This window comes from Tenrec ecaudatus, chromosome 2 (genome assembly GCF_050624435.1).
Source record: "Tenrec ecaudatus isolate mTenEca1 chromosome 2, mTenEca1.hap1, whole genome shotgun sequence".
Taxonomy (NCBI): Eukaryota; Metazoa; Chordata; class Mammalia; order Afrosoricida; family Tenrecidae; genus Tenrec; species Tenrec ecaudatus.
Genome location: NC_134531.1, coordinates 159841732 through 159963627, shown reverse-complemented (window position 1 = coordinate 159963627; position 121896 = coordinate 159841732). Strand labels below are relative to the sequence as shown.

At 50.1% G+C, this 121896-nt stretch overlaps 3 protein-coding genes across 5 annotated transcripts; 2 read left to right on the top strand and 1 right to left on the bottom strand.

Moving 5' to 3' along the window:
* The first annotated feature begins 395 nt into the window (after positions 1-395).
* On the top strand, positions 396-56705 carry TNIP1 (TNFAIP3 interacting protein 1). 2 transcript variants are annotated; one of them, XM_075541834.1, is made up of 18 exons: positions 396-470; positions 22482-22658; positions 23666-23800; positions 25763-25848; positions 26818-26907; positions 29888-30079; positions 33944-34038; positions 35719-35842; positions 43399-43488; positions 44597-44662; positions 44904-45035; positions 47408-47536; positions 51196-51327; positions 52071-52196; positions 52611-52676; positions 53135-53326; positions 54585-54675; positions 56051-56705. In XM_075541834.1, the coding sequence occupies exons 2-18, from the start codon at positions 22517-22519 to the stop codon at positions 56083-56085; spliced, it is 1923 nt and encodes a 640-aa protein (XP_075397949.1). In that variant the 5' UTR covers positions 396-470; positions 22482-22516; the 3' UTR covers positions 56086-56705. The 2 variants fall into 2 exon arrangements, with proteins under 2 accessions (XP_075397949.1, XP_075397948.1); XM_075541833.1 differs by lacking the exon at positions 396-470 and adding an exon at positions 9531-9688.
* A 434-nt stretch (positions 56706-57139) lies between these two features.
* Positions 57140-65024, bottom strand: GPX3 (glutathione peroxidase 3). The gene is made up of 5 exons (XM_075541836.1): positions 64859-65024; positions 60318-60471; positions 58887-59004; positions 58398-58497; positions 57140-58061 (listed from the first exon to the last, which is right to left on the bottom strand). The coding sequence occupies exons 1-5, from the start codon at positions 64943-64945 to the stop codon at positions 57843-57845; spliced, it is 678 nt and encodes a 225-aa protein (XP_075397951.1). The 5' UTR covers positions 64946-65024; the 3' UTR covers positions 57140-57842.
* Positions 65025-100910: 35886 nt separating this feature from the next.
* Positions 100911-113601, top strand: ZNF300 (zinc finger protein 300). Of its 2 annotated transcripts, XM_075541831.1 has the most exons (6): positions 100911-101019; positions 103047-103218; positions 104961-105113; positions 108728-108854; positions 109084-109210; positions 111990-113601. In XM_075541831.1, the coding sequence occupies exons 4-6, from the start codon at positions 108821-108823 to the stop codon at positions 113521-113523; spliced, it is 1695 nt and encodes a 564-aa protein (XP_075397946.1). In that variant the 5' UTR covers positions 100911-101019; positions 103047-103218; positions 104961-105113; positions 108728-108820; the 3' UTR covers positions 113524-113601. The 2 variants fall into 2 exon arrangements, with proteins under 2 accessions (XP_075397946.1, XP_075397947.1); XM_075541832.1 differs by lacking the exon at positions 103047-103218 and having other exon boundaries at positions 100919-101019.
* Positions 113602-121896: the final 8295 nt, after the last annotated feature.

Here is a 121896-nt window from a genome sequence, read left to right as displayed (position 1 = left end):
TGGGATAGGGATGGGGACAGGAAGATGTGCCCTGGGCATCTGGGCCTGTATCTTCCGGGCTCCGAGGACTGGAATCCCCCATCTGAGGCAAAAGAGGAAATGGAGGTCCTTGGGAGAACTCAGGGGCGGCTGGTTGCCGCTGCCCCTAAGCAGTGCTTAGCCCAGCAAGGCCTCCTCCGGCTTCCAGCTACTGGATTCAAGGGGGAGTGACAGCTGGTTTGCCAGGTGACAGGTGGAGAATTGACAAAGCAGGTCTGCCAGGGGGTGGGATGGGGCCTCAGCTGGGCCTTGTGGGGCTGCCTGGCGGCTGGCTTGTGCATCTTGGGGAATTCCCCTCCTGCCTAAGAGCAGCCCAGCCCAGCCCTCCTTCCTGCAGAAGCTCATAGAGCAGAGCAGAGCAGAGGCGCCTTCACAGGGACGACCGCCCAGCCGCACTGCACACACCCCGGCTGGACTCCTTCCTCCCCCAGGTGAGTGATGCAGAGCCCGCCCACCCGGCAGGTGGGCCAGGACAGTGCAAAAGGGTCCCCTGCACAGGGGTGTCCTCACTTTCTGCCACCTAGCTGTCTCTGTGCTGCTGGGGTGGTGGCGGCGGCAGCTATTTCCCTAGCCCAGGCTGCTCACCCCACCGGGTCTTCAGCTGGGGGCCTCTCCTCGACCACCTGGCCTTGTTCTCCTGTCTTCTCTCCCAGCTCTTCCCTATTGCTCGTCCTGCCCTGCCTGCTCCGCCAACCTCTCTCAAGCTGACTCCTCCAGAGGGAAGAGTAAGGTCTATTTTTGTCGTACCCTTCCCTTAGGAAAAGAGCAGAGGTTCACGGTGTCTCTGTGAAAGAGAGAACGCCTGTCTGTGTCAGTGTGTGTGTGTGTGTGTGTGTGTGTGTGTATCTGAGAGTACCTTTGTGAGGATGTTGATGTGTCTATGTAAAACGTGTGGGCGTGTAAGCGTCTGGGTTAGTGTGTGAATGTGTGTGTGTGTGTGAGTTTTTGAGGTGTGGGTGTATGTTGTGCACTTAGGAGGGTTAAAGGTAGATGGGAAGAAAACAGGTGAGTGTCTGGCGCAACCCCTCTTGGGGACCTGCTTTCCCCTCTGGAGAGGACCAGCCCCTCCCACGGCTGTGCCCCTGTGCCAGCGGCGCTGGGCTGGCCTTGGTGGAGGCTGAATTTTGAACAGTGGGCCCGAGGCCTCGGAAGTGGGTGTGAGGCAGGCAGCCTTCCCTGATCCCAAAGCTGGTCACAGGGCCTGCCCAGGGAAGTCCCTGGCTAAGCGGGCTGAGAAGTGGAGGCCGAGCCTGTGGCTTCGGGGCTGGAGAATGGAGGGAGAGCAGGAGGGGCCCCAGAGCAGGGGTGCCTGGGAACAAATTCCCAGAAAGAAGAGGGAAGGGGTGGAGAGGCTTTCTTTCAGGGCCCTTGAAGGGCTTCCCAAAATTAAGAAATTTGGAAATGCTCCGCAGCCTTGGGGTGGGCCTCCCACAGCGACTGTGCCCGGCTGGCTGACTTCTGTGATGACAAGGGGCATTTTGGGAACCAGACCCAGGTGTGACACCCCTGCCTGGGGGCTGGGAGACCAGAGTGGGAGCCAGGGTGACCCAGGGCTCCTCAGAGGGAACCAGGGGAGGGGCCTGGCAAGGCCACTGGCCTGGGAGCCTGGGAATTTCCCCCAGCATCGCCCTATAGTGGTGCCCTGGAAACCAGAGAGTAACAGGCCGCCCAAGGGACCCCGGGCGGGGGGGGGGGGGGAAGCTGAGAGGGAGAAAGAAGAAAACAGGAAAACGTTCAGGGAGGGTGGGGGAAGCAGGAAGAAGGCCTTCTAGACGTGGCACTGCCACCACTACAGAGCACTCTGGGAGGTCTGGGTCACTTGTTTTACTGGGACAGCCTCCTCGGGTCCTCATTGGACAGGAGCGGCCTACTTGGAAGGGTCATCATAACTCATTTTCCTTTGAGCTTCTCATCCTTCATGTATTCTTTTAACTCCGTCTTTTGGGGGTGGTTCCATTTTGTCAAATGATTTACAAGCAAACAAGTGGGAGGTGACATTGAAAAAGTTCCTGGCTCTAAATCCACTATGCTGTACATATAGATATTTTTTCAGCTTCAGTTAACTTTCTTAAAAATAAATGTTTAATGACATAAACGAGCCCTGGTGTATAGTGGTTCCGCATTAGCTTTCGGTCCCCAAGGTCAGCAGTTTGAAACCACCAGCTGCTCTTTGTGAGAAAGAGGGAGCTTTCTACTCCTCAGAAGAGCTACAGACTCAGAAACTCGCAGGGGCAGTTCTGCCCTGTCCTATAGGGTCGTGTTTGCGTCACCATCCACTCCATGGCAGTGAGTTTTTCTTGATAAATAATCTACATGTATTTCAGTAGCTGAATCATATTCAAACGAGTTGTGTAATCGTCGCCACAATCAATTTCAGGATATTTCTATTTCCTTGTTCTCCTTGTTAGCTCCGCATTTCCCGCCAAGCTCCCCTGCCATGTTCCTAGGAAACGACGCATCTGTAGATTTTCCTCTCTTGGATCCATATACAGAAAAATATACAAAAGGGTTGATCATGATGGCCTTTGCTGCCTTCTTCCCCTGAGCATTAACTGTGGCTCAGGCCTGGTGGGGTTTCATTCTCCAGCCGCTCTGAGGCAGAAAGATGGGGTTTTCTACTCCCGTAAGGAGCGACAGTCTTGGAAATGCATAGGGGCGGTTCTACAGAGTCCCTTTAAGTCAGAATCGACTCAATGACAGTGAGAGCGATTTTCAGTGTGAGAAGACATGAGTCCTGGTCGGTAAAGTGCCTCCGTGTGAGAAAGAGGAGGTTGTGTGCTTCCACAGAATTTCACAGCCCCAGACACCCTGGGGAGCAGTTCTACTCCGTCCCTGAGCGTCCATGAAAGTGGGGGTGGTGGTTTGGGTTTTGCTTTTTCACCCTTTGGAAAGGATGGGGTGGGGTCCAGCACTAACATTCTCACCTTACCCCAGGGAGGCCGAGTACTGTCTGTCTGGGGCAGGTGCCTGCTGCTGTGGTCCTGAACAGGTCCAGACTAAAGCAGACTAGAAAAAAAGGCTTGGCGAGTGAAAACCGTTTGGACCCAAGAGGTCTTATACTGTAAACTGGGGGCTCACCTCAAGGCAGCGAATAGTCTTCAAGCGACTGAGGAGGACACAGAGAGGCAGAGCTGTCCAGGCCGAGGGGTCGGATCCGGGCTGTGACTGAAGCCTGGTCTGTCTGACTCTAGAGACCAAACCTTTAGCCTCCGTGGGACATGCCCTGCCCTGGGGGGCAAAATGAGATTGAGGGTATGAAATGGTTTAATTTGCTTAAAGGTGCTGGAGGTAATTCATCTTAATGTTTCATCCAGCGGTTTGGGGAGTGGGTAGAGAGAACTGAAAATAAATAGGCTGAGGGAGAGAAACTGGGATCGAAGACTGATCACTTATTGACTTCTTTCCAAATGCCACCAGGATTACCTTGTGTCATTTCACTCAGATCCAGGCATTCGATCAGAATGCTCTCATTTTAAGGATCTGGTGGTGTAGTGGTAATGAGCTGCTAACCTGAAAGGTCAGAGGTTTGAAACCACCAGGGGCTCCACGGGAGAAAGATGGGGCTGTCTACTCCTGTAAAGGGTTATGACCTCAGACACTCATAGGGGGCAGTTCTACCCTGTCCCACAGAGCCAGTCACTATGATTGGCATCACCCTGTGGCAGTGCATTTGGTTTTGGGGAGTCTCATTTTAATTATTGCTAACATTCCTCACTTAAATACACAGATACCCAACACCAGAAACCACCCGCTCCAGGGTTTGGCATTCCTGAGACTGCTTCGGGCTATGCAGAGGTGGGTTTAGCTCGGGGTGGGGGGCCCTGGTGGTGCTTTTCTACTTCCAGAGAGGGCTCTTCCATCTACCCCATGCCACAGGCCCCATTCACCAATGCTCTTCATGGAACAAGCCATGTGGCATTTGAGTTTGAAGCTCCATTTCTGGTCAGTGGGTGTGCAGAAACCGAGCTGCTCTGGGAACCGGAGACACGTGGGTGTAGTCCTGAATATGAATCACAAACTCCCTGGAAGACTGCCTACTCCTCTGGCGGCCAGTGACCCCATCCCCACAAGGAAAGGGCTGTCAGTTCTAAGGCGCCTATCCAACCGACATTGTGAGTTCTCAGTCTTTCTAGCTGACAAGATTCCATAGCACACAGTGCCTTTTGTTTTTATTCTTAAAAGATTTTTTATTGTGAATTGCGTAGTGGGGTTATATTTCAGACCAGCAACTCTGCGGCCAACAGGTGAAACCACTCATCGATCCCCACCCCTATTCTATCCCCCCCACCCTTGATTGATTTCTTCTCACTTCAGGACCTCTTCTTGTCCTTTGCTTCAGCTTCCCAGCCTGCCCTTCCCTCCTTGGGAACCTCCAAAGCCTGTTCCCTGTGGGATGCAAGTCTGTGTCGTGGTGGGGGTGCTAGTCCTTAGGGCGGTGGTCTCACACAATATTTATGCTTTTATGATTGACAATCTTCCCTCAGCACAGTGTATGTCAGATGCATTCACATCATGAGGTGTTTCGTGATTTCAACTTTATTTTTTTAGCGATGCATGGTATCCTATGCATGTATGTACCAACGTTTCTTTATCTGCTTTTCTGATGGGCATTTGGGCTGTGTCCAGCTTCTTGGCTATGGTGAACAGTGCTGCATTGAACACGGGAGTGCACATGTCTGTTTGTGTTCTCGCTCTTCTTTCGGACTTTGAGCCAACAGCTCTTGGAGGCTCATAGGGAATTTCTATTCCCAGTTGTTTGAGGTCGCGCCACATCGCTTTCCACGGTGGTGTGCGTGTTCACAGATTCGCCAGCAGTGAATGAGAGTTCCAATCTCTGCACTCTCGGCTGCATTTGTTGTTTCCTGTTTTTTGGAATGGGGCTGCCATTGTCAGTGTGAGGTGGCACTTCATCGTTGTTCTCGTTTACATCTCCCAGGTGGTTAATGGTCTTGGGCATTTTTTTCATGTTGGTTAGCCGTTTCAATGCCATCTTTGGTGAATTGTCTCCACATATTCTTTGCCCATTCTTCTTCTGTTTTTAAAAAAATTATTTTATTGGGGGCTCTTACAGCTCTTGTCACAATCCATACATGCATGTGTCAAGCACATTTGTATATATGTTGCCATCATCCTTTTCAAAACATTTCCTTTCTACTCGAGCCCTTGGTATCAGCTTTTTCCCCTTCCATCCTCCATCCTGCCACCCTCATGAACCCTTGATAAATGAGGAATTATTATTTTCATATCTTCCACTGTCCACTGTCTCCCTTTACCCATGTTTCTGTTGTTCACCACCGTGTTCACACGGATCATTGCAATCGGTTCCCTCTTTCTGTCCCCACCTTCCCCCTACACTCCTGGTATCACTACTCCCGTTGTTCATTGTTCCTGAGGGGTTTGCCCACTTTTTAATTGGATTATTCATTTTTTTATTGCAATTCTCTCCAGGCCTGTTGTGTCGTTGCTACAGACTTCCCCGTCTGTGGGTTCTTCTTTTGCCTTTTGGTGGACTCTTTCATGCAATGCTAGACTAGATTTTCATGCTCCAGGTCTCTGCTGGCTCAGAGACCCATCTGTGAAAGAGGGTGTTGTTGTTGTTAGATGCCATCCAGCCCACACAACCCTAGGCACAGTAGAACAAAACAACTCCCAGCCAGGCACCCTCCTCGCATTTGTCCTTTTGTTTGAGCCCAGTGCTGTAGCCAAGGGCCTTCCTGTTTGTCACTGCCACTCCACTTTCCCAAACATGACGTCCTTCTCCAGGGACTGGTCTCTCCTGACAGCATGTCCAACGTACAGGAGGCAATGTCTCACCATCCTTGCTTCTAAGGAGCATTCTGGCTGTGTTTATTCCAACACAGATATATTTGGAAGAAGCTTTGTGAGTTATGCTGTGTAAAAAAAAACAGGTTTGGCAAGCAGTAAATATGGTTGAACTGTTTTTATTGTACTTGTGGTTTAGAGCACTCGTGTGTGTGTGTGTGTGTGTGTGTGTGTGTGCTTGCCGTGGGAGGTTTGGTATTTTAAACATTTCCTTAGAATGTGGACTGGGGTCTGAATTTGGAGCTGCCTGGGTGGAGGTGGAGGAGGTGGAGGGAGTGGCAGGAAGGAGAATAGGAATTTGCAGGGTTTGAAAACAAAATAAAACAAAACCTAGGTGGCTTGGCTCTCCTCCTGGGTGGGGTTCTGCAAGGGTGCTTGTGTCACTCTGGAAGAGCCAGAGGCTCCTAGCTTGAGTCACTCAGTTCCGAATGTCAAACCCAGTTTCCTGACATGGAAATCCCCTGCCAGGTCTGCGGTGGTGGCACGGGTGCTAGTTAGGGGCTTGTCTCCTATCCCTGCCCCTGGGATACTGAGTCTAGGGGCCCACAGGGGATGGGATGCTGGGGGTTAAAACCTGGTGAGGCTGCATTCTGGAGTAAAAGTGAAGTTCTACCCAATGTCTGCATCCCATGTCCATGTAAGTAAGCATCCTTTCTACAGGATCTACGGGTATTAGGACCTGAGCTTTATCAGTATACCCTCGTTTATGGTCCCTGGATGGGCTGATGATATAATTGTCACCTCCAGTTTTCAGAGAGGAACCCAAGGCTTAGAGAAATTGAGCAGGGATTAGAACCCCGTGCATGCTCATAATGACTGTTGGTTGCTATGAGAAAGGAAGAAAAACCATGACAGGATAAAGACAACACATGCAGTGAAAAGACATGGAGCCAAGGTCCTGGGTTCTGGTCCTCGTCTTGTCACTCAGCATCTGAGGTCACTGGCAAGTCTTGTTCTCCCCTAAAACCAAAAGCCTCATTGTCACTCATCGTGACCCTCTAGGACGAGGTACAAGTGTTTTTGTACTGATGCTGTGGGTTTCCAAGACTGTAACTCTTCACCGAAGTAAAAAAAATCTGGCCTTTTCTCCTACAGAACTGCTGGTGATTTTGAACTGCTGACCTTGGGGTTAGCAGCCTAACATATAACCACTATCCCATCAGGGCTCCTTATTCTGCCCTAAGGCCTCTGTTTATCTGTCAAACAAAGGTTGTGACCAATGGTTTCCTTAGTCTCTAACATGTTCTGAAATCAACAACAACTTAAACAAAATAGCTGTGACCCTGTAGAGTGGGTAGAACTGCCTCTGTGGGTTTCTGACACTGTACCTGTTTACAGGAGTGGAAAGTCTTTCTTTCTCCTGTAGAGCAGCTGGTAGTTTTGAACTGTAGAACTTGTGGACCGCAGACCAACATGTAAGCACTATGCCAGAGTTCCTTCTGCAATGAAACTCAGACTTAAAGACAGTGTTAGTGGTGTTTCTGACTCTGAAGAGAGAAATTTTCACACAAATTGTCACTGTTAAGGAGGAAATGAGGCAAAAAGATGGCGGCGTCACCTTTTTAATGTTATACTAGGACACTGTGTAACAAGTCCACTTGGATGTCATCTGAGACCTTGAAGAATGAAACTGTTACCTTAATTTTCTGCGGTCAAACATCGACCAAGACAGTTGAACTAGTTTGAAGACAATATGCAAATATGAGAAAGAACAAAGAAAGCAAATACAAGTAGTGAAGAGTCCTTTTATGTTTATAATAAATGTCCGTATCGGCGGGGATGGAGAAGACTTGGGTTGTATTTAGGCAAAATCATAAAGGAAGAGGCGGATGGGGACCAAGCGGCACAGAACAGCAAAACAACCAGCATTTGGACTTTGGTGAGGTGATCCTTAAGGGCAGTTTTTGCGACTCAGTCCAAGACTCCCAAACCTCCTCCTGCCTCCTCCGCTCCCTCTGGGGACACTCAAGGGTACTTTGCTAGGTCTTCTCATTCCTCCCTCTCTTCCTCTCTTCAGAATGCAGGGTGGGTTCTGACCTGTATAAAGGGACCTCCAGTTGATAGTCTTTTGAGAATTTGCTAACACTTTGAAGAAACTAAACCAAACCCAAACCCAACTCACTGCCATTGAGTTGATGCCAACTCATAGTGACCCGATAGGACAGGGTAGAAACTGTCTTGAGTTTTGGAGACTCTTTCTGGGAGTAGAAAGTCTGGTGGTTTTGAACTGCTGACCTTGTGGTTATTAGCCCAAAGGGTCCTGAAAAGATTAAAGGCACTGGAAACCCATTGTTGTTGAGTCCATCCAGTCAGGGCAACCTCAGGTGTGTTGGAGTTTGTGGTTCGATGTTTTCAGGTTCAATGATGGTCATTTGGGAAGTAGATTCTCAGAACTGTCTTTCAATGGGGCTCTTTCCAGGTTGCCCTGGAAGGTCCCTGCTTGGCTAGGTACGCATGTTTGTGTCCAGTCTTGTTGATGACTAGATCTCTTTTTTACATCAGGGCATGTATGAAAGCCCTTCCTGAGGACTAGAGCCTGTCAATAAGTTTAACGGTTTTAATACAATGGGACTTTTGCAATAGGTTCTTCATAAAGTCAAATTTACCTAGTTTATATAGCTGTCCTTTAATCCAAGGTTATTAAAAAAAAACCAAAAACACCTCACTGCCATCGAGGCAATTCTTAGGCCTTGTCAATTTTAAAACTAACACATTTTTAATAAAATGATAGGCTTGGGGAAAAAAAGGAAAAAAGTGCTCCCAATATTAGAAGCAAGTTACTGCTGCTCTGTACCTGTCTATGAAATCCATGGCCTACTGGGGCCCTCTTGCCCCAGACTGTGGGCAGGCTTGTGGTTTCTCCACCTGGGTTTGAATCATGCACAGCCCCTTAGAGGTCCTTGTTGCCTGTATTCGTTTTCTTATGCAAGCAACAGGGGATAGGACTCATGTCCCGAGGGTGGTTAGGTGAGTTAGGCACAGCCACGAACTGTACAGTGGCATGAAAAACGTGAGCATTAACAGCAGTGAGAAGCCTCTGGGTGCTGCCGAAGAGGCTGCTAACCTCAGCTGTTCATCAGATGGTTGGTAGACCCGGCTGCTCAGAGGTGCCTGGGAGAGGCCCTCGATTGACATGGAAAAAGACCAAGCTAACAGTCTTGAACCCTGGAGCGGTTCTATGCACACGGTGGGGGAGCGGAGACTCCACTGTGTGGTCACTGGTTTTAACAGCAAGTAGAGTAAGACTCCTTCCAGCTCCGAGTTTCTTCTAGATCTGCTGAAAAGTGCCCGGAGAGCCCCAGATGCGATTCTGGGGAGCTGAGTGCCAGCCTGGTCACGTGCCCCTCTGGCAGCTCGCCGCCCCCCCCCCCCGCCCCTGGCCAGCAGCCCCGCAGGCCCCGGAAGAGGCTGGGTGGTCCTCTCCCTCGGGGAAGGAGGGTGGTCCCTCGGCCTCAGCACGCGGCTGGGGTTTCCCGCGCGGGAAGTGCCGCGGGGTTGGCCGAGGCCTGGCGCCCCGCGGGTCGCAGCCCGAGGTTCAGGCGGCGAGGGGCCGGGCTGCGGGCGGGGTCCCCGGCGGGTCTCCCCAGCAGCGCCGGCGGCCGCTGTTTACCTCGCCGCGTCCCGCCCCGCCCCGGCGGCGCGGCCTGATTGGGCGCGCGGCCCGTCACTCGCCGGGGACTTTCCCAGGGGCGGGGCGGCGCGGGGCGGCCCCCGGCACTTCCTTGTCGCCGGCCCTCCTCGCTCCGCGGCTGGCAGCCGCCCAGGTGCCGCGAGACCGGCGTCGGGACCTGGCCGCGCTCCCCGGAGCGCCCCCGCCACCCCTCAGGTAGCCGGGCCGGGGTGGGGAGCGAGGAGGAAGCCGGGCCGGCGCCCTGGCGGGCCTGGGCAGGCGGACACGGGCTGCGGAGGTCAGGCCCGCGGGAGCTGCCTGGGCCTGGCTGGCGGCGGCGCGCGAGGCCCGCGGTGCGTTGGCCTCCCGGGTCCGCGGCGTGGGGGCTCCGGGGCCCGCGGGAGGGGCAGGCGCGCGTGCGCACTGAGGGGGCGCGGCGGTGGGACCCGCGGGGACGGCGGGGGTGGTGGGGTGGTGTGTGTGTGTGTGTGTGTGTGTGTGTGTGTGTGTGTGTGTGTGTGTGTGTGTGTGTGTGTGTGTGTGTGTGTGTGTGTGCGCGCGCGCGCGCGCGCGCGCGCGTGTGCGCGAGCGCTCACAGCGTCGGAGCTGGACCGCGTCGGCTCGGCTCCTGGGGTGCAGTGTCGCACAAGTCATGAAAAGTGACCCTTTCGGGGGCGCTTTCCAAATGCTGAGCCAAGCGCTGTACACATGTTCATCTCTTTTGATTGGCACCTCAACCCTAAAAAGAATAGAGAATGTTATTCCCATCCGTATTTTACAGCTTAGGAAGCCAAAACACATGAAGATTGGGCTTACCTCCTTAGTAAGCATTAGGTTCTCCAGCCTCTGCTAGTCTGTTTTCTGTGGAACATATTAGCACACCTTTGGAGAAGAGGTGTGTGCGCATGTGTGTGCGCGCGTGCAGAAAAAGATGTAGTGGGTTTCTCGAATGTTTATATTTATAGATTTATATATATTGTATGTGATGGGATAGGTTTATATATAGTGTGTGTGATGGGATCGGTTTATATACATATATAGTGTGTGATGGGATAGAGAGTGTGTGTGATGGAATAAGTTTTTATATATATAGTGTATGATGGGATAGATTTATATATATATATATAGTGTGTGATGGGATAATTTATAATATGTAGTGTGTGTGTGATAGGATAGATTTAGATATATAGTGTGTGTGATGGGATAGATTTATACATATTGTGTGTGTGATGGGATAGATATATATATATTGTGTGTGATGGGATAGATTTATATATATATAGTGTGTGATGGGATAATTTATAATATGTAGTGTGTGTGATAGGATAGATTTAGATATATAGTGTGTGTGATGGGATAGATTTATATAGTGTGTGTGCTGGGATAGATTTATAATACGTAGTGTGTGTGATGGAGTGCATTATACACTTATTAACTGTGCATCCGGCAGTGGATGGGAAATTCATGCAGCGACGTAAGAGACTGCGTACTGAGGGTGGTGAGTGCTTCTGTGGTTCCAGAAGGAGAATTTGGCATGTACTCTCCCTTGCAGGATGACAATGCAGGGAAATCTTCCTAACGCATCACATTTATTTCACAGTTGTCATCAGCATGGGATTTAATCAGCACTTACTCATTTTCCAAATAGTGGGTGTGGTGGAGGGGAATTCGGCATCTGATGAAAGGTCAGGAAGAGGGACTTAAGCATTCTTTGCCCCTGACCATGAATGACGCAGGAGGGTCAGTGTTCCCTAGAGCACCGCATCACAACTCTTGGCTCTTTCATGGCAGAGAAAACCCAGGTCGTGGGAAAGCCTTCTCATATGATGGGAATCGCAGTAGCTTACCTTTATGAACACTTACCGTGACCCCTAAGGAGTCCTGGTGGTGCAACGGTTAAAGCCCCCAGAGGCCTTGGGCTTGCACCCGCCAGCTGCCCTACAGGAGAAAGATGTGACCGTCTGCTCCACTGAAGATGGCCGCAGCCTGCTCCGCCCTCCAAGGATTGCTGAGTGGACATGGGCCTGTTGGGAGCAGGAGCCCTGCTGCCTTGCATTCAGTGTCTCCATGCTTCTAACAACCCTTGGAGGTCAGCATGTAAATGAGCTCTAATTAGGCTCAAAGAGCTCCACTTACTCAAGACCCATAAAGTTTGAACCGTGGCCCCTGTGCCCTTTCTACAGGCTGAGGTCCTGGGGAAAGAATGGCATCAGGGACTGACACTGTGGGTCTCGCCACGGCTCCTCACCCCCACGCCATGTGAAGCCTGCATAGGTGCTCTTGCTTGCCCTCGCCCTTGTGACATTCTTGGTGTGTCCCATGGGCACCGCGTGGTACTCATGCCAAGGGTTGGTGCTTGCCCCTACATACACCAAGCCCCTTGAGTGTTCAGGAAGTCATATGAGGGGTCTGACTCATGCCTTTACCCCAGTGCTGCCTGTGACCTGGGTCCGGATGCCCTGTCCTGGGTCAGACCAACCTGATTTCAGCCTCACAAAATTGTAGCAGGTTGTTTGCTCCGCTCTCCAACCCCTCACTGGTCTTTGTTTTGTCCCCACCCTTGCAAGCCTGCCCTCGCCCTGCAGCCCTGGCACATACCTCTGCCAGGAACACCTTGCCTCAGCTCTCCCCTTGCCTGCCCTCTCCTTATCTGTCCAGTCAGCTCAAATGTCACCTCTCCATAGGGCCTTCTCTGACCTTCCTATGCAAAGTGGCCTCTTTTTTCACTTTCAGTCACATGACTCTTGTATTTTTCAAAATTGTTTTGCCCTAGCGTTTCTTCGTTTTTCGTGGTGTGAAACCGGCTTGACTGTATGAGAATGAGGGTGTCGGGGCAAAGAGCTCAGCATTGGGCACATTGTCCTCCGAGGGCGTGTGTCCTTGGCCTTCTTTTCTCATGGACCACTTGGGTGAGAGCAGGGACGTTTCCAGTCCTCAGGTGTGGTGAGTGTCTGAGTAAGGCATTGTTGAGCGAATGAATGCAATGGAAGAAACTAGAACAATGGCATATTGAACAGGCGAAGGAATGGAGGTTTAGGGATGGGAAGCGACTAGTCCCAGGGTATCTTGAGGGCCAGCCTGCCCCTCCCACCCCCTGCATGACTTTTCCCTGAGGGCTCCCTATGCCTGACTCTACCATACAGTGTGTGTGTGTGTGTGTGTGTGTGTGTATTGCCTCCAGGAACTTGCTGACATACACAGCTTCCTGGACTGGTCCAGGGGATACTGGCCCAGAGGCGGCTTGGAGAACCACTGGACTTCGACAGAGCTGGACACTCTCTCTGGTCCTCTGCTTCCTTAGTGGTCAGCTCCACTAAATGACGGTAGTACCTTCTATAAGTACCATCAAATTTGATACCCACTCATTTCAACCCTATAGGACACAATAGAACTGCCCCTTGTGAATTTCTGAGACTGTGACTCTTTACAGGAGTAGAAAGACTTGTTTTTCTCCTCAGCGGCTAGTGATTTCAAACTGCTGACCTTGTGGTTAGCAACCCACTGCTTAACCACTAGGCCACCAGGACCCCTCCCTGTCATCTTCCAGAGTGGTGCAAATAACAGACAGTGCCCATCAAATACCTAGCAGGGGGCAGGTGCTCAGTAAACATCAGCTGATCTATGGCTGGGGAGGATGCTAACAAGGTTTTCAGTGAATGTGGGGAACCTGCCTTCAGCTCCTTGCTGGCCCCCAGTGCAGCATCTTCCCTGGGATGGTCAGTCTTTGTCTCAAACATCCTGATGCCCTGTTTTGAATAATGGACCCTCCGATGAGAGGGTGGGTCAGGGATGTCTGGCTTCAGTTCCTTCCATAGCAACCAGCCCTCAGCAGGTGATCCTCCAACCTGTCACCCACTCACCCCGCAGGATCAGAGGGATCCGTACATCTTTGCCAGCACCTTTTGGTGCTTTAAGGGTGGTCTTACCTCAGCACAAGATCCCCTCAGCGCATTCTTTCCCCCTCAGCTCATACATTCAAATTCTCTGCATTGAGGGGAGTGATCAGCGGTGTTGGAAGCTCTGGGTTCACATCGCCTGTGAGCCATGTTACCGGTGCGACCTCAGGCAAGACTTCCTTTCCCCAGCTGCAGAGGACTGGTGCTGAGGCCCCCCGCCCCCCAGGTCTGCTTTTGCCCACCCTGCTGGCTTCTTGCCCCTGCTGCCTTCCGTCTCCCACAGCACCCTCTGTGGGCTCTTCCCTCCTGTTCAGGCACCTCTGCTGGGAGGGTAGCTAGGGGCACTGGGGTCTAGCGGGAAGACAGAAAAGCAAGGAGCAACTCTCCCTGCTCCTGGAGGAAGCAGTAGCTCCCCAAGGGTCAGGCGGTCAGGATTCACCAGACCCGATGGCCAGTGGCAGGAAATGCTGTTCCACCCCACCCCCACCCTGCCATGACCACCGCAGGACCATCACTTTTCCCATAGGAAACAGTGACTGGTGTGAGGGGCAGCTCTTTTTTTTTTTTTTGGCTGTCCCCTCCCACAGGCCTTACCCTGGCAGGGTATGTGTGTGTGTGTCGTACTCAGGGGCAGGAGTGTCACCCAGGAGACATACTTAGGGGTCAGAGCTGGCATTTTAGGGCTGCTTGGGAGTGCTTCATGGGTCAGGGACCTTTGAGTGGTCTCTACCCACCCTGGAGGGTGCTTAATGGGCTTCCGACTGGCCCTCAGGCTGCTCACTCCCAGCCTTGCCTGTGCCTTGGTCCACATGTCCTCTTCTCCCTCCGAGCCCTCCACCCCAGACTGATGCCTACCCCCGGGAAAAGGAAGGCAACAGGGACCTTCATGAACTATGAAGGCATCTTTGAGACATGCCGCATAACCCACAGGCACCTGGGCACCCTTCCACTTGGCTAAAGATTAGGCGTTTCCTATGCACATAAAAGTTTCTCCCAGAAGGAGCAAGTGTTCTGAATTTAGCATTTATTTTCCTGCAGTTCCTTATGGTTCTAAGGGTTGCAGCCCTAGACAACATATAGATTTTGTGTGTTTTCCTGTTTCTAGAGATGTGGTAGGATTATTCTCTTTAAACATTTTTTAAAATTTTGTCTGTACCCACTGCTGAGCAGTCGATTCCGACTCAGCAGTGAGGCCCCAGGAGAGTAGCACTGTGACTTCGGCTTTCCGAAGCTGTGCATTTCCAGGAAGCAGACTGCCGCATCTTTCTCTGGCGCCCAGCCTTTCAGTTGGCAGCTGGACACTTCAGCCAAAATGCTACCTGCTTTGCATGGGTTTACATGCTATTTACATGCCATTGCACGTTGCCCGCCGTCTTCTGTAATTTGCTTTTCTTGTTCCTGTTGTATTTGTGAGCTTCATCCATGTTTCATGTCCAGTCCGTTCATTTTCACTCTTGTGTAATACCCCTTGGCATAAGCTTGCTGTCTTGTCCTTTCCTCCTTCATTTAGGTAGATTCCAGACCTTTTGTCTTACACACAAGCCATTTATTTTGCGCTGGTTGCTTTGCTTTGGTCTGAGTAGTCCGCCCTGCCTTCCTTCCCACCTCCTCCCCGCCTCCATCTCTCTGCCTTGGGTGGCACCTTCAGTCCACAGAGAGCTCTGGCTCCTGATGGAGTCTCGCAGCATTGCCATGGGGAGAAGCCAGCCAGCCAGCAGAGCCAGGATTTGAATCCAGGAAGCCACCCTGTTTGGTATAAGGGGGATTCTCAAAACTGAGGGCTTCTCCCTTGGAGTGGGGAGTTATAGGAGTTGTGTTGTATCAAACTAGCTGTGGACATGTTTCCATATCCTTCGTGTCTCAGGTCGAGGCTAAGTGAGGACTAGCTGGGGCAGCGGGGAGAACTGTGGTTGTGTGACCCGTTCGCCCCTCTCAGGCAAAACCGGGGTGATGCTGGGTGTGGGGCCCCAGAGGCCCGTGCCTCCCCTTGCTCACACTGAGTCTGGCATTTCACAGCTGGGTCCTTTCGGGTGGCTTCCGGGAACAACTCGCCCCCACAGTTGTCAGCCTCCCATCCGCTGAATTCCGGAACTAGAAGAACACTTGTCCATGGTCTTGCCCTCTGCCACCCCCCTGCAACGACGACGACGACAGAATCCCGAGAGGCACGTCATGCAGGTGTCACAGCCCACAGTGCTCGCACCTCGTTTGGTGCCAGTCTAGCTTGTCCTTCTATCGTCTGGTCTTGTGAAGCCACTTGGAATTAATTTCGTTCTAAAAATCTCTCTTTAAAGGAAATCACTCATGTTCCCTGGTATGTTCTGGCCCTTGACAAGTACAGGGTTGAACTAGCCTGAGATCTTAGCCCTAGTGACTGAGGGATCGGACCATTGATGCCTAAAAGCAGGAGTGGGGACCTTGGGGCATGCTCCAGACCCCTGCCTGGAAAGAGCACCAGTGTCAGAGCTTGCAGACTGAGGTTCATTGATGTGTTCTGCTGTGTGTCCTTAGAGACTAGCAGAACCAGTACCTATGTGGAAGCCACAATGGAGCCTACTGAGCCAACAGAGGAATCCCAAATACGAGGGGGCATTCTTGGGGAAAGTCTGTTATCCTTCATTCCATGTTTCCACCAACTGTTTGAAGCCCCACCACACTCTATTAAAAGGGTTTTTATGTGGGGCACCTCCACCTTTTACGGAACACCTACTGTGTGTCAGGTCCAGGCCCTGGTAATGAAGTAGTTTACGTGTTGGGCTGCTGTTGGTCAGCAGTTCAAATTGACCAGTCACTCCTTGGGAGAAAGATGAGGCTTTCTGCCCCAGTGGAGCTTTACAGCTTCAGAAACGTACAGGGGCAGCTTTACTTTGTCTTGTGGCGTCGCTGTGAGTTAGAATTGACTTGAAGGCCATGAGTTGATGTGTCAGGTATTCAGCTAGGTATAGTACGCATTTCCATTATTTGGGGATTTTATTATAAAACTAATGACTTGTTTCTTGTTAAATCAATGTTATTGATAGCTGCTGTCTAGCCGGCCCCTCACCCACGGCAGCCCCGTGCACCACGGAATGAAATGTTACCTGATCTGCAGCATTCCCCTGATTTCGTTACGTGTCATGAGCGGAGTTTTGGAAGTAGAGCACCAGACCTTTCTTCTTAGTCTGTCTTAGAAGCTCTGCTGAAGCCTGTCCAGTAGCACAGCCGCCAGAAGCCTCCGCTGACAGAGGGGTGGTGGCTGTGCATGAGGTGCCTGGACTGAGGTGGAGCACAGGGCTCCCTCATGGGAGGTGAGAATCCCACGACTGAAACAACAGCGTCCGCACAGCTGATAAGGAAGGGGGCGTGTAAGCACGTCCTTCTAACACATGCACGAAGTTCTGAGATCCCACACCAACCTGGTCAGAGAGGTCCTTGTGTCATTGTTGGAATGTTAAAGATGAGGCAGCCGAGGCTCAGAAAAGGCTAGTGGTGTAGTGGTTACATGCTGGGAAGCAAATGGCAAGGTCAGCAGTTTGAAACCACCAGCTGCTCCTCGGGAGAAAGGTGAGGCTTTCTACTCCTATCAAGAGTTAAAGTTTCGGAAACCCATGGGCCACTTCTACCCTGTTATACCTGTAGAGTTATGAAGCCACCTTGATTGGATGGCAGTGAGTTTGTTTTGGGTTTAGCCTAGTGTCCCACCCCCCGGGGCTTGGTCAGGCTGGGACTCGGGTGACACCCCAGCCCCCACACCAAAGCAAGTGCTCACTCTAAGGGCTACCCACTTCCATCACAGGCACCTCAGATGGGCTCCTTTGCCTCCCCAGCCCTTGTGAGCCCCTTGCTTTCTACCTCCAGAGCGGTATTCTCTCCTGTAGACTGGTCTTCCTCGCTTTATCTTGTCTCCCTCAGACCTCCCACCAGCGTTAAGACTGCACCTGGATTCTGTCTAGTCTAAGCAACTCCCAGTGTGCACAGGGAAACCGATGTTAGAGTAGCCCGGGCTCTCACACACCAGGTAACAACAGGTAGACACTAGGACAGGTACTCTCACCTTCTCTACTCCAGCTGGTAGACACCTGCCCCTCCTGCCTCTGGCACTCTCATCTTCCAGCCTCCCTGGCAGCCCCTGGTAAAGCCGGGAGAAGTGGCTGGCAGCTGCCATGGCCTCCCAGCTCCCAGCACTGGCATTCTGTCAGCTTTCCCTGCCTGAGGCAGGGAGGATGGTACTTCCTCTGGGGCTGCCGGTCACACTGATGAGGCCCCAGCTGGGACTCCGCACCCTCTTCCGTCAGACACACTGGCCCAGCCCTCTGTCCGGAGCCAGGGAAGATCTCATGGAACGTCCATGTTTGGGAAACAGATGGGAATTTTGTAGATTATGCACACCGTCATCATTTTGGGGTCCTGGGGGTTGCTCCTTCCTCACCAACACTGCATATGGCATGACCGGTGGGCCACGCGTTTCAGTGTCATTCTACCTGCTTAGACAGAGATGGTGACTTGGGGCCCCGATCCTGCCCTTTGCCCTCCCTAGCTGTCTGCAGCCTTGCGCCTGAGTGACTCCTCTCTTGGGGCTGGTGGCGGCTTCAGTTTCAATAGCATCACTTCCATCTTCACGCTCTGTGGTCGCCACCTGACCTGCTGTCGCCTGGGCCCCTATCTGTCCCTAGACTGGGCCTTTCTGGTTCCGGCGGGCAGCCCCTGGGCCCCTCTGGGGCAGGCTGTGGGTGCTCCCACCCTCTCCTTGTCCCCTGTCTGCCCCTCTGCCCCCTCCCCACTCTGAGGTCTTGTTTGGGACAAAGGTCTGAGTGAGCAGCCTCTCTTTCTCATGGGGTGGTGCCCCACAATTGGTGGCTCGCTTGTTGATTTGTCGCTTCTGGAGGCAGGCCTAGGGAGAGCTGAAGTTTGAAGCCAGGCCTCCCTAAGAGGTAGAAAGGGCTCCCGTGTTGCACGGAGACCGCAGGGACAGAGGGTGGGGGCCCTGGGGAAGATGGAGAGAGATCAGGCCACTTATGGTCCCAGCTCCATCCTGACTTGGTGACCCTGGACTTCTCTGTTCTGGATCCTGCCTACCTGTTCTGCTTAGCTGCTCAGGGAGTTTCAGTGAACTGACTACCAGCTAGCACACCGTGGGAGGCCTCTCCACTCACAGCAGGGAGAGAGGACAGAGGGGGAGATGATGTGAGGGAGGCAGATATTACTGGCTAGAGGCAGCCCACCTGCACCGTGTGGCTCTGGGCAAGCCTCTCCAGCCTGGTGATGTAGGGCTCACCCTTTGCCCTGGGAGAGTTCCTCATAGTTCTGTGTCCCCTCTGGAAGAGGGTGACCAGGGCGCACGGGAAGGGAAAGGAAGCGCGCTCCTGCCGGCCCTCAGTCATCGGGAACTGCTGCTGGTCGCCTGGCATGGGGTTTGAAGCAGTGGGGATTCCCGCTGTGTGCGTCTTTCCTGCTCAAACCCTAGCCCTCCTGGTGGCTCTTCTCCAGGGAGGGCGTTCTCTTGGGCTGCTACTGCTGGGCTCCCTCCGCATACACCCTGCTAGCCTGTGCCCCTTCCCAGCTCTGCCCACCAAGACTGGGGTCAGGGAGAACAGCCCTGGCTCCCCCCTTTGCTGCTTCCACAGCCCCTCTAGCTCCCCAGGGCTGAGGCTTCCCGAACACAGCGTGGCAATTGTGGTTTCCGTTCCTGGGCCCTGCATCCTGCTCTGTGGCTTGGCCTTATGTCTGAGCGTCTCTGAGAGCATGACTGTCCAGCCCAGATTCTAGAAGTACGTGACTTTCCACAGCACCTCTGGTTGTGGGTCATTGCCGGCCTCTCTGTGCTCAGTGTTGGAACACGGCCGAGCTCAGGGCCCTCAGCTGTGTCGAGTGTTCTGCTCCAGACTTGAGGTTTGCTGGACTGGTTGGTCTCTGAATGTACCCCAGTAAACAAGACAGACTCGACGGCTGCTTCGCAGAACTTCTAAAATAACAGAAGAAAGACCCAGATCTCCACGTCATGTCAATTGTGCGTTCCATTTAGGAGAAGTGTGTCATTGCCATCAAGTCAGTGCCCATTCTTAGTGACCCTCATAGGATAAGGTAGAAGTGCTCCTGTGAGTTTCTGAGGCTGTAATTGTTTACGGGAGTAGAAAGCCCTGCCTTTCTCCTGCAGAGCGGCTGGTGGTTTTGAAGTGCTGACCTATCAGCTAGCAGCCCAACACGTAGCCACTGGTACAGCAGTAAGTGCTTAACGTTTATCTTGGTTATCTAGTGCTGTGATCATGGAAATACTACAAGTGGAAGGTTTTAGCAAACCCGTTCCTTGATAGTTTACAAGACTAGCTGTCTGACTATAGGGTGCTAACTTGGCGGGAGTTGGGGGTGGGGTATGTTCCTCTGGGTCTAGGAGGTCCCCAGCACAGGAGCCCTGGGTCCAAAGGAGTTACTCCATTCCTGACTCTTCCTGTTTGGTGATATTAGGTCCCTCTGCTCTCTGTTCTCTTGTTGAATCTCTTTTCTAGCTCAGTATACTGAGATTGACCCATGCATTCTCTAGCTTGCATGCTGCCTGTGAGCTTCTTAGAGCTGTGAATTTACAACATGTGAGCTCATATCAGCTCAAGTAATGGAGGATGATTTCATCATACTGAGCGTCATGACCCATCCAAGTTGACACCTACTTGGTGGTGGAGTGGGACAGGGACACACAATTCTATCTGTAACAGCTACTAACCCAAAGTTTGGTGGTTTGAGTCTACCCAAAGTTACCTCAGAGGAAGGAGCGGTACTTCCAAAATTGCAGTCATTGCCAACCCCACTGCAGAATCAACTCAATGGCAACTGGTTTGGGTCAGAGCAGTGACCAGAAACCAGGCCACCTTCGACCACATTATCACTAAAAAGGGCGACGGCATCTCTTCCATGTGGGACATACATTCACGTTGCAATGACAGCTCACTTCCAAAGTGCCAGAACTGTGTGGCTGACAGGAGCCCATAGATGAGCAAGGCGATGCTCACAGTCAGCCAGCAGATAGGCACACTACTCAGGTGTACCCACATGGGGAGGTGCTTTGATCAGCCCAAGGGGTGGCATGAAGGAAGCTCCCCCCCTAAGGTTTTTGTGCACCAACATTTATGAGCACCTTGCTGTACACCAGGATTGAGCTAAGTGCTTCCTCCCCACTGTTTATTTTCATGCAGTGGATGTCCTAGGCCTGCACCGCCCTGCTGTGTAACCTTGACCTTTCAAGTGAGGGAGGACTTTCCTGTTGGGCATGCGGGCAGCTGTCCTTGGCCTCCGCAAGGCCTAGCAGGGTGTGGTTGCCTTCCCCAGCGTGTGTTCATCTTATCTTTGGGGAGTGTGTCCCACTTACTTCAAGTTTGTACATGTTTCCTGGTCCATGTCATCCATGCTAGCATGAACTGCTTTCTGGGGTAGAGGAGACACAGCCCAGAAGTGACCCAGCAGCCTAGCACTATTCTGCACGTGGACTTGAATTCTCTCTCTGCCCCTCTGGCCTGAGTCATATCAGGACGCCGTGTGTGTTGGCGTGTGAGTCTCAGTCAACACACAGCAGTGCCTGACACACAGATGATTATGAATGGTGACCGTTATTATTCATCTTTTTCTGCCCTTTTCTTTCAAAAGACCTGGGTAGTTTTGGGGTTTTTGGAGATTCCTGATGCAAACGATTTTTGTCTTAGAGTAGGGGGAGGTCTTGGTCCCAAAGGCCTTCTGGAACCTGATGCAGGCCTTTGGAGTCCTTTAACATTGGTGAACTGTTTGTAGGGCCAGCTGGGCCCGTTTGTCCGGCTCCAAGCCCTTTGTGTTTACTTCCTGGAATGTCCCCTCCTTCATCTTCATCTTCTTCAAGTATTGATAAACTAGCTCCCTCTCCCTGAGGCCTTTCGAGGTCCTCACCTTTTCCGGGACTACTTCCCTTGTAGAGCCTATTGTTGTCCACAGACTTTCGTATAGCCCCCAATACTGTCTTCTCCTCTCCTGTCCATGCCTTCATCATCTGCTCTTAGTCCCACTGGAGTAGTAGCTCCCAGAGAGGTTTCTGTCCATTTTGTGGGCTGACCATTCCCCAGCACCCAGCCTAGTACCCAACACAGGCACTCAGAACTAGACCCACTGCTCTCCACTCCATTCCAGCTCACAGTGACCTTCCAGGATAAGGGTACAACTGTGCCTATGGGTTTCTCAGACTGTGACTCTGCCTCACCTTTACCCCAAGGGGTGACTGCAAGTTTTGAACTGCTGACCTTAAGGTTAGCAGCCCAATGTGTAACCTACAACACCACCGAACAGCATATGCATACTAGATCCTAAATAAGGAATTGTTGGATGGATGGATGGATGAATGACAGGCAGTGAATGACGTGAAAGAGTTGCTCTGCAAGGTCTCAGAGGGAGCATCCTGAAATCACTCGGCTGGGTGGTTTCAAATGAAATTGAACAGATGGATGTGAGGACTCTGCTGCACAAGTAGGTAGGAAACTGATGGAAAATTCTTCTGCTGGAAGGGACAGGCCACCTGTGATAATGAGACTGACGGAGGAGGGAGACATAGCGATTCCTGTATTAAACCTTAGGCTATTCTTAATATATATTTTAAACAAGGCAACTGAAGAGGGCACTGTGGATTGGATTAGCTAGTGTACTCCTCAGCGGGCAGGCACTTTGCCTTAGAGATTGCTGATATAGTTTCAGAATTCCATTTGGCGAATCGGAAGACTGAACCCTCAGGTCAGGGAAGCAGCTGCTCCGGGCTCCCCAGTGGGTTAAGATGCTACACGGTTCATTCACGTGATACGTGTTTATTGGGTACCCTCTTCATAGCTACTTCTGGGTTGGACGAGATCTTGCACTCCATGGTTGATGCTGATCTAAATGAGCCAGGAGTGCGGCAAGGCTACTAGAATGCACTGATGCCTCCTCAGATTGTGTTAGTAGAGGCAGGTCAACAAAGACGTCCAGCTCTGTTGTGCTCTGCTGTGGTGTGCTCAAGACGGACCACCCGCACTGCTGTGTCCTGGTCCAGGTCCGGGGACTGCCTTCTGAGGCACGCACAGATTAGGGCTTGCCTGCAGAGGTCGCCTGAATGGCCTGGCCAGCCCCCTGATACATTGCTGTTGTCCTTACAGCCAGGCGGCACCACGGCAGGGGCTAAGCCACCCCCATGGAGGGGAGAGGACCATACCGGATCTACGACCCCGGGGGATGCGTGCCTCCACCTCCTGGAGAGGCCTCCACAGCTTTTGAGCGCCTAGTGGAGGAGAATTCCCGGCTGAAGGAAAAAATGCAAGGGATAAAGATGTTAGGTAAAGCAGACCCTGCATCCTGCCTGCAGCCTGGGGCCAGCGTGCCCTCCTGAGCCACCCGCTGCGCCTCCTGCCCTGCACTGGTGACAGTGTGCCCAGCCCCGATGACCCCGGAGCCTTGCTACTAGCATTGAGCCGGCAGGGAGGTGGGAGGGCAGGGACGAGAGAGAAGACCTGTTTGAGCTCGTGGAGCCAGACCTCGCTCCACTGTGGTGCCAGAGGCAGCAAGGTCCTGGGTGGAGGGAGGCTTAGTCAGTGTGTTCAGGCGAACCCAGCTCCAGGCCCCAAGCCCCAGGTGGTGGGGTTAGATGGGAGGAGGCTCCTTGATTGCTCTCTAGCTTTTGCTTGAGCTGTCCCTACCACCGAGCTTGGGCTCACCCCCCTCTGTGTGACTGCCTGGTGCCCAGCCTGGCCACTGTCTCCTCCCCACATCCTGTCCCGTCCCGTCCGCACAGACTCCTGTCCACACTCCTGTACTCTTCCTTTGCCTTGTCTCCACCGGGTCGGGTCTGCTCCCTGCTTCGGGGCATGACTCGTCTCCTTTCTCCTGTCCCTGTGTGGAGCAACAGACTGGGGAGGGAGGGAGGGAAGGAAGGAGGGAGGGCCATGGTCCTCCGCTGGGTGGAGATGGAAAATTGAGGCCAAGAGGGGTTGCAGCCATTTGCCCCTGGTCGGCTGGCATTATCCAGGGTCCACTCCTTGGGCACCCCTTGGCTCTGGGACCTTAGACTGTGGGTCACCCTGGGCCCTGGCAGGCTTTCTATGGTGCTCCTTGCCTGGGTATGGAAGGAAGAGGCCAGGCCAAGGATGCAGGGGGCCTGTTTTCCCTAGATTTTGACCAGCCCTATCTTCCCCCCAACTGCTGGGCCCTTTTGCTTCTGGTGGTGGGTGGGCATGGTCCTTAATCCCACTCCGCCCTGGAGGACCACAGCCTCTGGAGCTGGGCAGCAGCAGGCCCATGCCCGCTGTGGTAGCCCTCAGTGACTCCCTGTGCGTTGTCTCCCCAGGGGAGCTTCTGGAGGAGTCCCAGATGGAAGCGTCCAGGCTTCGGCAGAAGGCGGAGGAGCTAGTCAAGGACAGTGAGATGCTCCCGCCACCCTCTTCCTCCTTGGCCTCCTTTGACCACCTGGCTGAGCTCACAGGTACCAGGGGGAGCTTTCCTCTATACCTCAGACTGCCAAGTCTTTAGCAGGGGACTCCACTCCTATTCTGAAAACCATAGCTCCCTATTGACTCTCGGGGCGGGTGGGGGGGGGCAGACCTCCCCCTGCATGCTATTTCCTGCAGCATCCCTCAGCAGGCCAGGTTTGGAAGGGACTTGAAAATAATCTGGTCCAGAAGTGGCTGGACCCTCTTTGGAGCCCTGGCTGACATCAGCAGTGGGTCACAGCCCTCGGGGCCTAGACGTGGCTGCAGGGCCACTAGCAGCATGCTAACCAACTGCCAGGGCAGCCTCTCCGTGCAGTGCCAGTGGAGTGCTGCAGACAACTCCAATTCCGCTCCTTCCTGCCTGTGTGCTCTGGGGTAGCTGAGGCCCAGGGAAGAGTCGGCCTGCCTGCTAGCCCACCAAAGTGTGTTTCACATACAACACCCCATCAACCTCTTAGTTGCAATGCAATATCTGACCTCCAGGGACGAGACAGGGGTCAAATCTGCTTCCCTGCCCATCCTTTGTTACCTATTCAGACACCAACCATACCTCCCACCACCCTCTGCTTCTAGTCTGGGTTAGATAATTTGTCACAGTGGACCCACAGAACTCATCGACAGTGCTCACAGTGATGCGGGCTTAACAGGAAAGTTCATAGGTTACTACAGGTCAGGGTCAGTAAAGAGTAAGGATGCAGGCAAGTTGCCCTGGTCCTCAGCCTCTCAGCCACATGGTCCCTTGGCTTTGCTTCTGTGGGCCAGGAACACATCTGCTTGTGGCCTGTCTCAGGGTCCCATACGTAACCTTGGATCAGATTAGGAGAAAGTACCCCCTAGGCTTGACCCTGTTTTTCTGAGCCACCATGCCAGTCTGTGATGCATTGGCCCCTGCCACTTCAGACAGGGGTCGTGATGTCTCACTGTGTCCCTTAAACGACACAGAGGGATGACTTTGATGGAGGTGGGCTTTTGTCTTTCCACAGACCATCCATCCCTCCCCAGGAAAAGAAACATGGTCTCCTAAGTCATACTTTCTAGTAAAATAGTCTTAAAGATGCTCCCAAGGAAACAAAGGCTGTGGCTTGATTCACACCCTCTACCAAGGTCAGGACTTCACCCCACCCCCTTAATCCTCTCACAGAGAACTCCCCCTGGAATGGGGTCAAAGCCACAGACTGGCCAGAATTGTAACCACCTAGGGGATTCTGGCTAGAAGGGCCACAGTAATTGACTGCATCTCATTAGTGGAGAAGAATGTCGCTGTGTGCAGTCACCATGCGTCACTTTGTCTTGGCGCTAAGTCTAGCTGACCCACAGTTTTGGTGCAGGCCCCAGGGGCGCAGCCTTGTACCTGACTGCTGCTACTTACCTTTGCTCCAGGAGCAGAGGAGCCCAGGAAGGTCTCCAAGGCCACCCACCATGCTGCTGTTGAGCAGCATGCCCCGCCTCCACCCATCCAATCAGCAGTGCCCCTCCTGGACGGCAGGCTCACCCTGAGAAGAAGAGCTCCCTGTGACAAAAGTCCAGGAGGTCAGGGAGGGAGAGCAGAGTAGCTGGTTTTGCAGTTGCTGGTGCCAAGTTGGTGATCTTGATCTTTCTAAACCTCTGCTTCCTTAGCTTTAAAATGAGGACACAGGGTTGCCAGGAGAACCGATTGGGATAAGAGCTAAAAAACAGTTTGTACCTCATAGGCCATATTCCGCGGAGGCACATCCAACGTTGCAAGGAGTAGTGACCGCCTGGAGTAGTGACCACTTTGGGATTTTCGCAGCATGGTCAGGGGAGAGGTCTCTGTTCCCATCATCCCTTACTCTGGGGCCAGTCATTCTTCCCGTCTCTGGTGGGACCACTTCTCGTTTCCCCAGACGCACGTGGGGAACTCTATCCGGGAACTCCTCAGGCTAGAGCTGTCCTAGGTGGGGCAGTATCTCAAGTCTGTGCTCCTTATTCTCCAGGAACGAGCCCACATGTGCCGACACCAGCTGCTGATCCTGCAGACCCCGGTGACAAGCCAGAGGCAGTCCTCAAAACTCCATCCAGCGTAAGTTGCAGACGTGGCGGCAAATCGACCCGAGTGTGGTGACAGGGTTGGGGTTGAGCAGCTTGGTTTCTGACTTGCTAGATGGTATTGCCCAAGTCAGTGCCACTCTTGATATGGCCTCAGGGTTCCCATGTTCAGATGGCAGCCCATCATAAAAGAGCTCCCTGGGCAGACCTTGGTGTGCACAAGGGGGCCGCCCCGTTCGTCACGTTACGAAGCGTTAGGAGGCTGCACAGAGCTGAGAGAAGACAGGCTTGTGGCATCGCACAGTCTTCAAGGAGCTCAGAGACCGGTGGTGGCTGAAGATGTCTGGCGTGATAACCTGGATGTCTTGGTTGTCCAAAGCTGCTGTGATGAAGTCTGCACAGGGACGCCGATCACAAACAAAGGGATTTCCTCACAGCTCAGGAAGCTGCCTTCCAACTCCAGGGCAAGGTGGTCTCTCTGGGCTGACTCTGCAGGAAAGTCCCTGTCTCTCCTGAGCATCTGCCCCTGGGTGAGCTTCCTGTGGCTCCTATCTCCCTTCCTCCACCTGTGCTTCCTCAAGACGCACTGTACCACGCTGCCATCTCAGGATCCCCAAGTGGGGTTCTCATCTTAGATCTGGCACCCAAACCAGACGGTTGCAATCCAGTCAGTTCTGGTGCAGAGCCGCCAGGAGGACAGGGGTCTCTAGGGTGGCGATCCATACAGAAGCAGGCTGCCACATCTCCCACCGAGTGGTGGCTGGGTTCAAACTGCTGCCCGTCTAGAGACAGCTCTGCTGCAGAACCCTCTGACTTAGCCTGGCCATCATTGAGCACAGCCTGGGCCAGCTCCCCTCTGCACAGAGAGGGCCTTGGGGACAAACTGGGGGGTTAGCAGAGGTTTTCTGTTCTTCCATTCTCTGCCTCACCTGCTCCCGGCTTCAGGCCTCCTGAGGAGGGATGAGAAGCTCCTCTTAGGCAGACCGACTCCTTTTCTGCACAGGGCACCTCCTCTGAATTTGAAGTGGTCCCCGCCCCGGCCGAGGAGCAGAAATCGCCGCCACAGAGTGGAGGCAGCAGCAGGAGCGCGATGGTGAGTGGCTGGCGGGCCCCCAGGCCCCCAGGGACATCAGGGGCTGGAGCTGAGTGTGCTTCTTGTTCACGTATGTAAATCCCTGGGCTGGTGATTTCCCGACTCAGGCCACTTGGGCACCAGCCATTGTGAAAGCCCTGGCATTTCTCCAGCCCTGCTGGTCCCTGCTGAAGCCCGGGCACCTCCATACACTGTGACTCAGCCCTGTGGCCTGGGGGAGGGGAGGAGCTCAAAGGCCCAGGGCGATCTGAGGCAGGCCAGGTACCCTTTTGCACGCACTCTCTGTTTCTCGGGGCAGGACGCTAAACCCCCCACTTCTACACATGCAGGAGCACACGTGAGCACTGGCCTACAGCCATCGGTGTCCTCATTCCACATCCTGCCAGACTAGCCGCTTTTACCTCAACTATAGCTCCTTCTGCAACTAACTAAAAGAAACATTTAAAAAATTGTGAATGAGGTGGTTTGTAGAGCATCCTGATGTATCATAGCAACATGGTCAGCAAGTCATACACATTTTCTTCAGTTCACCCTTGCAGTCCCCTCACTGTACATCACCTATCCCACGTCCTCCCTGTTTCCTGTTTCTGGTCCTCCGCCATTCCTAACCCTTTGAACTATTTTGTTTAATAAACACTCCCATTTTGATCTTAGATGGTTGTTTTTCGCCCATGGGGGTGAGTTCAGTTTCCCACCTGAAGAAAGTCCCTCGCCCTGGGGTCCCAGCACTCTGTCTGACCCAACACCCTGGGCACGTTACAATGTTGCGTTCTTTTCCACGGTTCTCTCCCACTCTGACCAGGATCTTCTAGTGTGATTCTTTTCAGAGCGGCTGGTGGTGGTCGTCAGGTACCATCTAGTTCTGGTCTCAGGCCTGATGCTGGTGTGCTCCGCTAGTGCTAGGGACTCATTGTTTCCATGCGCCTGAAAGTTGTCAGCACGCTGCTCTCCTCTCGATGGGGAGAGACCCATGGCTGTACCTTAGAGGGCCGCACACAAGTTTGTTTGTTTGTTTGTTTGTTTTCACACGAGCTCCGAAGCATCCCGTCTCTACTCACTAAAGTAGGATGGAGAGCACTTCTTTGTGGACTGGTTATGCCAATTACCTGTAGTGTCCCTGAGGTGATGGTCCTGATTCCCCAGCCCAGCATCTCCTTTCCTCAGGGTGTGTGGTCACGTGTGAGAAGTTGTCATATGTAAAATATGTGTGCTCTACCACCTCCCTGGATAGATTGGCATCTGTTGCCAACTCTTGGAATGGCAAGTGGGTTAGAGCGTCACTCTCTTAAAGCCCGCCTTTCCCTCCTGCCTGCCTTCTTTGGGACTTTTGCTCTTGTTACTAATAAAGCAGTCCATGGTCTAGCCCATTTCTGACACCATGGACTCTGCACTGCCTGTTCCCAAACGCTGCTTCCCCAGTCACCGATGGCTGCTTGTAGATTTGAATCCTCAGGGTGGTGTGTGTCCCCGTGAGATATTGTCCAGCTTACATACATTTTGACCCCTTGCCAGGCAGCTCCGAGTATCAGAAAAGTTTTCTGTCCTTTACCTCCTGAGATCATCTGTCCCTGAGAAGCCGGCTGAAGAGACAGGGCGCCTTGCTAGAAAGTGTTCTCTCTGTAGCCTTAGAACAGTTGTTTTATCCGCATAGTCCATTCCGGTCCAGCCTTTCAGGAGACAACATCCCTGCCTCTCAGAACTGGCTAGCCAAGGGGAGAAATCAGATGCATGAGACAGTTCCTAGGTCCTTGGGGACAGCCTTGACCGCCCGTGTGGAAAGAGACAGCAGGGGGTGAGTACAGAATTGAGTCGGGAGCAGCATTTCTGATTGAATGAGGTGCTAACAGTGTGGGTGGGCACTAGCTGGATGCCAAGTGGTGGCTGTGGTCATTGTCACTGCTCCCACGGGAGGCCAGGGAGACAGAACCTTGGGCCAGAAGTCAGGAAACCTATAAACCTGTGCTCCAGCCCTTGCTCTACCCCTGATTCACGGGTGACTTCTTAACACCCCTTAGTTTTTCAGCCCGAACCTTGAGGCTCCGTGCACCCCCGATGTGCCGTGTGCACCCCCACAGGTGTGCAGGGGAGGCCACGGGGGAGTGACTCATTGGCGGGGCCTGGAACTCTGCAGAGGCAGAGCAGGCAGGCGGGATGTGTGGAGCCTATCAGATGCCTCCTCAGGTGGACCTGGTGCTGTGGGCCTCAGGTGCCATGCAGGGCAGCTGAGTCGGTCAGGGTCAGCAGTGAGGTGCCACTGGGGGTCCTTGGCATCAGTGTTGGCGTAACAAAGGCCAGTGTCTTTGGGAGCAGTGGCCTGGCGGGGGAGAGGTGACACAACCCTGCTGCCCTGTCTCATTTTCTTACATGGTTACTAGAGGGGGGATTTTAAAAAATATCTAGACCTGTGATTCTTAACCCGTTTTGAGCACTGAGACCATTGAGAAGCTGATGACTGCCTGGGCCAGTCCCCAGAAGACACCCGTAACATTCAGGGCCTTTTGCTCTCAGTGTGACTTCCTCAGTGAAAGAAGCAGTGTACTTGGATACATTTTCAAGAAGTTTGTGGAAAAATAGAATGAGAAGAGATTAGAATTTCCCCACAAACTTTTTGACCCATCCCAGTATGGTGGCTGTGCCTTCTCTGAGGCCACTGATTTCCTGGGTTCATCCATCTCCTGAAGAAGCCTGTGAGGTGGGAGGGCAGGGGATGTGTCGTTTACGCACAGGCCCCTGGCGAGGCCCAGACGTGGGGAGATGGTGACTTCCTCAGCTGTCATGCCAGCCAGAAGCCTGGGAGGCCTGGTCACTGCCTTGTGAGTCAGACAGGGAACCTGTGTAATTAGAGAATTTCCCTTGGGTGACTTGGGACCAGAGGGGGAAACTGAGTCATGAGGAATGGGGAAGCAGAAGAAGAATGGGTTGGTGGTGCCTACCGGGGTCTTGGTGGAGCATGACCCCAGGCGCCCCCCCTCCCCTGCAGGAGCTGGGCCCCCTGCCGCACGAGGACAGCAACCTGATGCTGCACCTGCAGCGGCTGGAGACCACCCTGAGCGTGTGCGCTGAGGAGCCCGACCACAGCCAGCTCTTCACCCACCTGGGCCGCATGGCCCTGGAGTTCAACCGGCTGGCCTCCAAGGTGCACAAGAATGAGCAGCGGACCTCCATCCTGCAGGTGAGACTCGGGTGCGGGGAGGGTGCCGTGGGGACTTAGAGGGCGGGTTGTGGGCAGATGTTGGGCTTCTTGCTCAGGGTGGTGAGCAGGCTCAGGAAGTGGTGGGGAGGGAAGAGGAAGAGGAAGGAATTGGGACATAGGGGTGGGGCAATGCAGATGCCATGCTGGGGCTACTCTGAGCACGCACTGATGTGGGCAGCTGGGGAGCAGCCCTTCTGCCCTGTTCTCCACCTTTACACACACACACACACACACACACACACACATACACACACACACACACACACACCACCCCCATCTCAGGTGCCACACAGCTGGAGGGAGCCCCTGCCCTAGCTTGTCCAGCTGGTAACTGGCAGCACTAGGATTGAACCTCGAGATGCCATATTCCAAAGCCCTGCCTTCCCAATCACCTCTCCTTTAACAGCCCTCCCAACACGCCACTGGAGTAAAGTCAGATGGCCGCCCTTGGACTGACGTGGTTTTTGGTTCTAGCTGTACAACCTTGGAATAGTCATGCAACGTCTCTGTCCCTTACTGTCCTCAGGGACGTGGAGCTAGGGATACCACCCTCAAGGGGCTGTGTGGGGTGAGTGCTAGTGAGAGCACGCAGGAGGCCCTGAGTGGGTGCCTAGGACCGAGGGAGTGCTTGCCAAGTGCTCACCGCTCTGCTCCTCTGAAGTGGTCACCCATCCTGGGCAGGGCACCCGAGCCGCGAAGGCTGCAGGGCTGGGAAGGATTCACTTCTACCTGGTGCCCATTCTGCTGATGAAGTAACCGAGGTTCCTAGAGGACCTGCTCAGGGCCTGGACACGGTCACCTGTTAGGTTTTACAGCCTGCCCACTCCTCCCAGGCCCTCTTTGTGTCTCCCTCACAGACGTACGGCCTGACTCAAGTCAGCACGCACTGAGGTCCCTGCAATGGTGACACTGGGAGGGCAACGCTGATGAGGGCCTCCAGGCGTGCGGAGGGGTGTGGGAGTAGGCACAGGAACGGGTGCACTGGTGAGCACGCTGCACATGCCACACCCAAATGCAGGGCCCGGGGAGGAGACGTTCCATGGGCCAGGCTGAGGGAGAGGACTTCATCCAGGAGAGCTGAGCTTTAGGAAGGTCCACCTGGTGTGTGGCATGGGATGAGGTCATGGCTAAGTGTCCATTTCTTGGACCTTGTAAAAGGAGTCCCCCGCCCTCTGTGACTTTTATGTCTGAGCTGTCACCATGGTTTCTAGTCATTGTCCGTCCTAGTAGATCGTCTTTTGACTCCATTGTTTTCTTCTGCTCCCTGCTGGAATAGAAGCTTCAGGAGAGGGGCAGGGACTTTGCCTGTCATATTGACCACTGGGTCAGAGTACTTGGTACTTGGCAGGGGTCCAGAACACATTTGGTGAGTGGGTGAATGAACAAATGAGTGAACTCGTGGACTCACAGGTCCATTATCGGCTCCTCTGATGGAAGATGTTGTTGAACTTGGAGACCTTTGATGACCTCTCTCCATTGGCCACCTTGTACCCAGAGCATTTAGCCAGAGTCTCTAAGAAAACAGACTGCAGGGCAGGACAGAAGGTGAGGCCTCAGCGTGACCTTTCCTTAGTGCCCAGGAACAGGACACTCTGTCCCCTGGAAGGCCCCACCCAGACGTGGCATCTGGTAACTCCCCAGCCTGTGGTGGAGGTAGAGCAATCCTACTGCTCCTCGTTGCATTCATGGATGTTTTTCTTGGTTCTGTCAACATGCACTTAACGAGGGCAGGTATGGTGCAGAGTCCTCTGTATGGCCGGTGGGGCCCAGCAATAGCAGTGGCTCATGCTAGCGCAGCTCTCAGCCTCCGGCCCCTCATGTCCAGCCTCCATCCAGTTCAAGGCCTGTCTCCTCCATTCAGCCTGCTCAGACTGTCCTGCGTTAGTCAGGAAGGGCTAGGAAATCCACAGCGGAAATCTCTCCATGGGCAGAACAAAAGCGTTACCTCCTATTCTGTGTTGGTGGGGGCATGCTTCTGCCCCACCGTCCTGTAGGGCCTCAGCTGACAGAGGCACCTCTGTTTAGTGCTCTGTGGACTACGAGGTGTCTATATTAGCTGCAGCAGGGGAAAAGGGAACCGTGCATTCAACACACCCACAGAACAGTTGCCATCAAGCCGATTTCAACTCCTGGTGACCCCTGTGTCTCAGAGTAGCCCTACACCCCATAGGTCAGTGCTGCGACCTTTCAGAAGGAGCCCTGGTGATGTAGGGGCTAAGTGGTAGCTCAGAGGGCACCCTCCGTGGCAGAAAGGCCTCGCAGTCTGCTTCTGTCTAGACGGCAGCATCCGAAACCCTCCTGGGCTAAGCATTGGGCTTCAGGGTCTGTGGTTCAAACCTACCAGCCCCTCCACAGAAGGCAGATGCCACTGTCAGGTCCTGTAGACGTTCACAGCCTTGGAAACGCTGTGAGTCAGGCAGCTTGGTGGAGGCGGGCTTGGTTTGTTTTGGTTTGGTTTGGTTTGGGTCTAGTCTGGTCTGGGGGAGCAGGTCAACAGGCTCTCTTCTGAGGTGCTTCTGCATGGGTTCAAACGGCCAGGTTTGCTCGTAGTTGGATGTAACCATTTGCATGACCCCAGGACTCCTGTCCTTCACAATCATCACTTAGGCTTATGTTTCCTTGGCCCGACCTAGTCAGTCATGTGATCACGTCTAAGTACAAGTAACCTGGGGAATGGCCAGGAGCAGAGGGAGTGTTCAGTGAGGAGCCCCCCACCCCTACTTAGACCACAGGGAAGAGACAGCAGTGGAAGGTCTGCCAGGTGAAGTTCCCGCCAAGTTTAGATTCTTAGCACCTGCGTGAACACACACACACACACACACACACACACTTCAGATTCCCTCCCTTGAACATAAAGATCCAAATGACTTAGCTCTGAGGGCCTTGTGAGGCTCCAGCAAAACAGCATCTGGGAAAGCACCTGGCCAGGTCCCTGGCACCTGCTCAGGTGCTTGGTAAGCATTGCTGCAAGATGGATTGACTCAGTACTGATATGATCCCAATATGTCACTCACGGGTACTTTCCTGCTCCTCTGGGCGGCAACCAGTCTGGCCATCCCTGGTGCTCATCATACCCCCTCCAGCCCTTCTAACCAAAGAAGTGCTCGGTTAGTACCCTCACCGTCCTCTTGACCCCTCAGCCACCCTGAACAAGGGCAGTGAAGGAACAATGGCCCCGTTGTGTAGCGGAGGGCCTGCCATGCCACCCTGGAAGCCTCCACAAGCTGCCTCACCGTGTGGGCCTCCTGGGCCTCCCTTGTTCATCTGTCCATTCACTTACTCAGCATCCTTCCCCTCAAGCGCTCCTTCAACAAAGTTCAGTGCTGACCCTGGGCTAGCTCCTGTGCCTTTAGGGACTGGGGATCCCAGTGAGTGCGTGTGTGAGGGGCGGATAGGGGATCAAGAGAACCATGTAGCTCTATCGCTCCAATTGTCTGTCACAAGGGCCAAGAAGGGTAAGAACAGGGAGGGTACTGTGAGTGAGAAGGGACATGGCAGAGGTGTGGGAGTTCAGGAAGACTTGGTGAGGAGCTGGAATTTCAGGAGCCGGCTGGAGGGAAAAACATTCTGGGCAGGATGGTTTGCTCTGGTGTGGAGAACCAGAGGGCCTGTGGCAGCTTCTTGGTTGGACTTCCTCACGACCAGTCTGCCAGGAGGAGCCTGGATGATTAGGCTAATTGGCTTGGCTTCCGGCCCTCCCAATGGGGGGCATCAGGGGAGGGTCAGGTGAGGGGGATGAGATTTGGGACATGGGGTGGCTACAGCCCCTCTGCCCTCCAGGTTCCACTGCCTTGGGATGTACCTCTGCTTACCCTTGTCCCCTTCTGCCCGTCTGTCCTGTAGACCCTATGTGAGCAGCTTCGGAAGGAGAATGAGGTCCTGAAGGCCAAGCTGGACAAGGGCCTGGAACAAAGGGACCAGGCTGCCGAGAGGCTTCGGTAAACCCAGGCTTCGGGAGGGCTGGTGGTGTCACGGTGCGGAGCTCTGGGCTCAGAAGCCCACAGGAGAGCCGAGAGCTCTGAGGCTTGTGCCAGGGCCCTGGCTCCTGGGGTCTCGGTGTTTCCTCGCTGTAGATTGGACAGAATAAACTCGGGCCTTTGAGTGCCTTGGAGCTATGTCTGTAAGGTGTCCTGGGAGCTTCTGAAGAAAGTCTGTACAAATTGCACTCCGTCCTCAGGAACTTGCTCCCTCGGCCGGATTAGTAGTCAGCTCAGTGACTGTTGGAGGAGCACTGGTGGTGTCGTGGGTAAGCCGTGGACTGTGAGCCTCAAGGTCAGCAGTTCTAAAAACATCAGCCACCCTGCAGGAGAAAGACACGGCTCTCCACTCCCATAAAGAGGGTCTCAGACACCCACAGGGTCAGGTCGAACCTGTCCCAGAGGGTGGCTGTGAGTTGGCTTGGGCTTGCTGGCAGGGAGTAGGATGGCGTAGGTCTCTGCTGCCCCTTGCTGGTCACCTTCTCTGCTGTCTTCCTGAGCACAGCCTGCGCTCCCTCTTCTGGCCAAAAGCATGTGGAGCTCTATGGCATCAGAAACATGGAGGGTGGGGCACTAGAAGCTTCCAAACCTGCTCTTCCTCTGTGCTGTCCAGGTTCTGATTGAGCAGGTCTGAGTGAGACCAAGAAGTCTGCCTTTTTCCAAAAGCCACTGTGTTTCTGGTAGGTGGACCCTGGGCCACACTGAGAAATGCCAGGCGTGGCTGTCAGAGGTCCTGTTGACCAAGCTACTCATCGTGCAGCAAGGGGGCGAGGCCCACAGAGAGACAGGGACCTGGGGGGGCTGCTCCCTCCCTGCAGGCTCGGAAGACTCCGTGGGTGAATCTTCTGTCGGTACTTGCTCGACGTGGGTGCAGGCAGGACATGTCTGGTTGTCTGGTCTTGTCGGTTAGGGTCTGCAGGAAAGGAAGGAATGAAACAGTCTTAAGTGTGGGTGACTTGAGTCCTTGATGTGCTTATTTATTTCTGGATGGTCAAGGTCATTGGGTGTTTTATAGCCATAAGGACTCAGCTCGTGCACCCAGAAGCCCAGGCTGGAGGAAGGACCCAGGGATTGCAAGACAGGAAACCAAGTCCCGACAGTGTGGCCTGAGGACAGCCTGGTTACTCCTTGTTTTCTGTTCTAAAGGGGAAACTCACTGGAAAATAGACCCCGAAGAACTGGCATTTCAGTCAGCCCCAAGTCCACAGCATCTCTTGCATTATGTCCTTAATTTCTTCAGATTACTTTCATTTGATGCATGTTCTTATGTAAAACTACTGCAAAGGCAGCTGCCACGAGATAGAAGATCCATTCCCTGCAACAAGTGGGCAGTAGCTCTAGAAATTAATACCACAGAAACATGAACTCGTGTGATAAGATCTGGCTGAGAAGGATCTCATGTATACAGATATCCTATAGCTGGGGAGACCCGACTGTTTCGGCTCAGAGACTTCTGGGGAGTCCCACAGATTGCCAGTCAGGCAGCCCAGGCAGCAGGCCGTTTTCAGTTCTGCTTGAGACAGGTTTCAGGATTTTCCTGACTCCTGAGGGACTCTTGGTGGTCAGCCTCGTGAGTCTCAGGACCTGCAGCTCCTTCAGCCCAATACCCACATTATGACGTGTGTCTGTTTCCCAACTCAGGGAAGAAAACATGGAGCTCAAGAAGTTGTTGATGAGTAGCAGCAATAAAGGGGGGACCTCAGGACAGCAGGATTCCCCAAAGGTGGAAGGCATTGGGAAGAAGGTGATGGCCGGCCAGCAGCAGGTATGTGCTTGGGAAGTCCTTCTGTGTCTGTCCTTGATGCTGGTACCCAGCCCCAGTTTGCTCGTGTGGGCAGATTTTGTTTGTCACGTGGCTTGACCTTAGCCTGGCCTGACATTTTCCCTCAACCGGAATTCTGCCTTCAGCCCCGTGGAGGATCTGGGGCCCCCCACGATCAGAAGCTGCTGGCAATGACTGTGGCTTCAGGGGCTCTCGAACCTCCTCTTTGCCAGCTGAACAGCTTCATTTCTTTCAGCCACTGCTCAGAAAGGTGGCATCATGCCCAGTTCATCAAAGTCTTTCTGAAAGGTTGACGTTACTGTCCTAACCCACCGTTGCTGCACACAGGATGCACCCTCCCCCGTCCTATGCCATCCTCATGACCGTGTCTGTGCTGGAGCGCATTGTCGAGGGCCTTCCTCTCTCTCTCACTGCCCCTCTACCCAGCATGGTGTTCTTCTCCAGGGACTGCTCGCTCCTGGCATGTCCAGAGCTCGCAGGACGAAGTCTCACCATCCGTGCCCCTAAAGAGCACTCTGGCCACGCTTCTTCCAAGAGTCGTGCTTGTCTTTGAGCAGTCATGGTGCTTTCAGTGTTCCTTGCCAGCACCGCAGTACAGATGCTTCGACTCCTCAGTCCGCCTGCTTCAGCGGCCACTTTCACATGCATGTGAGGCGATGGGAAATGGCAAGGCTTGAATTAGGTGCACCGCAGTCTTCAAAGTCACTTCCTTGTTTTTTGTTTTTTTCCAAGATGATATTTTTATTTAGATCGGCAAAGTTTTAAACATTTAATAATATTTTATTGTAAAGAGTAGCAGATACTCATCCATTATTTTTTATCTCTTTTTCAATCATTTTATTAGGAGTTCTTATAGCTATCATAATATTCCATAGTTTAATCACATCAAGCATTATTGTACAATTGCTATCAGTCAGTTTAAAGAATTTTCTTTCTTCTTAAACTCCTTGATATCAGCTCCCCTTTATCCCCTCCCTCCTCCACCCTATCCCCCAGGAACCCTTATTTATTTATCTATGTATCTCTTCACCCATCCATCCATTTATTTGCCATATCTTACCATCCATTATATCCATTCACATACGATTCTGTTGTCCACCTCTCTCGAGTGGGATTAGACAGTTACCAGTGCAATCAGCTCCCCCTCCCCCTTTCCCCCCTCCTTCCATGCCCTCAGGGAACCATTACTCCTGTTACTGTAGCTGAAGGGTTATCGATCTTGGCTGTCATGTACTGAACTATCTTAAATATGCAAATGAACATCTGCAAATCTAACGTGATTAATGAGGTAAACAAATAGAAACCATAATAGTACAGGGAGGAAATATTAAAGAACTAGAAGATAGTTACATGGCTCATCAGTGCTATACCGCACCCTGGATTTATCATCCCTTCCATGTGGCCCTTCTGAGGACTGTCCAATTATCTTACAGGTGAGATTTGGGTCTACACTACATCCATGCTCCTTCACATTGATTTGGTTACTTGTTGTTGAACTTCTGATAACTTTTCCCATCAACACCTCATGGTCACACAGGCTGGTGTGCTTCTTCCATGTTGGCTTTGTTGCTTCTCTGCTAGATGGACGCTTGTTTGCCTTTAAGACCCCAGACGCTGTATCTTTTGATAACTGGGCACCATCAGCTTTCTTCACCACATTTGCTTATGCACCCGCTTTGCCTTCAGCGGTTCTTTTGGGAAGTTATCATATAATGCCACATTATTAGAACAGACTGTGCTTGTACTGAGGTAAGATTTAAGTAGAGGCCCAAAGTCCATCTGTTTCCTGGTTTCATTTGCATTTATACACATACATAAATAAGACATCTATATTTATATATTTACATATCTATATATACACCTATATATATTTTTTCTTCTTCATTCCTCCTACCCCACTATTGTATTTACCCATTGTTCACATTTCAGTAATTCCTCTCAGATACAATGATCGATCACAACTGGAAACGCCACCCCCTCCTTGCCATCCATTTTAGCATCCTTGTTTTTGTCTCTGAAGAGGGCGTGTGCAGCAGAGTCACCCAAGGCAAAACCTCTCCTGATCTCTTGACTGCTGCAGTTTTGAGACTTGATTGTGGACTCAAGACAAAATCCTTGACAACTTCAACCTTTTTTCCATTTATCAGGATGTTACTTACCTAGTGGTCCAATTGTGAAGATTGTGGTCTCTACTTTGATTACTATCCATATTTAGGGCTGCAGTCCTTGGTCTTCTTCAGTAGGTGCCTGATGCTGCATTGTTTTAAATCAGTGGTTTTCAATCTTCCTCAGGCTGCGACCCTTTAATTCAGTTCCTCATGTTGTGGTGACCCCCAACCATAAAATTATTTTCGTTGCTACTTCATAGCTGTAATTTTGCTACTGTTATGCATTGGGAGACCCCTGTGAAAGGGTCGTTTGACCCCCAAAGGTTGAGAACCGCTGTTCTAAATAGAATCCAGCTTCTCTCATGATCTGCTCAGCATACAGATTGACTAAGTATGGTGAGAGGATACAACTCTGATGCACGCCTTTTCTGATTTAAAGCCATGCGGTGTGACCTTGTTCTGTTTGCACAACGGCCTGTTAATCCATGTACAAGCTGCACAGGAACACAGTGAAGTGTTCTGGAATTCCCTTTCTTCTCCAGGCTACCCAGAGTTTATGATCCACACACTTCAACGGCTCGGCAGCGCCAGGGAAACACAAGTAAATCTCCCTCTGGTTATTCTTTGCTTTGAGCCAAGATCCACCCGACACCAGCAGTGATGGCCCTTGTTCCCCGTCCTCTTTGAGTCCAGCCTGGACCTCTGCCAGCTCCCTCGCAGCGGACTGCTGCAGCTGTGGTTGGGTGGCGCCAGCAGCGTTGTACATGCGCATGCGCTCAGTGATACTGTCCTGCAGTTTGAGCATTCTGTGGGTCACCATTCTTTAGAATGATACAACCATCGATCTTTTTCAGTCTTTTGGCCAGGTAGCTGTCTTCCAGATTTCCGGGCATAGACAAGTAAAAGATAACGCTTAAGGATAGCTCCCAAATTCAGTTCAGCATCTCCGGGATTGCTGGCAGGTTAAGTCCAAGAAGTACTTTACAGGCTCTGCCACGCTTTGGTGATCGCATGTCCCAGTAGCCATCGCTGAGTGGCCTGGAGCCTCTGAGATGCAGAGGAACATGATGGTCTGGCCAACATCAGCATAACTCTCTCCCCCAACTCAAGCCTTTCTGGGCAGTCCTTCCCTACTGCGGCCAAGCGCCTGTGAGCAACACCTTTTCCTTTAATGTGATGCAGTGGTGGACTCACAGCAGGGTGCACTAGCTGTGAACTGGGCCTTCACCCAGTTCATTGGGCTTTGACTACCCCACCTCCCTCCCTGAAATTCAGCTTTCTAGGCCTGATGTATATATTGAATCTGAGTCTGCATTTTGACAAGATCCCCAGGTAAGTCTTAGGTACACATATATACATAAGAGTCAGCTGGAGATCAGTAAGCATACAAGGAGAATCTTATGAAAAGGCAGATTCTGATTCTGTGAGTGTATTGGGGGTGGAAAGGCAAATTCTCAGCAAAGGGTCATACCAGAATGAGGCTGCTCAAAGCCTTGCTTTTCACAAGTCTTGAGCCCATGTAGTGGTGGTAACTGCCTTAATAAAAGACTGTGAACTGGGTGCAGGTCTGCAGATCAGTGTTTCACTCCGCAGTTCATACGCAGGTTGCTCCATCTCACTGACTGCAGCCCTGTTTTCATTCCTCCTCCTCTGCTCCCTGCAGAGCTCTGCCCGTTGTCCCGCAGCTGTGGTGGTAATGATCTTAACGCAATGCCTTTTTTTTGCTTTGTGGCAGTGCAGGTTAGGAAGGACTTGCAGGTCCATGAGCCCCCATCCCAGGATCTGGTCGGCGGGGCTGGGATGCTTGGTCCGTCTCATAGCTGTGGAAACCGCTTTGGAGGAGGAGGGAGGGGATCATGTCATCAAGATTCATGGAGCCCCTGCTCGCAGGCACAAAAGGGCAGGGCCAGGAAACACTGGCTCCTGTCGGCTCCCCGAGGCCGCCTTACCCCAGCCCGTGGGCCTCTGACCAGAGGTGAGCCTGCCTGTCTGCCCTCTCCTGGGGGTGGCTGTGAGTTCTGCTCACCCCTCCGGTGTGGCATTCTATGGGCAGGCCTCTGTGCCCCTCCAAAGTCCTGTAATTTCACTTCATCTCCTGACTGCCGTGAAAGGCTAAATGCCCTCACCCTCCTGTTAGAGTGGAAGCGACTTGCCAGACCACCCAGGCCTGCAGACAGCGGTATGCCATGGTGGTGAAGCCTGGCTTGGACAAGTCACATACACTGTGTCACGTGGGAAACAATAACTCCTATCAGGAGGTTTTGTTGTCAGGATTCAGGTATACGCGGGATGAAAAGTGGGTGTAGTTCCTGCTACTAGGTAAATAGTAAACACCAGCTGTTGGTTTGGTTTTTGTCTGTTTTGTTTACATTTTATTATGGCTTAGGCAAAAGTTTCTAGAGTAGATTAATTTTAGTTTTCCGTGAACTGTTTGCGCACATTTTCTCCTCTGGTATTTGTCGCAACCCTGTCCCGTAACAACACTCCTCCTCTTCGCCCCTTCCTCCCTGTCAGTGCCTCTTTGTGCCTCCTGAACTTGGCTGCCCTTTTGGTCCTGCTGGGTTGATTGTGAGCCGTTACTTAGAGACCTGCGCTGTCTGGTGGAGAGGTGACCCCTGGGGATGTGTTCAGTTCCAGGCTTGAGGGTCATCTTCAGGGTTCCCTGGTCTCAGATCAGTCAGTGTGGTACTGTCTAAAACAACTTTTATGGAGATATAATCCATATGTCATACACGTCCATAGTTAAGCTGTGTTAAAGAGTCGTATAAACATTAAGCATTTGTATCAGCTACAATCAGTTCTAGAGCATTTTCTTTCTCCTCCTATTCATTATTTGCTTCCCGTTGCCCTCCATCCTCTCCCCCTCCCGTTTGCCCCCAGTATGCCATTATGCCAGTTGTTATCTCCATAGATTTGCATATCCTAGGTTTCAGATACTGGAAAACATGACATTATTAAAAGATAGATTAAAAATATGTTAGACATATTCATGTATTAATAAATTATATTGCGTAATTATATTTTTAAAAATAAAAACCAACAGCAATATTAAAATAGAGGGAAAAAACAGGAATAATAAAAACCAGAACAAATTTAAAATGGGTTAGAAGAGGTATCACACTTGAAGCTAACTCCCTCTTTCCCAGCTGAGTTTGCGGTAGCCAGCTTATTCATGCTCCGCGAATGGTCAGCGGGGATCCCCAGAGGCTCAGTGCATGCAGGGACTCCGCAGAAGGACTTTGGGCCCACTGCCACTGATGGCCTCCTGAAAACTGGGTGTTGGCGGTTTAAGTTCGGATTCCATTCCCTCTGCCGGTGTGGTACTTTCCATGGTTTTGAAGTTTGCTCTGATCTCTTCCTATGGTCACTTTGAACCCTCAGGCCTGGTGCTGGCAGCCAGGGCGCCCACTCCAGGGCTCTGTGTGCCCTGCCTTTAGTCTTTGAAGTGACGGCACAGGCAGCCCTCTCTCCAGAACTTCACAGTGCTGAACTGAGCCCCCTCCAGGAGGCAGCAGCCTTCAGGCCTGTTTCTCACCTGTCCCCCAGCCTGCCCTCTCTCCCTGGTGGGCCAGTGCTTACACTTCAGCAGACTGGGCTTTCTAGTCCTGCGGACAGCTACAGTCTCTGGGACACCCTACAGGGGTCCGCTGAGTCAGCATTGACTTGGTGGCAGCCACCCTCTATTCCTGGTACTACAGTGTACTTCTAGACCTTAGCCTCTAGGGGACATTGGGGCCACATAATTTCTGCCCCTGGGTGCCCACACAGCAGAAGTGAAGTGTGGAGGATGTCTGGGAAGGCCGGGGGAAGGGCAGAGCCCCAGGAGGAATGAGAGTCAGAGGGTGGACTCCAAGCCAGTGTGCAGGGAAACACAGTGTCTGTGGGCCAGGGGAGGCCTCGATGCTGGGCTCCTAGACTTACAGTGCTGTTGGCCCAGCACTTCTTAAAACTGGGTCATTCTAGACTTACACAAGAGGTCCACAGAGGTTTCCCAGTCCCCTGTGCCATCTTCTCCATCTGCCAGCGTCTTCCACAGCTAGGTTCAAAACTAGGAAATTCACTTGAGTGTGCAATTCTGTTAACGGAACTACAGACTGACTGTATGCAGATTTCACCGTCCTGCGCCAGGACCTCATCTCTAATTGCCCATGGCCGGCAGGTGCCGCCAGCCTGTCTCCTCGGGCCGGCCCGGTCTCTCAGGACCCTGGCACTTTGGTGTTGTGCTGCCAGCTGTTCTCGCGTGTGCCCCTCCATTGACGTTTCCCAGTGGTTTCTTACAGTGAGATCGAGGGTGTGCGAGTTGGCAGGAAGGTTACGGAAGTGACGTTGTGGCCTTCTCAGGTTGTCATTTGGAGGGTGCATCACGTCAGCCACCTTACTACTGCTCATGGCCACCTTGTCAGTGAATCAGCAGTGTCTGTCAGATCCCTGGGTGGCAGTGAGGTACTGTTTGTCCCACGTGATGCATCAGTAATTATTGGTAGGGGGCTCTGCAGATGCCCTGTTTCTCCTTCAAGGTCTGCTTGCTCACTTCAGCCTCTCTGGGCGCGTGCATCCCTCCTCCCCCCCCCAAACCCCCCCGACAGCGGCTGTTACTGTGCGGCTTCCCAGGCTCCTTTCTCCTCTCACTCCTGCCACTTGTGCGGCAGGGAAGGCTTCCGCAAGGACCATTGTCGCTTCTCCCCGACGACACACGCAGCTGCTCGTCTCTGTTAGTCTGAACACAGAGACGGTTTCTTTCATTCTTTGGGCTATATTTCCCTGCCATCCTAATTTATTTTGTTGTGAAGTTGCTCCAGCATTGGCTGTTGAAAGTTCTCTCACGCTGCCTTCTGTGACCTTTTGATCATGTCACTATCTGTTTCTAAATAATTTTTTTTCTTTCTGAATCATAAGATGCTCTGATGTCTCTTTTTATATCCTCTGGGCCATTTCTCCAAGGAGTCTTGGCGGGTTTGGAATGTGGCTTCAGAAACCACAACTCTCTGGGCATGGGTGGGCTCACTGCTACTGAGGTGCCACTGCAGCAGGCACGCCATGTGTGTGCATGTGTGCTGATCATGGAATGCGCATCTTCATTTCCACATCTTTCTAAACGCAACTTTAAACATTTTAGAAAACGTTAAAGAAATACGTAACTCTTGCCTTCTAAGCTAGAAGATTTCTGGGGTGGGGTGTGTGTGTGTGTGTGTTCGAGATGGAACCGAAGCAAGGAAAGAAGCAGTTGTGGGGAGGGGTGCAGTAGTGGTCAGTGTCTGTGGGTTATGGAGTGGGCACGACTCTCCGGAAGGGCTGTCGTGGTGGAAGGGCTGGGACATGGAGCTGTGTTTCGGGGTGGGCGGTGGAGGGCTGGGGCCTTAAAGGAGCACTGAGCAGTTGAAAGGATGTTTACTTGAGGCTTTGGTCAAGGCCCCTCTGTCTTTCTCGCAGGCGAGTACAGCAGCAGGCAAGGTGCCCGAGTTGGGCGTGCTGGGTGCAGCTGAGAAGAAGGTGAAGATGCTGGAGCAGCAGCGCACTGAGGTAGGTGATGATGGGAGGGAGTTCAGGGGCCTCCCTGACCCAAGCCACTGTGATGAACTGCTATCGTGACCATTAAAACAGGAAGGTGACTAGTGGCTTTGTCTTGGGATCCTGTTTGGATCCCACCTCATTTTGAGGAGGCAGTGTTGGGCCAAGGCCTGGTCAGCACCGGGGCTGAGGAGCTGAGGGTTCACCTGCTGCCTCACAGCTGGGTTAGAGAAGGACTGCCCCCCTTTGGGGACCCAGGGCCCTTTGCAGCAGTGCTTCTGGCCAGCTTGGACCCACAAGTTAAATCTCTTTCCTCGGGGCTCTTGCACGTTTCTCCCCAACTCACCCCAGTGCCCCGCCCAACGTCAGAGGGACTTTTCTTGGTGGCAGTTGTTGTTCTGGAGAGGAGAGAGGAGAGGACATGCGGCTCTCCTGTCCACATAGCCGATGTCTTGTTGCGGACCCGAGCCTCTGCCCTTGCTGGGCTGTAGCTCATTTGAAAGCCGGGCCTCCCTCCATCATTCACTTATCCAAACACCATTTGCTTCCTCTTTGTCAGTGCCCTATTGTGTTTTCTCGTGATAAAGGAATAGAATGCGTGTTGTAGGAATTAAAGACTCTTGCCATATAGAAATACCCCGGTGTCTCCCTCCGTTTTATTTTTTTCCTGTGAAGCTGTTGGCGCCTGTAAAGAAGCACAGCCTCTCAGACCCAAGGGAGTAGCTCTACTCTGTTCTTAGGCATCAGAATGGACTCATGGTGGCAGGGTTTTATTTTGTTGTCATTTTCATTAACATGTAAGTCAGTAAAATAAGATTGCATTGTGCCTGTACGATGCTCACTGCAGACTTTTTTTTTTTTTGCTTATTAAGCTGCTACTTGGTTTTAAAATAACTTCAAGGGATATTTTTGGTTTAAAGTTTACTTATTATTTCATGGCCATCGTTTTAGGAGTTTATCCATTCTCCTTGGTTCCAGATAGTCCAGGGTTCATGAGAATTTGAAATTTTGTTCTGCATTTCCCTGTTTTTGATTAAGATTCCCCTGTGGAATCTTGGATCCAAATGTTCATTTGTTTCTTCTCGGGTCCTCTACTGCTCACGCCCTTCTCTCCCCACAGCTGCTTGAGGTGAACAAGCAATGGGACCAGCATTTCCGGTCCATGAAGCAGCAGTATGAGCAGAAGGTAAGGTGGGGGCTGTCAAGACTGCTGGTTCCAGGCTCAGCTCTCAGGGCCACCAACCTCCATCTCCCTGCCTCGCATTGGCAACTTTGGGCCTTGGAGGTGGTCCAGGCTGAGCCCCAGCATGACCTAGAGGAGAAGCGGGGTTGGAGAACCCTGTGTGTAGGGGTGCTGCACCCTGCTTGTGTCCCACTGCATTCTGCATCCTGCCCTCACACTTGCCCACATCTGCCTCTGCACCCAGATCACTGAGCTGCGCCAGAAGCTTGTCGACCTGCAGAAGCAGGTGACTGACCTGGAGGCTGAGCGGGAGCAGAAGCAGCGCGACTTTGACCGCAAGCTCCTTCTGGCCAAGTCCAAGATTGATATGGAGGAGGCAAGTACACCTGACAAGCCTGCCATCCATCACCCACTCGCAGGGCACTCGGTGGAGGGAACAGGCCCCGGTGGTGATGCGGGAGGCCTGGGGGTCTAGCTCCAGGGCGGAAGGGTGGCCTGTGACTTAGCTTCCCACCTGGAAAGTGAGGAAGTTGGAGTAGGTATTACTGATCTCGGACTGGGGAGCATTTTGTTCATCCTTATCAACTGGGGGGAAAGGGGCGCCTGCCAGGCAGGAGTGGGGCCGATGTGGGGAAGGGTGCAGCATGCACCGTTGGCATGGGAGAGCCTGTGTCAGAGGCACAGGGCCTTGAGAAGATGGGAGGGGGAGTGGGGACTAGCCCTCAGACACAGCCTTGTGCCTGCCCCAGATGGACCCTCCTAGGATCACAAGCAGATAGGTTCGTGAAAGTGCAATACATGCTGCACTGGAGAGGCCTTGGGGACCAGAGAGCAGGACAGGGGCCAGACTCGGTCCAGGGGCATCTGCTGCACGCATGGCTGACACAGACAAGCCCCTCGGGCCCCTATTGCAACTTAAAGAACAGTGGCCTCGAGGCTCCAGACCTGGTGTGGCTGTGTTTATACCCTGCGGCTGTCTCTGTGAGGACTGGCCATGCCTGCTGCTGCCTCACTCCAGAAAGGACGTTCCACGCACACACCCGATCGCAGTCTCCTCCCATCAGTGCCTGATCCCAGGCCTTAGCTGAGCGGTCTCAGCCTGCCCCTGTGACCGTCTCCTCACCTTGAAGCTGTATGCTGGAGGACCTCCATATCCCTTCTCAGGGGAGGGCGCAGGCTGGCTCAGTGGCCCCTGAGCCCTTCCCCCACCCACACCCCCACACGCACACATAGAGATCAGTGGGCAAGAGAAATTCCAGGAATCTCACAGCTCATCCTTATCAGCTGCGGGGAGGGGACTGCACAGGCTGGGCTGGACGCTGATGCCTGCTAGGCTGGAGTATGGACGACTCCCCCAGGTCCTGACCAAGGCTGATGTCCGCAATCCGTGCTGGATATAGCTCGCCCAGCTGCTTGTAGAAAACAGTAAAGGTCGCATGGGACTGAGGCCAGGGGCAGGGGTGGGATGGCAGCCGTGGCCTGAGAGTTAAGCCCTGTGGTCTATTTCCTAATCCCCCAGTAGAAGAATGCTGCTCTTGTGAGGTGCCCCAGCTCAGGGTGACCCTGCTGGGGCAATGGGGACAGGCCACTGTCATCTCCGAAGGTGTTGTTCAGGGGACTTTTAAGTGCATTTCAGACTTCATATTCCTAGTCGCTCTTAAAAATCGCTCGGCATCATGGCAGCACGTGAACTTCTGCCAGCAGATGGGGCGGCTGGGAACCGAACCCTGGGCCCTGGGCCCCTGGGAGGCGAGGATGTTAGCACTGGGCCTCCAGTGCCCCACTGTGTGAGGACTGGGGTGTAAAATGTTCCGGTAACACAGATTCAGCTCAGAAGGTGCCTCGACTACTTTCTCCTCCAGTCCCGGCTCTTCCCTGTCGGCGTCTGTTTCCAGACCTGCTCCCACATGTGTACACATAGAAACGCCTAGCAGTCTTAGGTACGAGCTCCCCTTTCCTCTACCCGGTGCCGACATTGCATTCTAAACACTGGCGTAGGAGAAAGGCATCAGCCACAGCTGGCTGTCCGGCCCTGGGAAAAGCCTGTCTGTTGGCATTCATTGCCCACCTAATGGAGGGGCTCTGTGCTCTCAAAGGCCTGCCTCGGAGGTGAAGCAGCAGTCATGGTGGTCCTTCCTTCTAGAAGTCTCCCAGACTTCTCCCGAGCTGTTATGACCTTTCTTTTAACCCCAGGGCACTTCATTGCTCTCTCAGAAGAACGCTTTCTGCTGACCGTCGGTTATGTTTCTGTCCACGTGCCGTCTGGCCCGCGAGCAAAGACCTTTAGGCATTGCCAGTGGTGCTTTCATGCTCACTGGGTCTCAGACCCCTGTGAGAGCCTAAGAACGACTCGGGCTCTTCTCCAAGAAGACTGCACACCAGCAACATTTGCGCTCAGTCTGGCGGCTCACAGACCCCTCTGAGTCTCCTGGGACTCACAAAAGCAGCTCTGGCCCACGCCAGAGACCTGATAGAGCTAAGAAAGGACTAATAGGGGCCAGGATCTCAGCGTATTGGTGGCGGAGGTGCTATTAGAATCCAGGGCCTTTTACTCAGTGAGCCACCTGCTCAAACTTCCAGGTGGGCATTGTTCCGCCGCCTCGCCCCACTGCATAGCCTGGTCCCCAGCCAGCCCAAGGCCAACAGGGTGGCTGCTGGGTGAAGAGTGAGAGGAAGTGCACATGAGCGAAGAGCGGCCAGGGCAGGCCTGGTGGAGAAGTCCCTGCCTCACCCCTGTCTTCCTCGCAGGCTGACAAGGAGAAGCTGACAGCAGAGACCAAGGAGCTGCACCAGAAGGTCAAGTTCCTGCAGGACCAGCTGAGTCCACTCACCCGGCAGCGCGAGTACCAGGAAAGGGAGATCCAGCGGCTCAACAAGGTGAGAGGACGGACAGACTGAGGCCCCGCCGATCCTGGGGCTCCCACCCCTGCAGCTCAGCTTGCGACTCTCCATCGGGGAGCTAGCAGTGAGGGCCCCATCGCAACCTCACACACCCAGCCCCTGTGCTGCCTGCTGCCCTCTGCCCTCACGCTCCGTGTGCCAGCCTCCTGAGGGAGCCTGGCCTTGCTCTGGCCCCAGGTCTTTCTAAGGCAGCTTTCTCTAGCGAGCCACTGTCCCTCATACTTCACTGGCCTCAGCCCTGCCATTGCTGGGCTTTAGCTGTCATGCCAGGGCCTCCGAGAGGCCCCCAACTCATTTAGGCCTCGTGCTCTCTGGTCCTAAAGCACCAGAGCCCTCTCCTTCCTCCCCCCTCACTCCTCTTACATGATCTCATGGTTAATTATATGCCTGCCCATGCCACCAGCCAGCAGGTGCTCCTCAGCCTCCATGAGTACCCGCAGTGATTGGCATGGCCCCTGGCACAAAGCACGTGTCCAGCAAACACTAACGGAAGCAAGTGAGCAGAGGCCTCAGGGTTCCTACCCCCATGGAATTGGGGTCGACGAAGCACCTAAGTGGAGGCTGGGGAAAGCAAAAACCCTTCGGTTTGAGCCTATGGGGGGTTTGAAACTGGGTTAAGGGGCAGAGGCTAGAAGAGTTGGGAGGTCCTTAAAAGAAACCCCTAGATTCCCTTGGAGAGACTGTTGGTAGAACCATGATGTCAAAGTCATTTCTGGTGGGAGCGCAGGAGTAAGTACGTCGATCTATGGTATCACCATAGAGACGGCGTCTGGTGCCAGCAGTAGAGTGCTGCTAGCAATGTGGGCCTAAGCTGTGCTTCCAGAGAGTCCTTAAAAGAAGAGCATTCGCGTGTGATTGACAGTGAGCGAAAGGCTATGTCTTTTATGCAGTGGTGCAGAATTTGTCTGGCTGATGTTAAACTGTCTGGTGGGAGGCACAACTTGAGAGTGAAGGCCATGGCCATGTGACGGAGGAGACAGCTGAGTAAGACCTTACAGGGGCCGCATGGTTTCTCCTCGCTTATATAGTACAGCACTAGAGGGAAGAGATGGGCTTAACGTGGGCTGGATATAACGAGAACAGGACTTAAAGATTCGGAAAGCCCTGTGTGACAAACTTGGGACACGACTACGCAATCTTTTGGTAGATTAACAGACTAGCAAGTAAGCTTGTGACAGACTGCCACAGCTTGGACTGCATGGACCGCAGGGGCCAGTGATAGGATGAAAGGACAGGAAACGGGCCTGCCTCTTGGGATTCTACTGCAGGGACTCGGGGGCAGAGGAGCAACACCTGCTGCCCTCCAAGGAAAGCGCAGCTGCCCCCTGGGGCAGCGTAGAGATCAGCAGAACCGTAGGCAGGGCCTTCTCAGTTCCGGGGGGTGGGGGGGAGGCTTGATGGGGCCACAGCCTTGTAGCTCTCAGAGTTGGGTCTTCACTGCTTTGTTTCCCAGTGTTGGGCTGCCTTCTCAATGTGCCTGGGGGATGGGGCTGCTGAGAGGGCGGGGCAGCCATTCCCAAGGGGGTTGGCTGACTCAGATGGACTAGAAGGGCCACCCAAAGCCGAAGGAGCCGAGTCGCTGCCCCAGTGGACCTGATAGGCTGAGAAGCTGAAGTCCAGGGCCAAAGCCATTGCCCAGGTGGTCTCCAAGGGCAGGATGTTACTGTCAAGTGTGACCGTGTTCTGCTGAGTTTGAGACTTGAGTGGCACCCATCGCTCCTTCTCTCTCATCCCTCCCATATGTAGCGGAAGTGGCCACTTTGTGCCGCGTTCACCATTGTCCTCTGGAAACAGATAACCTGTGTCTTGATTCCACGTATTCACAGTTACAGAGGAGTATTGCGCTAGCATGGAATATACCTAAAGTCTCACTCGTATTTATTTGATTTAGCTTATTTAGGAGGCTTGGAGTTGACTTTGTAGATGTTATGGGGCAAATGGCTGTGCACATGGCAATGACATGTTTGGGGCAATGACATGTTTTGGGTGGGGCAGGCACAGGTAAAATGTTACAGATTGAATTGTGTGCCCCCCCCCCAGTGAGTTATAGATCCTAACTTATATTCCTGTGAGGACATAGGTTACTCGTTCGGGTGCTAACCACAAGGCCAGCAGTTCAAAACTGACCAGCTGCTCCGGGGAAGATAGATGAGGCTCTGTATGCCCCTAAAGATTTCCTGTCTCAGAAACCCAGAGGGTCACTGAGTCAGAATGGACCAGTGGGCATGACTTTGATGTTGTCTAGCCTTGCTGTGATAAGCCTACTTGGGGATGAGTTGTCTGCCTTATGTTAATAAGGCAAATTAGTGTAGTGTATATTTGGAATGAATCTCCGGAGATAAAGAAAAAGAAACTGAGGCGGGGAAGATTGCTGCCCAACCACGTGGAGCTGCTCTCTGAGGAGCCAGCAGTAGAAGCTGAAGAGCCGAGGCCCTTCCCTGAGAGCTGATGGAGAGGAAGCCGCCCCCTGCACTGGCACCCTGGGTTCAGGCCTCTCATCTCGCCAACTGTGAACAAGGTGTCCGCTTGTGACGCGGCATTTGTGTGGCAGCCCTGGTCCCTGAGGCAGTGAGAAAGGGTGGCCAGTCGCCAAGCCCTGGGCGCCTTGACAGAGTCAGCTGTTAGCGGGGCGGAAGGAGAACGCAGCAGCCAGAGCTTCCTAGAAGGTGCACGCGTGCGGCTAACCGGAAGGGCAGTTAGGATGGTGCTTGCCTAATAGATTAAGGATGCGTTTCCATTGCGGGCGAAATCATTACTTGTGGATGTTCCAGTCTATTTTAGGAGCTCACACTGCTGCATGAGACCTGAGAGCCGAGTGTGCTCTAACTGAAGTCAGGCTAGCACAGTGTGGCTCGGCACTTAGCCTGACCAGACGCTTAGCGGTTCTCGGTGGGAGAGAGAGAGATGTGGCCGTCTGTGTCCGTAAATACTGATTGTCTCGGAAGCCCTTCAGGGCAGTCCTGCTCTGTCCCATAGGTTGCTGTGCATCACAAGCGACTCAATGGCAGTGGTTTGTCTGGGGCGGGGGTTGTCAGCTAGCTACAGGAGTTGAGGGTCAAAGTGTTGGCTGGGGTAGAGTGGCTCAACAACGCTGAAGAATCCAAAAGGCTTCTTACTCTTTCTAGCTCCAAGTGCTGAGAATCAAGCCATGCTTGCTTAGGAAAGAGGAGGCTCCCGGCTACCTGAGAACCCCAGGCCAGCCTGCTCTATCCGAGGGATAGAGACGAGGCTTTCTACTCCTGTAATGAGTTAGAGGCTCAGAGAGTCCCAGGGGCAGTCCTTCCCTGCCCTCTACGGTTGTTTTGCGTTGGCATCAGTTCTATGGAAGTGAGCTTGGCCTTTTCTGTTTGTTTTGCTCTGCCATTGAGGAGCCACGTGACCTTGGACAAATGGTTTCAGGTTTGTTTGCCTTTGTGTGTTCACATCTGTAAAATGGGGATGACGATCACAATCTCCACTAGGGGAGTATAGGGAGGATCCAAAGACCCATGTGTGTAGAGTGCTAATAAAAGTACCACATTTATTGTCGGGGGTGGTGGTGGTTATTATCCTCAGTGTCAGGAGGGGGTCCCCAAAAGGGGGACCTGACTTCCAGAGCTTTTGCTGATGGTCCCATGCCCTCTCTCCTCTGTTAGGCCCTAGAGGAAGCCCTGAGCATCCAAACCTCTCCGTCATCCCCAGCCACAGCATTTGGGAGCCCAGAAGGAGTGGGGGGCCTCCTGAGGAAGCAGGAGCTGGTCACCCAGAATGAGTTGCTGAAACAACAGGTGACGCTGGGGGAGGGCTCAATGGGAGGGGGAGCTGTCTTGGGCCAGCCTGGGGCCAGGCAGGGGCTGGGAGCCACTGGCAGCTGAAATGAGTAAACCATTTCTGAGCACTGGGCAAGACCTCCACCTGGTCATGGCTTCTTCTATCCAGAAATGTATCCCTGACTTAACCCTTCATGGTTTAGCCATCTCGATGCCCCACCTGTGCTTAGCTTTACTTCGATTTTTCCATCTTTGTGGATGTGAAATTCACATCGCACAGAGGTCTCATTTAAAAGTGAGCAATTCAGTGGCATTTGGTACATTTGCAGTAGAGGGGGTGCACCTGCCACTCCATCTAGTCCAGACATTGTCCTCACCCCAGTGAGTGTCAGGTTTTTGATCCTCCTAAGTGGAAGATACCCTCCCCCCTCCACCACACACACACATAAACACACACATTCTGTGGCCTCTGTCTCTCTTTCTGGGTCTTAGCAGAATTAAAGGACTGAACTGGCAGATGATTCTCAACCTTTCTTTTTCAGTCATGGCTTCTTTATTCAAATAAAGCCCTACTCTGAAGGCTAGAACATTAGGGAGGGTGGCCTTACTGAAGTTGGGGGTGGGGGACTGGACTTGGGCCCGCCCCACGCCCCTGTCACACTGAGGCCCCAAGAAACCAGTGTGTGGGGCGTCCAGCAGGAGGCATGCACGCAGGACCTGAGGGGCCTGAGCCTCCCCTCCTTCCCTGCCCGCCCCGCCAGGTGAAGATCTTTGAGGAGGATTTCCAGCGGGAGCGCAGTGACCGAGAGCGCATGAATGAGGAGAAGGAGGAGCTCAAGAAGCAGGTGGAGAAACTGCAGGCCCAGGTCGCCCTGTTGAATGCCCAGGTGAAAGCAACTGGACCATGGACAGGGAAGTTGGCCCATCCTCCCAAGTCTTTGGTGGACAGGTCGTGGGGAGGCGGGGACGCTCACCGACTGGTTCTGCTCTCAGCGCTGCTTCCAGAACACTGTGTGGTCTTGGCGAGCCTTTCTTTCTCCGACTCTACACAGTGAGAAGATGGAAGGCCCTAGCGTTAATGCCTTGTAATCCCGTCTAGCTCTGGCAGCCCAGCATCCGTGCTGATGGCCTCAATGAGCCACTTACATATTTTCCCTCGGCCATGAAACTCACCTTGGTCAAATCACCCAAGAAAAGCAGGGCCCGAAGACAGGGAAGAGCCTGGCCCATCCCCAGGGCTGAGCAGATCCAGGCTCTGCCAGGAACCCCGTGCCAACCGTCTTCTCATCCCTCCCTCTCAGATAAAAGCTTTCAAAGATGAGGAGAAGGTGAAAGAGGCCCTCAAGCAGCAGAAGAGAAAGGCAAAGGTGAGGCTTGAGGCAGGGAGCTGTCCCACCTTCCGGAGCACTGCTGAGCGAGGGGCGGGGCGGTCTTTGCGCAGGGGCCCTGCTCTCCGCTGTGCACTCGGGTGTGCTAGTGCACTTCCGGGCACAGAGTAAGTGCTCAGGACATGCAGCTTGTCGTAAGTACTGCTGCCTGCCTGTGGACTATCCTTCCTGCCTGTGGTATCAGCCAAGGACCCAACTTCCTGCCCAGGGACCTGTCTTCCTTATTCATGCCCAGCTCCTGTGCTCATTGACTCATCCTGCTGTGCCTCTGTGCCTGCCTTCCATCGCCATGTTCCAGGCTACTATGCCCATACACCAGCTCTGTGCCCATGTACCAGGCTTCCTTGCCCATCTGCCAACCTTGAGAGAACAGAGCGTGTCAACGGGATGGCAGGTACCGGCAGGGAGCCAGAGTGAGACGTTGGTCTTTTTTGCAGTCCTCGGGAGAGCGCTACCACGCGGACCCCCACCCGGAGCACCTCTGCGGGGCCTACCCCTATGCCTACCCCCCCATGCCAGCCATGGTGCCGCACCACGCCTACGAAGACTGGTCCCAGATCCGCTACCCCCCACCCCCCCTGGCCATGGACCACCCACCCCCCCATCCCAACTCACGCTTCTTCCACATGGTGAGTCTGCCCGCTGCTCCCCCGGGGCTTCGGAATGCTTTCCTGAAGAGGCCGCCTGTGGGGACGGTCCTCGGCCTGGCCTGCCATCCCAGGGGCCGGCTGCTCCTGCCCAGAGCCGGTCAGCATTGCTGCTGAGGGGCAACAACAGGTGCCCTCCGAGGTCTAGGGAGGCAGGGTGGGTTTGGTTTCTCTGTATCCCCGCCCATGGAGGCAGGTGTCAGATCCTCACTCTTCTCTCTCTCACTTCTTTTCTACTCCGCTCCCTCTCCCCTGCCCCCCTGTCTCCCCCTCCCTCCATCTTCTGTCTCTTCTCTGATGGTCCTTCTCCGTAGAGCTGCTGTCGCTGGCCTCTTGCTCTGCAGCCTGTCTGCCACAGCCCCGGCGCAGCCATTGCCCAGCCCTCACCTGGAGAAGAACAGCAGTCACTTGTCTGGCCCTTATCGCCTATCACCTTTCTGTACACACTGGGGTGTGGTCTGGGGTTTCAAAGACTGGCTCGAGTTAGCGAGACCTGGGTGCAGACGTAGGCTTTGCCACTGGACTGGCCAGATGACTGTCAGCGTGTTAATGAACCCTCTGAGTCTCAGTCCCCTCCCAGTGAAGTGGGAAGGATAAGCTGCATAGTGGTACAGTTGGTGGCCCCACGCACATCACAACAATGTGCTACCTGGGCAGGTGCTGACCATGGTCATGATCGTTGGTGGCCTGTGTCCGCTGTGTGATCCAGAAGCCTTCCAACCTAGGGGCTCATCTTCCAGTGCTGTGTGAGACAGTGTGTAGGCTTCTCATGGGCTAACTTTGGGAAGTGAATCCCAGGTCTTTCTTCCTCAGCGGAGACTGACAGCTATGTGGTCCACCATGGGTGACCCTGTTGGTGTGTGGAGTTCTAGTGGCTTAGCTTCCAGTATCACAAGACAGCAGATAGGTGGTGGGAATTAACACTGGCTAGTGTCCATTTCGTGCCATCTTCGCATGGTAGCCAAGGAACCTTGGTGGCACAGTGGGTTAAGCGTTGGGCTGCTAACCTCCACATCAGAGGTTCAAACCCACCAGCTACTTCCAAGGAGAAAGATGAGGCTGTCTGCTCCCAAAAAGGTCTGCAGACTCATACACCCTCCGAAGCAGGTCTCTTCCGCCCGCAGGTAGCTGAGTCGGAATCTGCATACAGCGATGGTGGGTGGATTTGGGTTTGGTCTGCACAGTAGCTGCTATTGATTTTCGTGTGTAATTATTAATAACAACACCAATGTTGTTCCAGCCGGAATACACCTGGCGTCCGCTGCATGGAGGCATACGGAATCAGAGCTCCCAAGTAACGGACCCGCCGGCAGCCAGGCCTATGGAGCCAGGTGAGCATGTTTCCCCGGGCTCTGCAGCCCCCGCCTCCAGGCAGAGCTTCTCTGTGAGGGTTGCCCCGGTTGGAAGTGATGTTGTGACTTCCTGATCCTGGCGGAGGGAGAGGCCCGCCATCTGAAGCCCTGGTGAAAGGAGCGTGATAGGGGCGGGGTGAGGGGTTGACCCACCCTTCACTTGTTTTATCACGGCCGGTGCACCCAAAGGAGAGCAGAGACAGACGTGGGTGTGGTCCCTACCCCGCGGGGCTGACCACCATTACAGTGTCACACGGGAGTGCCTGAGACAAGAAGAACAGGTGTGTGTGCATAGATAACACAGCCCCCTGACCTGCACTGGACCGTAGGCAGCCCTCTGGTAGTCAGGGGTGCTCCTGCTGACCCCATGGGATGAGCAGCATGTACCTGGGTGAAGAGATGGGGGTTGGAGGGCACATTTTGGGAAGAAATGACAAGTGGAAGCAGGCGAATGAGAGAGCCAGGCAGGGTAGGAGAGAGGGCCAAAGCTGTGGGGTCAGGCCATGTATGTATAATGTACATGAGGGTGTGTGTGTGCAGATACCTGTGGATGGGGAGTGGTGGGTTGATTTCAAGTAATTGCTTCAAACAGTTATAGGGTGCAGGCAGGTCTGAGGGCCATAGCCGCAGTGGTAGACTGGAGAGTCTAGCTTTGTGGTCCAAGAGCCCAAGGTCAGTTCTGCGAACATTCCTATTTTAAGTTCTGTCAGACCTGGCCTGGGGGCCACATTTTGGCCTCTGGTTCCCCTGTTGTCACGAGGCAGAGTTCAGACTCGTCTCGACCCCCTCCTTCTTTACTCTGACACCAGCCCTCCGTGTCCACATAGAGTACTCAGGGAGGGAGCGGACTAGTTAGCAGCTCCCACAGGGGAGGGTCGTTGAACAGGGAGGACACGGTCATTGGCCGACCTCAGTGCTTCTCCTCAGCCGGCAGACAAGTCTGTCCATCCTCAGCCTCTCAGCCATCCATGGGCCAGCAAGCCCAGCCCAGTGTTCCGGCGCCTGAGCTCTGCTCCATGGTCTGCTTGCCTGGGCCTTGAGTCCCGCGTGGCTCCGTCTGCTCTGCCCCGTGCTCTCTGCTGCAGCACGGATCTCGACTGTGAGCAGCTAGTTGCCTCCTGTATACCCCACCTCACCCCAATGCACACACTGCTGCCCTCGAGTCAGTCAGCCCTGACTCCTAGTGACCCTGCAGGCGCAGAAGCCCGCTCCCCAGGGCTGGCCAGGGCCTCCAGGACAGACGCGAAGCTCAGGAGCCCGTGCCCATTGACGCTGCAGTCGTTCTGGGGCCGTGTATGACCGAAGCCTGCTGGGCCCCAGAACCTTCAGGTTCTCACACTTTCTGTTTTTCCAGAGCCCTCCAAAATGGACCGCGAAGGCCCGCAGTGAAGCAAGAGCATGTCACAGACTGGCTGACCTCAGATTGATGCAAACCTAGAGGCCACACACCCCATGGGACTAGAGCCTCGCTGGACAGGCCGCCGGTGGGGTCATCTCCAGCCTGAACAGCTGACAGATCCGGGAGACTCTGTTTGGGCCCCTGCGTTCAGAGCCACAATGGGAAGAACTTCCTCTCCAGGCTCCACGTGGAAAGAGGGGGCCTCAATCATTTACTGACTCCTCTGGGAGCCGATCTCAAGAGAGGGGCACAGCTAAGACACCCATCTTTTCAAAACTTCCCCCAAGTGCTTCCAGCCCCTCCAGGCACACGTTCAGGTTTAGTGTTTCCTTTTTGCTTGAGTTCTACAGCAGGCTGCTGCCCTGTGCCCAGCCCTTCCCGTCCACTCCCCTCAAGGAGGAACTGTGGGAAGAGGGCCCCTCTGGGAGCCTAGATTAACAGGCTGTCCCAGGGCCGGCCGTCCCTCTCCACCTCTGCCCAGTCATCCCCTTCAGTGCTGCCCAGGCCACAGTGGAAGGCGCGTGATGCCTGGGGCCCAGACGGGGGTGGCTGTCTGCCCCTGGCAGCTGTTTGCACGATGTTCTTGAACAGAATACAGGTTGAAGACAAACTGTGTGTTCTTCCATGACACAGCTCATGGGCCCCGCCCCTTCCTGCTCACCAGTACTCGATGCTAAAATCCCCGGGGGCCTTGCCTTGGTCACCCCGAGTGGGGAGAGACCCTCATGGTGGAAAGAAGTCAGGGCTGGGAGTTGGGGTCTGGGTTGAAGGCTCAGCCCTGCCTGCCGCTCATTCATCGGGAGACTTGGGGCAAAGCCTGGTCTCTCTGGAGCCTGAGCTGCCTCACCTGTCAAATGGGTCGCCACAGCAGCCCCAGCCAGCTCGAGAAGCACGGGAAGAAAGGTGGTAGGCATGGGCTGGTTTCACCGACCCCAGATGTGCAGGGGCACTGGAGCTGGCCGAGGGAGACCCCCACACTGCTGTGTATCTTTCCCCTGCCCTGGCTCCCTTTCCGCCGACAAAGAAGGATGCAGTGGGCTCAGCGCTGCTTAAAGGCCTTTACTGGACAGGCGGGCACGGGTCCTGCACTAGGGGACGGGGTGAGGGAGAGGACACGTGCTCCGAGGAAGCAGCGGTGGCATCCCTGCCTAGGGCCTCGCCTGAATGCACGAAGGCGGGCCCAGGGGGCAGGCTCGGGTCGAGGTCCGCCACAAGGGCTTCGGGCCTCACCCTCATGGAGATGCTCCCTCTGCATAGACGCAGCCTCGCTCTCAGCCCGGTCTTGGCTACTGTCGGGGAGTCCTACAGGGTGGGGGCAGAGGCTTGGGGGGCCCTTCAGGAAGGTGGAGGGAATGCTGAATAGGGCAGTAGAACCGGGGACTTGGTTGACACTCAGTGGGAGTGGCATTTGGAAGCAGTGGTAGGCAGTAACTTCGAGGTTGCGGTCCGGGTTAGAACCATGGCCTCAAAGCTCCATGGATGAAAGTGAATGGTGGGTAGTGGTGGGTGGGGCCTGTGGAGAAAGGAGCGTGGTTCCCTCCACACAGCTGTGGGCACACACGGCACACAGCCCCGGACAGCCAACCGTTCAGTAGACATGGCCGAGAGCTGCACACGCCCGTGGGCGCACACATCTGTTAGGGGCCTTCGTTGGGGGCGGTCCATGGTGGGGATGGGGGTGGAGTCCTTCCTGAACAGAGCCCCCAGCCCCTGCAAGGTAGACCTGGGGGGGGGGGGCAGGCAGCAGTTACTTCTGAGCCCTCAGCTCTGCCCGCTGCCTCATGTAGTGCAGGATGTCCAGCTTGACCGTGTTGACCGTGGTCCGGTGGTACCAGCGCATGATGGGCAGACCATCTGGCCCCACCAGGAACTTCTCAAAGTTCCAGCGGATGTCATGGATCTTCATGGGCTCCCAGAAGAGGCGGCCAGGTGAGCCCACAAGCTCTGAGGTGGGCGGGCAGGAGTTCTGGAGCAGGAGAGAGTGAAGTGTCAACCCTGCTTGGCTATGAGGAGGTGCCATGGGTGGGGGTTGATGTCAACCCTCCCCCTTCCCTCCTCACCTCCCTAGGCTCCCTGTAGGGCACAGAGTGTGGATCTGTTAGACATGGGAAACCTGCCTCCCAGTCTCACGCCCAGCCCTGACAGATTGTGTGCCCCTGACCCTGTGGGCCTCATCTGCTAAGCCCTCAGATGGGAGGGAGCATACCTGTTGGGGGCGGGATCCCTCTGCAGGGCCTGGCTTCCAGAGCTGTGGCTTCCCTGACCAGCCCTGGCTGCCACCTGCCCAGCACTGCTCACTCACCTTCAGGAAAGTGTAGAATTTCTGCTCCTTCTCCCCGTTGACATCTCCTTTCTCAAAGAGTTGGAAATTAGGGACAAAGCCCCCACCTGGGCGGACATACCTGCAAGGAATAGTCTTATGTGGGTCCCCAGGAGATGGGGCCAGGGATGAGGGTTTAGGGACGAGTGGGGGCTTTGGGTTTTATTCCATAGGAGATGGGGGGGGTGCAGCTACTGAATGTTGAGTAAGTTCAGCATAACGTGTGACCTACAGTCTTTCTAGCTAGAAGCTCCTTGTCAGCACCTCCCATCTCCCGCCCCTTGCACTCTTACCACCACCACCACCACCACCACATGGTGCACCTGCCCTCCCTTGCCCTCATTCTACCGCAGCGCATTCCTGGGAGGGAGAGTAGCGCCAACAAATGCCCCCATGACCAGGGGACCAGAGACGAGATGGCTGCAGGTGGGCTGGGCTGGGGCTCTCCCAGGGTATTGAGTGAGGACTCACTTGAGGGTGGCTAGGATCTCAGAGTTCTCGCCTGGTTCCTGTTTTCCAAATTGGTTGCTGGGGAAGCCCAAGATGACTAGACCAAATGGTTCGAGCTCTTCTTGTAGTGCATTCAGTTCTGTGCCAGCAAGACAGGGCAGAGAGGGGGCAGGCTAGCAGGTCGCACCGCTCCCTCTGCCCACCCGCTATACAGCTAGCCGTACTGAGGCCTGGGGAGGGAGAGGGACCTGCCCAGGCTCCCCCATGAGCCCACGACGGAGGAGCTGGAGTTCAAGTCCCATCCTCCTGATGTGACGCCATCCTGACTAATCTGAACAAATTGGGGGGGTCTGAGAAGAAAGGCCCATCCCCATGTAGCAGAGCCGCCCACCCCCTGGACTGTTGAGCCCAGCTCAGGCTCTCGAGTTCAGTTCCTGGCGTTGGTGCCATCACTCCGGGCCGAGGGCCTCCCTGGTGTGGGCTGAAACCCTCCCAGGGACCCCAAGGCTGGCCCTGGCCCAGCCCTCTCACTTGCTCAGTGGACATGAGGCCCTTGGGAACATCTGTTCCCGGCCTATTTCTTGCACAAACACACTGTTCTACGCCAAAGGCTGGACGGAAGCATTCTGTGCCCAAGCACGCTGGGCCTCACAGCCACATACCATCCCACTTCCTCCAGGAACTGTGCCTGCTACTGGCTGCTGATGGTGCAGGGTGAGGCTGCCCTTGCCTGCCCCGCCAGCTGGCCCACCAGTCTGCAGACAGCTCAGGCCAGAGTCCTGTCCTGGGTGCTGTCAGATGCCTTCAGCCTGCTTGCCCCCTCATGCCCTCTACTCTCTCCCAGCTATGGGGGCAGGAGGAAACATACTGGGGTCAGGAGACCCAGGCTAAACATCTGGCTCAGCCAATAGCTTTCTAACCCAGGTGATGTAGTCGCTTCAGTGGAGTCGTCGTTTCTTATCTGCAAGTGGTTGAGAGGGAAACACTGAACTAGACCATCTTCAACATTTATTTTAGAGTGTCCTTGAGACATACTACCCACTCACTGCCCACCCCCCCTCCTCAACACCCCCCCTACACACACACACACACACACACACACACACACATACGAGCCTTCTGTCAATCCCCTGCTTCTCAGCGAGGGCCAGGAGAAAACCCATGGCAGCTGGGCTGAGGAAAGGCAAGTTGTCAGCCAGATGGAGCTTCATTGACCACGTCTTGCAGTCGAAGAAGGCTCTAGGCACAGACCCAATTTCCCTTACCCTCTGCCTGTAGGGAATCTCCTAGAATATATCAAAAGGCCATTGATCTCAGGCTTAATTTTGTAATTCTCACAAAGCCCTGACAGGGTTGGTCCTCTGATCACTGTTACCCCTTCCCTCTGAGCAGAGAAGCCCTGCGGTGCCAATAGCGCAGCAGCCCCCGTGGAATAGGGGAGGAGGTTCTTACCAACGTACTGGCCCGTCAGGCCTCAGTAGCTGGCCACGTTGACGAAGAGGATGTATTTGCCAGCATACTTCTTAAAAGGGATGTACTCCTCCCCGTCAAGGGTGAGGGCGCCATACTCGTAGATGGTGCCGCTCATGCCGCCATGACAGTCCGTCTGGAACAGAAGACGGGCATTGGGGAATGAGAGATGGCAGGAACGTGGGCTTCTCTAGTCCCCACTTCATGCAACGTCCCGGCCGGGAGGGCACTTGAGCCCACGACCACAGTGAGCATTGAGCCAGCACGAGAGCCCAGGTCTCCTAGTTCCCTGTAGACAGTAATGGCTGTAAGAGCCCTCGGGAGGCTTCACGGTGAGTTCTATGGAGAATTACGTACTATCGTTGGTACTTCCACATCATTGTCAGTTGACAAGCATTTAGCAGGTCTTTGGACGGGCTGGACACTGGCTGGGTGGTGGCCGTCCAGGCAAATGACGAGGGCCTGAGCTAGGGCACTGGGAAGGGAGAACTGAACAGAAAGGAAGACACTGCAGTCTGGCAAGCGGTGATCCCGAGGCTTTGAATCTGGGGCATATGAACGATGGGCTGTCGTCCTAACCTCGGGCAGGAGGAGGGCAGCCAGGTTGGGTGGGAATGAAAAGTGATAAAGGTCAAGCAAGGGTGCCTTGCATATGAGAGATGCTCTGGGGACGAGTGGTGGTGGTGATGGTCACTGCCGCCGCCTCTTGGCCCCCCTGCTGCTTTACCCTCACCCTCTAGAACAAGGAGCCTCAGTGCATGGCGACCTGGGGGCCTGGAAGCTCTGGATCCCATTTCCAGCTCTGCCACCAAGTCCTTGAGTGGGCCGCACCGCCCTAAGCCTCGGCTTCCTGCGTCATAAAGGGTGTGCTTTGCGCTGGGCCTGCTCTTCTCAACCGCAATGGCTTGCCGATGCCACTCTCCCAATGACCCATGTGGGGGGGAGAGGGGGATGCTAGCCAGTGGGCTACTGCACCCGTTGGCCAAGTTCTGGGTTGACTCCTGAGTGTGTCACTGTAGCAGGCTGCTTGTGGGGGAGAAGAAAATGTTCAGAGCCGCAGCACTAGGCGAGCTTCGGGGTCCTTTCCGGCCCTGACAGCCTATGACAGATGGGCAGACAAGAAGGCCAGGAGAAGACAGGAGGGGGGCTGTAGTGTGAGCTGCAAATTCATCCCATCTCTTCCCATCAAATCCTGAATGACTTCCTGGTACGGTGGGTGAGGTACCTGAGCCTAACGGAGAAGGAAGCAGCCTAGGTGTGGCCAGGCTGGGTTCTTCCACCTGGCCAGACACCAGCAGTTACACGCTGTCTTGGCTCCCATGAAAACTCTGCTGTTTTTCATGAGTCTGATTTTCCACCCATACATAACTGAGTGGATGTTGGAAACAGGCCCCAGACCTAAACCCAATGAGCTTCCTGCCAGGGGCCTCTAAGATCAGCCAGGCTAGTGTCAAGTCAGCCTCAAAAGTCAAACAAACCAGGACACAAATAAGCACAGCTCAGCCGGCTGCAGAGGTCCAGCAGCCAGAATGGAGGTCACTGCAAACACTTCCCCACCTCCTTCCTTCTTCCAGATCCAAAACTGAACTCCGGAAATGGAAGGAAAAATACCCAAGAGGTTGTCCAAACAGTCATTGCTTGTAAACCCGGGAGGACCAGCTTCTGGGCACCGAGGAAGTGTGGGGAAAGAAGTCATTCTCAGGAGGTTTCAGTTCTTGTCTCTGCTGGCTGTGTGGCCCTGGGTGAGTCACCTTCCCTCTCTGGGCTGCCGATAAGTGAAGACGCTTGCACCTGCCTCCCAGAGTCGTGAGACTATGGACAGATGCAGACAGCCTTGAAAATCTCTTTGAAAGGCAGGCAGTGTGTACGACAAGGGATGATTCTGTCTGTGGCTATAGTACACGCCCATTTCCTACATCATTGTGAAGAGGCCTGTGATGGTTTGTGTCAGAAAGAGGAGGAAGAAGACGTGCCAGGCAGGTGTCTCCAGAACAAGAGGGAGTGGTAAGGCTGGTATGCTTTCTATTGGGGCTAGGAAGGCTAGCACCGCATGGTCAGACTGAGGAAGTCATGGCTCGGGCTCACCACTAAGGCATGCAGCTAGCTCCGTCCTTCCTGAGCCCCTTCCCTCTGCTAGGCTCCTGGAGAGAAGTGAGGGTAAGTGTGGGGTTATCAGTCCTCCCACAGTTGGATAAAGGGAGACTTCGGATGGCTTGCTGTCTTTGGATCTTTCTCTTCCCTTCTGCCACCTTGCTGATAGGATGCTGGCGAGGGAGGTGGGGACCTGAGTGCTGGGCCTGACAGGTCACTGACTGTGTGAGGGCACTGTTCCTGTCAGATTCAATACAGCCACAAGGGCCCTTCAGCTCTGTCAGCCTGTGGTCCCATGATCCTCTCTGCCTGATTTAGTCACCTAGAAACCAGCTGTTACTAGGATCCCATGCACGTCAGCAACTGTTAGTCTCTCTCCAGCTCCTGCCACGTCCTTTTGTAGACTAAGGATGGGGGAGATGGGCAAGGGGGAGGGGAGATGGCAGACTAAGCAACCTTCAACTGGACTGGAGAGGGGCACAGTGAGAGGATTCTACTTTTGTTTGTTCCTCGGCCCCTCCCTTTGAAGGAGGGGGTATGGACACTGGTTCACAGCTGACTCACAGTTTGGCCTGTTGTGTTCTCTACCCACTGCTGCCCCCTGACCCAATCCCTTTGCCCAGGGATTAAGGGAAGGAGAGTGGTTGGTCCTAGAACCCAGGGGTATATCTTAACTCTTGAAGAACCATGGAAGAGAGCAGGGGTCCCCTTTCATAAAACAGCACAAGACAAAAACCCCTCCCCGCTCTGGAGTCATTTCTGTCTCAGCAACCCGATAGGACAGGGTGGAACTGCCCCTGTGGGTGTCTGAGACTGACCGCAGCAGTAGAAAGCCTCGTGGTTCTGTGGAGCCGCTGGGGCTTCACACTGCTGACCTCGAGGTTAGCCGCCCAACAGGTTACTGGGCTGTATTGATTGCCTAGGTTGCATTTGATATGATCAAACCTCATGCTTTCACGAAAACTTGTCTCAATTGAATTACCACATCCTGTTTATTTCTAAATCCAACTATCTCCCCCAAAGCCCTGCAGAGAACACACAGTTATGATCCACAAGATGCCATCTAGAGGCAGGGCCCAAGTTTCTGACTCCCCAAACTCAGTAAGTAGGACTCAATCCATAGTGCTGTGCTGATCTGCCCACAGTCTCCCCGCCTCCATTTCTACCCCACACCCGTCTTGGCACTCGGTCCCATCTCTGCGGTGGCGAAGAAGTGGCCACCTCCATCCTGAGTTGGGGGCATATTCAGGGCTGAGTAAAACAGAAGCATCTTGGAGAAAGTGGCTTCTCAGCCCGCTAGTCTAGATGCGTTCCAAGGAGCAGCAGGCAGAAGGGGATATTACGAATGGGGTTTCCACTGAGGATAGAAAGAAGCCTGTGCGGGGAATGGGTTTCCTGAGCAGTGGAGAGCATTTTGGTAGTGGAATCAGGGACTCAAATGCTCACCAAAAAGACCCAGAAGACGATCGAAAACCAGAATATCAAAGTGTGAGGAGCTTAGATGTGTGAGCTGTAGGGTGAGTCTTCCACCCCAGCGCCCCCACTTCCACCTGCCTACCCTGGGAAAGAGGAGCGGTGCACAGACCTAGCCTGCAGCGTAGTGTTCCTTCATTCCCTCCCCAGAACCTGGCTCTAGCTACGGGTTACTGGGGGTGGACTGGGCCCCGGGAATGCTGCCTCCCCTCTAAGCTGGCAGTCTGTAGCTGTCTCCAACTGCCAGGTTTGTCCTGGCCAAGGCTGCCACTGGGTGGTGGGTAGTAAGTCAACCCAGAGCAGAAACTTCGGAAAATAACCTGTGAATTTCTCAGCTTCCCCAAGCATCCGCTCAGCAGCCTTCAGCTTCCCTGTGCTCCTACCACACCGTTTGTGCAGATGGAACACAGAGGCCCAGAGAGGGGTTGCCATCCAGCCAAGACCCTGTGGGTGCTGCGCTGCCAGCTCGGGGCGCTGTCACCGACCTTTGCCTCCTTAACCAGCGCCCTGGATCGAGGTGGGCATTTGCACCTGCGTTAATTCTTGGACTTAGAAGAGCCCCTTATGGTGCATTTCTACCCAACTGCCTTCCCTTGCGTCTAGCCTGGAGGTCTCCGGAACCTGCGCAGCACGCAGACGCCAGGTCTCCACGCCTGTTTCGGTGCCCCTGCCCCTCCAAGCAGCCTCTGGGAGGGGAGCAGCTAGGCACCAGGGTGGCATGGGTGTAACAAGGCGCCCCAGGTAGCGAGAGCGAGCCCTCTCCATTCTGCGCCCCGGACCCCGGAGCACCCAAGTCTCTAAGAGGGGCAACTGAGAAGGGACCAACACCCACGGGATGGGGAGGGGGGCGGGCGCGGTTCGGTTCGGAGGGAGCAAGCAGAGTAGGATGCCCCGCCACTAGCGATAGACTCTTAACTCTCTTCTTTCTCCCGGCCCCCCAACTCCGGACACTCACTAACCTTCGACTTCTCCTGTGCCCGGCTGGGCGGCACGAAGCCAGCCAGGAGCAGGGAGAGAAGGCAGGATGCCCGGAGGAACCGGGCCATGGCGGGCTGTGGCGCGTCTCCTCTGGGCTGGCCGGAGACGCTGTAGGATGGCGGGTCCGCCGTCCTTCTGAGCGCTCACTGCTCTCAGTCCCCTTTCAAGCCCGCAGTGATGACCAACCCATGGCCAGGCCGGAGTCCTTGTAGCCAATCACAGGGATGCTGGTATTTCAGAGGCGGGCCCATCTACCCCGGGGTTTCTCCCCCTGCCTGGCTCAGGGCGACAGTGCTAGGGAGAGGTGGGAGTCAGGTCCATAGGAGCGCATGAATGAGGCTGTCTCTTTCTCTTGGGGTTCTGGTGTGGGCAGACAAGGGCCAGGAGTTAAACTGCACCCAAGAACTAATGGAAGGTTCTCTCCTGAAGAGTGTTTCTTATTTGCCTGGTGTTTAAAAACACCACTTGGTGCTGGTTAAGGGTCAGCAGATCTATAGTTGGGCTTCCAGGACATTTAGTACATGCACGCTTCCTCTATAAGAAGTCAAGTGCATGTGATAAGAGTTGTATGAGTCCCTAATAAAATGTAAAAAAAGAAAAGAAAATGATTAGGGCAAAGAATGTACAGATGTGCTTTATACAATTGATGTATGTATATGTATGGATTGTGATAAGCGTTGTATGAGCCTCTAATAAAACGTTTAAATAAAAAAGTCAAGTGCAGGTGTTCTAGGATTTAGGGCACAATCTCCCTCTGGGAAGGGCCCAGGGACACCTCAGCTGATCTGGGAGCAGAAAATCCATTAAATCAGCTATTTGCTCCCTCTGGTCTTGAACTCATGGCTCTCCTCGTCTGACTGGGTGACATGTGTCGATTGGGAGTCCCTTGAGGGCAGGAGCTAACACAGCATGGTTTTTGTGACGCAGGTTCCAGGATGAGGTGGTCTCCTGACATCTTTTCCAACTCCAAAGTGCTCCAAGAAGAGGACTGCCGTGAGGGTGTGCTTCACAAGATCAAGGTCCTCAGGGGAGTTTGGAAGGCCCACCCCAATGGCCACATTCTCCACAAAGCCTTCCGGACCTCATTCCACAGCCTCTCCACGTGAAAGGAAGGTAAAACGCAGAAGCCTTTGAGCAGTGGCTGTCCCTGAGTATGTGCTCAGTCAGTGTCATCTAGTCCAACCAGTCACCCCGTGTCACAGAAGCCTAAAGATGGGGAACAAGAGCAAGGCAGTGACAGAGCGGGGGCCAGAACCCAGGTCTCTTAACTCCAGTCTAAGAACCCTTTTGCTTAGTTCTATCGTCTTCTGAGGGGTGTATTTGCCCCAAGACACCGACAGCTGTGTAAGCACCGGTTTGTCAGAAACTCACTGTTCACTGGCATAAAAGACATCTCAAAATCAGAACAAAACCTTACTGCCATCGAGTCAGTTCTGACTCATAGTGGCCCTATAGGTCAGAGTAGAACTGCCCCTTTGTGTTTCTGAGGCTGTGAATCTTACCAGGATCAGAAAACCTCATCTCTTTCCCAGAGGGCTACAGTGGGCTTGAACTTCTGACCTTCTGGTTAGCAGCCCAATATGTTACCCACTAAGCCGCTAGAGTTTCTTAAAAGGCATCCAGTCACCCTCATAATGCATGTGAACGTTATACTAGCACCACGAGGGTATCAAGGAGTTATCTAGAAGCTCTAGTCCCTGTCCTGTGAGGCGTGCTTGCCTCAGTCTATATCGACCTGGTGTTCAGATTCTTTGGGAGAGACAAGAAGGACTCGGAGACTTGAGGGGCTACTCCTGGCTCTACTAGTGACTTTCTAGGGGACCACGGAATAGTTACCTTCCTCCTCTGGTCCTCTGGAGAACAAGGACTCTCCCACGGGTGGTCCCTGGCTCTGCAGTGCCAAGGGAAGGGCTGCGCTGCAGAAACTCGGGAGTGCCTGACTGCACAGAGAGCGGGCTGGGCATGCTGGGACTCATGGCCTGACACTGAGGGAGCCGCAGTTCACTATCAAAGGAGGTGGAAGCACTGGGCAAGGAGTACGAAGAAGAGGATTAAAGCAGTACTGCAGTTCCCAGGCTGTGTGCCATCCTTTCCGGCAGTTTCCTTAAGTTTGTTCTCAGGACCCTGTGTTTTGCAAGATGTTGTTCTCCACCAAGCTGTTTCCTCTTGCCTTCCAGATAAAGTTCAAATTCCTTAGCACTTTAGCCTCTGCCCACACAATCCAACCCCTTCTTCACCTTTGGCCACATTCCCTTCTACCCTCCCACCCCCTTCCGGCCCGCCTGCCGGGCTGAACTTTTCCCTCCCTGATTTTCCAACATGTTATGCTCTGTCACTTTCAGATGTTGCCTATGCAATTCATCTCGGTGGGCAATGCATGGGGCTGATAACCCCAAGGTTAGCAGTTTGAAACTACCCTCTATCTGCTGTACGGGAGAAAGATGAGGCTTTCTAGTGCTGGAAAGAGTTAAGGTGTCCGAAACCCACAGGGGCAGTGTTACCCTGCTCTGTAGGGTCACTATGAGTTGATTCCGACTCAATGGGGTGAGTGAGATGTGCTACCAGGGGCGTTCCACGTTCTCTCCCTGAAACTGGCTCTCACTGACTCAAGCTTCCTTGCTCGATTAAAATGCTATTTCTTCAGGACAGAGGTGTGTTCGGGTCTACTTATTCTATTATAGCTCCTAGACAATTTCACACGTCCTCCATTAAACCTTGAACCCAAGCCAAACCCTTAGTCCTCAAGGTAATTCCAACTCCTAGAACAGAGGAGAACTGCCCTACCGGTTTCCAAGGATATCATCTTTACGGTAACGTAAAGGGGCAGTCAACAGCTGGAGCCTCCCAGGAGATGGCTCGACTGTGGCTGCAGCAATGGGCTCAAGCACAAGACAATTGTCAGGAAGATGCAGGACTGGGCAGGGTTCGGTTCTATTGTGCAGAAGGTTGCTATGGGTCGAGTCAACTTGATGGCACCTAATGACAACAACAATGTTTATGTCGCAGCTTTATCCCACAGAGCAGCGAGGAGGTCCAAACCCTGGGTTAGCAGCCAAGCCCTCAACCACCACACACGCCAGCAGGCTCCTCCTTAAACTTCGGTTGCACATTACCACCATTCCTGGTCTGTCTGATCTTCCCACAGGCTCCGTTCCCAGCATGCAGCACAGGGCCTAGTAGCTTGGCCTACTGACTGGAAGAGATCCACATTTGTACTCCTTCCAAAGAAAGGTGGCCCAACAGAAAGCTCAAACTGTAGAACAATGGACTTGATATCGCACGCAAGTGCAGTTTTGCTGAAAAGCATCCAACAATGGTTTCAGCAGAACATTGACAGGGAGCTGCCAGAGCTTCAGGCCAGATTCAAGGGAGGTGGATACAAGGGATGTCACTGCTGCTGTCAGATGCAGATGGAGCACGGCTGCAAGCAGAGAGCTATCCCAAGGCATTAGACTGCGTGGATCAAAACACAGATGGATCTTCTTGAGAAGAACTTGTACACCGTGTGTCAAGAGGCAGCTGTGTGGACAGATCATGGGGACACGCATGGTTGAAATCAGGAAAGGTGTGTGCCGGGGCTCTATGCTCTCACCGTACTTGCTCAGTCTGCATGCTGAGAAAATATCAGAGAAGCTGGATTATATGAAGGAGAATGAGACATCGGGATTGGAGGAAGGCTTATTAAGAACCTGTGATATACAGATGACACAGCCTTGCTGCTGAAAGTGAGGAAGACTGGAAACACTTGTTCAAGTGAAGATTACAGTCATCAGGATAAATTACAACTCCATGTAAAGAAGATCCAAATCCTCAAACCGGGACCAATCTATAACATCATAAAGACGGAGAAAAGATGGAAGTTGTCCAGGACTTCGTCTTGCTTGGATGCACAATCAGTGCTCGTGACAGCAGCGGTCGAGGCGTCCAAAGACAAGTCGCATTGGGGAAATCTGCTTCACAGGACCTCTGTAGAGTGCTGAGGAGTGAGGTGCACCTGACTCCAGCCATGGTATTTACAATCATCTCTTGTGCATGTGAAAGTCAGACATTGGATCGGGAAGACTGAAAGATTGATGCATCTGAATTGTGGCGCTGGTGAGGAATCTTGAAAGTACCTTGGACTGCCAAAAGGGCAAACGAGTCTGTCTCAGAAGAAGTACTGCCCGGGGGCTCCTTAGAGGCAAGAGTGGTGAGACTTCATCTGACATACTTTGAACATGCTGTCAGGAGAGACCAGTCCCCGGAGAAGGACATCATATTTTGTAAAATAGAGGGGCGGCAAAAAGGAGGAAGGCCCTGAACAAGGTTGACTGACACGGTCAGTGGCTGCAACAATGGACTCAAGCCCAGGAACACTTGTGAGAATGTCGCAGGACTGGGCAGTGTGTCCTTCTGTTGTCCACACGCTGCGATGGGTTAGGGCCAACTCGATGTTGTTGGCACTCAACAACAACACAGTACAGGGCTTCATACGAGGGTCCTCAGTAAGGTCGTGAAGAAATGTGTAAAATAACAATGTTTGCATAGGTTTCAGGACCCTTTTTTGGCAGGAAAATATATTCATTCTAATTTGTCATGGCATCTTTTGATGTTTTCTACATGGTTCAGTATCTTACCCATAGAATCTTTCAATATTGCAACTCTAGGCTTGAATTTTTCTTCAGTTCTTTCAACTTGGGACATGCTGAGCATGCTTTTCTTTTGTGGTTTCCTAATTCTAGGTCCTTTCACATTTTGTTCTCTTTTTTCTCTAGGTGAATTTCCTAGATGGCACATGACAAGGTGGGGCTCTCTAAGACGCTCCCGTTCTTCAAGGGGTCTCAGTGGACACTCTCGAGGATGGGATATTGTCAGTGTGTTGGGGGATTAAAGAATCCCCAGCAGCTGGGAGTGTGTCTATCCCTCTAGCTGGGACTGGTGGTCCGGGGAGTGTGTCTAAACCTATTGCTGGGAGACTGGTGGTCCAGGAGCTTATTTCTTGGAGATCATGCGGACCAGAAGAGCTGCCGCTGTTCAGATTCATTGTCATACTAGGAAATAAGCTGACAAAGTGGCCATTGAGGGAAATTTCTGCTTCAGTATCAAAGGTGGAAGAGTGGGTGTCACTGTTGAAGATGCAGGAGACAACCTGGTCGTCAGTGTAGCTCAGTGGTTCTCAACCTTCCTAATGCCGCGACCCTTTAATACAGTTCCTCATGTAGTGGTAACCCCCCTCCAACCATAAAATTATTTTTGTTGCTGGTTCATAACTGTAATTTTGCTACTATTATGAATCAGGCAACCCCTGTGAAAGGGTTGTTCGACCCCAAAGGGGTTGCGACCCACAGGTTGAGAACCACTGGACACTGTAGCCCAAGATGCCCTTCAGGGAACCATCTGATGCCTGCTTCACGACCTTCTTGATGCCGTTGTTCTCGGCAGCTTTCTGCCAAGATCCACGACCTAACATTGGGGGTGGGGACATGGGAGGCCATGCCAGTGAGGTTCCTATTCAGCTCAGGGACAATTTTGCACACAGCCTTGGTAGTGCCAGTTAGATGCAGAGATGGTGTTCTGGGAAGCCCCAAGGTCTTCTTGCCAGGGTTTCTTGGATGGCCACCCAAAGTCTTCTGGGAGGCAGTAATGCTATGGACTGTGGTCAGGAGTCTCTCCACGATGCCAAATTGTCACGAATGACCTTGGTCAGAGGTGCCAAGCAGTTGGTGGCGCAGGAGACATTGCCGGCAATCTTGAGGGAGTTGTCATACGTCTCATGGTTCACATCCATCACAAACATGGGGTGCTGGCAGAAAATGCAGAGATGGTACCACCCTTCAAGTGAGCCCCAGCTTTTCTAGGATTGGAAAGACACTCATGAACTACGACATACTCAGCCCCAGCTTTTCCCCACTTGAAATGGGCGGCACATCGCTCCGGGAAGACAGAGTGGCCTTCCTTTTGATGACAAGCCTCCCATGATCCTTCTTGATGGTGCCGCGGTGGACTCATCTTGGGACATGTAGACCGAGTAGTTGAGGTCAATGAAGGGGCCACTGATAGCAATAAAGTGATCAGGTACCAATCCAGCCAAATTAGTTTTTCCCCGACATTCACCATCGTGTTTCAGGCACGCAGCTGGGACTGCACAGGAGCTGCGACTGTCTGTCACACGAGGAGGAGCAGAGAGCCTGTGCGTTTCATGATGATCCTGCCCTTTGAACTGTGCCATTCAGCTCTTTTACTTCATCACGTCATCTGTTTGCTTTAGCTACTCTATGATAGAGCAAGTTTTAGAGTTTCTTCTGACATCCACTGATCATGACCTTTTCTTTCTTGCCTTCCTGTCTCTTAAATGACCTTTTGCGTTCTTCATATGTGATGTTCTTGATGTTGTCCCACAACTCTTCAAGTCTTTTGTCATTGGTGTTCAATGTGTCAGATTTTTTATCAAAATGTTCTTGAAAATCAGGTGGCATGAACTCAAGGTTATATTTTGGCTTTCATGGACTCATTTTCAGTTTCTTCAGCTTCACCCTGAACTTGCATATGAGCTATTGATGGTCTGTCTCACAGTCAACCCCCGGCCTTCTTCATTGTCCCTCCCAGAGATGTGGTCAATTTGGTTCCTGTGTGTTCAGGCTGGTGCAGTCACATGTATAACTGCCATTTGTGTTGTTGAAAATAGGTATTTTCAATGAAGTTATTGCTGGCTATGCAAAATTCAATTCCATACTCTTCTGCTTCATGACTATGACCAAGTCCATATTTTCAAACTACTGTTTCTTCCTCTTTATTTCCAACTTTTGTTTGCCAATCATCAATCATTATCCATACATCTTGATTGTATGTTTGATCAATTCACCTTGAATAATAGTTGTATTAACTGGATTTCTCTGTCTGGTATCAATACCCTGTCACAGACAGCATTGCACTTCAAGATCGATTTTGAAATGTTGATGAAAAACACTGCCATTTGTCTTGAATTTGCCATTATCGGCAGTGAAACCCCACGATGGATTCAGAATGGCCCACACCAATTTATTTCAGCTCATGAATGCCTAGAAAGATGATCCATATTCATTCCATTTTATTTTTTATGACTTACAGTTTTCTTATATTCAGGCTTTGTGTATAGACTCTTATCATGAATAAGGCTTTGTACTTTCTGGCGCCGAGAAACATACACTTCAGCAAAAGAAGGCCCCGAGGCGCTCCTCTAAGAGTCTATACACTTCATGATGGTTAACGGTGCTGGGAGGAGCCAGCTCTCCCTTAGTAGTATTTTGAGTTCCCTCCAACCTGCGGTGCCCGTCCTCTGGCACTCTCGCTGGCTGACAGCGGTCCACTGCGGTGCCCGTCCTCTGGCACTCTCGCTGGCTGACAGCGGTCCACTGCGGTGCCCGTCCTCTGGCACTCTCGCTGGCTGACAGCGGTCCACTGCGGTGCCCGTCCTCTGGCACTCTCGCTGGCTGACAGCGGTCCACTGCGGTGCCCATCCTCTGGCACTCTCGCTGGCTGACAGCGGTCCACTGCGGTGCCCGTCCTCTGGCACTCTCGCTGGCTGACAGCGGTCCACTGCGGTGCCCGTCCTCTGGCACTCTTGCTGGCTGACAGCGGTCCACTGCGGTGCCTCCGGGGTTCAATGGCTAGTCCTTCCTGCGTGAACAGCCTCTTCCTTCCTCGTAGTTGGGTCTCAGTCTGGAAGGCCCTCTGCAACCTGTTCACCTTGGGTGACTACTGGTGTTTGAAATTCTGGAGACATGCCTTCCAGCATCACAGCAACATGCAAGCCACCACGGTGACAGACGAACAGATAGGTAAGTGGTGGAGAACACTGTTAGGCATACAGAATAATTCGGGTCAGCACATGCTCACAAGTTTGAGCCCATACAACTGGCTTGGTCTCAACGACTGCTAGGACTCATTCTACGTGAGTTACAGCGAGTGTGTCTGCTAGAAGTGTACAGTCGATTAGAGTCTCAGTAGCTATACTGTGGAGACAAGCCTTTTAGGATCGGCAGCCGGGTCTGCTTTAGGTCTGAGCAGGCCTCTTCCTCAGAGAGCCTTCAGTGGCTTCCCTCCTCTTCCTTTGAGTCACATGTACCACTGTCTGCTTGATGGGTGAATGGGGCCACAGATGGTTGTGGCAGTCTCCTAAGCTGGTGTCAATTTAAGGATTAAGAGTGTAGGGCTGGAGTCTAGGCCATCAACCTGGAGGTAGCCAATCAGACTTCTGTGTGGGCAAGGCCTTCTCCTGAGAATTCTGGGAAATCTGGTGCTTCCTCCTTGGAGGCAGAAGACACCTCTCTCTCTGCTGCTCCCTGGGAGACATTGCAGAAGACAAACCACATGGTGCCACCAGACCTCGGAAGCCGGAGAAGCCACAGAAAGACCCCTGCCAGTGCTGAGATGTTTCCAAAGACTTTCTGCCCAGTGGCCGGTGATCTTCTGCATTTGGCGTCACTGCATGTTTCATGAGTCTGAAGAGGACTTTATAGATGGATATCAGACATATGGGCTAATGTCAGACTTATGGACTTGATCTGGACTGGGCTGGGATGTTTTCTCAATGTTCAATTGCTCTTGTATATATGTCTCTTTCTTTTTTTATCCAAAATGGGTTTATTAGAATGGCTTCCCACTCATCTCGACTCAGGGCCTTTTAGTGCTGCTTCTGTCTGAAGGAGCATCCTTCTGTGCACCTTGCTTTCCCTCCTGTCGGCTGACAGAGGACAGTAGAGCAGCCAACACACAAAACTACTGTGTGTGCATGGCTGAAGACCGTGGTGATTTTATAGCAGCCTGGGCATTTGACATCCATGAAGTAGGAATTGGGGCTCTCTCTGTACCAGGCACTTCTTCGTGTGTTTTCTCTTCTCCTCTTTGGGAGAGGGGTGAAGGAGATCCTTTGCGAGAGGCATGATCGCCGAGCGGTCGTCAGCACCGGAAAGCTATATGTCTCTGTCTTATACACATACGTGTGTCCATGGATTTGATTCTCTAGTCCACCCAGACTGACACAATGATTAAAAGGAATTTTGTTTTGTTTTCCTAAAGAAAGTGCTGATGCTCTGTGTCTTCAGGGCAAAGTAGAACATTCGTTAATAAACAGAAGGAAACTGAAAATTCAGAGCAGGAGAAACTAGCGTCTCCTTGCTGAGCAGGTGCTTGAGGAGCTGGCCTCACTGACCGGGTCAGCCAGTTCAAAGGAGATGTAAGGGATCTCGACTGGAAATTCCAGCCTGGGGTGATTCATTGATCGTTCCAGCAACTACCTGACCAGTGCTTATTCTCCTCCATTGGCGGTACCAGGTGGGAAAGCCCTAGAGGGCCATGGGGTCTGTGTGGGAAAGCAGAGGAAAGCCAGCTGCTTCTCCTAGATGGACCACAATGAGAGGAGGCTTCCTGCACCCAGACAGAACAGAGTTAGTCTCAGAAGCTCACAGGGGCAGCTCTCCTCTGTCCTATAGGGTCACTATAAGTCAGAATTAACTTGATGGCAGTGATTTTAGAGTCTCTATCTATCTATCTAAATTTTTTGTTGGTTTCAAAAGACTTCAGGGAATGTTTGTGGGCTAAGGTTTAAAGATTACTTGGCAGCCAGACCCTTTTCTGCACGTCTTCCAAGTAAACCTCAACAGCCCCTGGATAGCAAACACTAATCACCACCCCACCTCCCAAACCTGGGTGAATTGGGAGAAGGTTTACAAAGCAGATCATCAGTTTCACCTCTAACGATGGAAATAGGCTTGTTGAGCTTGCCGACCTGGAGGGAATGGCTCATCCTTTCCCTATTTTGTAACAGGGAGCTCGGCCTGTGCCTCAGCTGGCTTCACTGGATACTCTCCCCATCCACGCACATCCCTTCTAGGCCACTGGTCAGCTGGGAGACCATGGTGCAGGAGTAGCAACAAGAACCTTCCCAAACAGCCACCACCCAGTGAACTGCCCACATCTTACTTGCTGTGCTCTAGAGCTACAAGCACTCCCAAAGCACAGAACCAACGAGGCCCAGAGGTGGAGCTAGTAAACTCTAGGGTAGAGCAACCAGGTGGGGTCGGTGCTTATCACACCTCCTGCCTCTCGTCTGTCCCTCTAACCACAGCTCACATATGGTCATGTGCAGTGCACACACTTGCCCATCTCAGAAGGGACTCTGGCCTGAGAGTTCGGAATCATGACTCTGTAACTCAGTGGGCGCCCTAGACTAGCCCCATTTTGTCTGGCTTTAGAATACTCTGGCTGTGTTCTGAGTATGTCTCCTCAAAAGGCAGGTTGAAATCCCAATACCAGGTACTTGTGAGGGTCGCCTTCTTTTCGCAATAGCGTCTTTGCAGATACAATCAAGTTAGGAAAAGGCCATATTGAATTAGGACGAGCCCTAAACCCATTGACTGGTATCTTTATCAGGAGAGAGAAACTTGGAGATACCTGTTGACAGAGGAGGAGCCCTAGTGGCGTAGTGGGTTACACTTGGGGCTGCTAACCATAAGGTCAGCAGTTCGAAACCACCAGCTGCTCCTCAGGAGAAAGATGAGGTTTTCTATTCTTGTAAACAGTTAGTCTCAGAAGTCCGCAGGGACAGTTCTGCTCCATCCTATAGAGTCACTGTCAGCCAAGGAATGTCAAGGATTGCTGCCAACCAATCAGAAGTCAGGGAAAGACAAGGAAGGGTTCAGAGGGCACACAGCCCGGCTGCCACCTCGATTCCTGACTCCCAGCTTCCAGAACAGTGTGAGACTACGTTCCTTTGTGGTCATTTATATTGGCATTCCCAAGGAAACATGTGCACCCCCAACTGTGAGATGAGGAAAATAGGATTCTAAGGACTGGTCCACCGCTGGTGTCATGAGTCTGTTTCTCAGGAAGTTACCCGAGGACTAGAGAGCTGGAGGGTAACGGGCGAGGCCTGGAGGTCTGCCCAGCAGGGGTTTGAGTTAAGGGGGACGATGCCTGAAAATCAAGGCCTCCGATGGCTCTTTTCCGCCCATGAGCAGGCACGTGGAGTCCCGTCTGACCCCTGCAGAATAACTCCGGGGCTGTAATTTTATTGGGACATGCTCTGAGACCACCGGCCTGGCTAAGCAACTTCAAACAAAGTTGGTTCCCCCTCTCCCCAGCTTTTTGGGGGAGATTATGAGTGAAAGTTCAGGAGCCTGTGATACCTACGGCGTAGGAGCTGAAACAGACTGGACTATGGACTCCGGACTGAGGAATTTTATTTTTTCAGATTCAAAGCCATGCCTTGTCAATTCTCTGTCCTCATATTTCTTAGCTCTGAAACTTACTAAATGAAGTCTTGATTAATTTAAAAAAACAAACGGATTGTAGTAGTAATTGTCCAATGATGCTAGATTCATTTAAATTATGAATGCTATGACATCTGTCAGAACTCCCAATAAGATGATTGCTAAAAAGCAAAACAAAAGCAAACCTGTCACCACGGAATTGATTTCCTCTCATAGCGACTCATGGCAACACTACATGAAGCAGTTGTCCTCTGCCCTATAGAGCTGATGTCAGTTGAAATCAACACGATAGTATATGGTGGTGAGTAGGTGTGTGTGTGCCACATTCAGGGCTGCATGCTGAGGACACACGCAGAGGGAACCAGACAAGGCCCTTGTCTGATGGTGATGGTGGGTGAGGAGCAGCAGGGAATAGGCTGTGCAGGGTGATGACTGTGGAGAAGGGGAAGTGGCCCAAGCCCACATCAGCGGCAGCAAGACCAGCCTCCTGGTCGGAGTGAGGAGTAAGCTGGGATGGGAAGGAGCAGGGGTTAGCTGGGATGGGAAGGAGTAGGGGTTAGCTGGGATGGAAAGGAGCAGGGGTTGGCTGGGATGGGAAGGAGCAGGGGTTGGCTGGGATGGGAAGGAGCAGGGGTTGGCTGGGATGGGAAGGAGCAGGGGTTGGCTGGGATGGGAAGGAGCAGGAATTGGCTGAGATGGGAAGGAGCAGGGGTTAGCTGGAATGGGAAGAAGCAGAAGTTAGCTGGGATGGGAACGGGCAGGGGTTAGCTGTGAGAGAGTGAAAAAGTTCAGGGTGTGGGTACCATTGCTTCGAAGATTGTCAGGACTCCCTGTTCTATGTGGGGTCAAGGTGAAAAGTGACAGGAGATAAGGACAGAGGAGACAAAAGTGACAGATAGAGATGGACTGTGGTGGCCTTGGACTTTATAGTCAGCAGAGGAAGTGGCTCTCTCCCGTCACTCTGTGCTGTGATGATTTCATTGGTTTCCTTTATTTTAAATGATCTTATTTTTCACCAACCTATTTATGGCCTAAAAGTCCCTGTGTGGTGCAAATGGTTAAGATTCTTGACTGCTAATTGCAAGGCCGGAGGGTTGATTCCACCCAGAGGTGCCTTGGGAGAAAGGCATGGTGATTTATGTCCCAAAATATCTGCACTGGGAACCGTATGGAGCACAATCCCACTCTGACACCAAGGAGCCGCCACAAGCTGCAGACCACACAACAGTAACTAAGGGCCAGACGTCTGGTCTCGTGCTTGTTCCTCCCAAGTGCGCTGGAAGGAACAGGTGCTCAGAAAGCACAGCTCTCTGTTCTTCCCTGCGCTTCACCGCCGCCCCTGGCAGAGTCCCAGACACAGAGGGCACTCGAGACCGTTGCTGAATGCAGGAGTGCATGAGAGAGAGAGAGAAAGGAGGAAGGCAGAGTTGGGACAAGTCTGTGGGGAGGGGTACAGCTCCGAGAAGTTTGTTTCTTCTCTTGAGGGAATGAAAGACAGTAAGGCCAGGGAAGTGAGTCTGAATGACCTAATTCTGAAGTTGAAAACCTGACTGAGGATACAAATTAAGCTCCTTTTTTAAAAGCTCCTTTTTTATAGGGTGCAACAGACCAAGGTATCTTGGTGGTGCAGTGGTCATGCGCTGGGCTGGAATCTGGCTGGTCGGCAGTTCAAAACCAGCAGCAGCTCAGTGGGAGGAAGGCTGGGCTGGATGCCTGTAAACAGTTACAGTCTCCCAAACCCACAGGGGCTCACTATGAGTCAGCATCGACCCCATGGTAGTGAGTCTGGCCTTTTGGTTTATGGTTCAAGGGAGCTGTGGAAGCACCGGGAGCACTCACTCGTTGGTGTCAGGAAATTCGGGAGACAGCTACTTGGCCCCTGAGGGGGAAAGAGCTGTATGTGAACCCATTCCAAAGAGAGGTGACCCAACAGAATGCTCAAGTTAGAGAACAATATCATTGGTTTCACATGGAAGTACAATTTTCCTAAAGAGTACATTGACAGGGAGCTGCCAGAGGCTCCGGCCAGATGCAGAGGAGGACGTGAAACAAGGGATGTCACTGCTGATGTCAGATGGATCTTGGCTGAAAGCAGAGGAGATCAGAAAGATGTTTCCCTGTGTTTTATTGGCGATGCAAAGGCATTTAACGGTGTGGATCGCAACAAACTACGGATGGCCTTGAGAAGACTGGGAATTCCAGAGCACTTCGCTGTACTCCCGTGGAACTTGAACATGGATCAAGAGGCAGCGGTGCAAACAGAACAAGGGAACACGACATGGTTTAAAATCAAGGAAAGTGTGCATCAGGGTTGTATCTTCTCACCATATTTATTTAATCTGGGTGCTGAGCAAATTATTAGAGAAGCTGGATTATATGAAAAAGAATGGTGTATCGGGATCGAGAGAAGGCTTATTAATAGCCCACAATATGCAGATGACACAGCGTTATTTATTGAAAGTGAGGAGGACTTGAAACACTTGCTGATGACCAACAAGCATTGCAGCCTTCAGTGTGGATGATCACTCAGTGTACAGGCCGGCATCCTCACAGCTGGACCACCATATCCATCAGGATAAGTAGAAAAAAGGTTGGAGCTGTCATGGATTGTGTCTTGCTTGGGTCCACATCAGTGCTCATGGAAACAGCAGTCAAAAGAGTAAAAGACGTGTTGGGTTGGGTGAATCTACTGCACAAGACCTCTTGGAAGTGTTGGATAGCATTGAGGATCAAGGTGTGCCTGACCCAACCCATGGTATTTTCCACTATTCCATTTGGATATGAACACTGGCCATTGAGTAAGCAAGACAGAAGAATATTGGATACATTGGAATTGTGGTGCTGGGGAAGAATATTGAAAGTACCATGGGCTTCTAAAAGGACAAACCAATCAGTGCTGGCAAAAGTATATCAGACTGATCCTTATAGATAAGGAAGGTGAGACTTCTGCTAATGTACTTTGGACAGGTTATCAGCAGAAACCATTCCCTGGAGAAGGCTATTATTATGCTTGGTGAAGTAGAGGGTCAGCACAAGAGAGGAAGGCTTGGATGAGATGGATTGACACAGTGGCTGTTCATTTTGCTGGTAACATCAAGGAAATGTTGGCCTACCAACCTAAGGTAGGCAGTTCAAACCCACCAGCTTCCCCTTTGGAGCAAGATGAGTCTTTTCGTAAAGACTTAGAGTCTCGGTAATCCCCTGTAGGGTAGGGCTGCTGTAAGTTGGGAGCGATTTGATGGCAGTGGGTTTGGTGATTCCAAGGAGGAGCTTTGGTGGTCTGGTGAGGTGAGCGCCAGACTGCTAACCAAAGAGCAGCAGTTCAAACCCACTATATGCTCCCTGGAAATAGATGAAGGCAGTCTGCTTCCATAAAGATTGACAGCCTTGGAAATCCCGCAGAGCACTTCAACTCTAGCTGTGGGGATGCTCTGAGTTGGAGCTGACTTGAGGGCAGGGGTTTGCTGGTTAAAGAGAAGAAACCCAGTCTTCATACTGGAGCCCAAGATATTTAAGAATATGTGGGGCAGAATCAAATTATTGTCCCTATGTTTCAGTTTTGGTCTAGCACCCTTAGATCACCCCGTAAGTGTCCTTAGACATGATCTAGTTCCTTCTTACTCAGATATGGCTTTTGTATCAGCAGCATTGGCGCACCTGGGGACCCTGTCAGAAATGCAGAGTCTCAGTTCCTCCCCAGGCCTAATGAGAACTAGCACTTTCATTTTAACAAGACATTCATAGGTTCATATGATTCATACTGGAGTCATAGTTTAAGAAGAACCGATCTAGTTCAAACTGTCAAAGCACAGATGGGGAAAGGAAAGTCAGGCCCAGAGAGTTGCCTCTCAAAACTAACTGCCCTCCAGTCGGCTCTGACTCATAGCGACCCTGTAGGACAAGGTAGACCTGCGTCTGTAGCTTTCTGAGACTGCCACTCTCGACGGAAGTAGGAAACCTCATCTTTCTCCCAAAGAGCTACTGGTGGTTTCAAGCTGATGACCTTGGGGTTAATAGCCCAAGGAGTAAGCCACTATGCCACCAGGGTACCTCAGCATAGCCTGGGGAGTGGGGGGGGGGATCTAGATTTAATCAATAACAGTTGTCTCTGCCACCCAGGGCTACTGACTCTTTTCCCAGGCCTTGTTTTTATCATCTCCTTATTCTGACTAAACTCCAAGCTGATTGTGCAGTTCCAGTTTGGAAATGTTCCCACAATTACCAGAACTCCTGCCTTTGTGACTGTGCCATCCCAAGCACCACTGATTCTGAGAATCAGAGAGAGGATTTGCCCAAGGTCACCCAGCTTGGACACCCAGCTTGGGCATTGGATCATAAAAATCATTTTTCTGACTCCCCATTAGTAACTTTCTACCACTTAAAGTAATCAACAGAAAGAAATAATTGCCAACTCATGTGACCCATGTGTGTTACGGTAGAACTGTGAACCATCCCTGCATACTAGGTGCAAATTCTACTTTATCACTATGTATTTTTTTTTAATGCTTTGTTGAATTCTACTAGCTAGAATTTTGTTGAACATTTTTCCATCAATGTTCACAAGGGATATTGGTCTATAGTTTTCTATTCTGGTATTGCCTTTCCTGGTTTTTGTATCAGAGTTATATTTACCTCATACAATGAGTTTGGTGGTATGTTGTCCTTTTTATATTCTAAAATAGTTTGTGTAATATTGGCGTTAAGTCTTAATGCTTGGTAGAATTCCCCAAGAAAACCATCCGGTCCTCATTCCTGCTGTTGGAACAATTTTAATGACCTTTTATCCATTTCTTCTTTTGTTATAGATTTTTATGGCTTTCTGTATCAATCTGTGTTAATTTAGGTAAGGAAAGTGCTTCTAGAAATGTGTCCATTTCTTCTAGGTTTTTCAAATGTGTTGGAGTACAGTCCTCCATAATATTGTGTCATTAACTTTCTTCTTTTTGTGGTTCTGTTTTGATATCTGTGATGTCACCCATTTCAGTTCTTATTTATAGTATTTGCTTCTCTTTCTTTTCCTTTATTAAATTTGTCATTGACTTATCAATTTTGTTAATCCTTAAAAAAAAACAACCTCTTGCCTTCTGGATTTTTTTTGTATTGTTTTCCTGCTTTCTGATTAATTTATTTCTGCTTTCATCTTTTCTTCTGGTGGCAAATAGTTTACCAGGGGGAAAAAACTTAAACTCACCTATAACGTTGTACTAGTGAAAATAAAGTTAGCCTTTTCTATTGAAACCATACAGGCAAGAAGGCAATGGAGTGATATATACAAAATTTTGAAATGTTTTCTTCGTTCCAACAAGAATCTTATATTTAGCAAAATTCTCTCTCAGATATAAAGGAGGAATCACGACATTTTCCGACAAGAAAAAATTAAAGAAATTTGTAAAAACAATACTAACGTTATGAAAACTACCAACAACTACATGTGTGGTAGTTACATCGTCTAGTGCCAACTTGAGGGTATGAAGAGTGGAGGGGTGGAGTCTAGCCTGTCAATCAGGGAACAGCCTGATGATGTCTCCTTGTGGGTGGGGCCTTCTCTTGACGATTCTGGGGCCTTCCTCTCTTTCTCCCTGGAAGCGGGCCCCCCACACTCTCTCTGCTTCACCACCCTGTTGACAAGCCACATGGAGCCACAATCATGGCAGCCAGAGCTCCGGAGATGTGTCCACCACCACTGGACCCACAGGACTTTCCACTCATCATCATCTTCTTGCATTCGGCATCTCTTTAGATGAAAGAGAAGTTTATGGACTAGTATCAGACATATGGGCTAATATCAAACTTATGGACTTGATTTGGACTGGGCTGGGATGTTTTATCAATATATAATTGCTGTTTGAGATAAAACTCTCTCTTACACACATGAGGGTCTCTGAATTTGTATCTTTAGTCAATCCAGTCTAACACAACGTTTCGTACACTACTTTAGATAGAAAATTCCATATAACCATAGATTTTACATTTCTAAGAGGGAAAGAAGTCCTTTTTTACTTCAGCCCTTTCTTGCTTCACTTCCCACTTGCACTGATTTGTCCCTGCTCCTTCCATCCTAGTAAAAGTCTTGGTTGAATTCCAGGAAGGTCATAACCACAAGTCAAAAGCTTCCCTCAGGTTCTCATCCAGTGGATCTCAAACTTCCTAATGCCTGGACCCTTTCATACAGTTCCTAAGGTTGTGGTGACCCCCCAACCATAAAAGTATTTTTGCTGCTACTTCATAACTGTAATTTTGCTACTGTTATCAATTGGGCGACCCCTGTGAAAGGGTCATTTGACTCCCACAGGGGTCACGACCCACAGGTTGAAAACTGCTATTCTAATCTCTCCTTTCCTGTGTCTCCTTTGACAGGATGGGTGGCAGGCCCCCTGGAGGAAAGACCCAGCTCTCCCATACAGAGTTCTAGCCCCTCATTGTAACTTGTAGGTCAAGTACACAAGACCAGAACGATGACCAGATGTCTAGGCTCATCCATTGGTGTTATCTGCTTGCCCAGCTCATTTGAACAGATCCCAGATCTTATTTTCTGGGTGGTGAGGTCAAGTCCCACATTAGGGGATCGGGACCATCAGAAGAGTGTGGTATGAGAACCAGGGGTTTGGCATCAAAGAAACTTGGGTTTAAATCCCAGTTCTGCCCCTTTTAGTGGTTTCATTTTGGGTAGGGCATCTTTCTTCACCTCTTAAAAAAGGATTTTGTACAGGCTGAGATAAGGCATTCAAAAGTATTCAGTGCAGTGCTTTGGACAAAGACCCTGTTCATTTCAGGATTACAGTTATTATTAAAGATGTCAAAGTGACCCCAGAATCTTGGCCATGGTGCATGTGCATGACGTAGGCATCCCAGAGAGCCCTGAGGAGCCTATTGTCCCCTTTGAATTGCTCTTCTGAAGTGCTCTGCAGCCCTTTCCCTATGGCCCATCCACGCTCTGCCTGCAAACTAGTCCTTGCAATCTTGCTCGTCCTCCTTGCCCTTTTAGCACCATAAGGACTTGGACCAACGTAAAGGCAACCATCTAGCTGTGAAGCAACAAAACCCACATGGAAGAAGCACACCAGCCTGTGTGATTACTAGGTATTGATGGGATCAGGTATCAGGCACCAAAGGACAAAAAAATCATATCATTGTGAATGAGGGGGAGTGTGGAGTGGGGACCCAAAGCCCATCTGTAGGCAACCGGACATCCCCTTACAGAAGGGTTGCAGGGAGAAGACGAGCCAGTCAGGGTGCAGTGTAGCAACGATGAAACATACAACTTTCCTCTAGTTCTTAAATGCTTCCTCTTCACAACCACCCCACTATCATGATTCCAATTCTACCTTACAAATCCGGCTAGACCAGAGGATGTACACTGGTACAGATAGGAACTGGAAACACAGGGAATCCAGGACAGATGAACCCTTCAGGACCAGTGCTGAGAGGCAATACTGGGAAGGTGGAGTAGAAAGGGGGAACTGATTACAAGGATCTGCATATAAACCCCTCCCTGGGGGGTGGACAACAGAAAAGTGTGTGAAGGTAGATGTCAGACAGTATAAGACATGACAAAATAATAATAATTTATAAATTATCAAGGGTTCATGAGGGAGGGGGGCTAGGGAGGGAGGGGGAAAATGAGGAGCTAATACCAAGGGCTCAAGTAGAAAGCAAATGTTCTGAGAATGATGATGGCAACAAATGTACAAATATGCTTGACACAATGGATGAATGTACGGATTGTGAAAAGAGTTTTACAAACCCCCAATAAAATGATTTAAAAAAAAAGAACTTGGCCCAAATAACTTCTAAGAATTGCATCCAGCTCCACCCCCCCACCCCCCACCCGTCTAGCTTTGCAAATCTTTGACTAGTCTTGTAGGGTTTCCAGGAAAGCCAAGTACTTGTGACTTGTTCTTATCCAGAGGTCAACAAACAGGAGGCATTCAAGGTTTCATGACTTCTGAATGCTCTCAGAGAATATCCCGGCCTTCTTGCTTGCCCTCATATCCTCAACATTTACATAGAATAGTGCAGACTAGTTGACCACCTACCGTGGAGGATGCAGCTCCCTGCTGAGGGTTGATCCGACTCATTGTGATTCCTACCTAGAGCGCAGACCTGCTCCAAGCTTCCCAGGCTGGCACCTGCACAGCCGCAAACTGCTACATCCTCCGCCCCCCAGCGGCTTCGGGGTGCCAATCGTCAACTTTTAGGGTTAGCAACCAACTGCTAATTCACTGCTCCAGTAGGCCTTCCCCACTCTAGGGCTTCCCCACCCGACCCGTTCATGTGCTTTGAATAGACAATGCAGTCCTCATGACGACTTTAGAGACAGCAAGAGGGGCCTTCAGAACGTCTGTGGACATGTTCATGATATTTTCATTCCATTCGCCCTTGAGCTTTTTGAAGCACACTCCCCCCCACACCATATAAATTGCGCCTCACTGGTTGAGGCCATGGAGGCAGACAGGTTGAGTAGCTCAATCTTGCTGAGCAGCAGGATGAGGCTCCCTCTCTGGCAATCTGGCCCCAGGGCCCATGCTCCTCTTCTGCCCTTACTTCACCGAAGCCCAGAGACTGAAGGGAACTTGCCCAACATCACCTAGAGATTTACACAATGGTCTCCAACGATTGAACCACTGAGGGCAAACCCAAGCCAAAGGTCAACAGCCTCTCGCCCAGTCCCTCTTCTCCCTCCACCACCAAATCCTCCTGGGCTATTTATTAAACGCAGGGAAGCTTAGGATGTGACTTGGTGGGTGATTGCCAAGACTGACCTGGCCACAGGTGACCAGCTCTCCTTGTGCTAAGCTTGGCTTACTTTTCTGCCCTCGCGGCAGCACAAAGGCAGTTGGAGGGATGGAGGTGTCCAGGGGAGGGGTGGGGACAGAACTGGAGCAAGCAACTAGAAAGGGGTAAAACGGATAGGGGCAAGGTAAAGCGAGAAGGGATGAGGTGGTGAAGAAAGAAAAAAGACGGTTATGGTTTCGATACCGATGTGGAGCAAGCACAGTGCCAAGCCCACGAGGAAGGCCTCCTGATGACCGTGTTTCACAGAGGCAGGACTGAGGCTCAGAGGTTCTTGTTACCTGCCCAAGGTTATTGCGTGGGCCACTGTCAAGTCACATGCTCGTTCCACCAGAGAAGAGAGGAGTGAGGAGAGGGGAGACAGTGGGCTGGGCCAAAGGGAAGAAGAGAGGACGGGGTGGGGGGGGGCGCTTAGAGCTCTGCTCTGCAAGGGCAGTGGGTCCAGAGCTGCCCTGGCTCCATCCGAAAGGCTCATGGGGGATGGTTTTGAGAAGCCTCCACATTCAGGAGCATGACCTCGCAGCCTGCTGGAGCCTGCCCCGTGACTGCTCTTGGCTATAAACAGGGTGTTTATTAACCCCAGGAAGCTGGCTCGGCTGGCACTCAGCACTTTCTCTCTTGGGAAGGGCAGGCTGGGGACCACGTGGGTATCTGGCCAAGGGTTTCCAGGCTGCTAGGAACTCCATGATCCCTGAAAAGCGGGGCCCAAGTGGCCCCTGAAAGCACCCTTTCAGCCCACACCCACCTATTCTCCCTTGCTGAAGGTCACATCATGGGTTAATGGGCCCTAAAAGCCCAAACCACCCAGTGGCTGATTACCTATGTCATTTCGAGGGAGTTACAAAGCTTGACTCACCTCCTATTTTCCCTAATGACCCCCCATCATTAGAGTGGTGTGGGGAAATAAACCCACAGCTAGAAAGACACTTGGTACCCAGCGGGACACCCTCACGCACACAACACCTGGGAAGTTGTTGCCTCGTCCAGCCCAGCCCCTTACAAACTTGCCACAGCGTGTGGACCACCACTCACCTGCGTCACAGCCATGCCAGTTTCAGCTGTGAAATTGGGATTATGTTCGTTCTCTGGCCAAATAGGTTGTTCAAAACAAACAAATTAAAAAGTCGAACTCACTGCTGTTGAGTCGCTTTGTTGAAGGATTCAATGAGATGCTTGTGCTGAGGCGGAGTTCAGCGCTTGGCCCCATAAATGCTCACTATGCAGGCTGTCCCTTGGAGAATGGTTCCCAAAGGAGACATTTTAACGACGAGGGACCAGAGGGGAGGTAAACCATTGCTGGGACAGGAATGGGAGCAAAGGGATTTCATCGGCTGCTTGAGGGATTCATGTAAGACTACCAAGAAACTCTGGGGAATTTCTGAGAAAGGGAGGATCTGTCCAGACACCAGGCTTAGATGAACTGTCTCGGGATATTGCCACTCGGGAAGAGCAGGAGATATGGTTTCATTCCAAGGCAAGTGGTGGGGCTTGGTGGCCTTTCGGGGACACGGGAGCTTGCGGAGTAATGGAAACGTTGAAAATGAGCTGAGCTCTCTGGGCTCGTCCTGCTCGCTGTCTGCAGGGTGGGTGTCCGTGGGGACCTCTCCACCTCACACTGAAACACCCCCCTGAGGTTCCAGGAAATTGCTCTTCCTGGAATCTCAGACCATGCCCCTGACGCTTTCATCCCTTCTTCCTCCCACGGACTCTCTATTTGACAAGCGTTTGCCCGTGTTTGTCCACACAAGGTCTCTATGGTTCCATCCCTGTGTCCATCCAACGGGAGCGTGCCAACCAAGGCCACAGTCCCTTTCTCCTCTTTACTTTGTCACATCCCCCTCCTCTAGCACAGTTGGTGCGTGCCTCTTTCCAGAACCTTCTGTTTGCCTATACACACAGGTGGCTCACAGGATTGATGTGCCTGGCTACTAACCATGAGGTTGGCGGTTCAAGGCCTCTCAGAGTTGCTGCAGATAAAAGACATAGGCTCCTTCTTCCAAAAGATCGTCCACGGAAAAGTCTAAGGAACATGGTTCTGCTCTGCGGGGTTGTTAGGAGTCAGAATTGAGTCCATGGTAATGGGTTTGGCTGTTTTCTTCGCACACATGCACACACGCTATTTAAAATGCACACGTACGTGTGACAGCATACGTAGTGATGTACATTATTGTGCCACAACTTACTTAGCCTGCTTTTCTCACCCGTTATATGCTTTGGCTACCCGTCTCAGGAACAACGTGTAATCTATTTAAATTTTAACTGCCGCACAATGTGGATGTTTATGGTTTATTTACTTGCCACTCCCTCTACCCGCAGCTTCTCACTGCTGCAAACCAGGCTGCAGGGACAGAGACGTTATCTGTGGAAAACAGCGCCCATGGTAAACACCAAAAATCTCGCTCCTGTCCAAACAGCCGACTCCCCTCTTTTAGATAACTTGACCATAGTACCAGCTCATACACACAGGGCAGCCTTGTTGATGGTTCATCTAACACATGACAGCACAGCATGCACATGACAACTAGGCCTTTCATGCTTTCGCTGATGAAACTTGGTCTGTGATGCGCTCAAAGTCGCCCCCCTCCCTCCCCCACATTTTCTCCTCTCTCTACCCAGTAGAACAAGATCACCCCACATTTCTTGACCCATGGAGGGCATGTGTGTGCTCAAATAGGGAAGCATCAATTTTAAACTTGCTGAATGGTTAATAGAAACTGCTCACAGGTGGGGCCCAAGGCATAAGCCTAAGCCATAGCTACGGGACCTCAGAGCTGTCTCAGTGCAGGGAGCCTCCTTCCTGCCTCTTTGCCACCCCTGGTTTTGATGCTGTAGGACAGAGGCATGCCAGCAGACCTACAGTTTATCCAGCCATGAACGTCTTTGGCAGAATCCTAAGCATGGGTCCGATCTGGCCAGCGCCTTGGATCATTTTTTCTGATTCTCAGGTACCTCGTGTAAATTATGAGCTTCCTGTCTCCAGTTTCCTACTCAACTCTCCACTCCAAGACACTCCTCACGTAAGACAGGTCAGCTCATCTTTCCTGCCCCTGCCCTTCCTGGGGCAGGACGCTCATGCTCTGTCAGCTGCCCAAACAAGGACCCTGCAATCAGAGTCCTTTCTTGGTAAGGTCTAGTTCTCATTTCTATTCGAGTTATTTTTGGCCAAGCTTATTTGAACCGGCCCTAACTCATCTCCCTTTCCTCTCATACGTCGATCACATTAATCCTCATAAATGAAGTCATTCTCTTTGGTCAGTTGCCTTATAAAAATGGTGTGGTCATGGCGTCTGACCTCTGCTCATTTCACAAGCAAGTGGAGAGGAGGATTATTATCTGTATCCACAGCTCCAGGCTGATTCCTGTGAGGCAGAGGTCAGACATGCCTCCACCCTCTAAGTTTTCATCAACTCTGACATCAGGCTATCCAACTCCCCACCCTCTCGACTTCTCTGTTGGCTTCCATAGTTTGTTGCAATGGCCACACAGAATTCACAGACAGCACTCATGATTAAGGGGCCTTCATGGGAAATCACAGGTTACAATTTAGGATCAGGAAAACTCAGGATACAGTTCTTTGTTGGTGCCTTACTCTTTGTCTCTTGACCCTGCTTGGGCAAATGTTACATTTATCTGCAGATAAATGCCCGGAGGCACCCCACTCCACCAGCAAGCCTCCTGCCTGAGTGCACCCGTTTTTTCCCGTTCTCTGGGCTGAAAGTCACTGTGTTCTTTTGGCATCTCAGTGTCACAGCTCTCTCTCTGTGTCTCTATCTGATTCTGTCTCCAGCATCTAGGTGGCCAGCAGCATAGGGACGCTGGGTTCAAAGGATGTGCTCTACCCCAGCCCTTCGTCCTTCACTGTGAGATGCCCTCCTCTATTCTTGGACTGGCTTTCTTTCAAGTTGAGCAGGATGACAGAACCGACCAATTCCCTGAATACAATTCTGTGCTTTTCATTTGCAGAGTGGGCCATAGGCACCTTATTTGCATAGCTCCACCCAGTCATTTGGTGGGAGCTACCAGGACGATGGCTCTTACTCACTGCCACGGAATCTATTCCGACTCACAGGGTCAAAGTAAGTAATTCACCCTGTCACACACATTAATACAAAATGTAGCCAGTTCTCCAGGCTGATGCAGGCCTTTTCTTTTCCGTTTTTACCTCTTCAGATTCGTCTTTCACTCTTCAAGCACACGCAAATCTTTGCCATGCCTAAACGTGCTTGCCTCCAAGGAGTTGGTCCTGTGTTTCTGCTCCTAGATTTTTCTCCAAATTCTGCCTGTTGAGGTCTTCCAATCCTTCCAGATTTTACCAAATTGACTCTATAAGCTACAGATGCTTGAAGAGCCTCTAGTGGCACCGTGAGTTAACTACAAGGTTAGCAGTTCAAACCCACCAAATGCTCCATGGGAGAACGATGAGGCTGTCTGCTCCTAGAAAGGTGTACAATCTCTCAATCCCTATATCAGGACTCAGAGTCAGGTTTGACTCCATAGTAATGGGTTTGGATTTGGGTGTTAGACTCCAAGGATGGGAGTTCTAGAATGTTCTGCCGTAACTATTTTCTTAGCTTGTCAATGTTCTCCTTTTGACAGAACGGAACTGAATCATACCTCACAGGGTAGCTATGGAGAAGTTTCTTTGGATTATACATGAAAAACACTTAGCTCATCATGTTATCCCTCTCCTGGTGCCATGGCCAGCCAATCAAAGCAAATGTCCTGTGGTCCTGAGCTCTCGCCTCTGGTAGTGAGCATTTGTTGTTGTTAGGTGCTGTGCGAGTCTGGGTTGACTAGAGAAACAAATCCAGGGACACTCAGATATGTATAAGAAAGAACTTTATATAAAAGAGAAATTATATATTGAAGAAAGCATCCCAGCCCAGTCCAGATCAAGTCCATACGTCTGATATTAGCCCAAATGTCCTATACCAGTCTACGAATTTCTCTTCAGACTCATGCAACACATGCGATGATTCCAAGTGCAGGAAGATCACAGGCCAGTGGGTGGAAAGTCTTGTGGATCCAGTGGCAGTGGAAGCATCTCAGCACTGGCATGGGTCTCAGTGTGGCTCCCCCAGCTCCGGGGCTCTGGCTCCATCAGCGTAGCTCCATGTGGCTTGTCAACAGGAACGTCTCGAGGGGAGAGTGTGTGTCCCAGCTCCAGGAGGAAGATCAGAGTTCCCAGAATCCTCCAGAGAAGGCCATACCCACACAGAGGCATCATTGGCTGTGACCTGATTGACAGGCTAGACTCCATCCCTTCGCTCAAGTTGACAGAGATCATGTAACTGCCACAGGTTACACCGAGGTTGTCGTGACTCACAGAGACCTTCTGTACAACAGAATGAAATACTGCCGGGCCCTTCTCAATCCTCACATTTCTTCTTATGTCTGAGCCCATCCATACAGCCACTGTGTCACTCCATCTTGCAGAAGGCCGTCTGTTTTGCTGGCCCCTACCCACCAAGCATGATGTCCTTGAGCATTTAGTCACGTGATTATTTGTGCTAAGCCTGTCTTTACACTGGATAATGGCTCTCTGGGAGGTTGATAGTCTCGTTTATTTCTGAATTCTGCTTAGTGTCCAAGCACAGTGCCCAGAGTAATCTGAAATGCAACCCAATGCAGGGAGAACATGACCCTGAGGCGTGCTTTGAAGAGAAAAGGGATAATGGTGCTTTGACCCTCACGGACTGGGGCACCGCACAGGACACATTAGCTTAAAGACCCATCAAAGGGGGAGTGGGGGGCAGGTAAATACCAATGCTAACTCTCTCATAAAGCTGGAGTGAGACTATGTATGTGGAAGGACTTTCTTTTTTTTTTTTTTTAAATTTTAACAATTTATTGGGGCTCATACAATTCTTTTCACAGTTCATATATATACATACATCAATTGTATAAAGCACATCTGTACAGTCTTTGCCCTAATCATTTTTTTCTCTTTTCTTCTTTTACATTTTATAAGGGACTCATACAACTCTTACCACAATCCATACATATACTTACATCAATTGTATAAAGCACATCTATACATTCCCTGCCCCAATCATTCTCAGGGCATTTGCTCTCCACTTAAGCCCCTTGCATCAGGTCCTCTTTTTTTTCCCCTCCTCCCTCCCCCTTCCCCCCTCCCTCATATGCCCTTGGTAATTTATACATCGTTGTTTTGTCATATCTTGCCCTATCCGGAGTCTCCCTTCCCCCCTTCTCTGCTGTCCCTCTCCCAGGGAAGAGGTCACATGTGGATCCCTGTAATCAGTTCCCCCTTTCCAACCCACTCACCCTCCACTCTCCCAGCATCGTCCCTCACACCCTTGGTCCTGAAGGTATCATCCCCCCTGGATTCCCTGTACCTCCAGCCCTCATATGTACCAGTGTACAGCCTCTGTCCTATCCAGCCCTGCAAGGTAGAATTCGGATCATGGTAGTTGGGGGGAGGAAGCATCCAGGATCCGGGGGAAAGCTGTGTTCTTCATCGATACTACCTCACACCCTAATTAACCCATCTCCTCTCCTAAACCCCTCTATGAGGGGATCTCCATTGGTCGACACTTGGGCCTTGGGTCTCCACTCTGCACTTCCCCCTTCATTTAATATGATATATATATACATATATATACATACATATATACATATACACATATATACACATACATACACACACTTATATCTTTTCTTTTTTTTTGCATGATGCCTTATACCTGGTCCCTTGGGCACCTCGTGATCGCACTGGCCGGTGTGCTTCTTCCATGTGGGCTTATTTGCTTCTGAGCTAGATGGCCGCTTGTTCACCTTCAAGCCTTTAAGACCCCAGACACTATCTCTTTTGATAGCCGGGCACCATCAGTTTTCTTCACCACATTTGCTTATGCACCCATTTGTCTTCAGCGATCCTATCATGGAGGTGTGCAGTCAATGATATGATTTTTTGTTCTTTGATGCCTGGTAACTGATCCCTTTGGGACCACTCGCTCACTCAGGCTGGTGTGTTCTTCCATGTGGACTTTGTTGCTTCTGAGCTAGATGACCGCTTGTTTATCTTCAAGCCTTTAAGACCCCAGTCACTATCTCTTTTGATAGCCGGGCACCATCAGCTTTCTTCACCACATTTACTTGTTCACACACTTTGGCTCCAGCCGTTGTGTCGGGAGAGTGAGCATCATAGAGTTCCAATTTAATAAAAGAAGGTATTCATGCATTGAGGGAGTGTTTGAGTAGAGGCCCAAGGTCCTGTGGAAGGACTTTCTATGTAGCCCTTAAAAAACAAACACAAAACCAGACTGTTGGTCTTTCTGTAGCTGCCTACTCCCCCCTGGTGGAGAAAATTAAAACAACATATTCAATCCTGCCAATATAAATAATCTAGTCACCAGAGGTTTATCTAAATGTTGTTCAGACTGTTGAAAACTCGGATACAAGGAGGGCCCTCAAAGAGGAGTCTGGCTATATGATAATCTCTCTACACTAGAATATCATGAAAAAAGCTCACGGGGCTCTGGGGGCACAGTTGGTTACACTTTGGGCTGTTAACTAGAGGATCAGCAGTTCAAACCCACCAGCCTCTCGGCAGGAGAGCGATGAGGCTCCTATAAAGAGTCACCGCCGTGGACATCCACAGTTCTACTCTTTCCCCCAGGGATGCTGTGAATCAAAATGGACTCAATGGCAGTGAGTTTGCTTTTGTTCCCTCCCCTCTCAAAAAGGTCAAGGAAAATTGGAATGAAAACCGAATGGAATTTTTCCATAAACGTTTTGAAGCCTGCCATAGATGCCCATGAGTCTCTCCAAAACGCATCGCCATTGAGTTCATACCGGTTCAAGGCTATCCTGTAGGAAGTAGACTGTTAGCTCTTTGAGGGGCAGAAAGCTTCATCTTTCTTCCCTGAAGTCATTGGTGATTTTGAACCCCTGACCTTGTGGGCAGCAGCCCAACGGGTAGCTCACTACACCATCGCTGCAAGATTAAAACCTACTTATCAGCATGTGAACTGCACTCTGTTGGTTTTTAAAGGTTTTATTGACATATAACTCACATCTCACATGATTCAATCATTTATTCATGTTAATTGTGAGCCGTCACCACAGTTTAAGGACATTTTTTCCTTTCTGTACTCAAAGCTGTCAACTCCCCATTTCCCCAACCGCCCCTGTCACGCCCCTAGGACGCTTTAGTCAAGTTACAGTCTCTACGGACTTACCATCCTGGATGGCACAGACAGCAAACACAGAAAACCAAACCAAGACAGCACAGCAACACAATGACCAAACAAACAGAGAAAACCTCAATGGAAAAGAAAGCAGAACATATTAAAAACTGGAACAAATATAAAAGTAGTCAGAAGGGAGATCAAGAGACAAGGTGTCACATTTAAGCCCGATTACATCTACAGTAAACCATCCGTCAAAGCACTTCGTCTGAAAGTGAGGCTGTTCACGTGCTGGGTTCATTCAGAGGGGCTTCACCAGCGGCTTGGTCCATGCGAACCCCCTGCCAATAGGGTTTGGGGCTTTCCCTCTCATCCATCGCCTTCTGTAAAACCGGATGTTCAGAATTGAGGCTCCTGTACGATTCCCTCCTTTGGATTTGATTATCTGTAACCTTGCATCCCACAGGCTGGCGTGCTTCTTCCGGGTAGACCCAGCTGACCCCTCACTCAATGGCTGCTTTAGGACCCCAGACACCATTCTTTCTGAGTGTCGGGCGCCATCTGGTGTCTTCACCACGCTTTGCTGCAGCACCCATATCTTCAGTGATCTCTTCCTGAGAGCAAGCATCCAGGAGGGCCATGTTGACATTACTGTTGATGATCGCAAGAAACCATTTCCTTAGCTGCACCATTAATTTTTAATTAAACTTTGGAAATTGACAGAAGAACAAGCAAAATGGGGTCTCAAAGGCACTCCATGAAGTTGAACCTAAACCCGAGCCAGGCTCTTTCAGAAGTACCCGGCACCCTCATGTTAAATCTGTCACCGGCTCATTCATTTGCTCTCCATGCTCCCCCGTCCTGAATCTGACTCTCCGTTTTCCACCCCAGTCACGCTCACAGGGTCACCAGGAGCTGGACTGGAGACACCGAGGGTAACAAGTACAGAATGTCTGTCCCACAGAGTCCAGTCTAGATGGGGAGAAGGACGGAAGTACAAGCTGCTTCAGTGTTAAAGGCCAGGAGCCTTGTCGGAGCTTTAGGAACAGAAAGAAGCCCCTCGGCCTGGAGTCGTGAAAGTTCTGGAGAAAGGGACAAGGAAATGAGGCCTCGAACCATGGTGCCCACATGTCCAGTGTTTCCTCCGCCACTCACTGGACATCCAACAACATGAAGATGGCACCTTTTAAGTTAAAATTATGAATGAAAGCAACATTTAATCAGTACGAATAGTCTCATCTCGACAAAGGAATGATCCTGCTTTCAGCATTTAACTAAAAGCCCCAAGATTCCTGTTGATGTTGAGTGGACATTGAGTCAATTCCTGCACACAGAGATGACCAAAAATGAAGGTCACACAAGGGGACAGGAAAATCACCACTCAAGGCTGATTTCCATGAAGTCGAGGTGAGACAACCTTCCTGACTGACTCTGACACCTGTGGCTGGTTTCAAGAACACACTGCAACTCAGCCAATACTCACGATGGCAGGTTTTATTGGCGAAGTTGATGTTTTGATGAGATGTTTTCAAGTCAGGGCTCACAGTGACCTTATGGAGAACAGAAGGACACACTGCCCGGTCCTACGCCCTCCTCACAACTGTCCTAGTGTCTGAGCACATTGCTGCGGCCACAGTGTCCATCCAGCTTGCTGAGGGCCATCCTCTTTTCCGCTGGCCCTCTGCTTGACCAAGCACGCTGTCCCTTTCCAGGAGGAGTCGCTCCTCTTCACTTGTCCAAAGTAGGCAAGTCTTGCCATCCTTGCCTCCAAGAAGCATTCTGACTAGACGTCTTGCAAGACAGATGTGTTGGTTCTTCCATCAGTCCATGCTACTTTTAGTATCCTTTGCTAGCACCGTCATCCAAATGCAGTCGTTCCTCAGTCTCCCGGTCCACGGTCCCAATTTCACAGGCGTAAGGGACAGCTGAAAGCACGCGGCTTGGGCCCGGCACAGCACGGTCCTCAGCGTTAACACCACTGCTTTTCAAAACGTTGAAGAGGGTGTGCAGCAGATTTAGTCAACCATCCCTTGAGCTTTTGCCTGCTCCTTCCGTGAGCATATATTGTGAATCCGAGCGAGATGAAATCCTTATAAGGGCAACCAGATAGGGTCAACAGCTGTATTTTTAAAAATCATTTTATTGGGGGCTCATTCAGCTTTATCACAATCCATATACACATCCATTGTGTCAAGCACATTTGTACATTTGTTGCCATCATCATTCTCAAAACATTTTCTTTCTACCTGAGCCCTTGGTATCAGCTTCTCACTTTTCCCCTCCCTCTCTCCCTCATGAACCCTTGATGATTTATAAATTATTATTTTTTCATGTCTTACACTGACCAATGTCTCCCTTCACCCACTTTTCTGTTGTCCATCCCCTTGGAAGGCGGTTATATGTAGATCATTGTGATCGGTTTCCCCTTTCTCCCCACACCTTCCTTTTACCCTCCTGGTATGGCTACTCTCAATATTGGTCCTGAAGGGTTTATCTGCCTTGGATTCCCTATCTGTACCAGTGTACATCCTCTGGTCTAGCCAGATTTGTAAGGTAGAATTAGTATCATGATAGGGGGTGGGATAGGGTAGCATGAAAGAACTAGAGGAAAGTTGTATGTTTCATCATTGCTACACTGCACCCTGACTGTAAGGGAATGTCCAACTGCCTACAGATGGGCTCTGGGTCCCCATTCCGTACTCCCTCACATTCACAATGATATGATTTTTTTGTTCTTTCATGACTGCTACGTGATCCCATTGACACTTCGTGATCACACAGGCTGGTGTGTTTCTTCCATGTGGGCTTTGTTGCTTCAAAGCTAGATGGTTGCTTGTTTATCTTTAAGCCTTAAAGACCCCAGATGCTATATCTTTTGATAGGTGGACACAATCAGCTTTCTTAACCACATTTGCTTATGTACCCACTTTGCCTTCAGTGATCTTGCCGGGAAGGTGAGCATCATGGAATTCCAGCTTCACAGAAAAAGTGTTCTTGCGTTGAGGGAGTACTTGAGTAGAGGCCCAATGTCCATCTGCTACCTTAATACTAAACCTATAAATATATGTACATAGATCTATTTTCCTATCATCATAAATATATTTACATATGTACATGTCTGTATTTAGACCTCTATAAATGCCCTGTGCCTCCTAGTTCTTTCCTCTCTTTCCTTTCACCTTCTTGTTGCACTATCATTTTGACCTTCACATGGGTTTCAGTAATTCCTCTCAGTTACATTGCCTTGATCAAGCTCTACCAGGCCTCCTACACCCTCCTCGCCATTGATTTTAGATCACTTGTTGTTCCCGTGTCTCTTAGTTTGTTAACACCCCCTTATCATACAGTGCCATATTGTTAAAACAAACTATTCTTGTTCAGAGGTGAGATTTAAGTAGAGGCCCAAAGTCCTTGTTGCATTTACATACGTAAACAAATATACACATATTCACATATATTTATATATGTATATATTTTTTCCTTTTTAATTGTTTCCTCCTACCCTGTTATGTTTGCCTATTGTTCACCTTGTAGTAATTCCTCTCAGATACAATTCAATTGATCAAACACCACCAGAGAAGCTACCCACTCCTCGTGGTCCTTTCTAGAACACTTACTATTCCCCTGTACCCATCATTGTTGGCTTCCCACTCCCTCACCCACCACCCTCTTCCCTTCCCATGTCCCCAGGAGCCATAGGTCCAGCTGCTGTCCCATAAGATTGCCTGTCCTGAATATCTTATGTAGATAAGATTTTTAAGACATATGTTACAAAAAATCAAATAACAATATATTTTTAAAAACAAAACATGCAGATAGTCACCAGTCTAACAGGGATCATGACACAGAGCAGCACTGGTGTCCACCAGGTGAGTACCTATAAATCCACATTGCTATTCCAGCAGTCAGGAATGGTGCAGTCTAGTGCCCCACATACCCCGCCCCTTCGGTATGCCTTAGACTTTCAGTGTGGCTCCCTTGTGAGTAATCCCCAACCAGTTCAGAGGGGGTGCCAAGTGCTGCCCCAGAGTCAGAAGTCTAGATGGGGATTCCTTGGGGACTTAGTGGCTTCGCTCCCTTCACTGGCCTGTTGCCCACCCCCTTGGTTTGCCCCATGTGCATCTTGATGGGAGTAGGAAAGCATCATCTTTCTCCCTGGGCTGGTGGTTTCAAACTGTTGACCTTGTGGTTAGCAGCCCAAGCTGTAACCCCCTTACACCATGGAGGGTTCCTCTAGGGTTAATGCAAAAACTCACTGCCACTGAGTCGATTCTGACTCATACTGACCTTATAGGACAGGGTTGAACTACCCCTGTGGGTTTCCCAGACTGTAACTCTTTCTTTAAAAAAAAACAAAAAACCTTTTTATTGTGAATTATGTGGAGGTTTATGTATCAGATCATCATTTAAGCATTCAACGACTTACACAACTATTTAGAGGAGTAGAAAGCTTTGTCTTCTCTGGCTGAGCAGCTGGTGGTTTTGAACTACTGACCTTGTGGTTAGCAGCCCAATGTAACCACTAAACCACCAGGGCTCCTCGGAGGATACAACCTATAAAGGTGCATATTTTTGCACAGAAACTTTATAAGGGAGTGAGGGAAGAAGGTGGAATGGTACGTCTTTTGCTGGAAGATGGAAGTTGGTAAAAGAAGAATTCAAAATGGTACAAAACTGTCCTTGGCGATTGTGTTTCAGTGGGGGTTGAGCATTGTGCTGCTCCAAACCCATCAGGCACTAGGGTAGAAAGATGAGGCAGTCTACTCCGGTAATGATTTACAGCAGTCGCTACCCTATGAACTCGTCTACTCTGCCCTGTAGGAGAGGTACGAGAATCCACAGGGCTGCGGTCTGTGAAGCAGACCACCAGGAGATCCTATGAGACAAGTCCACAGAAGAGTGAGCAGGAAGACTAATGCATGGAGAGGGAGGGAGAGGGAGGGAGAGGAGAGGGAGGGAGAGGGAAGGAGAGGGAGTGCCTAGGCTCAGAGAAAGTGAGGCCCCTGCAGGAAAGGAAGAGCGGAGGGGCTGAGACTTGAGATACCCAGAACCCACGCCCTGATTTGTGGAGAACATGTTTCTCCTACTTCGTCCAGAAGCGGTCGGTAATGGTAGCCGGGCATTCCTTCCTCCTTCTGAGCTCAGCTGGAGGAGGCTGCGCTTTGTGCCATCCATTAGTCCTTTGGGATTACTTTTTCCTGAGTCTGTGACTTTCTCCACTTTTCTTTGTCCTGCATAGGGAGAGATCCAAAGTCACAGCTGAGTTAGCCAGTCAAGAGCCTTTCAGATTCCAGTCACTGCACATCAAAGTAGGATGGGGAACGTTGTTTTTGTGGACTATGTCATGCCAGATGTCCCCAAGATGACCATCCAGAACCCCCAAACCCAGTGACTTAGTCCCCAATTCTTTGGTTATAATGGAGACGTTTTCAAACCTTTGCCTGTAGTATGAGTTGGGGGGAGCCAGCCCCCCACCACTAATCACGGGTTGAGTAAGTACAATTGTACGGTTGAGATATATAAATATTATATTAAAGTCATCGAGAGCATGAGAGGTAGAGGAGAGATTTAAATAATGGAGTCAGACATATTTCATGGTAGCACTGTTCACCTCAGCCCCGCTTGGTGGTCCACGTGGAGGGGGAAGGGAAGGAGGACAAGGGGAAGGGAACTGAGGAGAGAGGGACAGAGAGATCAGAGAGGGCCTCTGTTGCTAACCCAGGCTTATATACCTTTGGGGTGTGCAAGCCCACTAATTACAGGTAAAGACCTACATCACAGGAAGGGGTCATACAGCAACGAGGGGCTGGTCTAGGGACATACACGCAATACAAGAGGAGGGATTAGGGGTATACACGTGACAAGATGGGCGGATCCCAGATACAGGATGGCAGCTTAACTTTGGATGTCACAGAGCCGGTTTGACGTGCTCCCTGGCTCAACTGATAGAGACCGTTATCGGTAGGCGTACACTCCACCTACAGGAACCAAGCTAATGGTCGCAAGCATCAGGGAGAAATAGTCTATTGTCTGCAGCAGCAGGGAGCGGGCCTACCCTGAAGTCTGGTCACTAACTGCCTTCAGGGAGGCTGTCTGTAAGCATCTAACCTCCCCCCACATTTGTCCACTGTTTATTTCCCTACATACATGGATGTATTTGCAGTGTGCACAAGTGATATCTGTGTGTTATGCCCTTCAGTCTCCTGTCTCTGTCTTGGTCTGGGATTCTCTGCCCTACTTTTCCCATCACTTCCTTACCTCTACACTGTCCTTTCTTCTCAAGTGGGCCCCTGCCACGTATTGCTGCAGTTGTCATTTCTCCTCCGAGTATTCCGTATGATGAGTATGAGCACCATGAAAACGATGCTATTCTTGATTACCACCACCCATCTGACAGTCTGCCATGGTTTGTATGCTGCTATCTGACCCTGCCACCTGTCGCTCAAATATGATTAGGGTCACCTAGGGTCGACAGAGCTCAGCAGAACGTCCAGACTAACACAGACTAGGGAAAGGGCCTGGAGATGTACTGCAGAAGATGAGCCCATGAACATCTGAGGGATTCCCACCAGAGCATTGTCCAACTTGCTTTTTCGGACCTCTAACCAGCAGGGACCAATCACTGAAGGAGAGGAGATCATTTTCACTAGGCCAGTTGAAACCCTTAGGGTGACGGTTTAGTTCGATGGTGCCATGGCAGATTCAAACACGCCGGTATTTGAAAGGATGGCGGCGGCGGAGGGAACCGGGGCCATGTTCTTTAGAGTACAGGTCACTCTGAGTCTCAGGTGACTGGAAGGCGGGGACCTACCTATTCATGTGGTTCCCTTCTCCCAGCCCCAGTGAATTCTGCCATCACCTATGGCCCTTCCTCACTGAGCCTGAAAAGACTTGAGAGCAACCAGGTTGATTTTTCTCTCTCGTCCTTTTAGTGTTCTTATAGTAGACCGTCCTTGGAGAGGACAGCACCCTTCCAAATCTTATCCTTTCCGCAAGTAGAGTCTCCTATATTACACATGTAGTATAAATAGAGTGTTACTTATAAAGCACCTTTAAGCGAAAATAGGAGCCCTGTCCATGGGTGCTAACTGCAAGATCATTAGTCGGGCCCACCAGCGGCCCCACTGGAGAAGGACCAGGGCCTCTGCTCGCTGGCACGGAGTTGGGAAGCGCTGACGAAGACTGTTCCATTCTAAAATTTTCTGCCTCACCACCTGCTGTCTCCCGTAGAGGACGGCAGCACTCAAACGTCGTCTCTTCCTCCTCTCGACAATCTCGGCAAAAGTTTGCCACCCCCTGGTTTGTCCTCCAATTCCCCTTTCTGCCATTTTTCTCTCCCCGACCTTCGCTGCTGCGGTGGTCCAGCCCGATCTTCTGGGCTCTGGGCCCGGAACACAGAATTCTTCCACTTGGACTGGGCCCTCAAGGTGGCGGCTCCCACACACACACAGTACTGGGAGCCGACATATTTACTCTGAACAAAGCCGCGGAAGGTGCAGACCGGCAAATCCGCAGGGTCCGGAATGGCGCAGGCGCAGGAGCAGCGCGGAGTGCGGAACAGCGCAGGCGCAGGAACAGCGCAGGAGCAGCGCAGGAGCAGCGCAGGCGCAGGAGCAGCGCAGAGTCCGGAACAGCGCGGGCGCAGGAGCAGCGCAGAGTCCGGAACAGCGCGGGCGCAGGAGCAGCGCAGGCGCAGGAGCAGCGCAGGCGCAGGAGCAGCGCAGGCGCAGGAGCAGCGCAGGTGCAGCGCAGGCGCAGGAGCAGCGCAGGCGCAGGAGCAGCGCAGAGTGCGGAACAGCGCAGGCGCAGGAGCAGCGCAGAGTCCGGAACAGCGCAGGCGCAGGAGCAGCGTTGTCGGCTCTCCGAGGGGGAGTGTGTGAGTTCCCCAATATGTGACGGCTTTCCCGGACTGAGCCAGAGTGGACGTTTTGGGGCCTGATAACGGAGCCAAGGGTCGGAGGGGAACAGGTGTGGTGGTGATGGTCGGTGGGCGGGATGGGTAACGAGGAACGGAGGTCCGCGAGGGCGTGCTCTCTGTCACCCACTGCCGTCGTGGGAGCTCAGTGGAGTCACGGGTAGCGAAGTGGGTGTCCGGTCTGGCGGTCAAGGAGGAGTGATCTTGGGGATTAGTAATTGGGGAGGGGTAGGCCTGTCAGACACGAGGTGCCTATCTGTGGTGTCGGAAATGGCATGTATGTGAACTGGGCAGTGGGATGAGGAGAGTCCTTGTTTTGGGGGCCCTTTGAGGAGGGGAGCAGTGATTGCTGGAGAGGATATGGACCAAATGAGGAAGCCTCCGTTTTGTCCGTGATGTGGCCGTGGGTCGTGGAGTAGTATTCGGAGACTTGGAGGTTAAATGATGCGACCAGTGCATGATGGTTGAACCTTCCAGCCGTTTCTAATGCAGCCCCAATTTTCTGGGAAAAGCTTTACATGCATTAAAATTTCTAAGTGTCACAGGCAGCTGTTGAGTTATTAATGGTTAAGTCCTTTCTCAGATATTATCTCAACCTACCACTGTTCTTAAATCACCCATTATCCTGAAATAAATGTTTACATACTTGGAAAACAGTTCCAAATCTAAACACAAACCTACTGCCCTTGAGTGGTCCCCACTCATGCCATCACAAGCAGAGTAGAACTGACCCGTGGAACTTCCAAGGCTGTAACTCATTTTTAAAAAACACTTTTATTAGCACTTAATTCACGTGTCATACAATTTAGTAGTTCAATCATATGAAGAAGAGTCGTACAATCATGGCCACAATCGATTTTAGAAACTTTTCTTCTTTGTTTGTACTCTTTGTTATTTGTGTAATTTTTTAAAAACGCTGGCAAAAATATATACAAAATATTCTCCAATTCAACTTCTACATGTTTAGTTCAGTGCCATTGTTTATACTCAGTGTATTGTATGACCATTACTGATACTCTTTTTCCAGATATTCCACCGTCTTTAACATAAACTTAATGCCCCCTAAGCAAAAACTACCTCCTTCACCCATGATAACCATTGGTCACATTTGGTTGCTTTTTTATATTTCAGTATTTTTTAAAAATAATTTTATTGGGAGCTCTTACAGATATCATAACAATTCACAGTTCGATCACATCAAGCAGTAATGTGCAGTTGCTACTACAATCAGTTTCAATGCATTTTCTTTCTTCTTGAATTCCTTTATATCAGTTTCCCTACCTGCCACCACCCCCTCCCCCGCCGCCTCGGCAAGGAACCCTTATTTTTTCCCCCCATAATAGTTTTTTGGGGGCAGGGAGGGCATATCTTACACGTACAATTCTGCTGTTCGAGCCCATTGAGTGGCGTTATAAGTAGTTTTCTTGATAAAGTCACATATCCATACACTTCCGTAGTTAAATTGGTTTTTTTTTAAAGGAGTTGTATATATGCCATCACAATCAGTCCCAGTGCTCCATCCCCACTCCCACATTCATTGTTTGCACTCCGATTCCCCTTATCCTCCTCAGGCCCCCTCCACACCCCATAAACCATTGCATCAGTTATTGTCAGTGCACCCACTCCTGTGCTCCAGAAACTGGGAACCTAACAGAACAATTAAAAAAATAAAACAGAAAGAAGAAATACTAATATAAAGAGTAAGAAAGAAAAGACTACCAATATTTAAAAATCCTGAGAACAAATTTCTGTCATACAACAAATGAGAATATTTGAGCCTAGAGCAAATTCAGGGTGGATCAAGAGGGGTCAACTGACCAAGTATAACATACCATGGTTCAATCTACCATAATCAAGTTTACAATAATCTCTGTCTGACAGTAAAGCTGTTTGGGTCCTCTGCCTCTGGAGAGGGAGGGGATCTGCCAGAGGCTAAATCTGACTAGCTAATCTGCAGATGGATTTTGGATTCCCGCTGCCCTCCATAGCCTTCTACAAATTAGGTGTTTACAATTTAAGCTCTGATAATTTTCCCTCCGTCATATTTGGATTTCATTATTGTCATCTTTGGATCACACAGGCTGGTGTGCTTCCTCCATGTGGACTTAGTTGACACCTCACTTAGATGGCTGCTAGTTTGAATACAAGCCTTTAAGACCCCAGACACGATTCCAATTGATAGCCAGGCACCATCTGCTTTCTCCACTGTACATTGCTACAGCACCCTTGCCTTCAGTGATCTCTTCATGAAGGTGAGTATTGAGCAGGGCCATGTTATAGGAACTAACTTCTTGGACTGGGGCCAGAATTAAATGGAGTCCAGGATTCTTTTGCTTGTCCACAGGTTATAGATGATTCTGGTTTACTTTGGCAGTCATATTATGACAAAAACAGAAACAAGAACAACAACAAAACAAAAAAGAAAATCTTGTCAATCCCCCTGGGGTATAAGGTGATTACATTGATAACACAAACAATGTATCCAATGACAGAATTTAAGGTACTGTTGATATGAGGAGTTTATGCGGGTATAGTCCAACTATGAGCTGTGACGTTGCTTTGAACAGATTGAACTCTGTTTACATTGAGCATGAGGGTTGGTGCTTGTGGGAAATTCCCTGTACCATTTCTTACAAGGACAGATCCTCGCCGCTCAGATTACACCCTGCCCTATTAATACAAGTGGAGCATTGAGACAATATATGGTAGTTCTGGGTCCCCTTCATTGGACACCCTCTAAGCCAGGGCAGGGCTCCCACCCAAGGCCCAAGCCCAGCATTTCCACATGCTCAATGTAAACAGAGTTCAATCTGTTCAAAGCAGTGGATAAAGGAACTATGGGGCATACACAATGTGGAATATTATGCATCCCTAAAAGCAGCCATGAAAGCAGGAAACACCACATGACATGGAAGGACCTAAAACCATTATGCTGAGTGAATTCAGTCTATCTCAAAAGGACAATTACTGAATGAGCCCATTACTATAAGGAGAAACCCCAATTAAACAAATCTTAGAGACTATTTCCCAAAGGGGTAGAACGTCTGCCCACCAGCCATGAGGCATGCATAATCCCCCTGATGTGCACTTCATAAGAATCTCCTGGAAAGAGGAGGCCTCACATTGGATAAGGTCATTTCTTCAAGAAGGGGGAAAAGCAACGACCACCCACTTGATGCTACACAACACAGACCAGGCTGTGGCACGTCCACAGGCCCTCCCAGGGAGGAGAGGAGAACCTGACTGGAAAATCACCGTAAGACGGGGGGAGGGGAGCATCCACACTTCAGAGGAGACACTGGTATTTCTGGTGGTAGGTAAGTGCGGAGGAGCAATCTCACATCAGGAAGGGATGCTAAGCAATAATTGCAGAGAACCGACAGGGAGAATAAACCCAGTTCTGTGGTCCTAAGTAGACACTTTGAATATGTTTCTACCCAGCCCGCAGTGAACCACGCCAGGAACTCAGCACTGTGATGAGGACCTTAGACACTGGCCCTTCAGGGGACATGGCACCCCACCTCGGGCTACACCAAAAATCCTTGATGTAGAAGCCCAAATGAATGAACTAGGCCCTATCTCAAAACTGCCTGCACCCTTGGACTGAAATACCCTGGTGGGAGAATAATGTGACTCTTATTCAGACTTACACACCAATCCCTAAAGCTCGTGTTGAGGAATCCTGCCAAGGTCTCAGTCTGAATGCAGACACCGTGGCGATTATTGCTGAGTTGGGTTACGTGTGAGCACTCTTGGATGAGTATTGGAATGAGGGAATGCCTTTCTCAGTGCTCCATCAGTTCACTTCCATTCTCATTTCCAGGGAAGTGAACCATCTTTGTGTATTCATATGTATCTGTAACGATTACCTTATGTAACTGCTAATAGACTTGCTGGCTAAAGGGAGCATCAGTGAATGCTTTGTAAGTTGATAAGAAACATCTGTACATCCATCTAATAAAAATGTTCACCAGCCTAAGTGCTCACATTACAGTCACAAGAGGATTAGAGGTTAATGCCTCCTTCACAAGGTGCTTACTGATCCTTCTGGAAAGTGCAGAAGTACTTCTCCCACAACAATGTGGCCCTTTCATCCACCTGGGTTCTGGTGATGGTTGCTTCTAGCTGATCACTGTGGAAGCTGCAGGTTAGTTCTGTCCTCTAAAGACTCCATTCTGTCTCCCAGCTCTCATTCCGCAGGCCTCTGCCCTTCTGGAATAGAAGCAGAAAATGACCAAGTCACAGGTGAGTTGCTTGTTCATTTTGTACTTGGTTTTCAGAATAATCAAGTGCAGAAAGCTAACCATTAGAATTAAGGGGCAAGTAGCGAGACTAAAGATCAAGACCTGAAAGAATTGCTAAGTCATATGTACACAAGCCTAAAACAGTTTTATAGGCGATGCACAAATACTTTGGATCTTTCTAGAAACATCATCAGTTATGTGATTCCACTATCCATAAAGAGAAAGTAGATGTCTTCCCCGTAGGATGGAAATATCCCTTGCTTTATAGGATTGAAAGAAAATTTAGAGGGAGGGGGATATCTTCTTGTAGGTGATAGAGTACACAGTGTTCTCACCATCACTCATGCCCCATGTAAACAAAAAATAATTTCCCATATATCTTGCAGGCAGCATAAATTATCTAGAGTAGCTGAAGGCCCCCATGTGTAAGCAAGACAATCCTATCAGATAGGATATTCCAGGGGTTTAGAAGGTATCTTCCAGGACCCGGGACAGTCCACTGAGTGAACCTTTTACTGCACAGCCGGACTGAAGCTATAATTCCCTGCTTCGATGAGCAGGGCTCCCTGATGTGCCCTACCGTTGACTGTGGTCTCCCAGCTTGTGGGATCACCCTCCACGTGAAGGCCACTTCTCTGCTCTCCCTGTGTAGACATCTGTGTTACTGTTTTCTCTTTGCCAGAATTTGCAAATATTTAAACAATGCAAATAGATAAAAGTGAAAACCGGAACACATTTTTAGTTAACTCCACACCTCCTGAGACAATCCGTTTGACTGTTTGCATCGATCCTTCCAAGTGTTTTTCCCTGGTTAAGGGGTATCTGGGTCAAAAGCATTTAAGTGCAAATGGGCAAGAAGGCCTCTTCTTTTTGTGGCCTTTTCTTTTGGAAAAATAATATAGTGAAATTCTGCTCTGCCACTGGATTTTAACTTCACTAATAATTGTCTACTGTAAATATTTTTAGATACAGTTTCAATATCTTCTTGTGTCTGTACACAAGTTCTTTATTATTTTGGCAGATACGTACCATTTCATGGGGCCAGGCTTCCGGGATTGAGTTTGTATCTGTAAAATAGAGATTGAAATCCGTGTAAGGTTGTGGTAAGAGTGGCATGCGTTTAAATCAGGTTGTCTGATATTTAAGTATTAGCTGTCAGCATTATTATTGCATTATGATCATTATCATTGTCAAATTTGAAATCATCTAAGGTTTAACTGCTGGGCTGTCCTGTGGGCGATGGCTTCTCTGGGATACCAGCAGCTAGCGCTGTACAGGCCAGCATGATCGCCAACAGCCCTGTGAGACTGCTGAGCTCTTGAAACGAGCAGGTCTGCAATGGGAAGTGCGCTAAGGATAAAGTGCATACTGGATTTCAGAGATTTACTGTTAAAAACCTCATTGATCATTTTAAGCGATTGGTTACTTGTTCAAATGATAATATGTTGCTTCTATTAGGATAAACATTAAAAACAATTTTTGAATTTATTACAAGAATACTTAAAATTACTTCCCTGGCTAGCTTTATGTATCTGTTAACATTGCTTGTGGGAATAAGGAAGCACTGTTGTCTCCGTCAAGAACTTTTTACTAGCCCAGTGAATTACTAGGGCCCTTTTATTGATTAAATGCCTATCCTTCAGGAACCTTACAATCCAAAAATGAACCTAACGTTTTTATTCTATCTTTGCCTCCTCCCTTCCCCTATTCTTCTTCATCTCTTAATGGTATCTCCATCCCCCCAGCTACCTAAGCTGTAAAAACCTTATAGATAACAAAAGCATAATTTCTCACCACTTATACACCACATTTTTCTTAAAATTAACAGAATATATTTGTCTCACATAAAGAAACTCTTGAGTGTCATTAATTAAGCTCAGGATGTTAAAATTACAGCACCTGTGGATTTTCTATCAGAATGGGTTTCCTCTACATGCCACATTGTTAACCTTCCCATGTTACTGTTCTTCAGAGCAAAGAAATAATTGGTTAACACAAAAAATTTTTAAACTAAAGATGAATTTTAATATAATTTATTTTATTCCATTTAATCTTCATTTATTTTCAGCCAACAGTTCCTGAACCCAATCTATATCATATGTACAGGCTAGCTATTGAACACCTCAAGATTTAGGTGTGGTTCTTTCTTGGGGAGATTGCAAGACAAATGGATAAACAGATATGGAAGTCAACATTCACAGTTATAGGTGCCATAGAGGCATGGGGGAAAGAGTGCTGTTCGAGCACAGAGGACGGAGCAACTGCTATCCAAGGAAGTCAGGCTTAGGCATAAAAGACGAGTGAACTCTGGAGTAGAGAAAGGATGGGGACTAGCATTTGCAAAGTAGGAAGGGCAGGTGATTTTATTAAAACCAAAGTGGAGGATGCTTCATGGAAAGTTTGCGTAAGGGTGACATTGAAGAAATAAAATGTTACTATCAAGGAGACGGATATTGGAATGCCATGGTCAAGAACCCAAGCTAGAAAGACTGAGAGCTAATCATATGTTTAGCATATAACTACTGTCATTTTCAATGACCTCATATGCAGAGTGGGAAGGTAATTTGACTGCTAATGAGGACAAGGTAAGTCCTTGAGTCCTTGATTAGTGTGAATATGGAATCTGGTGTGACTGAGAGAAAGCTTGAGATTGATATGACTAAGACACCTCTGATTCTGGATGTAAGGAGGTAGCCAGAGAGGTTTGAAAACAATGAGGTTTGAATATTTGAATTGAATGAAGATTGACATTGTATGATTTTCTAGAATATGGTATGTAAGAAGGCCTTCTCCAGTGTACAAATATGAATTATCCCATGCTTTGTTTTGCTATTTTGTGGTTTTAAGTATTAATTTTATTGTGTATCTAGCATGTATATTTACTCCAAAGTAAAGAGTTTGGTTTGAATATTATTATTTTCCTTTTGATTGTTCACTTTTAATTTTCTCCCACTTATTTCAATAGTGTTTTTGTCATTTATTAAATTCCCCTTGTGTTTAAGCTGGCCTCTTCTGTCCTGATTTGCCTGATTTTTCTTGCTAAAGACAGAATTGCTTATATATTTTTTCCTAAAACACTATGATGCAAAGCTAGGTATAGGAATTTGCATTCATTTCCTAGGGTTGATGTGATAAAATATTAAACAGAAACGTATTGTCTCACAGTCTTGGAGGCTAGGGGATCCAAATTCAGGGCATGGACAAGGTGATGCTCTCTTTGTTTGACTCTGGGGAAGATCTTTCTTAGTCTCAACTCTGGAAATCTCAAGTTTTTCATATGGTTGTCTTCACTCTATGTCTCTCTGCCTTTCTGTTTCTACTTTCCTATTAAACTCAAATGGGAGAAGGTCCTACCCTGTGCCAAGATACTATTTCCAAACAAGGTCATGTTCACCGGTACTAGGAGTTAGGGCTTCAACATACCTTTTTTGGGGATACAATCATATCAGTTACAGTATAGTTTTATATCCTTTAGTAAACACAATGATGAGCCTGGTTACTCTATGTACTGGTACAGGGGTTTGTATGATTCAGGGATGTGGATGTGGATTTCACCCAGGAGGAATGGCAGCAACTGGATCCTGCTCAGAGGTATTTGTACAGGGATGTGATGCTGGAGAACTTCAGCCACCTGGTCTCATTAGGTAAGGACAGTTTTCCTGCATAACTCAGTGTAGTCCAATCAAATGCCTTTCTTTTAACAGTTGTTGACATTTGGAGGCCCTTTGCTTTTTTTTGCCTTACACTTTTTACAAGTGGAGTTCATGAATTTTCTGAGGGTCAACTGGACTGAATCATTGTGGATCTCCGGAAAATACACCTTCTCTTCTTTGATTACTGTCAATCCCACTTCTGTGATTTTACATTTAATAGGATATTCAGTTGCAAAACCAGATGTCATTTCCAAGTTGGAAGAAGGAGAAGATCCATGGATCATAAAGAAGGATTTATCCAATTGGATTTATCCAGATGAAAATCAGGCATATAGGAGACAAGGGAAGTGAAGTATCAGCTTGCTTGTTTTTCAATTGGTTGTTGTGCAAGGTTTGTTTCTACCTGTATTCAAATCTTATTTTCTTCTTTGCTCCTGAGCATTTAGTAAACATTCAGCAAGAAAATGTTAATTTGTCATTTTTTGTGAGCCTTTCAGAGGAGAGATATTTCTGATCCTATTAACATTTTAATCTTTATCTTCTTCTATGGAAGTATCTTAAAAACCATAGAAGACAAATGTCTTCTTAGAACATTCTGAGTAGGGCAGGAGGGAAGTCAAGGGAGATGGAGGAAAGAGCTAGGAGTCAAGGAGCATTTATGGAGGTCTAGACAAAGACATGTACATGCAAATATATATATGTATATATATATGTATATATATGGATGGGGAAATAGATCTATGTGTCTATATTTATAGGTTTAGTATTAAGGTGGCGGAAGGACCTTGGGCCTCTACTCAAGCACTCCCTCAATGCATGAATACTTTCTTTTGTTAAATTGGCATTCTGTGATGCTCACCCTCCCGACACAACTGCTGAAGCCAAAGCAGGTGAACAAGTAAATGTGGTGAAGAAAGTTGATGGTGCCCGGCTATCAAAAGAGATAGTGTCTGGGGTCTTAAAGGCTTGAAGGTGAACAAGCGGCTATCTAGCTCAGAAGCAATAAGGCCCACATGGAAGAAGCACACCAGCCTGTGCGATCACGAGGTGCCAAAGGGACCAGGTATAAGGCATCATGCAAAAATATATATGTGTGTGTGTGTGTATATATATATATATGTGTGTGTGTGTATATATATATACCATAGTGAATGAAGGGGGAAGTGCAGAGTGGAGACCCAAGGCCCATTTGTCAGCCACTGGAGATCCCCTCATAGAGGGGTTTAGGAGAGGAGATGGGTCAGTCAGGGTGTGATGTAGTACTGATGAAGAACACAGCTTACCCCCAGATTCTGGATCCTTCCTCCCCCCAACTACCATGATCCAAATTCTACCTTGCAGGACTGGATAGGGCAGAGGTTGTACACTGGTGCATATGGGAGCTGGAGGCACAGGGAACCCAGGGTGGATGATACCTTCAGGACCAGGGTTGTGAGGGGCGATGGTGGGAGAGTGGGGGGTGAGTGGGTTGGTAAAGGGGAACTGATTACAAGGATCCACATGTGACCTCCTCCCTGGAAGATGGACGGCAGAGAAGGGGGGGGGGGGGAGGGAGACTCCGGATAGGGCAAGATATGACAAAATAACAATCTATAAATTATCAAGGGCTCATGAGGGAGGGGGAAGCGGGGAGGGAGGGGGAAAAAAGAGGACCTGGTGCAAAGGGCTTAAGTGGAGAGCAAATGCTTTGAAAATGATTAGGGCAAAGAATGTACAGATATGCTTTATACAATTGATGTATGTATATGTATGGATTGTGATAAGAGTTATATGAGCCCCTAATAAAATGTAAAAAAAAAAAGATACCCAGATTCAGTGATGTACAAAACAGTGATGTACGATATATACCTATTGAATGAAAAGTTCAGAGAAAATGTAAATCCAAAGAGATCTGGCATGTTTAAGACAATATTCTATAGAGAATGAGGGTTTAACTACTTTGAAAGATATATAAATGCTGATCAGGCCAAAGGAGAAAGGTGATAGTATATTGTGTGAGTGAGAAAATTTACAATAGAACTTTGGAATCAGCAATAAGTATGGTTTTTCTAGATAATTGTGTTTTATTTGAAATATAGGAAATAGTGGAATTCAAGGTTGCATTTAAGGTATGAGTATGGATACCCAAACCATTAGTGAACTTTGGATTTTTCCTGCTTTTTTTGTTGTTAATGAGGAAAGTAGACTGAAGAGAGATAAAATGTTTTGAGGACTATACTTAACTTCTTTCTTAGAATTGCTTTTATTGCAATTTCTTTCTTTACATAGTAGTTTGCAATATATACCAAATGTTTATAAGATAAATGAATTCAAAAGGTGGAAGTTTCAATTTAGGAATTAGAAAAGTGGAAAGATAAGTGGAGGGTGAGTGGGTTGGAAAGGGGGAACTGATTACAAGGATCCACATGTGACCTCTTCCTTGGGAGAGGGACAGCAGAGAAGGGGGGAAGGGAGACTCCGGATAGGGCAAGATATGACAAAATAACGATGTATAAATTACCAAGGGCATATGAGGGAGGGGGGAATGGGAAGGGAGGGGGGGAAAAAAAAAGAGGACCTGATGCAAGGGGCTTAAGTGGAGAGCAAATGCCTTGAGAATGATTGGGGCAGGGAATGTATGGATGTGCTTTATACAATTGATGTATGTATATGTATGGATTGTGGTAAGAGTTGTATGAGTCCCTAATAAAATGTAAAAGAAGAAAAGAGAAAAAAATGATTAGGGCAAAGACTGTACAGATGTGCTTTATACAATTGATGTATGTATATGTATGAACTGTGAAAAGAATTGTATGAGCCCAATAAATTGTTAAAATAAAAATAATAAAATAAAAATAAATAAATAAGAAGAAAGGAAAAAAAAAAGAGAGAAACCCATGATTGAGGTGAATAGAATTCAGATAATTTCCTATCTCTTCCCTGCCTGATTTTTTCACAATTATTTCTCTTTAACCTTCTTGTTTACCTAGTGAATCGATCAAACTTCATTCTCCCAAGAAGGCATGTTTCTATTCCTGTTTTCTGAATTCATTGGCTACTTTATATCATTCATTTATCCTACTTCTGTGTCCTGTTAACTTATTTTTCTTAATGACATTTGACTTTATCTTTCCTTCTTTTAGACAGGAAGAATCATTTTGACACCCTCCAAGCATGTATTTGGAGGATGGTTTCCTTCCACAGTAAGACCCTCAAAGGAGCCACAAAGGCGGATTCATTGAACTCCGTTGTAAAAGTCTTTGAAGGTGATGGCCAGCAGCAGAGAGGTCAGGAAAACCAAGACAGACTCTTCAGGCACGTCACAGCAATTAACAAGAAACTAGTGACTGGGAAGTCAGGCCACAGATCTAATGCATTTGGAAAACTCTTTCAGGAATGTGTAAACCCAGGTGCTCCAAGACACAGATTCCATACATCTGAAGCATTTGAAAAGAACATGAAGCCTGATATTGACCTACCCAGTTGTAATAAAAGCAGTTCAAGGCAAAACCCTGATGAGAGTTTTGGATGCAGAAAATTATCCAGCCACAGTGCATCTAATTCTAAACTTGGGAAAATTCACGTTGGTATGATAACCTGTGAAGCTAGTCAAAGTGGACACATTCTAAGCAGTAAACAATCTCTTATTCAGCATGCAAATGTTGAAACTAAAGAGAAAGCCTGTTTATGTATTACCTGTGGAAAAGCCTTTGCTAAGAAGTCACAGCTCATTGTACATCAAAGAATCCACACTGGAAAGAAACCATATAGTTGTGGTGCATGTGGAAAATCCTTCAGTGAGAAGTTTTACCTCATTGTCCACCAAAGAACTCATACAGGGGAAAAACCTTATGAATGCTCTGAATGTGGAAAATCCTTCTCTCAGAAATCATCCCTCATTGTACATCAGAGGGTTCATACTGGGGAAAAACCATATGAATGTAGTGAGTGTGGGAAAACTTTCTCCCAGAAATCACCCCTCATTATACACCAGAGAATTCACACTGGAGAGAAACCTTATGAATGTAGAGAGTGTGGGAAGGCATTCTCTCAGAAGTCACAGCTTATTGTACATCATAGAGCTCATACTGGAGAGAAGCCATATAAGTGTACTGAGTGCGGCAAAGCCTTCTGTGAGAAGTCCCACCTCGTTACACACCAGAGAATTCACACAGGAGAGAAACCCTACAATTGTGCTCAATGTGAGGAAGCCTTTAGCAGGAAGACAGAACTCATTACACATCAGTTGATTCACACTGGAGAGAAACCCTATGACTGTCCTGAATGTGGCAAGAATTTCTCCCGGAAGTCACAGCTCATACATTGGAGAACGCACACTGGTGAGAAACCCTATAAATGCGGTGAATGTGGAAAAGCTTTCTGTCAGAAGTCACATCTCATTGGGCATCAGAGAATCCACACAGGAGAAAAGCCTTATGTGTGTACTGAATGTGGGAAAGCCTTTTCTCAGAAATCCCACCATCCAGGACACCAGCGAATTCATACAGGAGAGAAACCTTACATATGTGCTGAATGTGGAAAGGCAGTCTCCCAGAAGTCAGATCTTGTTTTGCATCATAGAATTCATACTGGAGAAAGGCCCTATCAATGTCTTCTGTGTGGGAAAGCCTTTATTCAGAAGTCACAACTAACTGTACATCAGAGAATTCATGCAGTATAAACACTGTAAGAATGGCCAGAGCACAGAAAAGCCTTCAGTATTAGCTCAAGCCTTAATAAATATTAGAAGATTGATGTATTTGATAAGTTGGGTAAAATATCTCTATAGATAGTAATTTTCAAGAGAAGTTACATTTCTAATGGGGTGATACTGTTTTAGCAAATATGTTGGAAAATAATTATATACATGAAGAATATTTTCACCATGACAGATAAAACTTAAAATTATGAACTGAGTGATCATCACAAAAGAACAAATTTTATATACAGAGTATTGTTAAGTTAGGCATTCTTTTTAATACTATATTATAATAATAATATTTTAAGTTTTTCTTAAACGCACCATCATCAAATTGATTCCAACTCATAATGGCCATATAGGACAGAGTAGAACTGCTTCTGCGGGTTTCCAAGACTTCCTCTTCGCAAGAGCAAACAGCCTCATGTTTCCCCTAGGCACCACGTTGCTGTCTTGGAACCATCAATGTAGCAGTTAGCAGCTCCGTGCCACCCAGTATGCCACCATGGTTTTCTGAAATTACTATCTCCCAAACCTGCTGACACAGTTAATTCCCACTGAGTAGCCTAGATAGGGTTTCTGAAGCTTTTGGTATTTTTGTGAACACATAACCTTTTATCCCAGGGAGAGGATGGGTGTATTCCCACAGCTGAACTTGTGGTTAACAGTTCAGCGTGTAACATACCACACCATGAAGGTTCTCTTAGAATTGCTATCACCCTCCCACCCAATGTCATCAAATCAATTCTGACTCATAGTAACCAAGGTCTCTGAGAGCAACTCTTTACAGGAGCAGGTAGCCTCATCTTTCTACCATGTAGTGGCTGTTGGGTTTGAACCACCAACTTAGAGGTAGCAGTCCAGGGCTTCTTAGAAATTGCCACAGCCATGCATAATTGTGTCCATACAGTCAGTAGTCCCCTATAAAATACATTTTGAACAGAAAAAAACATCGATTCTTAGAAGAAGTACTCTAGGTAGGGGGCTTGGCATAATCCCTAAAATTATTCTGATAGAATTATAGGTTGACCAGATTGAGTAAAACACCCATATTTCAGTTAATTCTGATTTACAGTAACACCTGGTGCACCTGTTGGTTTTGAACCCCTGAGTTAACCACTTAACAGCTCAACCACTACAGCAGGCTCCACACTCATTAACAATGATCCTCATATGTTTTTCCTTCTTAAGCATCCATAGGTTGACCTGTATCTCTGGAGTGATGCAGATCTTGAATTTGGTGCTTCTTGGTTAGTCTTTATTTGGAGCTTGGTGAGGTGGAAATTTTTTGGTACTAAAGCTAGATCATCTTACGTTTTAATCCTGATTCAACCACTCACGGGGTGGCTTTAAGCAAGTTTACTTCATCAGGATATTATTTATCTTCTAATTCAAAGAACATTGTAGAGAATATTTTAAATTAATAATGGTTCTCTTCATTTCCCCCCTCTTAAACAACAGGATGATAAAATGAATGTATAAAAGCCATATATCAACTTGCTTTTCTCTCAAGATATTAACTTTTGATTACCATTCTATTGTCTTTGACCCTGATGGTCTTCTAACTTAATTTTATACATACACATATAAATTGTCATCCTCTCACATAAAAACCCTGCCAAATGTTACTTCAGTTCCTATCTGACACATGTCCTGCCCTGTAGCTCCAGTGGTTTTTCCTGAGAACACTTGCTGAGAAAAACTTGGGAGGTAAGAAGTGATACTGATACTGGTTTGAAGATATGACATCTCAGAAACTTCTTATGTCCTCTTTCCTGTGAGTCCACCTATTTCTCCACAAGCAGCTTCAGGTGAAGACCCTTGGTGTCTATTCATAGTCCCTGCGTAATTTCTCACATTTTCAGCTCACTTGACACCATTCCTGCGTGGATGAGCAGTGTACTCTAGACCAGAGCAGCTCTCTTTCCTTTAATAACATGCCCAGAGCAAGGGCCCACCCAACAGTGACTTGGGAAACTGGGCAAATTCCCTTTTCTCTGTGTGAGGCCAGGTTGTCTACAGGAACAAGTCCAGTGACACTCAGATATGTATAAGAAAGAGTTTTATATCAAGAAACAATTATATGTCAAAAGGTCTAACGCAAAAGTACTTAAGTCCAGTGCCAGTCAGACTTATGTAACTGTAGTCTGGTAGCATAGAAAGGTGAACTGAGAAACAGGAATAGCATAGGTTGGTGGGTGAAGAGTCACGTGGATTCAAGGTAGGTGGAAACATGGCAGGGTGTGACAGCTCTCAGGGCTGGGTAGCCTACACTGAGCTACCGTATATACTCAAATATAAGCCAACCCAAGTATAAGCCGAGGTACCTAATACCTGTGAATCCAGAAAAACTGATTGACTGGAGTATAAACCTAGGGTGGAAAATGCAGAAGCTATTGGTGAGTTTCAATAATCAAAACAAATGAGACTTCCGCAAGATGGTGACAGATTAACACATACCAGAGGGGTTCGCAATATTTAGTTCAGGAGAGTTGCTTAGAGGGAAATTCAACACTGCTGGAATGCAGAAGGAGCATCATAAAGATAAAAAGGCACAGACCCATGGGATTTTGAGGGGCACGGGGCTTTTGGCTTACCTCAGTGGAGCCCGGCTGGGGATTGATCTTGGCCCACCACTGTGTCTGCTGGAGCCAGGACCATTTGGAGCTTGTAAGACGGCTTGGTCTAAACACAGCCACAGTTTGCCACCACCCACCTCGGGGCAGGGACTAGACCCTTGCATCTCCTCTCTGTCCCCCCCCTCAGTATTGGAGGGCTGCACAGGGGCATTTGCTCAACACAGTCACAGCTTGCCGCTGCCACCTCAGAGCAGGGACTAAACCCTTGCAGCTCCACTGGTGAGGATCAGGACTCAGCTACATTGTTGCTTTGTTTCCATCTCTTCACTATATCCCCCCTCCCCTTCCCTACTCCCCACAGGCTCATAGGGCTTGCTTTTTAACTTTTATCCCCTCCTCTTTGCCTCTTTCTTGGTGTCTCACACTCTACCGCTAACCTCCAGACTATTCCCCTTAGCCTAGGACATTTATGCCTGTGCCACACCCAGCTAGGTGAGCTCCACTGTGTAGCTAGCGAGACTGAGAAAAGCCTTGCTGACCTCCACCAGGGGATACTCTGCTCAACTTCTTACTGGGGAATTCCTGCCTGTGTGCCTGGGGACATAAGGCAGCTCGGCCAACAATCCAACGCTCCAAGCTGCTGCAGGAACCTCTGCCCAACCTCTGCAACACCAAAGCAGGAAACCCTTCTGGGTCACTCCCCTGAGAGGGAAGCCACAGGAGGATAAAGTGGTAGCTTAATTCCATAGTGAAATAAGCTATAGGCAGTTCGAAGAAGCACTCCTACAAGTCTCCGAGAGAGAGTCAGTGTTCTTTGATTCCCTGGAAAATTTCTTCTGGCTCCTCTAAAACTAGGCAATGCAAACAGCCATAGCCCCAACGACCTCAACGAAAAAATGGGAGAAACAAAAGGCAATGCCAGAAGATGTCCTGAACATGCATAGAAGAAGCAGACATTGAGCTGCCACAGAAAGAAATTTTCAGAATGCTACTTGGAGTCATAGAGGATATGAGGGAAACAATACAGAAAAAAGATGAAATTATAGAAGAGGTAAAAGCTATAAATCAAAGAGAAATACAGGAGCTTAGGGAGGAGATAACAAAAACCAGTAGCAGACTCACAGACCTCGAGAAATGACTGGAGGAATCAGAGAACCTCATCAGTGACTTAGAGGACAGCCCAGAAGACTTTAACAAATGCAAACAAAAATCTAATAAGATCATCCGAGAAGCTGAAGAAAACTTAAGAGCTATGTCTAATGCTATGAAGCGGAACAACATTAGAATTATTGGCTTACCAGAGGAAGACACAACCAAGAAGTCATCTGCAACAATAGTGAGGGAATTCTTGGAGGAAAACTTCCCCAGCTTAATGAATGAAAACCAGGCAACCATTCAGGAGGCTAAAAGGACACCAGCTAGACTGAATCCCAAGGAGAAGTCACCAAGGTACATAATATTTAAATTATCCAACTTTGAGGAAAAGGAGAAAATCATGAGAGCAGCTAGGGAAAAACAAGCAATCACATATAAAGGTTCCCAAATAAGAATATGCTCAGACCTATCAGCAGAAGCTATGAAGAAGAGGAGAGAGTGGAGTAACATAGTCCAAAAATTGAAGGAAAACTATGCAAACCCAAGAATTCTCTACCCAGCCAAAGTATCGATCAAGATCAAGATAGAGGCAAGGGTCTAGTCTAGACAAGGAAAAACTCAAAGAATATGTTAGAAGAAACCCATCCCTACAAAAGATCCTTGCCGACCCAGTATGCGCAGAACACCACTCACCAAGCATAAATAAGAGACCACCATATAGAAGAACCTCACCCAGAGGGCAAAAAGAGAAAACAGACCCCAAGATAGCATTGGTTTAAAGATGGAAAGAATTCAAAGGCTGCTGAGGTAAGCTTTAAAAAAATGCAAAAGGGCATAGAGAAAAAGCTACAGGATACAAACATTCCTGGGGTGAGGACCAGGAAATATAGAAGGTACCAGACCAAATACAGGGATACACATGGTAGACAACTAAAAAGGAGGTGGGGAAAGGAAAAAATAAGAAGAAATGGTTAGGGGGCACAGGGCACTAACCCACCCAAGGGTAGGGTATTGCTTATATCTCCACAGTGAAAGAGGGACCAGACTTCAACCCAGTGCTCCAAGATGTGAATGCAACATATCAGTGTGGAATAGGAAACCAGTGGAGAGGTCTTGGGGGCCAGCCCCAACCCCAACTACTAAGTGGACACCTGCCCCTCCCCTCAGAACAATTTATTTCAAAGGATGGCACTGAATCTGCAGCTACAGGAGAGGGACATATCTGATCAGAGCACACGGAAGTAGATGAAGGGGGAGGAGGAGAAAGTGGAACACATCCTGGCCCACCAGGCCATGAGGATGATGTTCATAATTAGAGCAGCCAGTCAACAGAGAGGACCACATGGCCAGCCCCACTATGAGACATGATGCCCCTCACTGACCCATGGCCCTAAAGGGGAGTACACCAGAGACACATTGTAGGAATTGCACCCGATCTGATCCCACCTCACCGAGGCAAAACATTAAGGGGATGCAACAGAACAGCAGGGGAATGGAGCAGCAAGATCCCCAAGGAATGCTGAAGGTGGACTTTGGGGCCAGGGTGTGGTGCCCCAACAGACTGGACTGGAAAACATTCCTAAAGGCCAACAAACAATCCTTCAACTAACTACAAGCTTCTCTTTCTTGTGTTTTGTTTTGGGTTTTATTTTGTCATTGGTTTGTTTTGTTGTACATTGTTGCTTGGTTTTGCTCTATCTTGTTTTTGTGCATGTTATTATCTCCACAGGTCTGTCTAAATAAGATAGGCTGGATGAACAATGGGTGGAGCAAACAACGGGACTGATAGTTCCGCGGAGACATGGGAGAGGGGGCGGTGGGGGAAAAGGTAGTGGTGTTAATAAACCCAGGGACAAGAGAACAACAAGTGATCCAAATCGTTGGTGAGGAGGGTGTGGGAGGCCTGGTAGGGCATGATCAAGGGCAATGTAACCAAGAGGAATTACTGAAACCCTGGTGGGGACTCAGCATGATAGTGTGACAGGAGGAAAGTCAAAGGAAATAGAGGAAAGAGCTGGGAGGCAGAGGGTATTTATAGAAGTCTAGATAAAAACATGTACATATGCAAATATATTTACATGAGGATGGGGAAATAGATCTATGTGCATATATTTATAAGGTTAGTATTAAGGTAACAGAGGGACATTGGACCTCCACTCAAGTACTCCCTCAATGCAAGAATACTTTCTTCTATTATATTGGCATTCTATGTTGCTCACCTTCCTGACAACAGCTGAAGACAAAGTGGGCGAACAACTAAATGTGGTGAAGAAAGCTGATGGTGCCCGGCTATCAAAAGAGATAGCGTCTGGGGTTTTAAAGGCTTGAAGGTAAACAAGCGGCCATCTGGCTCAGAAGCAATAAAGCTCACATGGAAGAAGCACACCAGCCTGTGTGATCACAAGGTGTCAAGGGATCAGGTATCAGGCATCATCAGAACACACACAAAAAAATCTTACCATAGTGAATGAGCGGCGGAGTGCCGAATGGAGACCCAAAGCCCATCTGTAGGCCACTGGACATCCCCTTACAGGAGGGTCTTGGGGAGGAGATGAGAGTCAGGGTGCGATGTAGCAACAATCAAAAATACAACTTTCCTCTAGTTCCTAAATGCTTCCTCCCACCTCCCCCACTGTCATGATCCGAATCCTACCTTGCAAGTCTGACAAGACCAGTGGATGTACACTGGTACAGACCCTCAGGACCAGGGGAGTGAGTGGCGATACTAGAGGGCTTAGGGAGGGTGGGTTGGAAAGGAGGAACATATTTCAAGGATCTGCATGTGACCTCCTCCCTGGGGGACATACAACAGAAAAGTGGGGTAAGGGAGATGTGGGACAGAGCAAGATATGACAAAATAATTTATAAATTATCAGGGGTTCATGAGAAGGGGGGAGTGCAGAGGGAGGGGGAAATGAGGACCTGATGCCAGGGGCTTGGGTAGAGAGCAAATGTTTTGAGAATGATGAGGGCAACGAATGTACAGATGTGCTTTACACAATTGATGTATGTATGGATTGTGATAGGAGTTGTATGAGCCCCTAATAAAATAATTTTTTAATGAGGAGCTGATAAGGGCTCAAGTAGAAAGCAAATGTTTTGAGAATGATGATGGCAACAAATGTACAAATGTGCTTGATACATGGATGTATATATAGATTGTGATAAGAGTTGTACGAGCCCCCAATAAAATGATTGAAAAAAGAAAAAAATCAAAGCAAATGAAAATAAAATCACTAAAAATTGAGACATCAGTGGGTAATGTATTTAAATATTTATTTTAAATAAAAACATAAATAAAAGGACAAGTCATTTAACATTAGCAAACTAGCACAGTAAGTGGAAATTAAGTTCAACAGAAACAATAAGGTATCAACAATGATACCTTAAGAGTACTATTCCCAGAGCTCAATCAGCAACCAAGCTAAAATGTAAAGTTAAAATCCTTCAAAACTGGATTCCTCATCATCATCCGTATCCCAATGCAGAGCTTCAGCTGGTGTGAGGTCATCATAGACGCTGTCCCACTGAGATCGCCGTCATCACCATCACTCTTGTCATTTTCATACAAAGCGCAGTCTTCACTGCCATCCATAGCATTACTAATACTACATTTCTGGAAGGCACGTCGCACCATGTCTTCTGGAATGTCTTCCCATGCATCTTGAACCCACTTTGCTATTAACTCTATGTCAGGCTTCATGACATTTCCTCCTTTTGTAAGTCGGGCTTGACCAGATGACATCCATTCATGCCACATCCTTTGCACACGGTCTTTAAAAGGCTTATTCAAAGATACATCCAGAGGCTGCAGTACAGATATAAGCCCACCTGGAATAACAGCTAATGTAACTTTACTAAATTTTGCCAATTTTTTAATGTCATCTGATAGGTGGGCTCTGACATATCCCAAACAAATAACGATGGCTTTTTCTTTAAGGCTGCTTCTGGTCGTTGATTCCGAATTTCTTCCAGCTATTTTTTTGTTCCGTATTCATCCATCCAGCCTTTAACATGTGCATGCACAGTAATTCTTGGTGGGAAATTGATCTTTTTAGGCAAGGTCTTTCTTTTTAAAATAATGACAGGACGCAGCTTAGTTCTATTAGTCAAACATGATAGAACAACTGTTAAGTGTTTGTTTAGTTTTTCATTTCCTGTGGTTTTGAGGAAAAATGTTTTTTTCTCCTAAACTTGCCACAGTTCTGTTGCTTGGAAGATCAAAAGTCATGGCAGTTTTATCCATATTCTCAATATCTGCCAGGTCATAATTATAAATCCTTTTTTGTTTTATAATAAATGACTGGAATGACATAATTTTTTCTTCAAAGTCTTGTGGCAATTTCTGGGAAATCTTTGTTCTTTGTTTCAAACATAGTAGGCCAAACCTATTCATGAAGCGGGTACACCATCCTGCTGACGCAGCAAATTTTTCAATGTCTGGTGCTTTATATTTGTCATCCTTAGCCATTTGTAGAGCACGTATACGGATTCCCATGCATATTACGCAGTAACCATTTTGACGACACTCCATAGCCCATTTATGCAATTCACTCTCTAGAGCCCCGTAAAAAGATGTCAAACCATGACAAGCTTTTTTAGCTTTTGGAATCTTGTTCCAAGTCAGCCTTCATTATCTGCCACTACCTCACTTGCTTTTCGTCAACACAGAATTCCCTAC

What these genes read in the sequence shown, in the direction of transcription:
- ZNF300 (XM_075541831.1), top strand. Translation starts at nt 108,821, where the DNA reads ATGCTGGAGAACTTCAGCCACCTGGTCTCATTAG. An exon ending in CAGCCACCTGGTCTCATTAG is followed by an intron (nt 108,855 to 109,083) that starts GTAAGGACAGTT and finishes TACATTTAATAG; the next exon opens with GATATTCAGTTGCAAAACCA. An exon ending in GCATATAGGAGACAAGGGAA is followed by an intron (nt 109,211 to 111,989) that starts GTGAAGTATCAG and finishes TCTTTTAGACAG; the next exon opens with GAAGAATCATTTTGACACCC.
- TNIP1 (XM_075541834.1), top strand. Translation starts at nt 22,517, where the DNA reads ATGGAGGGGAGAGGACCATACCGGATCTACGACCCCGGGGGATGCGTG. An exon ending in TGATGGCCGGCCAGCAGCAG is followed by an intron (nt 35,843 to 43,398) that starts GTATGTGCTTGG and finishes TCTTTCTCGCAG; the next exon opens with GCGAGTACAGCAGCAGGCAA. An exon ending in AGATCCAGCGGCTCAACAAG is followed by an intron (nt 47,537 to 51,195) that starts GTGAGAGGACGG and finishes CTCCTCTGTTAG; the next exon opens with GCCCTAGAGGAAGCCCTGAG.